Source organism: Zootoca vivipara, chromosome 16 (genome assembly GCF_963506605.1).
Source record: "Zootoca vivipara chromosome 16, rZooViv1.1, whole genome shotgun sequence".
Taxonomy (NCBI): domain Eukaryota; kingdom Metazoa; phylum Chordata; class Lepidosauria; order Squamata; family Lacertidae; genus Zootoca; species Zootoca vivipara.
Genome location: NC_083291.1, coordinates 2,197,719 through 2,328,742, shown reverse-complemented (window position 1 = coordinate 2,328,742; position 131,024 = coordinate 2,197,719). Strand labels below are relative to the sequence as shown.

The following is a 131,024-nucleotide window of genomic DNA, read 5'->3' as shown; positions in this document are numbered from 1 at the left end:
AAAGCGCGTCTGTTTGCTTTGAATGGCCGGCGCAGCGTCCACTAAATATGGCAACCCTGGAATCGCAGCAGTTAGCGTGCAGGTTTAAGCGCAGGGCCAGTTATGCAATGCCCCGTAACGCTGATTTCATTATTAAATTATTTCATAAATTGTATACGTACACTGCTTTGTGTGTGTTTTTAAAAAGAAGAAAGTTCAAAGTGGTTTGCAAAAAATAAAAGAGCAAAACCGAGAAGGATTTGCAACCCTGCCTTAAAACATAGAAAAGTGAAAATACTGACACAGTGCTTTTAAAAAGGAAAAAAGGGGGGTGCCAATAATAATAATAATATATAATAATATAATGATAACTAATTTATTTATACCCTGCCCATCTGGCTGGGTTTCCCCAGCCACTCTGGGTAGCTCCCAACAGAATATTAAAAACATGATAAAACATCAAACATTTAAAAACTTCCCTAAACAGAGGGAACTGAGGGATAATGGTACGCCGTGACATCAATCAATAACAGTGATAAAGCTGCCTATTAATTCATAGCGGATAACAGTTAAAGGGAACTATCCCTCATTAAATTTTAACCTAATTTTAATTTAAAATAGGATTATGAAACAGTATTGCTGAAAGATGCTACTTAAGAACTATTTTATGTATTATTGGTGGGGGTTTTTCTTTTGCTGGTCTACGGCCGTAATAAAGATATTATTATTACAGGACTCACCATTATCACCATCATCATCATCATCATCATCATTTTATTATTGGTACCCTACCAATCTGACTGGACTGTCCCAGCCCCTCTGAGCAACTTCAAACATATATAAGAACGTAATGGAACATTACACATTAAAAGGCTTCCCTAAACAGGGCTGCCTTCAGATGTCTTCTAAAAGTCAGAAAGGTGTTTATCTCCTTTACATCTGACAGGAGGCTGGCGCCGATGTTAGTACACCCTGTTCAGCCCACATCTTAAATGCGTGCATGGGGTAGGCGACTGGAGCACCTTCACCGACCTTCCGATCACAGGAACATAGACACAGCATTCCCAGAGAACAGGTCCTGGTGCAGTGGACTCACATCTGCTCATTGTGAGCACCAAACTCAGCAGAGTAAAAACAGAAGCATAGCTGTGGAGGTTTGAAGCCTACCTAATTTGTTTCTAACAGTCACTACAAATCACTACAGACATACCAGTACACGAGAGGAGCAGCCCTCATGCAGCCATCTTATCTCTACATAGATAAGAGTGAAAAGTTTTTTTAGTACCAGAGACGGAAGAACCAAAGAGCAGTTTCCGCCCCCTCCTTTCTCATAACATGAAAGCAAAACAAAAGATCAGGCGATTCTTGCAATGGGAGGGGTGAAAATGCCAACAGCCACCAACGAGAAGCCCCCCCCCCCCCCGCCTGGATCCCCGTAACTTTGCTTCTCGCAGTGAAAAAACCTCCAGAAGACCCTTGGAGGTGGAGTTTGGAGGAGTTTGGATTTGATATCCCGCTTTATCACTACCCGAGGGAGTCTCAAAGCGGCTAACATTCTCCTTTCCCTTCCTCTCCCAAAACAAACACTCTGTGAGGTGAGTGAGGCCGAGAGACTTCAGAGAAGTGTGACTAGCCCAAGGTCACCCAGCAGCTGCATGTGGAGGAGCGGGGAAGCGAACCCAGTTCACCAGATTACGAGTCCACCGCTCTTAACCACTACACCACACTGGTGGACCTCAGTGTCTGGGCTGGACGATGGGGATGGATACGCTCCTTCAGGTTGTTGCAGTAAGTGCCACACTTTTAACATGGAAGGGTGAAGGTGCCGGTACTGTGTACCCTTGAACACCCCCAGAAAAAGGCACTGCTAGAAATAGATTAGAATTACGTCCACTTTCTAAGCCTCTGGGTAGGCATGTCTAGGGGCAGACTTTGGTCTTTCAGATTTCTGCAGTGCCCTGCGCGAGGCCACCAAATGGCACCTTCCATTCTGCTCCATTCACTATGTTGTAGTTGTGGCACCCTGCGCCCCCCCCCCAGGCTCAGCACCCAAGGTGGGGGAAGCAGTCGCACTGCTTGAAATCCGCCTCTTGCTTGTCTGAACGGTTTTGTGTGTGATATTTGTGTGTGATCTATACCAGGCATCCCCAACCTTCAGCGTCCTCCAGATGTTTTGGACTACAATTCCCATCATCCCTGACCACTGGTCCTGTTAGCTAGGGATCTTGGGAGTAGTAGGCCAAAACATCTGGAGGGCTGCAGGTTGGGGATGCCTGATCTGTACCATCACATACGTGAAAAGTAACTTTGCTGCACTGATAATAAAACTAAGCCACTTTTTGCTTGTTAAAAATTCTGGAGAGGGAGCCATGCAGGTCTGTCGCAGGACGACCAGCAAAGAAGGTAAGGAGAGAGTTGCTGGATCAGACCAAAGACCTATGGAGCCCAACATCCCTTCTTCCCGCAGAAGGGAAGCTGGTGCCTATGCGAAGCCCAAAAGCAAAAGACGAGAACAAGAGCATTCTCCCTATCATGGGCCGAGCACCTGGTATTCTGCATCACTTCTTGTGCAGTCTCCTTCCGTATTCTTTTTTCATATAAAGCTCTATTACTGCTTTTCAGTGCACAGTAAAGGGCAAGCTACTTACACACAATAATAATAATAAATATTTGTAAAATAGAATAAAAGAAGAAAGAAAAGATAGAAGAGAGAGAGAAAATACAGGATCCATCTCACAAATACAGTGGTACCTCTGGTTATGAACTTAATTCGTTCCGGAGGTCCGTTCTTAACCTGAAACTGTTCTTAACCTGAGATATCGTTTTAGCTAATGGGGCCTGTCGCTGCTGCCGCCGCGCGATTTCTGTTCTCATCCTGAAGTAAAGTTCTTAACCCGAGGTACCACTTCCGGGTTAGCGGAGTCTGTAACCCGAAGTGTTTGTAACCTGAGGTGTTTGTAACCCGAAGTATCACTGTATATCTTAGCTTAGAAAAGGGGTCGTCCTCACCTGGGGGAGTCCCTCTCTTCTCCCAGCCTCTCACCTGGAGAGATTTCCCCTTCCCTGTTTCCTACCATCTTCAAAGAGACTTGTTCCCATCATAAAAATGTTTAGGATTGCAGCCACAAAGACTTAACCGATTTACCATGGCGTAAGCTTTCGTGAACCAGAGTCCACTGGACTTCACCAGGTGCGTCATCGACAGCTAAGAGATGATGCAATAAAATGGGGCCAAAGGCCATGAACTGCAAGAGGAAGTGTCTGCCTATTTTCTATATGATACCCATCTCTGTATTCTTGTTGCCGCTAGAAATGAAAAGAAAATGAAATTGGTCCAAATTCCCAGTTGAAAGGATACAAAAACAATACTCGTTAATTTCAGGTTGCCTTCCTATGCAACCTTACTTAAAAGTAAGTTCACTTTTAAATATACAGTATACATACTCGATGATGAGTAGGGGTCCCAATTAGTACAAATATAGAAGAAAACATCAACTTTGAAAGCAAGAAAGATCAGATCAGATGTTTGGGCTGCATCCAGCCTACTAAGGCTGCTCTCCTGGACTTACTTCGTGTGGCTGCAGGTCTGGCCAGGGACACAGGGAACACCTTGACATACAAATATCAAGTCAGATCATTAAGCAAACAGTCTGTGAGCACCTAGAAAGAAACTCTGTGATCACTAAAAGTCAGCATGGGTTCCTGAAAAATAAGTCATGTCAGACTAATCTGATCTCATTTTTTGACAGAATTACAAGCCTGGTAGATGAAGGGAACGCTGTGGATGTAGCCTATCTTGATTTCAGCAAGGCCTTTGACAAGGTGCCCCATGATATTCTTGTAAAGAAGCTGGTAAAATGTGGGCTAGACAATGCTACCATTCAGTGGATTTGTAACTGGCTTACTGACCGAACCCAAAGGGTGCTCATCAATGGCTCCTCCTCATCCTGGAGAGTAGTGACTAGTGGGGTGCCACAGGGTTCTGTCTTGGGCCCAGTCTTGTTCAACATCTTTATCAATGACTTGGATGATGGGCTTGAGGGCATCCTGAGCAAGTTTGCAGATGACACCAAATTGGGAGGGGTGGCTAACACCCCAGAGGACAGGATCACACTTCAGAATGACCTTAACAGATTAGACAACTGGGCCAAAGCAAACAAGATGAATTTTAACAAGGAGAAATGTAAAGTACTACACTTGGGCAAAAAAAATGAAAGGCACAAATACAGGATGGGAGACACCTGGCTTGAGAGCAGTACATGTGAAAAGGATCTAGGAGTCTTGGTAGACCACAAACTTGACATGAGTCAGCAGTGTGATGCAGCAGCTAAAAAAGCCAATGCAATTCTGGGCTGCATCAATAGGAGTATAGCATCTAGATCAAGGGAAGTAATAGTACCACTGTATTCTGCTCTGGTCAGACCTCATCTGGAGTACTGTGTCCAGTTCTGGGCACCACAGTTCAAGAAGGATACTGATAAGCTGGAACGTGTCCAGAAGAGGGCAACCCAAATGGTCAAAGGCCTGGAAACGATGCCTTATGAGGAACGGCTTAGGGAGCTGGGTATGTTTAGCCTGGAGAAGAGAAGGTTAAGGGGTGATATGATAACCATGTTCAAATATATAAAAGGATGTCATATAGAGGAGGGAGAAAGGTTGTTTTCTGCTGCTCCAGAGAAGCGGACACGGAGCAACGGATTCAAACTACAAGAAAGAAAATTCCACCTAAACATTAGGAAGAACTTCCTGACAGTAAGAGCTGTTCGGCAGTGGAATTTGCTGCCAAGGAGTGTGGTGGAGTCTCCTTCTTTGGAGGTCTTTAAGCAGAGGCTTGACAGCCATCTGTCAGGAATGCTTTGATGGTGTTTCCTGCTTGGCAGGGGGTTGGACTGGATGGCCCTTGTGGTCTCTTCCAACTCTATGATTCTATGATTCTATGATTCTATGAAATATGGTCCATGGGCCTTATGTCGCCTGATCCTTACTGAGGGACAATCCACCAGCTCTCATATAAAGATTAAACTACTTAACTGGGGAAGGGAGAAAATGTGTATCAGTTACCGCGACGATCACCTCCAGGCTTGACTATTGTAACTCGCTCTACGCGGGGCTGCCCTTAAAGCTGACCCAGAAACTCCAGCGGGTGCAGAATGCCGCGGCGAGGCTCCTTACGGGGTCCTGGCCGCGGGATCACATTCATCCAGTGCTTTACTAGCTGCACTGGCTCCCGGTGGAGTACAGGATCAGGTTTAAGGTGCTGGTTTTGACCTTTAAAGCCCTATGCGACTTGGGACCCTCGTACCTACGGGACCGCCTCTCCTGGTATGCCCCGCGGAGGACCTTAAGGTCCACAAATAATAATATTCTGGAGATCCCGAGTCATAAGATGGCTAGATTGGCCTCTACTAGAGCCAGGGCCTTTTCAGTACTGGCCCCAACCTGGTGGAACGCTCTTTCCCAGGAGACCAGGGCCCTGCGGGATTTGTCATCTTTCCACAGGGCCTGCAAGACAGAGCTGTTCCGCCTGGCCTTTGGGTTAGACTCAGCCTGACCCCTGTGTTTTCCTCCCTCATGGCTTGGATTTATGGACTACTTGAAATGAGGCTGCACTTTAAATTTTAATACTGCATTTTAATCTGTATTTTAATTAATTGTTTTTAGGTTTTATTGTAATTCTGTTGGTGTCAGCCGCCCCGGTTCTTGACTGGGGAGGGCGGGGTATAAATAAAAAATTATTATTATTATTATTATTATTATTATTATTACTACTACTACTACCCTCATGGTTTGTGTAGCAGAAGCACAGCTTTCCTCCCAGTAAGGTCAGTATTGATTTAGAAGCAAGAGGTATTGTGGAGCAATGGGAATGGAAATTGGCCATTAGTCTCCTTTGCTTTCCCTTCTGAGGTTTTCAGACTATTATGGCCAGATGTACATTCTACATTGAGCAAAGGCAGTTTGCTCATGTTATTCATTCATTCTCTCTCCCACAAACACACATGATCTATAGGTAATCACTGCTAGGGTTGAAAAACATCAAAGCCATTAAAGGAGAAAATTTCTTTTGGGGTTGAAGGTGTTTACGGGTTTAACAACAGAAGGCAGCTTACAAGCAGGAGGAGCCATTCTGAAAGAAACCAACATTTGGTTGACAAATGAGACTGAATTCATTGCATTCAGGGGAAGATTTAGCTCTGCAGCCAGTACCCCATAGGACATTGCACTAGTCGAAAGTAAACTAAAAGTTGCTTTGCAGATTTGTTTATTATAGTCCTTCAAGCTGTTTACTTTTAATTTTTCCTATGCTTCCCTTTCTCAGCATGTCCTAAACATGTTTGCTAGGTTATTTGACCAGAACGATTGACGCACGTCGGAAAATAAAGATTCTTCATTGTAGTTCTTCATGCTATTGATTCCCTGCCCCTCATTTGGTTTCTCTCTTCCAAAAATTCTAAACATATTTGACCAGAAATGATTGAGGGCGGATTGTAATATGCACAAAAGGTCATGTTTTGATGGAAAGGGGCTGTGTCTTCCAAACTGTTCTAGGAAGAAGTGTGCATGCACACGAAAGCTCATACCAAAATAAAAACTTAGTTGGTCTTTAAGGTGCTACTGAAGGAATTTTTTTATTTTACTTCGACCCAGACCAACACGGCTACCTACCTGTAACCTGTTCTAGGAACGTTGAGGTTGCTCAGAAGTTTATTGAGGGTTTCTCAAAGAAAGGGCCATTAACAGAAGGCAAACTTCACAGAAGTCAGTTTCCCCAGCCAGTGCTATTTTTCTAGAAAAAGAGGTACCAGAACTCACTGTGACCTCCTCCCTTGTTCTCTTATTATGGCAATGGCGCCCACCTGAGAGATGTTGGAACGGAGTTCTGGTGAGTTCTAGCTGAAAAAAGCCCTGTACCGTACTTTACCTGTAATATTTAACTGCAGGTGACAGGTGTTTTCTGAGATGCAGTGTCAGACCATGTAAGGCAATGTTGAGGCCAACACTCCACATAAACCAAATTATTATTATTATTATTATTAGTAGTAGTAGTAGTAGTAGTAGTAGTATTATAACATTTCTATACTACATTACCTGTTTATGAAAAAATCTCAAAGCTGTTTGAAACACGTTAAAACACCAAACACAACAATCCAGAATAAAATGTTACTGAAGAAAGTCAACTGTATAAAGTATGCATTCAAACCAACGCAATTAACAGGAAACTAAGATTCTCTTAAAGATTTCAAAACAAAACATGACAAAGGTAGCCAACGACCGTTGCACATTTGACACTGAAAAGTTAGCAGCAACAATAACAACAACAATCACAAACATTTCAAAAGAAAACATTAGAAAAGGAAGTCAGGTATAAAATGCACATTTCAAGCAGCCTAATTACCAAGGGAATGAAATATTATCTTAACCATAGAACGTATCTGCTGCTGTTGCTGCCATTACTGAAAATGGTGGCTTGTGGCAGGTGGTGGGAAGCTCAGGCTCAGCGACCTGGGTCTGCACCAAGAGGCAGCCCAAATGGTCTCTCTCAGGGCCGGATTTTGGTTTGATGACGCCCTCAGCTACTGAAGGTAATGGGGCCCTTGATATGTCCAGCTGTCCTTTGTCAACAACAAATTCTCGCTGGTTTTTGTGTTGAATAGATGCTAGATGGTCGTTTATGGACCTCATAGGGATCTCAAGCCATTTGCACATGCAGAATGTAGGCACCCTATATATAGAAAGGAGCAAACCAGTGATATTTTAGGGAGCAGGCTAGCAGGCACGGCCCATGACTTCCATCATAGGAGCCTGTTGTTGTTGTTAAGTCATTTAGTCATGTCCGACTCTTCATGACCCCATGGACCATAGCACGCCAGGCACTCCTGTCTTCCACTGCCTCCCGCAGTTTGGTCAAACTCATGTTCGTAGCTTCGAGAACACTGTCCAACCATCTCGTCCTCTGTCGTCCCCTTCTCCTAGTGCCCTCAATCTTTCCCTACATCAGGGTCCTTTCCAAGGATTCTTCTCTTCTCATGAGGTGGCCAAAGTATTGGAGCCTCAACTTCAGGATCTGTCCTTCCAGTGAGCACTCAGGGCTGATTTCCTTCAGAATGGATAGGTTTGATCTTCTTGCAGCCCATGGGACTCTCAAGAGTCTCCTCCAGCATCAGAATTCGAAAGCATCAATTCTTCGGCGATCAGCCTTCTTTATGGTCCAGCTCTCACTTCCATACATCACAGGAGCCTACACAACACAAAACACTGTTGCTGGATGTAGGTTTTATTTTATTTGTTTTTTATCTTATATTTTGGACATGTACATCCAGGTTTTTCCCCTTTATTTTTCTGGGGGCCCCCAAGAGAGTGGGGCCCTAAGCTAGAGCTTGTTTAGCTCATATGTAAATCCGGCAGTGGTCTCTGTCCTCTTCGGCAGCCTCAGCTTTTGCAGCTGGAGTCAGTCCGGCTGCCGCCCTCCCAGGCCTGGTGGGGAAAGGCTTGCAAGGCAGGGAGTAGCTCTTCCAGGACTCACAGCCAAAATGGTAAACCCTGAAAAAAATGCTATTTTCAGCACTGAGGATGAAGAAGACGACTGGTTTATAGAACTATGAGAAAAGGGGGTGGGGGGTTGTGTACCCATAGTTAGGACCTGGAAAGCAGACACAGATCACTCAATCACCATCTTTCTCACTATGATAAGAAATGTATTACATTTCTATTTAAATTATAATATTTCTACTAATTGTATATCTATATGCGCACATTAGCACCTGCACTTTTTATGCAAATATGTTGTCCTCTTTTTTTGTGTGTGTGATGCATTTTTTCCTTTTGGCAATACAGAATTGCCCCTCCGCCGCTTCCTAGGCAGACCCATTCATGTGGGAAAGGGTCTCTTCAAAGTAAAAAAAACAAAAACAAAAAAAGCCTGGAAACCCTAAAATGGGGAAATGAAAGCAGAAAACTTCCATAGTCATATAAACTAACGCAACCTTGATTTCCCCTTCACAAGTCATCGTGTTGAAATCAGCTGATCTTAATGCAATGGGTGTGGCTCTCATTATAACAACCACTCCAAAACTCTTTTATGTTCCAAGCATAGAAGATAAAAAAAGATTTTAAAAAAGGGGCAGGTATGGGTTAATTTGATGTTTAAAAGTCACCTCAGACAGCACTGGTGTGCGCTTCCCAGTTCAAATAAATACTCATTTCTTTCTAACACACTAGAAATGCTGTCTTGCGTGACCTGGGAGAAAATGACTGAAGCAGGAGATTTGAACCTGGTTAGCAACAAAGCTCGTCTAGACAGATTGATTCCAATGACATAACTTGGTGGGCTCATGGCAGTTGTCGCCATGAGATTGCTCCTTCTCGTGGGTGTACAGAGTGCTGGTCTCTGGCCCCTTGGCCACACAGCTACAGTATGCTCTAATAATGTGCAATGCTATCTCGGATCATTCCCCATTGTGGGCAATATGGTAAATTGATTTCCAACCACCAGAGATGGCACAATGCAACTAGTTTATTTGACAAGAAAAGTTCCCTAGAGAACATTCAGGAGGCTCCAAGAATAGCTTAAATGTGTCAGTGACGAGACAGTCCCCGCCCTCAGACTTGCAATCCAAAAGACGTGACAACAGGAAATAAATTTGGAGGGAGAAGGAGAAAAGAAAACGGGCACTATTTCTTATTTTACAGCATATCACTTTATAGTAAAATATGTTGGAACTGATATCTCTATTGTGTCTTCGAACCATGGAACCTTTGTTGGTTTACATTATTGCTGGTCTATAGCCAGAAAAAAAACAGAACTTCAAGATATCAAGTCATAATCTGCCCCTAGATAAGGTTACCAGATTTTTTTCATTGAATCCGGGGATGCTTTTCAACTTCCATGGATTTTGTATGGGGACTGTTTTCTAAAAATCTGGGGACTGTCCCCGGAAAACAGGAACATCTGGTAACCAAGCCCTAGAAGTCCTTCAGATCAGTGTTCAAAGCTCCCTTTGTTTTAGGCGCATTTTGCGACAGGGGATTTCATTAGCGCGAGCAGTTTCTGAGCTCTGGCCACAATATTGCACCCAAGATTTCAAATTAAAACTGCAGAGTGGAAGGAAAGGAGGACCTTTTTCTCCCTCCCTACTTCCAGCTACTCTCTGAAAACTGGAGAAGAGACCCTCTTAAGAATATTAGGGGGGTGGGCAGGGGAAGAAGTAGACCATGTGAAAAACATTAGCTGCAGTTCATTCATTTCCACCTTTGCATTCTTCTTATATAAAAAAAGTGTGCCTAGACATTCCGTTTTTGCACATTACGGTGCCATTTACGTCTGTATTTTCCCAGACATTACCGATACTCTTTTGTAAACTCAACAATTTTAGTGGTTTCTTTAAACAATGCTCAACAACAATTACGGGGTCATCCTAAAAAAAAGCTCAACAATTTTTAAGGTGTCCCAATGGCAACCCTATCCTAGCTTTCATATCTCAGTTTCTAATGCTGCTTCAGAATACTTTCACTCTCCCGCGAGACACTCTCACTTTCTCCTCCCAAGCTCAGTGAGATGTGGGTCTTGGAGTATATCTATATCTGAACATACTTTGAACTAAGTCTTTTGAACTAGAGCTATTATTGCACAACTACCTTACGTGTCAGAAAGTGAATGGGCCTGGTCAACTTCCACGGGGGTTTTTGAGCCTCACATGTCCATTTATTGGCGATGCTTCATTAGCCGATATAGAGCAAAGTTCAGGCGGCTGGGCTGCTGACTCAACCCAGCTGTTTGCACAGACTGCTGTCTGCTGCAATGAGCAGAGTCCACGAGAAGCAGATCACGTGCGCGTAAGAGAATATGTTGGAACATGATCCCTTGATGTAGCAGGGATCTTGAAGGCAGCTGCTATATTTAGGGTTGGTGCCAATACAGTCAGCCTTTTACTAAATCCAGGAGCGGCTGCTGTCGGTCAAGTCTGCAAGCTGATCTGTCCTCTTCCTGTGACTCTAGGGATACACTGACACGGGCACAGTGTGCAAATAACAGCACAAGAACATTACAGGGGACCTTCATTGGCTTCCAGGAGGACAGTTCCAGGCACAATTCAAAGTGTTGGTGCTGACCTTGAAAGCCCTAGATGGCCTCAGCCCAGTATACCTGAAGGAGTGTCTCCATCCCCATCGTTCTGCTCGGACACTGAGGTCCTGCTCTGAGGACCTTCTGGCGGTTCCCTCACTGTGAAAAGCGAGGTCACAGGGAACCAGGCAGGGCCTTCTCGGTGGTGGCGCCCGCCTGTGGAGCGCCCTCCCATCAGATGTCAAGGAAATAAACAAATATCTGACTTTTAGAAGACATCTGAAGGCAGCCAAACTAGGCTCTCCAGCTGGTTTTGGACTACAACTCTCATCATCCCTAGCTAGTTGGACAAGTGTCAAGGATGATGAGAATTGTAGTCCAAAAAAGAGCTAGCGACCCAAGTTTGAGAAACCCTGCTTAAATAAAAATTATTTTAAAAAGAAACAGAAACTGTGGAGGTAATATAAGGAAGTCTCTTCTGTGGCCCTTTCCCCCCTTTTCTTTTTTATAAAAACATATACAGTACTCTTCCTTTTCTCCTCACTGATTTGCTTAGGAATGTCACTGAGGGGCTTGACAGAATGGCTGTCCGCAGGTTACGTTTTGCCGGAGGTGATGGTTCCTGTGTGCTAATGGCACCAGTTTTTCAGGGCGGCAAAGTCCCCTTCAAAGGAGCGTTCTTTTTCCAGGTGGCAGCTTCGTCTCCCTCAAATGGGCTGGCTACAGGCCTGCACGCACCCCTAAAATCTGGTGTGTTTTGAATACAGGACCCAGTGCAGGAAGCTTCTAATTCAAAGCTGCTGAGGGATGATGCTGACTCCGCCCCCCCCCCAAGTCTTGCTTACCTCGCAAGGTTGGTGTGAGGGTTCAATGGGGGTGGGTAGAACATTTGCTTCACCTGAGCTCCATGGAGAAAGGGGAAATAAAATCCCAATAAATGAATGGAATACAAAATTTGTGCATTTCTAAGCTACATATGACTTGTCAACGGTACTACAAATAAATAAAAGTAATGGAAGATCATGAAACCACTGGTTTAGTGCAACAAAACTCACCTGCCCTTCTTTGCAACAACAGAGCACATTAGGCAAGCATTACTTAGCCTGGTTATTGAATCAGTCGCTAGATTTTACCCTTTGAAGACCATCCTTTGTTCTTATTTACCAGTAGCGAAAATCCTAAGGTTTCCTTACACTTCGGAACCAGTATAGAAGACAAGGAGATATGCTAGGTGTAGATTTCAACTCCTCCGTTCTCTTGGGAATTTTACCAATGGCGAGCTCAAACAGAGAGTAAGAATGTAAGTATTCTGATAACACACACACACACATAATCCTTGACCTTTCTTGCCTTTTTTATAACCAAAAGATAGTCAATATCAACGGCTAGGAGGACTTTGTGAAATCTGGTCAATATGTGAACAATGGTGTCTTTTGTGACTGGGACAGAAGACTCGTCTGTAGAAGAAGCAAACATTGCACAGATCGCCATAAATTCATCTGCAAACTCTTCCTTTAGAGAACAATCAAGAGCTTGCTGAATGTAAGGATGCAATATATCTTGTGGGGGGGGGAGAGAGAGAGAGACCTGAGATGGAAGGTGGCTCATAGCTCAGAGTTCAGAAGGTGGCTCATAGCTCAGAACTGTGATTTATACAGCCCCGTGAGCCCTAAATTAGATCTGGAGCACACTAAGTCCTATGTGGCCCACCAGGAGATATATAAAAGACAATTTCATAGAATTACAGAGTTGGAAGGGTCCTGCGATGCAGGAATCTCAACTAAAGTATCCATGACAGATTCTCTGCTTAAAAACCTGCAATGAGTGAGTGTCTACAACCTCCTGAGGGAGGCCGTTCCGCTGTTGAACAGCTCTTACAATCAGATAGTTCTTATTGATGTTTAGTCAGAATCTTCTTTCCTGGAACTTGAAGCCGTTGGTTTGAGTCCTACCCTCCAGAGCAGGAGAAAACAAGCTTGCTCCATCTTCCATGGGGCAGCCCTTGAGGTATTTGAAGATGGCTCTCCTATCTCCTCTCAGTCTCCTCTTTTCCAGGCTAAGCATACCCAGCTCCTTCAACCATCAGGCTTGTTTTCCAGACCCTCTCGGTCATCTTGTTTGCCCTCCTCTGCGCACGTTCCAGCTTGCCAACATCCTTCTTAAATTCTATACAGAACTAGGAAGATAAGAAAAGCCCTACAGGATCAGGCCAAAGGCAAGTGGCACCAAGTCCCGTTTGGCCACTTCAGGCGAACTGAGAACTGCTGCCATGCCCACTTTGCCACCCCCCGCTGCTGGCAGGGAAGTGGTGGCAGTTCCTGGCGAGATCTCACATGCTCTATAAGACCTTGCATGATTTCAGGAAGATCTTGCCAGAAATTGGCTCCCTTGACAACACCACTTCTCCACCAGTGGCAGAGACAGAGGGAAGCCCATGTCTAGTCCAACAGATATCTAGCGGAAGCCCCACAAGCACAAGCCGAACATAGAATCATAGAATCATAGAGTTGGAAGAGACCCCAAGGGCCATCCAGTCCAACCCCCTGCCAAGCAGGAAACACCATCAAAGCATTCTTGACATATGCCTGTCAAGCCTTTGGCAGACTATGTCGGTGCTGTGTGTTAGTTCCAGCGAAGATATTATTTGTCATTTATTTCTGTTCTCTTCCCCCCCAAAAAAAGTGCAGCGCTTTGGGGCATCCCCCTCAAAAAAGCAAAGCAACTTTTGCACCCCCCCAAAAAACTTCCAAAACTTTGGTCAGCAGGTCCCCCCAAAAAGCTCACTTTGTGATAAATAAGGGGTTTTTGGTTTGGTTTGGTTAAATAATTTGTTTTTGGTTTATTAAATACTGTTATATATTACAATTATACATTTTTGTTATTTAAACTATAAATATCGCGAAATTATGGGTTTTTTCCTCGAAGTGACACACCACCCGAGTTATGCTCGGTTTTTTGGCAAATTTTGACACACCAAGCTCAAATGGTTGCCCATCACTGGAATAGGGCATCCCTATTTTCATTGGAGAAATGTTGGAGTGTATGTAGGATTGCTTCCTGAATCACAACCTCCTGTTCTCTCATGCCTGCATGATTTTAAATGCTTGTGGTTTTTGTTTTTTAAAAAAAACTTTTTGGTTTCTTTTTCTCCCTGTACCAAGAACAGAGTGCACCGTGCTCTGCCATCATGGGGGTGGGAAATTCTAGCAAGGCTTCCCCCTCCGAATCAGTCCAACATGGCTCTGAGAAAAACAGCTACCAGATTTTTAGAAGACACCTGAAGGCAGCCCTGTTTAGGGAGGCTTTTAATGTTTAATAGATTATTTTATTTCATTTTTCTGTTGGAAGCAGCCCAGAGTGGCTGGGGAAACGCAGCCAGATGGGCGGGGTATAAATAATAAATTATTATAATTATAATTATTATTTTATTATAACATCCTGTCATTCAATGGACCTCCTTCCTTTTCTAAAATAATAGAGTTTGCTGGCAAGCATGAGTTGCTAACCGCTTTAGGTGTTGTTATACCGCTCTGAGGTGTTTTCCCATAAAAATATACAGTGGTATAAACACGAAATGAATGAGCCTGCTCCCTCTCTCCAACAGCGAAGCTTTCTACAGCAGCAAGGACATTCCTTAGCCTCCAAGGTTAGCTGCTCGAAGAAAGAGCGAGGTTATGGGCCTGCAAAGAATTGGGCGGCAGGTGCTGCCTGCTCACTGGCATCTGTGGAAAGGACAATGCGTCTTGCGTGACAAGTCCTAGAATAGCCATGGCTGATGAAACAGAAGGAAAGCAGAATCAGGCTCCAGACCAGCAGCAGATAACGAAATATGGCCCATTTACCTACGTCCCCTTTCAAACAAGAGCACCAAGGACGTCTCTGCGGTGTGAACTCTAGCCCAGTTCCCACTCGCACCATTTCCTGGGAGGAGCTGGCCGTGGAAGAGGGGATTGTGCGTCCTGCTTTATAGTGACTTAGCTTGTCTGGTCTAAGTCTGATGGAAAGATAAAGGATCCCACCAAGGGAGGGCAAGGGGCCTCGAATTGGCCCATCCACAGATCAGCAGACATGCCTGCTCACTGCCTGCCCCTGCTGTGCCAAGATTGGCTACCTTGCTTACAGAAATTGCCGTAATAACGGCTGCTCATTTTGCATCTGCACAAGTAGAAACTAGCAAGTGCAAATCGGGGTCCTCTTTTCTGGGGGTGATTCTTAGGGGGCTTCCAGCTTCAAGAAAGGGTCTCAGTCCCACAGCACAAGTTGTTAAGTTTTTTTGGGACCGCGGTTGTGCCTCTCAGCCTAACTTGACTGGCCCAGGGTCACACACTGAACTTCATGGCTCAGTGGGGACCTGAATCCTGGTCTCCCAAGTCCTAGTCAGATGATCATAGAATCATAGAATCATAGAGTTGGAAGAGACCACAAGGGCCATCCAGTCCAACCCCCTGCCGAGCAGGAAACACCATCAAAGCATTCTTGACAGATGCCTGTCAAGCCTCTGCTTAAAGACCTCCCAAGAAGGAGACTCCACCACACTCCTTGGCAGCAAATTCCACTGCCGAACAGCTCTTACTGTCAGGAAGTTCTTCCTAATGGTTAGGTGGAATCTTCTTTCTTGTAGTTTGAATCCATTGCTCCGTGTCCGCTTCTCTGGAGCAGCAGAAAACAACCTTTATCCCTCCTCCATATGACATCCTTTTATATATTTGAACATGGCTATCATATCACCCCTTAACCTTCTCTTCTCCAGGCTAAACATACCCAGCTCCCTAAGCCGTTCCCCATAAGGCATCGTTTCCAGGCGTTTGACCATTTTGGTTGCCCTCCTCTGGACATGTTCCAGCTTGTCAGTATCCTTCTTGAACTGTGGTGCCCAGAACTGGACACAGTACTCCAGGTGAGGTCTGACCAGAGCAGAATACAGTGGTACTATTACTTCCCTTGATCTAGATGCTATACTCCTATTGATGCAGCCCAGAATTGCATTGGCTTTTTTAGCTGCTGCATCACACTGTTGACTCATGTCAAGTTTGTGGTCTACCAGGACTCCTAGATCCTTTTCACATGTACTGCTCTCAAGCCAGGTGTCTCCCATCCTGTATTTGTGCCTTTCATTCCCCCCCCCCCAAGTGTAGTACTTTACATTTCTCCCTGTTAAAATTCATCTTGTTTGCTTTGGCCCAGTTGTCTAATCTGTTCAGGTCATTTTGAAGTGTGATCCTGTCCTCTGGGGTATTAGCCACCCCTCCCAATTTGGTGCCATCTGCAAACTTGCTCAGGATGCCCTCAAGCCATGATAATAATAATAATAATAATAATAATAATAATAATAATAATAAATTATTATTATTATTATTATTATTATTATTATTATTATTTATACTCCACCCATCTGGCTGGGTTTCCCCAGCCGCTCTGGGTGGCTTCCAACAAAAGATTTAAAATACATTAAAACATCAGTCATTAAAAACTTCCCTAACCCAGCCTTTCTTAAGTTTTCGTTCCAAAATGTGGTTGGACTACTACTCCCATCATCCCTGATTGCTGGCTGTGGATGTTGGGAATTGCAGTCCAGCAACATCTGGGAACCCAAGTTTGAGAAAGGCTGCTTTGACCACCACCCTGGCTTTCTCTCCTAGCTTCTCCTGGAATGGCGATGGCAAAGGGCAACCAGGATAAAGGAACAGCCCATGAAGTATGGTAGCAGACTCTCCAGCGCCATAGCATGGGGTGGGGAGGGCCCACAGGGGCGGTTGACCCGGGCGCAAAATTGTTAAGGGGTGCAAATTTTCAACACCCAGTGCTGCCTCAATACAGCAGCCCGCTTCCGTCGCTGGGCTCCGTTGGAAACGGCTTCTCCAGGCAAACCAGGAATTGAGCTCTCCAGGCAGGGAGGGGGGGGGATTGTGGGGTCGTGAGCTGTTGCGTCCTTCGCACACCTCCCTCCAGCCAGAGGATCCAGCTTGAGGAGGGTGCAACAGGCACCCGCCCTGCCAGCCCCTTGCCGTAATAATAATAATAATAATAATAATAATAATAATAATAATAATAATATGCTGCCCATCTGGGTATAAATTCCCCAGCCACTCTGGGCGGCTTCCAACAGAATATTAAAATACAATAGTCCGTTTCTGTGAGTCCCGCAAGGCGGCTCTGGTCTCACAGGGCACCATGCATGAGCCCCTCAAAGCAGGGCAGCGTCGGCCGGCCAGCGTGGCTGGGTAGTCAGTCTGGTCCAGTGGATGGGGGTCACTCTGCAGCATGCCCCACCCCCATGGCGTGTGCTGGGCATCAGCAGGGAACTCTCCACCAATGGATCACTGTGTCCATACAAAATGTAGGCAAGACAGCAAGGTCCTCAGGCCGCTAACTGACGCTTGCCAGGAGGCCACTAATAACATGGAGCTAGTCCCCCCCCCCTTATAAAACCAGTGGTGCTGCCAGGACCCCCATACATCGCCTGAATAGCCCAGGCCCTGAGGTCCTCCTCTGAGGGTCTTCTGGCAGTTCCCTCACTGTGAGAAGTGAAGTTGCAGGGAACGAGGAGAGGGCCTTCTCAGTAGTGGCACCCGCCCTGTGGAAGGCCCTCCCATCAGATGTCAAGGAAATAAACAACTATCTGGCTTTTAGAAGACATCTGAAGGCAGCCCTATTTAGGGAAGTTTTAAATATTTAACGCTGTATTGTTTTAATATTCGATTGGGAGTCGCCCAGAGTGGCTGGGGAAACCCAGCCAGATGGGCAGGACATCATCATCATCATCATCATCATCATCTCGGTTGCTTAGAGCTTGGTGCTGATAACACCAAGGTTGCAGGTTCGATCCCCATTTGGAACAGCTTCATAGTCCTGCATTGCGGGGGGCTGGACTGGATAACCCTTGGGGGTCCCAACCCTACAATTCTAGGATTCTGTGAAATGCAGCAGGTTTGGCTCACCACAATTTCAAGTTATGAAGGAAAACACATTACTATCTAAAGAGGGGAGCCCTGTGAGACCACTAGGTCCAGAGTCTAAGCTTAGCTAACCGCTGTATAAAATTTAACTCTGGCTCAAACCATGAAAGGATTATTTAACAGAAAAAGTGTGTAGAATGTGTAGGGGCAGAGCTTTTTTGGGGGGTACGTGGGGGTACGCAAACCCCTAAACGTTTTGTGAATCTAAGTTTGGCCTCATTGAGGGGCAGTATTTCAATACGAGTAGGAAAATGAGAGTACCCCAAACATTTTTTTAAGGGGGGAAAAACACTGGGGGGGGAGGCAGGCAGGAGTACACAACTATTTCCACACCACCGCCCACCATTACCACAAATCCCATGACCTTGTGTAACAAAAAACCTACCATCCCACCACCTTCGTCGAGAAAAGAAAGAAAAAAGGCAAGGGGACCTTTGCTACATTTATATGGTTTATTGTAGGGTTTTATAGCGCCACCTCGTGGCCAGGAAACAAAACATAGTCTGATTCCACAATTGATGCAGTAATTAGCAGTGCAATCCTGATGCTTGTTCAAATCTTGGCCCATATGATAATTATACCGCATTACAGGGAATTATATATATTTAATAGGTATACACAGTGGTACCTCGGTTTCAGGAACTTAATCCGTTCCAGAAGTCCGTTCTTCAACCAAAGCGTTCTTAAACCAAGGCGTGCTTTCCCATAGCAGCGGGGGACTCAATTTACAAATGGAACACACTCAACATGTTCTGCTTCCAAGGCAAAGTTCACAAACCAAAACACCTACTTCCGGGTTTGCAGTGTTCTTAATCCAAGTTGTTCTTCAACCAAGGTTCCTCTGTAGTTATTTCTTATATCAACATAATTTGCTGGGTGAATTTGAAATAAACACAATACCATCAAAACACCATAATAAATTCATATCCAGCACAAAGCAATGACATGCTCTTTCTTTTGCAAGCCAATTTTGGATGCTTGCTTTTTTCATTTATTTTTTTAAAAATGTTTACTGCATATGCCTCCATATCATAAAATGAAAAATACCAAAGCAATTTACAGCAGTAATACATAAAACATACAATAGAAACCATCAATTGACTGTTGTGGGAAAAGTTAGGTTTTGGGGTGGGGTTTTTTTTTTTTGCATCTTAGAAAGTTTATTTTTTTGAACATTTGCAAGCATAAGGACTACCTGCTTAGCCCACTACAAATCACTATTCTGGGGATGCGACTTCTCAGGGCAGATAATAGCTCCATCTCTGCATCAGAAGTGACTGGATTATTTAATTGCAACCAATACAGAGAGGTGAGACAAAACTACCCATATTCCAAATGAGTCCAGTTTAGAACAGTGCAGGACTGTCTAGAACAAACAATAGTCAAGAGGTGTAGCAAGCAGCCTTCCCTAAAGGTGGACACCTCGGTTATACAAATCCATTTGTGGTTTATTTCTCACGGCATTCTGGCCGTGTCCTTGAGGGGCACAGCTCTGAATTTAGTGGATTAAAAGCAGAGAAATAGTGCTAGTCAAACGGTAAGGTAAAGGTAAAGGGGCCCCTGACCATCAGGTCCAGTCGTGTCCGACTCTGGGGTTGTGGCGCTCATCTCGCTCTATAGGCCGAGGGAGCCGGCGTTTGTCCGCAGACAGCTTCCGGGCCATGTGGCCAGCATGACAAAGCTGCTTCTGGCGAACCAGAGTAGTGCACGGAAACGCCGTTTACCTTCCTGCCAGAGCGGTCCTCATTTATCTACTTGCACTTTGATGTGCTTTTGAACTGCTAGGTGGGCAGGAGGTGGGACAGAGCAGTGGGAGCTCACCCCGTTGCAGGGATTCGAACCGCCGACCTTCTGATCAGCAAGCCCTAGACTCTGTGGTTTCACCCACAGCGCCACCTGGGTCCCAAACGGTAGCAACCACATTACCGTAACTCTTCCCTTCCAAAACAGCAGAATAGGCTAGTTTTGGAAACTTCGAACTCTCTCAGGATGAAGAACTGGATTCAGTTTGTGCATGGATGAGTTACACTTCATTTTCTTGCCCGAAACCAAATATGAAAACGAAAGAATTCTGAAAGGTGTCTCAGTTTTGCAGGCGGCCCTGAAGCGCGGAGAAAAGCAAATCCTTTTCTACCCAGCCTTTTGTGCATGAACTAAAAAGGCAGCGGCTTTAGTTCATTGGACTATGGACCTGGGTGTGCCATATTCAAACAACAAACACAAGAAAGCGATTTGTCTTGTGCACATTTATCTGGCTTTAATCTCTAAAGAGCCATTTGCTGTGGGCTGGCCGTGGTGCTAAATCGATCCATATTCATCTACCCTAAGTTCTGTACCACCAAAAAAGCGCTGTTAAAATGTCCGTGCTTGTTTGCCTTTAATCTCTAGGCTGTTGTTTCCTGTGGGCTGCTTCAGTACGCGGCGCTTGTTCAAAAGAGAAATAGTGGCCACATTTGGAAGTGTGCTGGGTGGAATATACTCATGAGCTCAGCACAAGTGACAGAATTACAAGCCTGGTAGATGAAGGGAACGCTGCGGATGTAGCCTATCTTGATTTCAGCAAGGCCTTTGACAAGGTGCCCCATGATATTCTTGTAAAGAAGCTGGTAAAATGTGGGCTAGACAATGCTACCATTCAGTGGATTTGTAACTGGCTGGCTGACCGAACCCAAAGGGTGCTCTTCAATGGCTCCTTCTCATCCTGGAAAGTAGTGACTAGTGGGGTGCCACAGGGGTCTGTCTTGGGCCCAGTCTTATTCAACATCTTTATCAATGACTTGGATGATGGGCTTGAGGGAATCCTGAGCAAGTTTGCAGACGACACCAAATTGGGAGGGGTGGCTAATACCCCAGATGACAGGATCACACTTCAAAATGACCTTAACAGATTAGACAACTGGGCCAAAGCAAACAAGATGAATTTTAACAAGGAGAAATGTAAAGTACTACACTTTGGGGGGGGGCACAAATACAGGATGGGAGACACCTGGCTTGAGAGCAGTACATGTGAAAAGGATCTAGGAGACTTGGTAGACCACAAACTTGACATGAGTTAACAGTGTGATGCAGCATCTCAAAAAGCCAATGCAATTCTGGGCTGCATATAGGAGTATAGCGTCTAGATCAAGGGAAGTAATAGAACCACTGTATTCTGCTCTGGTCAGACCTCACCTGGAGTACTGTGTCCAGTTCTGGGCACCACAGTTCAAGAAGGATACTGACAAGCTGGAACGTTTCCAGAAGAGGGCAACCAAAATGGTCAAAGACCTGGAAACGATGCCTTATGAGGAACGGCTTAGGGAGCTGGGTATGTTTAGCCTGGAGAAGAGAAGGTTAAGGGGTGATATGATAGCCATGTTCAAATATATAAAAGGATGTCATATGGAAGAGGGTGAAAGGTTGTTTTCTGCTGCTCCAGAGAAGCGGACACGGAGCAATGGATTCAAGCTACAAGAAAGAAGATTCCACCTAAACTTTAGGAAGAACTTCCTGACAGTAAGAGCTGTTTGGCAGTGGAATTTGCTGCCAAAGAGTGTGGTGGAGTCTCCTTCTTTGGAGGTCTTTAAGCAGAGGCTTGACAGGCATATGTCAAGAATGCTTTGATGGTGTTTCCTGCTTGGCAGGGGGTTGGACTTGATGGCCCTTGTGGTCTCTTCCAACTCTATGATTCTATGATTGGCTGGGTGGGGAAGTATGAAATATTGCTGTGTTACCATTACTCTTCGTGTTGAGGTGAAGCTGCGTGTTCTTGATTCGCCTTAGCTTTTATATCTGTTTATTTTTCAGAAGAATAGCCTGCTAGGTAACTTTCCCTGCATGCGGTAACTCAAAACACACATAGAAAGCGGACTTTGCATGCTTTGTCCCCAGAGAAATATTGTTTTGCACAGATGAAAGCGAAGCACAGAGACATGGATCCTTGGCACTGAACAGATAAAAATGAGGTAGCTGTGGGGAGAAAGGGGAGCAGAACAACCACAGGATGTTTATTTGACAGATGCGGTGTGTTTGATCCTCACAGCTGTCTACTCAGTGGAAGGAGGGTTAGCATCAGTTGAGCACAGGCATAGCCAGCTCCCTAATTTCTACAAAGGAGCGTCTCTTAGGAGACAAGATTCCTGCCTATCCTTTATCCTTATAATTCCCACGCTTCTGGCAATGTGCTAAGCTGCTATGTCAAAAATATTATTGAAAATGTATAAAGTATTATTGGAACGGCATACTAAAGATGAGGAAGTTAAAGGGGTGGTGATACAATGGGCCAAAGATTTTGGATAAAACATTCAGTTAGAAACTTGGGGAAGGTTGTGGAAGGAAGGTGCTAATTTTACAGCATGCAGCGCACTTAAAGAAAATGTTAAGAAAATGATGTGCAAGTGGTATCTAACACCAGCCAAATTGGCTAAAATGTAGAAGACAAGAACTAATGAGTGCTGGAAATGTAAAGAATGGGAAGGTATCTTCTACCACATGTGGTGGACGTGTAAAGAGGTAAAGGCTTTCTGGGAAATGGTATATAATGAGCTAAAGAAAATGTTCAAAAATACTTTTGTTAAAAAACCAGAAGCCTTTTTATTGGGTATAGTGGGTGGAGAGATACCAAGGGAAGATAAAAGACTGTTCATGTCTGCAACAACTACGGCAAGAATTCTTTTAGCCAAAAAATGGAAAGAGCAAGAAGTACCGACGAAAGGAGAGTGGCAGATGAAGATGATGGACTTTGCAGAACTGGCGAAGCTGACAGGAAAAATCCGAAACCAGCTTGATCAAGTATTCCAAAAGGACTGGAGTAAATTTATACGATATTTGAAAGATCATTGTAAGCAATTAACATCACGAGCAGGGTTGTCCGAAGACTTGTAATGAGAAACTTCCTATCTTTCTATATTTATTTAAATTTTGAGTCATTCTGGGATGAGTGTAATTAGAACGGGAAAACGTATAAATTGCAATGATATAAAGGTTAATTTTTAAGCCATGAGAAAGGAGGGAAGGAAGTCGACAGGCTCTAAGAGCCAGGGCAGTATAGTGAATAATGATGATGTGAATGTATAAAGATCAAGCTGCTTTGTCAATGTGCCTCTAAGAATATTACTATCGATTTCCCGCTGATCATAGTCGAAGGCCAACTTGGCTTTCAGTGTGAACTCCTTCGTATGACCCTGAAGAGAGATCCATTTCTTCACGGTGTGATCCGACACAGCTGAGGTTTACATCGGAACATCAGAACCCTGTGAGCAGAAGGGATGGGAGAATCTATCAAATCATTATTATTATTAATATTAATATATTATTTATACCCCACCCATCTGGCTGGGGTTCCCCAGCCACTCTGGGTGGCTTCCAACAAAATATTAAAATACAATAGTCTATTAAACATTAAAAGCTTCCCTAAACAGGGCTGCCTTCAGATGTCTTCTAAAAGGCTGGTACTTGTTTTTCTCTTTGACATCTGGTAGTAAAGATAAAGGGGCCCCTGACCATCAGGTTCAGTCGTGTCCGACTCTGGGGTTGCGGCGCTCATCTCGCTCTATAGGCCGAGGGAGCCAGCGTTTGTCCGCAGTTTACCTTCCCTTCCTACCTATTTATCTACTTGCACTTTGACGTGCTTTCAAACTGCTAGGTGGGCAGGAGCAGGGACTGAGCAACGGGAGCTCACCCTGTCGCAGGGATTCGAACCGCCGACCTTCTGATCAGCAAGCCCTAGGCTCAGTGGTTTAGACCACAGCGCCACCTGGGTCCCTTTGACATCTGGTGGTGATGGGGCAAATATTGGAACGTGCTGACATTTGGGTATTGTGTAATTACATGAAGGATGCTACACAGATCCACTCACTCAGATTAACAAGACACCGGTTTGGCCATGTAACTCGTTCCCTATTAATATTAATAGCCCTGCAGGGGACATGAGTGGCGCTGTGGTCTAAACCACTGAGCCTCTTGGGCTTACTGATCGGAAGGTCGGCAGTTCGAATCCCCGCGACGGGGTGAGCTCCCGTTGCTCGGTCCCAGCTTCTGCCAACCTAGCAGTTCAAAAGTTACACCAGTGCAAGTAGATAAACAGGTACCGCTGTGGTGGGAGGTAAGTGATGTTTCCGTCATGGTGTCCCGTTGCACCAGAAGCGGTTGAGTCCTGCTGGCCACATGACCCGGAAAGCTGTCTGTGGACAAACACCGGCTCCCTCGGCCTGAAAGCGAGATGAGTGCCGCAACCCCAGAGTCGCCTTTGACTGGACTTAACCGTCCAGGGCTCCTTTACTTTTTACCTTTTTATAATTGTCCTAGGTAAGAACAACCATTTCAACGGGTGGAGAGGTGCAATGCAGCTAATCCTATGGACAACGGCTGAACAGTTAAGACAGGCATCCCCCAAACTTCGGCCCTCCAGATGTTTTGGACTACAATCCCCATCTTCCCTGACCACTGGTCCTGTTAGCTAGGAATCATGGGAGTTGTAGGCTAAAACATCTGGAGGGCCGCAGTTTGGGGATGCCTGAGTTAAGACTTCTAGACTTGGGCTAGTAAGAGCTTGTTCACGTGTGTACTCTAACTCAACCAAAACACAGGCAGCACACTGAAACAACCACATATTGCTTCTTTGCCTCGGTGTCTTGCCCGCTTTCTCTGCAATTTTAGACTGTAAGCTCCTCAGGGCACAGACCTGTCCTTTCTAAAGACCAACACACACCGATGCTGCTATATCTAAATAATATGCTGCACATACCTGTAGATTTCTGTATAATTCGTGTGCCACCCATTGCTCTTATTACTCTGCTCTACCCAATAAGTGCTTTAATAATAATATTTTCTCACTGCCCAGTGCCTGAAGTGGAGATTTTAATCTGTTTTAGGAATGGTGAGATTCATACCTATATTGCTATATCCCATATGAACAATTTGCATGCAATGCCTGGTATCAATAGCTTCAAAGTTAGCATGTACATTTTTTCATACTCCCCCACCCCACCCCACCCCACCCCACCCCGCTTTGTCCCTGTGGTTAAGGGTGGGTTTTGTGTAACTTGAAATGTGATCACATGGCCTGCGTTTAACCTAATTGTCTCCTCCAGCTGTCTCCCTTTATCTTAACACAGGGTTGTTTTTTTTTAAAAAACCCACTGCTGTTAGCAGGCAATGGAATGAACTATCTACAAAAACATGCCTTGCCCAGAGACATCAAATCTCCCTCCCTCGCCACAATTTTATTTTACTTTCTCCCTTTGAACATGCAGCCCAAAATGAGACTATTGTGTAACTTGGAAGCTTGCACGCTGCTGTTTGAATGCTATCTGCTCCAAATAAAAGATATCCTTCCACTTGCTTAATATTCTCTGCTTTGTGGGGCCCACCGAAAGGGGAAAACAGGTTTTGATTTGTAACGTAATGAGCAGGAAGGAAGGTAATACAACAGCCAGGGGCAAACAGAGCCCCAGGTTTTCTAAGGTTGCCCTTGAACATCCGCAACACAGTCGATTCGGTTTATTTACTCGAACTGGAAGAGATGAAAGTCTCTGTTATCCTAAATAAGATCTGAGAATACAGCGAGCTGTCAATTTGCTCTGATAGTGGGAGGTGCAATCAGGGGAAATAGTATTTATGTTTAACTGAAAGCACAAAGCGCCGCAGCCTTAAAATTACAAAACATCTCACATTTACCAAGCTAAGCACCACTCAGAAGGGAGTGTCACACAGTACTATGGCCTGCATACATATCGTCCCCTTAAATCACATTCTCCCGCTCTATGAATTCTGGTCACTGTAGTTTACCTTTCAAAGAGTCATGGGCGTAGACGGGGGCAGCAGCTGCCACCCCCCAAAACAAGTTTAAAAAATACAAACACCACCATCTCTCTCCCTAGCGAGCATTTCTCCTGTGCCTGCTTTTGTCACATTTCATCCTTCGTTATAATGTGCGAGCCGTTCTCTGCAGAACATCAGAATTCAGGATACTGCAGCAGTGGTTCTGACCGGCCATCTCTCTTGCTCAGCAATGTACCACTCGTCCCCTGGAGCGCTCATTCAGTCCTTTGCGGAGGACCTGGCTAAGGTCAGCAATGACAGGGGAACAGCTCCATGGGCTTTGCTTACCGAGTGCACACAGAAAAAACTGCATGGGGGAAGAAAAGGAGGGATTTAATAAGTGCAGAAAAGGTCTGCAGCAAACCCAAGAAAACTTGTTTTGGTTTAGATTTTTTTTTCTAAAATAAGATGAAAAGGGGAGTGCTCTTTGTAATTTTGCAAAATATACACTCGTTAACCACATGAGAGGTACTTGCTCGTGTTAATTTTTTTGTTTAGCTTCCTAGTTTTCACATGATGGAAGGTTTTGTCGGATTTTTCTGAGCCCTTGGGGTAAAAAAAAAAAAAAGTAATTTGAAACCACTGTTGTTGAGACATTTCGTTCTGAAAATGCTAGACAGAGCCAGACAGAGGATGATGACAGCTGGGGGGTCCTGCCCCCACCCCCAACATAAGTCCTGTCTGCGCCCATGCACAGAGTTACAATTCCCAGGAAACCTGAATAAGCTACAGTGCCCGCAATTTTTTTAAGGGAGAAAATGTCCTTTAAAATTACAGCATGCACACAACCTGACAATGCAATTCCATGCACATCTACTCGCAAGTAAGTCCCATTGTGTTCCAGAGGTTTACTCCAACCTAGGCAAGGGTGCACTGAACTGCAGCCTGTGGGAGAAACTGGGTCTTTAGTTCGTGTGTTCTCATCTATCTCGATCCGATCAGGACTTACTGACTAAGAACACACAGAGGTGAGAGCCTTTCCTGTACAGTAAGTCAAGCACCTGGAAAGGAGCACTTGACACAGAGTCTGCTTTGTTTAAACCCAGTGCCCCATTTTGGGACCAGTGTTTGGGCTTGATTTCACTGGAAACAGGCGAATCAGAGATTTCAGGAGAAGGGTGGTGAAACCTCTGCATCAGTTCCCATAAGGCCACCCATCCACAGTGTATTTGGGCAACAGCGTTGTGTACAAAAGTTAGGGAGGGTATATTCATATTTCCTGTGGTTGGCGTATATGCATCTCGGCTGAGAAGGTTCTGGCCTATGGTTTCAGGGCTCTGCAGAATTTCAGCTCTACTTGTCTTTTTCCTTTTTCTTTTTGACGTTTACTTTTCAGGAAGACTTTTTCAAAATGCTGCCTCGAGGTTTACCAGATTTTCCTTCCTGCTTCTCCACTGCAGGAATTAAACCCGAGGTCTCAGAAATGTGAGGCATCTATTTTGCTAACAGCTCATTCTCCTTCCCTTTACTGCTACAAGAAATGACAGAGAGAGCCAGGCAGTGGCTGATGTTTTTTTTTTTGAGCCACGATACTGGGATAGTCATTGATTCTGGATGTTCAGTGTATTTTTGTATATGATGTGTGTTAACTGAATGCTGGACAGATAGTGTGGCCAGTGGGTGATTATTCTGCAGATGCCTGAAGATCGTCTTCCAAAGCAACTACACTACTCTATTCTGAACTTAAAAATGGAAAGCGTAATGCTGGTGGTCAACAAAAGAGGTTTAAAGACAAATCTATAAACATGTAGTCTAAACACTGACAACTGGGAAACACTGGCCTGCGAGCGCTCCAGTTGGAGAACAGCCTTTACTAAAGGTGTCATGGGCTTTGAAGACACTTAAACTCAGGACGCAAGGGAGAAAATTGCTAAGAGGAAGGCATGCTTGGCAAATCCACACTGTGATCAACTCCCGCCCAGAGACCCATGTCCCCACTGTGGAAGGATGTGTGGATCCAGAATTGGCCTCCACAGTCACTTACAGTCTCATTGTTAAAACCGTGTTTATGGAAGACAATCTTACTCTGCCACTTGTTTCTTCACTGCAGTGCCTGCAAAGTTAATGAGCTCTCTGACAGCTCAACTGAACGGCCACAAAAATCAGGAAAGAAAAGCAAATTCACTTGACATGTTTGAAGGCAGCAATCGTTCTCACAATGTTCAGTCCAAGCCTGTGTTGGGACCCAGCCTGTTAGAAAGCTCAGTGCTTCAGAGGCTGAAAATAAGTTTGTCATTTATCACATCGGTCAAGGAGGCCTACGGACAATGAATGGCAGAATTCCAGGGGAGACGAAGGAAACGCCGGAATGAACGACAATGTAGTTTTTAAGGACAAAACAGGCTGCAGTTCTGCTAATTTTTCCAGGCCAGAGTGACAGCATAGTCTTTCAAACGTTCAAAAAAGATATTCAAAATATCAGCCGGCGAGTATGCCACATTCTGATTCAAGACAGCTGTCTAAAAATAGGGACAATTCATCCAGGTGTGGTGCCAAACTTCGAAAGGGAAACCTATGTTTTCTCTTCATGGTGTTAATGTTGTGGGCAGGGGGCGTTGCAGGCAGAATTTGGAGGTGGAAGAGGCACAGCAGATTTATTCACATGGGAAGAGAAAGATTGTCTCTTTTGGTAGATGGATCCACTACCAGAGAGGAGATCTACAGTCCCTCCAGGTGTTCCTATTTTCCAGGGATAGTCCCGGATTCACAAAGACATCATGGTTTCTATTTGATCCCGGAATGTCCCGCTTTCCCTTAGGACATCCCTATTTAATCGGAGAAATGTTGGAGGGTATGGATCTCGGACAATCCTAAAGAGGCTAAAGAGACTTTTCGCCCACATTTTGAATAGCAGATATTGTATTCTCTGATAATGGACCGCAGTTTGCATTTCAGAACATCCCAAAAGCAGTGGGGATTTGATCATCGGACATCTTCACCTGCCTATCCCCAAAGCGATAGGGAAACTGAATCAGCCGTCAAAAGAGCTAAGACAATTTTGGCCAAAGCCAGAAAAGCAGGTACTAAGTTCTGGACTACCAGAACATACTTTCACAATGGGATGTGAGTCCAATCCATATGTTCATGATGCTTTTGGCCATTTGTCAAGAATATTTAACTTTCATTTATCGTTGCACAATTCAGCCAGCCAGTTCTGGGATTACAGAACTGTAATCAGGATTCTTCCCCAATGCAACGACCGCTGTCTTCTTAGTCTTGCTTCTTCTGAGCCATACGAGAGGCGAAAGTTGTGCTTTGCGGTGGAGCATGGCGATTGCGAACTCAAATGTGTCGGATGTCTTATGATTTCTGTGCAGCACAAACTGCTGATATTGTGAAAAAAGTTGCAGCCCTTCTGGGGAAAAAATATTGCGAAATTATTTTGTAATGGCCAGACCTGAAAATGTGACTCAAAGCCTCAATGACACACTGGGCAATAGATATAGGGCACAATATAGATTCTAACCTCTGGGGGAAACTCTGGAAAAGTGGCTTGAAGTTTACAGCATGTTGTTATTTGAAGAACTACCTGAAAATGATTCACAGATGGTATTTAACAATCAGATAAGTACTGGAGATGCAAAGAAGGTGGAGGGAACATTCTTTCATATGTGGTGGACTTGTAAAAGGGTAAAGGAGTATTGGGAAATGATCCATAATGAATTGAAAAAAAAAAGTTTAAAAGTACTTCCCCCCCAAAAAAAACCCAGAGTCCTTTCTGTTGGGGATAATTCAGACTGAAATTCCCAGGTGTCAAAAAAGGTTATTTATGTATGCTACAACTGCAGCCCGTGTTTTGTTAGCCCCAAATTGGAAAACGAGTGAGGTCCCAACCAAAGAAGAATGGCAACTTAAGTTTACAGAATACAGTATGCACAACTTGTGGACTTAACATATAGAATAAGAGAACAAGAAGAACATATGTTTAAAGAAGATTGGAAAATGTTTATTGATTATATGGGAAATAATTGTGTACAGCTGAAAACACTGGCAGCATTAAGATAAATTCAACAGTGCAAATCAGTTGATGGATGCAATAATGGAATACTGAATGGTATAGTTTTTGTAAAATATGCAGGGATTTGTGGTATAGCGCTTAGAAAAGGGTATTCTGACGTCCTAGATATAAAGTAAAAGTAAAAGTTAAACTATAAACCTGGTGGGATATCCTCACCCATCTTGTCTTAACCTGTGGAAACCTAAGACAGTATAAGTATAACCCGGGGTTTCTTTGAGCAGGAATTGGGGGAACTGATTTCCCTTACTGGAGAGCCAGTTTGGTGTAGTGGTTAAGAGCCGTAGACTCATAATCTGGGGAACCTGGTTCACTTTCTCGTTCCTCCACATGCAGCTGCTGGGTGACCTTGGGCTAGTCACACTTCTCTGAAGTCTCTCAGCTCCACTCGCCTCACAGAGTGTTTGTTGTGGGAGAGGAAGGGAAAGGAGAATGTTAGCCGCTTTGAGACTCCTTCGGGTAGTGATAAAGTGGGATATCAAATCCAAACTCCTCTTCTTCTTCTTCTTGAATGGCTTAGTTGACGAACAAATCGGTTCCCAAACGCTGAAAACCCGGAAGTAAGTGTTCTGGTTTCCTAATGTTTTTCGGAAGCCGAATGTCCGATGCGGTTGTCGGCTATTGTTTCTGGGGCTCCTGCACCAATCGGAAGCTGCACCTTGGTTTTCGAACGTTTCGGGAGTCGGAGGGACTCCCGGAATGGATTAAGTTCACGATATACTGATGTACAGGGGAGAGCCAGTGTGGTGTAGTGGTTAAGAGCGGTAGACTCGTAATCTGGGGAACCGGGTTCGCTTCCCCGCTCCTCCACATGCAGCTGCTGGGTGACCTTGGGCTAGTCACACTTCTCTGAAGTCTCCCAGCCTCACTCACCTCACAGAGTGTTCGTTGTGGGGGAGGAAGGGAAAGGAGAATGATAGCCACTTTGAGACTCCTTCAGGTAGTGATAAAGCGGGATATCAAATCCAAACTCTTCTTCTTCTTCCCTTTCTAAAATTAAATAATAATTATTGTCTGAAGGGGCTGGAACGGCTATACACCTGATGGCTGAGCCAAAATTCCACCTATATCTGTAATCAATAAAGTTGTGGCCATTTCTAATTCAGATCATTGTCTGCTTGAGTTTATTCATCACATCTTACATTTAGCCACTGCCCAGGGTGTGTGTGACTGGACCCACAATTAACAAACAAACTTCGTAGTGAGCTCCCCCACCTTTTTTCCAGAAAAAAGCACTGGTCCTAACTCTCTTACTTAGCTCCACCTACATACACTTCTGTAATTTTTCTGCCTACCGTCCCTGACGTAGCCTGCCACTTAAGCTGCAATACCCGTAAAGCAGGCATAGGCAACCTTGGCTCTCCAGATGTTCTGGGACTACAACTCCCATGATCCCTAGCTAACAGGGCCAGTGGTCAGGGATCATGGGAGTTGTAGTTCCAAAACATCTGGAGAGCCAAGGTTGCCTATGCCTGCTGTAAAGTGTCTAGCTCTCCCAATTTTTCCAAGTGCTTCTAGCTGCATGTTATATGTCCCTTCTTCTTCTTCGGCGATCCCTCGTAGCCAAGTAAGATTGTCTTCCGGGAACACGGTCTTAACAGTGAGTCTGTAAATGACTGTGGAACCATTCATGTCCTTCCACAGTGGGGACATAGATTTCCAGGTGGGCGTTGATCATGGTGAGGATTTGCCAAGCGTGCCTTCCTCTTAGCACGTTTCTCCCTTGCGTCCTGAGTTTGAGTGTCTTCAAAGCCCATGGCACCTTTGGTAAAGGCTGTTCTCCATTTGGAGCGCTCACAGTCCACTGTTTCCCAATTGTCAGTGTTTATACTACATTCTTTTAGATTTGCCTGGAAAGAGCACGACACTTTCCATTTTTAATTTCAGAATAGAATAGTTGCTTTGGAAGACAATAATCAGACATCTGCACAACATGACTAGTCCAACAAAGTTGAGGAATCATTGCTTCGACACTGGTGGTCTTTGCATCTTCCAGTACACTGACCTTAGTTTGCCTGTCTTCCCAAATGATATGTAACAATTTTTGGAGACACTGTTGATGGAATATTTCAAGGAGTTGGAGATGGCTTTTATAAGTGCTGCACGTTTCACAAGCGTACAGTAAAGTTGGTAGTACAATAGCTTTGTAAACAAGCATTTTGGTTTCTCTGTAAATGTCCCGGTCCTGAAACACTTCAATCAGGAGAAAGCTGCACTTGCAGAGCTCAGGTGATGCTGGAGTTGTGCATCAATGTCTGCCCTTGTAGAAAGATAGGTAGGTAGAAGTGATTGACACTTTCCAACTTTACACCACTGAGTTGGATTTGTGGCCTGCAGATGGGTTGTTTTGTGTTTGTTGGTGCAGCACTTTGGGGGTTTTTTCTGGATGTTGAGTGACAGGCCAAGCTGTTCATAAGCTTCTGCGAAGATATTTAGGACGGTTTGGAGGTGATGAGTGCGAGTGTGCACACACTACATTGTCATCAACATACTGAAGCTCTATGACGGGAAGTTACGGAAACCTTACTCTTTGCTTTCAACCTACGCAGATTAAATTGTTTTTCATCCGTTCACATGTGATTTCTACTCCGCTGGGGAGTTTCCCTTCGATAAAGTGTAGGACCATGACACTGAAAATATGTAATGAATAGAGTTGGGGCTATAACACAACCCTGTTTAACACCTGAGCCCACTGTAAATGGCTGTGTCTCCCACCACACCCCAAGCACTACTCTGCTCCGGGATCCGGCTTTTACCCTGGTTCACTTTTTCCTGACGGGGCCAGGAGAAGGATGGCCACTTGCCACCCCGGGAAGGAAACCTTCCCAGCAGTAGGGCAGCCTCTTCTTGCGCACGTTTGCCGGGGCCGCGGGGAGGGGGATTTCCTGCTGCCTTCCGCCCCCCCGCCCTCCCCAGCCAGCCGGTAAACGTGCGTAACGGGACGGCGAGCGCACAGTGGCCAAGGCGGGCGCCAGAGCGCACGGGGAGCGCAGCCCCAGCGCTTCGACGGCGCGCCCGTGCCCGGGGTAAGGCTCCTCCTGCCCTCGCCCTGAGCTGAGGCGACGTCCGGGCGGCGGAGAGTCCTCCCAGCTGCCTTTGGAGGAGCTGGAGCTCTTCAGCGCCTCCTTGCGAAGCGCCGGCTGCTTAAGGGGCGCCTGCGCTCCCTTTCGCCCTCTTTCCTCCTCCTCCTGGGCGGGCCTCGGATCCGCCTCCAGCCGCTGGCGGGGCCGAAAGGAACATGGTGGCCGCTTCCTCCCTCGCCAGCAACAGCGACGTTTCGGCTTGCTCGTGAGGCGGCGCCAGGGCGGGCGCCGGAGCGAGCCAGGCCGCGAGGGAGTCTCTGCGCCCGAGGCGACGGACGGGGAGCCCCGCGTCTGGCCAGCGCCGCCGGTGAGGCGGGGAGAGGAGCGAGAGCGCGGGGGGCCGGGTGGGGAGGGCAGGCTGACAGGCGAGCGAGAGCTCGGTCGCTTCCCGGGGCGCTTCCTCGGCTCGAAGACCCCCCTAGCTCGCCCTCCAAGAGGCTCGTTTTGGAGAGGGTGGCGGCGAGAGAGAGCGCGCGCACCCCAGCCAGGGCGAATGCAGAGTCGAGGACGTGGGGCTGGCTGCTTCGCCCCCCCACGCACTTCCCCGGCGGCGGCAGCCCTTTCCCCTCCCCATAGCATTGGGGCAAGTTGGGGGTGGGCGGGCAGGAAGGCTGGAAACGCAGAAAGGCGAGGGAGAGAAGGCGCGTGGGAATTGCGCCCGGCCCCGGAGGGGGTCGAGGAGGTGGCCTCTGCAAAGCGAGGGCTGCCCTCTTTTCTATGGGGTTCGGTTCGGGAAGCGGAGGGCGTCCGGCGGCAGCCTTCCTGCTGCGGGGTTGGGGGTGGCGGGGAAAAGAGGCTCGCGCGCTGTTCTCCTCGCTCCGCGTTTCCTCCTGGGAATGACTGTCTCCTCGCCGCGCATGTCCTCACCTGCCCAAGGTGTGCTGGGCGGCGTTCGCTTGCAGGTGGGGAAGAAGGAGGCCCCACAGGGCCGCATCCTTTCTTGCGGAGCATCGGGGAAGATGTGCCGCTTGTTGTCACATCTGCTGCGCATGCAGCGGAAACCGGAAGCCTACCCACCTGTGCATGCCTTGTTGTCATTTTGCTGCCTTTAGGGCAGCCCCTCCAAGTGCCCCTATTTTCCAGGGACAGCCCCGGATTTAATGCCGTCCAGGTTTCTCGTTTCACCCCAGAATGTTTCCTTAGGACGTCCCTATTTTCATCGGAGAAATGTTGGAGGGTATGGGGTTATGCGACACTCAAGGAGATAAGTAAACTTTAAAAGGCAGCCTTGTAGAGGGAGGTTTTTGATGCTTAATGTTTTATTATGTTTTTATATATGTTGGAAGCTGCCCAGAGTGTCTGGAGCAACCCAGTCAGATGGGCGGGGTAAAAATAATAAAAATATTATTATTATTATTATGGAATAGTACTTCCCTATTTAAATCACCAAAATGTTGGAGGGTATGCTGTGAAGAGTAGCTTGCTTGTTAGGTGGTGGTTTTTGCAAGGCAGTTTCTTCTTGAGGTCATCAGTCTTGAGGAAAGTGGTTGCAAGCTGCGTTCACTGGGCATTGTCGTATTCAGCAATAATATTTCCAATGTGTTTCAGCAATAGTTTCAGTTTTTCATTATCGGTGTGAGAAAGCCATTATAACTGAATTGCTGGTGGGGGAAAAAATCCTGCTTAGTCTTTGCTCTGCCCGTGTCCCTGCCCCCAACTTTTGGCTTCCTCTGTGCCTGGCAGATGGAGGATTAGTTAGTTGAAAGGGCCCCCTTGGATGCCAGCACAAAGGATATATATTCTGCAGGTGTTGAGGTAACTTTCTACCTTATCTGCTTTTTTTCCTGCCAACTCCTCTCTTGAATTCCTGTGTGATTTGACTTAACTCTAGAAGAAAATTGTGTAAGAAAACCTAAACATTATTTCCCAGGAAAGAGTAGAAATAAGCCAATTGCTGCGATGTGTCGTGATGTCTGTTGCTATGTGAGCTGAGTTCTGTAGCATTTTGACCAAAAAATAAAAATAAAATGGCAGTAAGTAATTCATGAGTAATTATTCAGGCAGTTTTTCCGTTTCTGTTTACACCTGTGTTTGGGGACCTGGCTACAAGAGCTAATATTATTAAGTTGCCAGTACCTTCCAGCCATGCTGCCGATGTTGTGCAATATTCCAGTTCACTTTTTGTGTTTGGTACATAACACTTTTGTGTATGTAACGCTGCTCAGAACGATTCTGGATGTGCTGCCTTTATAGGTTGAAAGCGAGTAAAGAAATGTGATCCCTAAAGCTTTGAGCTGTAAAAACATCGAGAGTTTAGTTCCATGTTTTGGTGCAGACTCTTGTCTAATAAACCAAAGAGATATGTCTTCGCAGCAGTGTCTGCTAAAAATAACTGGGCCTTGTTGTTTGTGACTAGTTTGCAAACCTAGCAAACTAGTTAATACCACTGTGTGCATTTGTGAATAAAGTATTCTCAGTCTGAGCTGTTTGCAGTGGTACACTTGACTATGCTTAAACTAGGAATGTCCAACTGGGGGCTAAATCCTGCCCCTGGATCATCTTTATGTGGTTCCTGGTGGGCCCTGTCAGATTTTATTAAATGTGCCATATTCCTAGGTTGTTGTTGTTGTATATTTATTAATACCCTGACAGCGACTCAAGGTGGCTTACAGATAAAATAAGAACAGCTCAGAGTGTGGTGCTGATAATGCCAAGGTTGCAGGTTCGGTCCTTGTATGAGACAGATGCATTTTTCCTGCACTGCAGGTGGTTGGACTAGATGATCCTCAGGGTCCCTTCCAACTCTACAGTCCTATGAAGAGCATAGGAAAAAAACACCAATAATTTAAAAACAATTAAAGGCACACACATATGATCTATGTATGAACTACAGGCAATCACAACAAAAACGGCACCAGGCCCCTCATTAAAAGCAGTCACTTCCCAAAAGCCTGTTCTTTACCTGTTGGCAGAAGGACAACTAGGAGGGAGTTGGTCTAGCTTCTCTAGGGAGAGAGCTTCAAGTCTGGGAGCAGCCACCAAGAAGGTCCTGCTTCGCATCCTGACCAAGCATGCCTGGGAGGGTGGCAGGACCGAGAGAAAGGTCTTCTCCCAAAGACCTCAGAACTCAGGCGGGTTTGTATGAGGGAATACTGTTTTTCAGATAGCTTGGACCTAAGCCATATAGGACTTTATAGGTCATAACCAGCACTCTGAATTGTGCCCGGAAATGGTCCGGGAGCCAGCGGAGCTGTTGTAACAAGGGAGTTGTCTGCTCATGATAACCAGCCCATTTAGTGGTTTGGCTGCAGCTCTTTGAGCGCGTTGATGTTTCTGAGCACTTTTCAAAGGCAGCCCCATGTAGACTGCATTGCAGTAATCTGGGAAGGATATAACTACGTAAGTCTTGTGGCACTGGGATGCACACTCTGCTCTCGAAGCTTCTCATCCATGAGTGGTTTTTCTTTATAGTGTGGCCTTCACTGGCTTTGGGACTCCAACCCCACCAACCCCCAGGTGGCCCAGGAGCCAGAGGGGCAACCATTTGGCAAAGGAAGCTCCTCTCATGGCTTTTGTAGGCCCCTGATTTTCTATTCCCTTTTGCATCCTCTTCGTCTTAAAAATGTTGACAGCCTTCTTCTTCTTCTTCTTCTTCTTCTTCTTCTTCTTCTTCTTCGGTGACCTTTCTCCCTTGGAGCATCCTTGTTGACCCGCCAGGGGAGGCCATGGGATGAAGTGGGTGCTGGAAACCTGCCCATTTTCCTGATATCCAGAAGTTGCATTCTCTGCCTTCCTTCTGCACCCCCAACTCTTCCCCGCTCCCCATGCAAATTTAAAGAAGGTAGTTAAATTCCTGCAAGAAGCTCGGCTGTGTTGTGTCTCTCAGGGAGCTGGCTTGCCCTACCCTAAAGGGAAAAAGGACTCCATTAAAGAGGGATGGGGGTCCTCCCTACCCATCCTTTCCTCCTAAAGAAATGTGGGGAGGAGCTCCTTTGGCCTTTTCCTCCCTCCTGTGGATCTGTCATGGGTGCTTTCATTGTGATTCCTGAATTGCAGGGGGTCCCTTAAAGGTAAAGGTAAGGAGACCCCTGACCATTAGGTCCAGTCGTGACCGACTCTGGGGTTGGGGCGCTCATCTCACTTTATAGGCCTAGGGAGCCGGCATACAGCTTCCAGGTCATGTGGCCAGCATAACAAAGCCACTTCTGGTGAACCAGAGCAGCACACGGAAACGCTGTTTACCCGTTTACCTTCCCGCCAGAGTGATACCTATCTATCTACTTGCACTTTGATGTGCTTTCGAACTGCTAGGTTGGCAGGAGCAGGGACCGAGCAACAGGGAGCTCACCCCGTCGCAGGGATTTGAACCGCCGACCTTCTGATCAGCAAGCCCTAGGCTCTGTGGTTTAACTCACAGTGCCACCAGCATCCCTTAGAACTCTGCAATTCTATGGTTCATCTCATCCAGCGCTAAACAAATCCTAGCAATCCCTGAGATGGAGAAGTCAAGCTAGGTGTGGGAAGCTTCTCTGTAGCCTGAAGACCACATTACATTGTGGGCGATCTTCAGGGGACCGTATGCCAGTGCTGGGCTCAGCCAGAGTAAAATGTGGGTGGAACATTGAATTCCCTTTGTACGGGAGGCTGAGGGATTCAGTCCCAGGGAGCTCTTTTGAAATCTCTGCAGAGGAGAGAAATGCTCCTCAAAATGATGGTTGAGGCTTGTAGAGTGACCTGCCCTGTGCTTTGAAGCCCAGACAACCAACTGATCATTGTGGCTTCAGAGAGGTTTCCTGGTGCGGCAGATCAGTGGCACCTGAAACTCCCTTTGGGGCTGGCATCACCTTTAGCTGCCCCATACCTGCCATTGCATGCAACGCCAGGTGGGCATGGCTTCAGCAAAAGGGTTTGCTAATCTGGCCCACAGCCTGGAGTCGTCGTCGTCCCCCCCCCCGCTTTAACCCAAAACTTTGATAAGATGTTTTAAATAAACTGGATCTTCTGAGGATGCAAATTTTCTTCAATAGCTGGATTGTGGGTTTTGTTTTTTTAATAGTTGGTGTCAGCTGCCCACTCATGAGTTGCTGTCAAAATAAGAAACCATAGTAGACGCATAATAGAAAAATAAACATATGGTTTAAGAATACAATCTAGGCTGGCTGTTATGAAACACTGATTTGAAAACATAAGTAATAAGGGCTGAACGAGATGTGATGACAGTAGGTTTGAGTGTCATGTGGCTCAGTATTAAAAAATGGTGTGTGTGTGTGTGTGTGTGTGTGTGGCATTTATAACAACAAAAGGTGCACATGAATTGGGAATGCAGAGAACTTCCTATACCTCCCCTTTCCACGTGCCTTTAACTCCTTTGAAATAATTTCCAGTATCAGAGCTAGGGAGATAAATATCAGCTGTATGTGTGTGTTATAGTGTTGTTAAAATCAGACATCCCGTTCTGAGAAAATTGGGCAATTCCACGTGTAAAACATACAGAACTTCCACTGTCAAATCCAGCTTGGTTGTAAATTCAGTCTGATATTCAGCATTTAGTGAAGAATTCCTAAAAACAAAGTAAGGGTCCCCTATTCCTATAACTTGAATAGCTAATATATATGAGCCAAAATAAAAGCAAAAATCCCTAATCTGTGTGTTCATGGGTAACTAGGCCAAGAAAACCAAACTACAGGGGTACCTCGGTTTATGAACACAATTGGTTCTGGAAGTCTGTTCATAAACTGAAGCATTCATAAACTGAAGCGAACTTTCCCATTGAAAGTAATGGAAAGTGGATTAATCCGTTCCAGACGGTCCGCAGAGTACTCAACCTGAAGCGTACTTAACCCGAAGCATGGGTGTAATTGGTTCCGGAAGTCTGTTCATAAACTGAAGCGAACTTTCCCATTGAAAGTAATGGAAAGTGAATTAATCCGTTCCAGATGGGTCCGCGGTGTTCGTAAACCGAAAATTCATAAACTGAGGTGTTCATAAACCGAGGTTCCACTGTACTGTCCTTGTTGAAAAGGTAAACTCAGAACAAACATGGCTGAAATGGAATCCAAAGGAATCTTTGTAGCTTTTCCTTGTCTAATCCATTGATCAACTACTTTTCTGTCGCTTTAATGGTAGCAGGGGTATTTATTGACAAAATAACATGTCGGTTCTGTCCTGCGGAAGAAGGCAGCATTAATCTCCCTTTTTTACGGACAGCCTATTTGCGGCAGACGTTTTTCATCTCTATGAGTGACGGGAATGTGACGTGCCACCCCACCGCTGTGCTAAAACCTCAGATATTTTATTTATCTCATTAAATTGTTTTGACCCCAAACAGGTTTTTTTTTTGGGGGGGGGAAGCGCCGAAAGCAGCTTCCAAACATCTGTAGTAAAAAATAAATAAAAAGGCTGTGCCCTAATGTTTACAGTCTAAAATACATGACAAGGAAGAAGGGATTGAGAAGGAGAAGGGAGGAAAACTAGCTCAGGCACCACAACCTGGCAATTCTAAAATATAGACGTGCTTTTACTCTCGCAAGATTGAATGTATTAACCTCGGCTGTACTTGAGGGACGATTCCGGCAGATTCCACACAGAAAACGCTTATGTCCCTGTGGAGATGGCAGTCCTGAATTGGTGGCACATGCCCTTCTGGTTTGCACTCTTTATAAAGACTTGAGGAATGAGGTTATCACCCCTCTTTTATTGTCCATTCTGGGTCACCCAACCACTGCCACAGTGTCCTTTCTCTTGGCAGATCAAGATGAGCAGGTGACAGCAAAGGTGGCAAGGTTTTTAGCTGGGGCAATTAGATAAGATCCACTATTTGACTACTGATTCAAAACCCTAAAATGTATTTTATATACAGTCGTACCTCGGGTTACGAACCGCTCGGGTTGCGAACAGTTCGGGTTATGAACTCCGGAAACCCGGAAGTGTTTTCGGCGCGTGTGTGTTCCGTGCATGCGCAGAAGCGGCGCGCGCGCTTTGCGCATGCGCAAAAATGGTGCTCAGTTTGCGACCTTTTTGGGTTACGAACTGCGACCCGGAACGGATCGAGTTCGTAACCCGAGGTACGACTGTAATTGACTTTTTATTTCTATTCTTTGTATATCGTATTGTTGTTTCATTGGTATGGCTGATGACTGACGCAAATAAAGATTCATTCATTCAAGCTCAGGCACCTGTTCTCAAAATGATTTGCTGCGATTGAATGGTTCAAATTGCCTGATGCAGTGGCTGCTGCTAGGGCTAAAGAGAGCTGAAAATCAGCAGAGCTTATGGGATAGCCCTGTTTCTCTTCCCCCCTGCTGCTGCCTGATGGAAGGAGCATAAGAATCGAGGTGGTTACTGTGGGAATGTTAGGGATGTGGATTAGGATATATTATTAGATAGATCCTATCCAAGCTTGTGTTAGCAAGCTTCCAATATCAGCAGAGTGACATTCCCCTTTTGTGCGCAGCAAAGCGAGTGCGTTCAGGTTTGTTAAAACCTATACAACAATATTATACTTCCTGGCAAATCCCCTTTGTCCCTCTTAAAAGAAATACACGGCACAATAGTATTAAAAGAAGAGTTTACTCACATGACATCCTGAGTTAACAGCATAATCTCAGAAAGGCAGGCTTGCTTAGAAAAGTTACAAATATGTACATCTGGAGTCTACTTAGTAAAGTGAGGCTCCACCTGGTCTCTCTCTTGGCAGCAGGCCAAGAGGGAGAACCATCCTAACTGGAGATTCTCTGGAGATGTGTTCCCATTGAAGGAGAGATGGCTAAGAGAGAGAATGGCTGCTGGCTAGGGGCTTTTGTCTGCCAGCTAATCCATCTCATCTGCATGTCTGGAGGAACAGGAAACTGAGCCTTGGTCAGGTGTTCCTCCAGGTGAGTTCCTCTTAGTGGACACTCTAGGAACTGTGGTGACTTGTCTGCCCCAGTGTTCCATCCCACAGTTACGTCCAGTCGTTGATCTATAATTTTCTATAGCGGGTGGTTGTGGACAAATTCCGGCTGTAAATGATTAAGCTGATAAAAATAGGAACATATCCAGCCCCGCAAGATAATATTGTAAGTAATAATACGAATAATAAAAAGCCTGGTGGCAAGTTAGCTTTCAAGCTGAGGAGTGAGAGTAGCTTTGGGATGTCGCCTTGTTTGCCAAATGCCGTTGTTTTGGTCTGTTTGAAGTGGGATGTGGATTGTGTAACATGGATATAAGTGAGTAACTCAGTTCGTAGTATCGTTTTTGGTCCCCGTGCCACCAGCACGGTTGTCTAGAGATCTAGTTTCTTGTTACCACGTTGTGCCGTTGAGATAGTACTTGCTACACCTTTCAGAAAATCTGGTGGCTTGGTACATTAGAGGCTTGGCTTTAAACATTTGTGGAACTGCTGCTTGTGTGTCGTAAAGGGATCTTGAACAGTCCAGTTTAAGGCTATTGGTAACAAAGGGAGAGAAACTGTTCAGGTCAGTTTTACGATACCTGTGAAACATGGCTCGGCCGAGTTTAATTCTTTGGATTGCTGCATGAAGCTCCTGGTCTTTCTGTTTCTGTTTTCCACCCTGAAATTAAGACCTGGCCAGTGTACAAATTAAAGCAGCAAAATCATGTGAGCGGGTGAAGAAGCCAGGCATGTCTGGATATGAAATGCTTTGAATGTTGCTGAGCCACTGCCAGTCAATGGGCAACACTGAGCTGGATAAACCATTTGTTTGACTGATTAAGAAAACTTCCTACATTCATGTAATACAGTTGGTCCCTTGGTTCTCAAACTTAATCCGTTCCGGAAGTCTGTTCCAAAACCAGTGTTCCAAAACCAAGGTGTGCTTTCCCATACAAAGTGATGCAAAACGGATTAATCCGTTCCAGACTTTTAAAAACAACCCCTAAAACAGCCATTTAACATGAATCATAGAATCATAGAGTTGGAAGAGACCACAAGGGCCATCCAGTCCAAGCAGGAAACACCATCAAAGCATTCTTGACATATGGCTGTCAAGCCTCTGCTTAAAGACCTCCAAAGAAGGAGACCACCACACTCCTTGGGAGCAAATTCCACTGCTGAACAGCTCTTACTGTCAGGAAGTTCTTCCTAATGTTTAGGTGGAATCTTCTTTCTTGTAGTTTGAATCCATTGCTCCGTGTCCGCTTCTCTGGAACAGCAGAAAACACTCTTTCTCCCTCTTCTATATGACATCCTTTTATATATTGGAACATGGCTATCATATCACCCCTTAACCTTCTCTTCTCCAGGCTAAACATACCCAGCTCCCTAAGCCGTTCCTCATAATGAATTTTACTCTCTAACGAGACCATTGATCCATGAAATGAAAGCAATAATCAATGTACTGTACTATAAAAGAAAGAAAACAATATCGTAGATGATAAAAATAGAAATTAATTTTTTTCTTACCTGCACTGATGGTAGTCATTTTTAGGATGGGGGGCTTTTATCCATTTCCGCAGCCACACAATCAACCAGTCAGTAGCTGTAACTGGGTTCCACACAGTCACAAAAACAAATTAACCGAAAAAGCCTCAAAAACAAAAAACGCAAAATAAATAGCCCAAACAAAAGTGCCAAACTTAATCTGTTCCGGAAGTCGGTTTGACTTACGAAATGTTCGAAAAACAAGTCGCAGCTTCTTATTGGTGCAAGCGCCCCGGAAACAATAGCCGACAGCCGCATTGAATGTTCGGCTTCCGAAAAATGTTGAGAATCCAGAACACTTTCTTCTGGGTTTTCGGCGTTTTGGAACCAAGGCGTTTGAGAACGAAGGTTCCACTGTACAAGGGTGAGCAAACTTATTTCTTCTGAGGACTACGTTGAAGAAATGTGTCGGGAATCACGTGTTGACAATGGGCAGATTAATTCATCCAAAACGAATACCCTTTTCATCATAGCCATTTGCATAATAGAATCCCCCATCCTGGTCAGATCTTCTCAGACGCAAGCCCCACTGGGTTTGATAGGGATGCTGTCAAATGGATCTCCATGATTTTTTTTTTTAGTATGACAAACCAATGCATTTGCTGTTCTGGAAGCAAATGAGAATAATTCCTGCCTGACTTTACTGCAAGACATGTGTGAACACAAACCAGAAACCTACCAGTTTGTTCGCAAACAGTTTTAAGGGGGCAAAACCCAACTGAGCTATCCAGGGTCATGTTTAAGTATATATTCTTGTTTTATTTGGCCCCTATCTATAGGGTGGGATAGTACAGAAACTCAAATCTGCTTTCCCCCTACCCCGTCCTTAGCTCTGTCTTTACCTACCATCTTTTTGCTCCCTTTTCTTGCTCATCTCAGACCTGGCAGTTTGATCTTTCTGTTTCCTTGCCATTTGGCTCTTTCCTACAGACAGGAAACCGGGCTTTTCAGTCTTCTGGCTAGTGAACATCTTATGTAACCTGTTAAGACTATGATTTCTGCAAAATCTGTTCCTTGCATATGTACAGACACACCAGAAATGCTGTGAGATTTTCTTCTATGCCTAGCCCAGTACTTTCCAAACAATCTATGTACCGTGGGAAAACTGCTACTGGGCAGCAAGTAATCAATACTTTGGTAGCCTAAAGCAGTGTTTCTCAACCAGTGTGCCTCCAGATGTTTTGGGACTACAACTCCCATCATCCCTAGCTAGCAAGACCAGTGGTCAGGAATGATGGAAGTTGTAGTCCCAAAACATCTGGAGGCACACTGGTTGAGAAACACTGGCCTAAAGCACCTATCTATCCACAGGAGAAGCTGAGTTCTGGGCCCTGGCCTTTTCATCCTCTGCTGAGTCTTCTGCATCTTCGGAGAAGGTCACATGTTGTATCTCTGTATGAATCACTGCTCTGAGCTTCCAGTCAGGTGACACGCTGAGGACGGCAACTTACGCAGAAATGCAGGGATAGGGTTCTCCTCTGGGGGCGTATGTGCCTGTAGTAATGTGTCTCTAATCTTCATTCAGAAAAAACCAAGACACACTTTAATAGTACGGTTATCTTGATTTTGTTTGGTTTTTTTCCATTTGAAAAGCTTTCCATTAATAGTAGACTGTAGAAGGAAAATGGGGCTGCATTGGAGAAACAGGTTGTTCACAGCAGAACAAATGTAACTGCTTGGTTGGAGGAAAACGTGAGCAGCTTAGAGGCAAACGTAACAAATGTCAGGTCTGGTGCCGGAGCAGGAAGTAGGGCTGGGCTATCATCGGCTAAACATCACGATATACTGATGTACAGTGGAAGCTTGATTCTTGAACGGCTTAGTTAACGAACGAATCGATTCCCAAACGCCGAAAACCCGGAAGTAAGTGTTCTGGTTTCCTAACGTTTTTCGGAAGCCGAATGTCCGATGCGGTTGTCGGCTATTGTTTCTGGGGCTCCTGCACCAATCGGAAGCTGCGCCTTGGTTTTCGAACATTTCAGGAGTCGGAGGGACTCCCGGAACGGATTAAGTTCGAGAACCAAGGTACCACTGTATACTGATATATCACAATGTCTGAAATCAGGAGGGAGCTATGTGGAGGCATTGGCTGGCTTCACAGTTTTCCCCACAATCTGATTTTTGCCTCGGACATACACACAAACACACACACCATGATTTGTGATGTATTATTGCCAGGTCAGAAATGATGAAACCGATATCACAATATGCACTTGAAACTGGTTTTGGGTGATATATTGCCCAGCCCTAAAAGGAGTCAGTCTCTCTGTTCTTCTGTGTCTCGCAGGTCAGACTATCCATAGCTGTCTTAGTATTTCATAGTAACTGTAGCCCTTCGATTTTGAGATATTACTTGGACTACTCTGTAAACCAGATTTTAATTTCCATGTTATAAAATGGTCCAATTGTAATGCTACCGGTAGAGTTTTCATATTGGAATATTTGATAAATGGAATGGCTCATCAGAGATGTACTAATGCATATAAATGTCTGAGGTATACAGATACTAGTCATTTTTCGCAGCTAACAGTGAATTTAAAAAAAAAAAAATCCTTCAGTAGCACCTTAAAGACCAACTAAGTTAGTTGGTCTTTAAGGTGCTACTGAAGGAATTTTTTTATTTTGCTTCGACTCGGACCAACACGGCTACCTACCTGTAAGTGAATTTAAAGTTAACTTCCCACTTTTTCCTAGTTTTTGGTTATGACCTCTTTTTAAAAAAGGGGGGGGTCAATGTTCTTTGCTATATAACTGTTAAAGCTAAAAGGACCACTGACCACTAGGTCCAGTCGTGACTGACTCTGGGGTTGTGGCGCTCATCTCGCTTTATTGGCCGAGGGAGCCGGTGTACAGCTTCCAGGTCATGTGGCCAGCATGACTAAGCCGCTTCTGGCGAACCAGAGCACCACACGGAAACGCTGTTTACCTTCCCGCTGTAGTGGTACCTATTTATCTACTTGCACTTTGACGTGTTTTCGAACTGCTAGGTTGGCAGGAGCTGGGACCGAGCAACGGGAGCTCATCCCATCACAGGGATTCGAACCGCCGACCTTCTGATCGGCAAGCCCTGGCCCTAGGTTCTGTGGTTTAACCCACAGTGCCACCTGCATCCCTTTATAACTGTTACGGACTCAAAAATGACAAACGTCTCTACTGTTGAAGGCATTTTAATTATTCTGTACCTAAATATTATTCTTGAAAATAAATAAAAATATCCAAAATGGGGAGAGGGACATGTTAATGTTCCCTGCACAGCTGCTTTTAAGACATCTATATCTCTTATTGTAGAATGTCGTTCTTACTTCCCTTCCAATGATTCATGTTTCAGTTTTGAATTCACCAGCGTATCTTCTGCGTATTGAAGATATCTTTGCTGTTAAACAGAGTGTTTATCATGGAAACGGTCAAAAGCATATGATGTGGATGACTTTCCCCCCATCTGGAGGTTGATAAGGCTCCTCTGACAGACAGAAGATAATGGTGTCAGAATGATTTTCAATTGCGTCTTGATGTTACTTCCATAAAGAAGAAAACACTGTAACTTTTCTGCATTCCTATGTCTTTTACGTTGTAGGTTTCAGAGTTGTGGGTTGGGTTTTTTTGGCATGTCATGTTCTAGTACTCCTCTTCAGTTTTAGAAACTCAGATATATAAGCTAGGTTTGAAATGGCTCCTTAAACCATGGTTACAGTTGCCAAAATGGAACGTCTAGTTGCCATTTTGGCGCAAGAACGCCCCAGTGTCTTAATTTTGAAATGATGGACCGACTTTGATTGATTCTCAGTTAGGCATCCGGCTAGTTCAGAGGACAACCTTGAGCTAGGTTAAGAGCTTTGAGAACTTGAAGAAAAGTCACTTGATTCAGGGACAGCCCACATATATATTGGCCTAATCCAGCTTCTTTTTTGTAAAGGTGACACAGACCATTCATAGCGATAATATTCTCCACAACTTTGAGCAGGGCATCAGGGTGGGGTAAGTGACGACAAGCGACAACAATTCACTATAACGTTGTTCTCAGCTCCTGCTCAGGCCGCACAGAAAAAGCGTTTTGGTTCCTGAAATTCATTTTGATTGTGCAGATAAAACATAACAGATGGAATTATACAGGGTGGGGTATTAAGTGTGTGAAAACAGTCAAGATCCAAGGGTTCCCAGGCAGGCACCTCCAGATGGCGGAGATGTCAGGCACTATCCTGGCATCCAGGCATCTTCTCTTGGTCGCAGTGGCTGACAGATAGGTGCAAAATGCGCCTGGCTAATTTCGAACACTGCTCATCTTTCTTCACAAGTATATCAAGTTTGATAACTTTACATGGGAACAATAGTGTTTGCACACTCCTACTTGCAAACAGCAAATGGTTTGCTCAACATAACATCGTTTTGAAACACACTAGTAATAGCGAGGGTAGGAAAGGCTTGGCATTGTGCAATAGATTTCTTTGGCCGTGGTTGTGAACAGCCCAGAAAAATGGGAAAGGCTTGCTGCAAACCATTGGTGTTTTCTGTGCAGGAGTCTAATATGCAGAAATGTGCCTAGTAACTTGTAAGTTTTCCTCCTCCTGGCTTGGCAATAGAATGTGTAATAGAAAAATAACCACCCATGTGGTTTAAATGTACTCCCTGGTTTGATGGCGTACTATTGCTAGATGGGGGAAATGGCCCAAATAGGTTTTGACTTTGGAGGTTAGCTTTAGCTGACTATATCAGCTACTGTATACCAATTTTCGGAAAACATTTTAATTTGAAAGCTGGCTAATATATCAAATGGAAACTGGTTTTTAGGACTGCTTGGGCAATATGGGGATGTGGATTCTGAGTCCTGGAAGCTGCATACAGCTCCCGTGGCCACGTATATTGTGGCATGATGCGAGGCAGACATGGTAGAGAGATGAATGCTTGCTGGCATTTTTCTTTGCACTAGTTTTTCCCCCTTTTCCTTTTTTTGCTTTGCTTGAAGATTTTGATGTGATGATTCAGTGGAAACCAACCTGACTCACGTTAAAACATTTCATAAACATGAGACTATCATCAAGTAAAAATGAAACTGGTTCCCATAACTGCCATTTATGGATGGGGGGGGGGGAGTAAATTTGGGGTGTGTGGTTCAAAGAACTTGAAAAATACATTTTTACATTCAGGAATTCTCACTATGGACACAAGCAGGTTTGATTTCCATTCTCCCATCCAGCTTTACTCCTTACGGTCTTGCACCCAAATTCCAAAGGTCTAAGTAATTTTTATTCTCCTTGAATTTTGTGAGATTATAAATCTATTAATAAGTGTGGGTGGGTGCACCCTTGACGTGCAAATGTTTTGATTGACTTAGAAACCATTCATACTGTCTACTCAGAAGTAAGTCCCACTGTATTAAATGGGTCTTACACTCAGGCAAGCAGCCATGGAACTTCAGCCTCAGCTTCAAAAATGTGGTATACAGTATTGGCTTACAGAAATGTAAAAAAATGGATCGGGTGTTTTGAATTGTTGTGCTTCACTTTTGTAAACTACCCTGAGTTGTTGCTTTTAACTGAAGAGTACTAGAGATGTATACTAAATAATAGTAAGTTCTGTAGACCTTGTTTTGAGGGTTTGTTTTTTTTCTAGGACAGGAAAAACATTTTAGAAAGAATGTGTCACTCTGCAGTGTAGCAGTTTTTGTGGCCCTTGGCATCCCTAGCCTGCTTTTTGCCTGCAATAGTTGCACAGTGACATTCCAAACTTACTAATTTGTCACCCTATGATCTTAAATAGTTGAGTGGTTTAAAACAGGCACCCCCAAACTCGGCCCTCCAGATGTTTTTTGGCCTACAACTCCCATGATCCCTAGCTAGCAGGACCAGTGGTCAGGGATGATGGGAATTGTAGTCTCTCAAAACATCTGGAGGGCCGAAGTTGAGGAAGCCTGGTTTAAAACAATTTAAAGGCCCATATAAAACTCCCAGAATAAAAAACTGGCAGTTGGGGGGGACCCAAAGTTGTTGAGCTTTTTTAGGGGGGTCAGCTGAATTGCTTTTGCTATTTTTAGGGAGGTCAGGCCATAAATCGCTCAACGAATAATAAACTGGGCAGCGATAACTCCATATTATGTTTTTGCATTAGTGCGCAAATGAAGGACAGAGCTTTCATCCGGGGATCAACCTGTCGTCGATCGCAGTTTCAAACTGCTAGGTTGGCAGGAGCAGGGACCGAGCAACGGGAGCTCACCCCGTCGCGGGGATTTGAACCGCTGACCTTCTGATCGGCAAGCCCTAGGCTCAGTTATTTAGACCACAGCGCCACCCGCATCCTTGGTTACTACAAACATCTGGTTAAATGCCATTGGGGAAAACCGAACAGTTAACACTGCATCTCTCAAATTGGCAGAAACTGTCAATTATAGATGACATATTTAGCCATTTTTCTTCAGTAATTAAAACCCAAGGTCCCTTTCCTGGAGGGCCCTATAATTTGTGGTTGTTTTTACCAAATCTGTGTATTAGGGCATAAAACCTCACTAACAATGCTTTAAGTTTCCCTTTTTTCCAATTTCTGCTGCATTGTTCATTTCCTAAGGATGCATTTTTCCACCCAGGAAGTATTGTATTTGTAAATATTGGAACTGCAGGGAAGGATAATTCTGTCTCAGGAGTCTCCTCTTTGTTGCCCTTCGCTAATGGAACGTTTTGGTTTCAATAGAGGTTAGATCACTTAATGAAAAAGCCGGGAAGGAACTTATTTTTTTAAAATGCTGACTTATAAAGTCTTAGTGCCAAGATTTTCTGCTGAAACCTGTCTTACGAGTCAGTGGGGTTTGCGTACAGCACAGTCTATGGAAAAGATGAATTAAAAACAAAAAAACCTGATTTCATCACACCTTAAATTTAAGAAGTGATAATTCACCTCTGTCAAGTTTGCAAGTAAAAAGTAAATGCTAATGAAAATTGTCGTTTTTGTTAGGATGTTTACCAGCTGTTCCAATGAATATTCAGCGCAGTCACTTTCCCCATTTCCTAGGAATAATATTGCCCTTTCCTTCAATTTCCGCCTGACACCGTGGAATCAGATACGTTCCATTTGACAGCTGTGAAAGTCATTGTTAGCTGTGAAGGCCGGTGTTATGAACATTTAGCAAGTAGTGAAATAGGATACTGCTGGTGTAAGCTGGAATTAATTTTTAAAATAAAGCATATATTGTGTTACTGTGGCCTTTCCCACGGCTCCTCTGTATTGAAGGAATATTTTGTTTGTTTGTTATTTATGTGTTTTCCTGATAACGTCCTCTAAAATAAACATTTTGGTGAATTAGTCCACTTATGTTAATAACTATTACTGTTACCTTTGTTCTAGTTACAGGTAGGTAGCCGTGTTGGTCTGAGTCGAAGCAAAATAAAAAAATTCCTTCAGTAGCACCTTAAAGACCAACTAAGTTTATATTTTGGTATGAGCTTTCGTGTGCATGCACACTTTTTCAGATACTGAAGTATCTTCTTCAGATACTTCAGTATCTGAAGAAGTGTGCATGCACACGAAAGCTCATACCAAAATATAAACTTAGTTGGTCTTTAAGGTGCTACTGAAGGAATTTTTTTATTTTGTTACCTTTGTTGTTATTGTAACTTCCTGCCTGTGCTCTACTGTGAGACTATGCCGATATAGTCGTACCTCGGCTTCTGAACGTTTTGGTTCCTGAACGATCAAAAACCAGAAGTGATTGTTCCGGTTTTCGAACGTTCTTTGGGAAGCCGAACGTCCGACGGTGCTTCCGTGACTTCCGATTGGCTGCAGGGTGAGCTCCCGTTGCTTTGTCTCAGCTTCTGTGCGGCGGCAGCGGGAGGCCCCATTAGCTAAAGTGGTATCTCAGGTTAAGAACAGTTTCAGGTTAAGAACGGACCTCCGGAACAAATTAAGTTCTTAACCCGAGGTACAGTCATACCTCCGTTTAAGTACGCCTCGGTTTGAGTATTTTCAGTTTAAGTACTCCGCGGACCCATCTGGAACGGATTAATCCACTTTCCATTACTTTCAATGGGAAAGTTCGCTTCAGGTTACGTACGCTTCAGGTTAAGTACAGACTTCCGGAACCAATTGTGTTTGTAAACCGAGGTACCACTGTATCTGTAAATATTGCAACCGCAGTTGCATAGATCTTCCTTATCTGTGTTCCCTGTTCACTGAGATGTTTGTTTGTGTGTATGTGTGTGTAAATAAAAATACCATACACACACGCATACACACACACACACACACACACACACACACACACACACACAGTTACACGTAGAGGAGTCAACCAGGGAGCATCCCATAGAAGGCCTGGGCTGTGGCTTGGTGTGAAAGAAGAATGATGTCTTTTCTATCAAGAATTTTGGAGCATTGACTGCTAAGAGAGATCTTTCCTGTTAAACAGGACCGGACTTGCCCCCTGCTGCCGCCCAAATAACCTTTGGTATGTCTGTTGAGGCCGCCTGAGCAGAAGTAGAAAGACCTGAATGGGTGCCATTTCACGTCTTCAGAAGAAAAGGGTGCTAAAAATAAGGCGGGGAAATGTTTTAATTATCTCTTGCTGGATGTTGGCGCGATGCTTGCTCGGTTCATTCTACCAGTGCTTTGAACCTACTGGAGTTTTTGATGAATAAATTCAACCTACTGGAGTTTTTGATGAATAAATTGAGAGAAGAGTCGCTGCTTTTGATGTCACAAAACTTGACAGTCAAATGTATGTTTGAATGTGGGAGGGAATCTTCAGTTTTATAACCTGCTGGGTCTTTGGTGTCCTCTGGTTGTAGTGTTTTGAAAGAGAGCAATAAGCCAGTGACAACCCAGTCTATAGATCTGGAATACACAGGTGGCGCTGTGGTCTAAACCATTGAGCCTCTTGGGCTTGCCAATCGGCAGGTCGGCGGTTTGAATCCCCACGATGGGGTGAGCTCCCGTTGCTCTGTCCCAGCTCCTGCCCACCTAGCAGTTCAAAAGCACACCAGTGCAAGTAGATAAATAGGTACCGCTTCGGCGGGAAGGTAAACAGCCTTTCCGTGCGCTCTGGTTTCTGCCACGGTGTCCCGTTGCGCCAGAAGCGGTTTAGTCCTGCTGGCCACATGACCCGGAAAGCTGTCTGTGGACAAACAGCCTGAAAGCGAGATGAGTGCTGCAACCCCATAGCTGCCTTTGACTGGACTTAACCATCCAGGGGTCCTTTACCTTTACATTACCGGTACCTATAGATCAGGGCTTTCCTAGAACAGAGGCTGCTTGCATTAACCGTTCCTTTATTTGATGCTTGCTCTTCTAAATCACTGTTCGGATGCGTTCCTAGTTGTATTATCAGTCATAGATTTGGACAAGAACTACATGAGAGCCTCTAGCACCAATCTGATAACTTGCAGCATTACAGGGGGTTTTGAGATTAGAGGTGGAGATAACGAAGAAGAGCAGCAGAGGGAATGGTAGATTTTAGGGAAGACTTATTTCTGAGAGTTTCAGGTGACTCTTTTCTGTGGTTAAATCTATGAGGAATAGAATAATTCCAGATTCATTCATGTTTAAAAGTTGACCGTAGCCTCTATGCAGCATAGCAGTTTGGGGCGGTGGTGGTGGTTGGGCAGGGAATTAATACTTCTGGTTTCAGGGCAGAAGAACAAATTACATAAATTATTGTGAATATTTTTAATGTGGTTTTAAAACAACAACAAGCAGCATAGCTGCTGCAATTTAAAGGGTTAGAAGGCACACAAAAGGTTACTTTCCACACACACACACACACACACACACACACACACACACACACACACACACAATTTCTTTTTACAATTTAGAATATTCATTTAAACAACTTTAAAATATCAGTGACTTCCCTTCTTCTCTTTCCATGGTTCATTTTGCATAGCATAAATCCCCACATATTTGATATTTTTTTCTTTTTTAAAAAGGTTTTTATTGAAGTACGAGAATTTTTACATGCATTATATTCTCTCCTTCCAATTTTTAATTTCCCATACCATTTTTCCTTTCCCTTCCCACCCCTCCCCCACCCATAATCCATTGGAAGGGTTCAAACAGTTGTCCTCAGCCACGGGCACAATGTCTTGAATTTCCACTGGATGTCTTCTGGTCCAGTAGTTGTTATCCATTGAAGATAGGGGTTCCATGTGGTCCTTATAATAGTAGACTTGGCCCTCCATGTTATTTCCTGTGACGTTACTGCCACGATGTCTGACTGAATAAATTCAAACAAATACTTAGTCCAGACCTCTACTGTCCATTTTTCTCTATCTTTCCAACCTAAAGCTACTGTTGCCTTTCCTGCTAATATCATTGCTTTGAAGGTGTGCTGGTCACCTTTCTCTATGGCCGTATTTCCTAGTATACCCATTGTCATAAGATTGAAGTCTATAGGTAACTTCACTTTAAAAACTTCATTAATAACCTTAAGGATTTTATTCCAAAATCCCCCTACCTCTGGGCATTCCCAGTACATATGGGAGAACCATCCCTTGGCTTGTTCACAGTGCCAGCAGTTAGGGTTCAATCCTGGTATCATATTAGCTAGCTGGGCCGGAGTTCTATACCATTTTAGAAAGAATTTTAGTTCGAGCTTTTTTATATAAACTAAACCATTCACTATTCCATTATTACTTCCACCAAAACTTATTTACACCGTTGGATTTATCTTAATGCTGCCAACGTTTTCAAGTGTACACGATTTCCCCCCATATATTCAATAAACATTTTCCGATCTTTAAACGAATGTTCTGCTTGTTCTCTTATTCTGTAAGTTAGATCCACAAGCTGCGCATATTCCATCAGTTTTAAGTTGCCATTCTTCTTTGGTTGGGACCTCGCTCGTTTTCCATTTTGGGGCTAACAAAACACGGGCTGCCATCGGGCATACATATATAACCTTTTTTGACAACAGAGGAAAGGGTTAAGAAACCTCAGGTGTCAGCGGTGCAAAAGGTTTCTTAACCCTTTCCTGTGTTGTTCAACCCCCAAGCAAATATTTTCCTGCAATCTCTGAGAACCCCTGCCGGAGGAGCAGATACCGGTAATTCTGAGCTAAATGGACCAATGATCTGAATTTGTGTAACTCAGCTTAATGTATAAGTTCAGGTTGATTCTGCTCTCCCCCCCCCACCTTTTTTGTTTTGCTGAGCAAAAGAGATGAGAATGCATGCTTTTAGAATATGGATTTTTTTTGGGCCGGGGGTTGGGGAATAAAATTAAAAGAGACAGAATTCCCGGACCCTTGCTGACAGGACAGGGGTCAGCAAACTTTTTCAGCAGATTCCCAGACCGTCCGCGGGCTGGATTTAGAAGGCGATTGGGCTGGATCCGGCCCCCAGGCCTTAGTTTGCCTACCCATGCTCTAGGTCAGGTATCCCCAAACTGCAGCCCTCCAGATGTTTTGGCCTACAACTCCCATGATCCCTAGCTAACAGGACCAGTGGTTGGGGAAGATGGGAATTGTAGTCCAAAACATCTGGAGGGCCGAAGTTTGGGGATGCCTGCTCTAGGTTCTTTTGGGATGGTAAACATGCCTTAAGGGTTGATTCATGTAATAAAGGAGATATTCTCTTACCTATGCAGATAGAAGAGACCTACCATCTTCATTCAGAATCATGTCTGCCTGGAATAATTATTACATTTTTTTGTTTTTGTTTTTTATTTATTTTAAAAAAGATGGATCTTAACCTGATTTTCATTCCTCTTCTGCAGGAATTCTCCCAGCACAATTATGATAGAGGATAAAGGCCCAAGGGTGGTGGACTATTTCGTAGTGGCCGGACTCACAGATACGTCGACGCTTCTGGACCAAGAAGTAAATCGCTCTGAAACAAAGTCAGTTGGCCCCAAAGCTCCCATCACAGATCTTGCTATCATCATCAAGTCAGCGGGAGAAACCGTTCCCGAGGGATACACTTGTGTCGAAGCAACCCCCACAGCCCTTCAGGCCAACCTGAACTATGGGAGTCTTAAAAGCCCGGAGCTCTTTCTGTGCTACAAGAGAAGCAGGGACAAGCCGCCTCTTACGGACATCGGGTGAGCAGTGTTGTGGCGAAAACGGAAAAGGACCTGTTAGTTGTTGAGCTATATCAGTTTGGGAGATAAGATTGTGGTTTTGCTGATACACACACACACACACACACACACACACACACACGACCTTCAGGATTGGAACTCCTGACAGTCTATCCTATCCAAAACTGTAGGTGTTTGATAGAATGCAGGTACAGTCATACCTTGGATCCCGGATGCCTTGGTACTCAGACGTTTTGGCTCCTGAACGCCACCGGAAGTGAGTGTTCCGGTTTGCAAACGTTCCTTGGAACCCGAACGTCCAGTGGGGCTTCTGCGGCTTCCGATTGGCTGCAGGCAGCCAATCAGAAGCTGTGCTTTGGTGATGATGTGTGTTAGGTCATGATGTGTGCTAGGGCTGGGCGATATATCCAAATCCCGCTGTGAATATCAGTTTCATCATTTTTTTACCTGGCAATATATAGCAAATCATGATGTGGTTTTTGCATAAAAAACGTGCGCGTGTACACACACACACACACACACACACAAAATGTGGGGGAAACTGTGAAGCCACCTCTCAATTCTTGCAGCCCCCATTAACTCTGCCGGCTTAGTTCTCCCCTGCCTCATGCAGGGGCAGCGAATCACAAAAGCAGGTGCAGGCAAAATTATGATGCTTAGCCAGTGATCTATCACTATATTGAAAGCCAGATATCGCCCATCTCACTAGTTTCCACCATGCTCTTCACAAAACCGTCTTCATGAAAAAGCAGCAGTCAGTGGGAATTCTTTTGGTATTCCTTGTTTTGAGAATCATTATTTATGCTTGAAAGGGATCCTGTTGAGAAGGGTAAAGGTAAAGGGGCCCCTGACCATCAGGTCCAGTCGTGTCCAACTCTGGGGTTGTGGCGCTCCTCTCACTCTATAGGCCGAGGGAGCCGGCGTTTGTCCGCAGACAGCTTCCGGGTCATGTGGCCAGCATGACAAAGCTGCTTCTGGCAAACCAGCGCAGCGCACGGAAACGCTGTTTACCTTCCCGCCAGAGCAGTCCCTATTTATCTACTTGCACTTTGATGTGCTTTCGAACTGCTAGGTGGGCAGGATCTGGGACCGAACAACAGGAGCTCACCCCGTTCCAGGGATTTGAACCGCCAACCTTCTGATCAGCAAGCCCTAGACTCTGTGGTTTAACCCACAGCGCCACCTGGGTCCTGTTGAGAAGGGTATATAATTCTATAATAGTGTACTGGCAAATAATTCAGTACTATGTGTGTGAAACGTTCCTGTGTCCGTTATTCCTCCCTGCTTGCAGAGTTTTATACGAAGGGAAGGAACGCTTGATCCCGGGCTGTGAGGTGATCCAGGCTACTCCCTACGGCCGTTGCGCTAATGTCAACAACAGTTCGGCTTCTTCCCAGCGAATCTTCATCACCTTTCGGAGGGCTCCTCCAGTGCGACCCCAAAACTCCTTGGCCGTTACCGACATCTGTGTCATTGTAACCAGCAAAGGAGAAACCCCGCCTCATACGTTCTGCAAAGTCGATAAGAATTTAAATTGTGGCATGGTGAGATTGATACGTTGTTGTCTGAAACTTTGGCTTTGTAATGGGTTGATGGGGCAGAAATGCTTTTGGGGCTTGTTGCTTCTGCTAAAAATGTTAATAATAATAATAATAATAATAATAATAATAATAATAATAATAATGTATTTATTGCACTCTTACCTAGTGCACTTAACTCTGAGTACAGTTTGTGTCTCTTCATTTTCCACAGCTCTGTATTTCTTCGTTCTTCCACTTCTGCTGCCAGAATCCATATCTATGAGATAGCCAACTACTCTCTCTCTCTCTCTTTAAAGAACAGGGTGGGGAGGGGACAGTTGAACTTTGGAAGACTGCTGGTGTTATAATGATAAAAAGTAGCTTTTACTTTTGTCATGAATAACAGCCGAGCTATTTAAGTGGAAGTGGAAGAAGTTGATATTACTGTTGGTTTTCTTCGTTTGTGAGTTATATATATTGCTGTGTTTCTGGTGATATACATGAAAGTGAAATGCCTTTTCAAAGTAGTTTTTCAGATAACATTACCGAAGTGTAGGCACAGGGTCAGTAAAATGCAGTTTAGAACATATTGGTGTGGGGTTGAACTTTAGCACTTGTCTGAGTCCCTGAAACTGTGCCATACAAGACAGAGCAGAACTATTCTTTCCTTCCCTTTTTACCACAAGTAAACAGATCAGGAGTGAAGTAGGAGGAGATAAAACACTGCTGAGATACTTTATGTGTGTATTTTCATAAGTGGAGGTGGTTCTCAATAGGGTACCGTATATTCAGGCATATAAGACGACTAGGCGTATAAGACAACCCCCAATTTTTCCAGTTATAATATAGAGTTTGGGATATACTCGCCGTATAAGAAATACGACCCGGCATATAAGACGACCCCTGACTTTTGAGAAGATTTTCCTGGGTTAAAAAGTAGTCTTATACGGAGGAATATACAGTAAATTGAATGTATTGAATAGCATAGGCGAAATATGCAACATTTAAAGGTGAATATGGGACGCGGGTGGTGCTGTGGCTTAAACCACAGAGCCTAGGGCTTGCCGATCAGAAGGTTGGTGGTTCGAATCCCCGTGACGGGGTGAATTCCCGTTGTTCGGTCCCAGCTCCTGTCAACCTAGCAGTTCGAAAGCATGTCAAAGTGCAAGTAGATAAATAGGTACAGTACTGCTCCAGTGGGAAGGTAAATGGCTTTTCCATGCGCTGCTCTGGTTCGCCAGAAGCGGCTTAGTCATGCTGGCCACATGACCCAGAAGCTGTACGCCGGCTCCCTCGGCCTATAGAGTGAGATGAGCGCTGCAACCCCAGAGTCTGTCATGACTGGACCTAATGGTCAGGGGTCCCTTTACCTTTACCTATGGAAACCATGAAAGGGGAGGACAGGAAAGTCAATTGATAAAAGCAACTTATGGTTTATGTTAACATTTGCAAAGTTTTTTCTTCGTGAAAAATTAATAAGATTTTTTTTTAAAAAATAAAGCCTTTACCACACTGCTGTGGATCCAATTAGTTTATACTTCTTAATTTTAATTTCTTTTACCTTGTCAAATTGGTCCAAATTTCTTTTATTTTTGGAGAAGTCGCTGCTTCAATGCCAGCTCTTGAGGCAGTTTGCTGTGGGTCTCGATCTTATGTCTGCTCTTGATTTCGGAGCTCCCACTATAATAATAATAATAATAATAATAATAATAATAATAATAAATTATTATTATTTATCCCTGCCCATCTAGCTGGGTTTTCCCCAGCCACTCTGGGCGGCTTCCAACAAAATATTAAAATACAATGGTCTGTTAAACATTAAAAGCTTCCCTAAACAGGGCTGCCTTCAGATGTCTCCTAAAAGTCTGGTAGATGTTTTTCTCTTTGACGTCTGGTGAGAGGGCGTTCCACAGGGTGAGTGCCACTGCCGAGAAGGCCCTCTGCCTGGTTCCCTGTAACTTGGCTTCTCGCAGTGAGGGAACCGCCAGAAGGCCCTCGGCGTTGGACCTCAGTGTCCGGGCAGAACGATGGAGGTGGAGACGCTCCCATGGCTCCTTCCAGAACCCAAACTTTTTCTTTCGGGCTGTTTGGAGAAGGTGCTCTGTCCGTGCTCCCTTCCTGCCCCTCACAGCAATCGGGCCCCTCAGGACAAGCGGTCGCCGCCGCCCGCCATAACCTGCAGCCAACCCGGAAGTCCTAAAAAGAAAAAGAGGAGATGGTCCTCAGTGTAGAAAGTGCTAGCAGAGTCAAGGCAGCCCCGTTTAGGGACGTTTTTAATGACTGATGTTTTAATGTATTTTAAATCTTTTGTTGGAAGCCGCCCAGAGTGGCTGGGGAAACCCAGCCAGATGGGTAGGGTATAAATATTTATTTATTTAACCTGTCCTGGTAGGTTGGTGTTTTTTTTTCCTATGGTCTTACCCAGGCATCCCCAAACTTCAGCCCTCCAGATGTTTTGGACTACAATTCCCATCATCCCTGACCACTGGTCCTGTTAGCTAGGGATGATGGGAGTTGTAGGTCAAAACATCTGGAGGGCTGCAGTTTGGGGATGCCTGGTCTTACCTCTAAGGACTGACTACAGCATCAGCTGGTGACTTCAGTAGAGTCTGGCCATATATATGTGGAGGCGTAAACAATTTTGGGGGTATCTGGGCGGGTTTTGAGTTCTCCCGTGACGTTTGGCGCTTACTCTTTCTCCCACACACTGATTTTGGTGATCTAATTTTTGGTGCCTTCGCAGTGGGGTTCCAGTGTTTACCTGTGTTACAAGAAGTCCGTTCCAGCTTCGAACTCCCTTGCCTACAAAGCTGGTAAGTTAGTTGTTTCCATATACTGCAGATAATATTAGCCCTGATTTAAATTTACTTTAAATTACTTTGCCGCTTACTAAATTTGCCGGTTGGGGTTTCTTGATGCCAGAGAGCTCCCACCTTAAACCCACCCTCTTTGTTGAATAAAAATGCTTGATTACACATTGTTTTTTGTATCCTTTCATCCTTTCTCCAATGAACTGTGAAAAAAGAGAAAATAGAAGAAAAAATCCATGCCTTTAGAGAAAACACTTATCCAAATTACAGATAAATTGTTGAGATTCCAAACTGTTACTTGAACCTTTTAAAACACAGTTAAACTCAGAGCAGTGCCCATGGGTTCTCATTGCACCCTGCCCCCTTTTATTCCTTTCATCACCTCGAGTGAAGATTTGAACCTGGGTCTCTCCAGAACACTCTTCGCCCCGCTGGCTTCCATTTCAGCCGAAACAAATTTTGCAGAATCTGCAAAATAAATGAATTAGACATCCAGGCCTTGTTAAGCCAGAAAGGACTATGGATGTAGAAGCTTGGAAGTGTGTTCGCAGTTCCGTGAAGGGGCAGCAGCCAGGAATAACTGGGGAAACGATGTTTATTGCCCCAAGATGTTGATCTTACCCCAAGATTTCCTTACAAAATAAACAACACGAGAAGCAGGATTGGGGTAAGGTGAACGGGCCTGTTGGCATGGAATCATTGGCAGTTTAGCTTTGTGCTAGCAGGTGCAACAGGACTTCTTCCTCCCCCGTCATCCGTTCCAGAGGTCCGGCTAGTGCAAGCATTCTGACTCCTGAAGGCAAATGGACAAGCACAATAGCTTGTTTTTAATGTTCCAGTGTGCCATAGGAAGAGGCACTGATCTTAGAGTTGTTGGGTTTTTTCCCTTTGGGACGTATTTATAACATAACCGTTTTGAATGGCACAAGCAATCGTTGCTCGGAACTTGTATGCAGCCTCCCCTATGGCTTAAAGCCAAATTTTCACTTAGAAGTTAGAAGCAGAAGTTTATGATACATGGCTGCCTAAGTGGTTGTGGGAAAAAAACAAAACCCATCACAGTTTTGAATTTTGTTTTGCAACATGCTTTCCCATCCCGTTATGTGGATTAGTCATGGGTTTCTGCTCCTGATACCATACAGCCCCCTATCCAGGTTTTTCCGTACATTGTGAGTGCAGCCCTTAACTCCCTGATGCTGATCGCTGGTGATTCAGCTTAGGTGGGCTGTAATCTCCAGCTGTTGGTTCTCCTTCCATCAGTAGGCATTGCCAGGCTTCAGATGTTTCAGGTGAGGGGCAGAAGAATTGCAATCCTTTGGATCCCAAACCCTGTAGATCCCCCAAAGGGTTTGATCCTTCTGCCCCCTCAGCCTGGAGTTGGTGAAGCAAAAAAGGAAGGACCCCTGTCCCATTTTTCTGCCCTTATCCCTGGCTAAGATGAATGTCCTTCAGATGTGGGACAATCATAGAATTGTGGAGTTGGACAATGAGGCTCATCTGTTCCAACCCCTGCAATACAGGAATCTTTTGCCCAGCATGAGGCTCGAACACATGGCCTTGGCCATTTAACATTGCTCTATACGTATATTCTGTTATCTCCATGCAGAGCAAGATAATGTGAAACATGCTTTTTGTATCTCATTGTTTTCCCTTTGGAAAGGCTTGATATTCAGATACCCCGAAGATGACTATGAGTCATTCCCCTTATCAGAATCTGTACCTCTCTTCTGTCTTCCAATGGGGGCCACCATTGAATGCTGGGACCCTCAAACCAAATACCCGCTGCCTGTATTCTCAACATTTGTTCTGACTGCCTCGAGTGCAGAAAAGGTATGTTTTGAGAACCATAGCCTTCTGTTTTCATATGTCACAGTTAGAATCTTCTGTTTTCCTTTTATTATTTGCGTATCGAAGCCAAACCTGCATAGTTCCTTGACCTGTGAAATTGTCGTATTGCATCCCGCTTTAATATACAAGGTAGATAATATTTTTCTGGGAAGCTTCAAACAAATTAAAAGCATTAAGCACAGTAAACCATCAAACTTCAAAAAACTTCCTTAAACAGGGCTGCCTTCAGATGTCTTCTAAAAGTCAGATAGTTGTTTATTTCCTTGACACCTGAAGGTAGGGCGTTCCACAGGGCGGGTGCCACTACTGAGAAGGCCCTCTGCCTGGTTCCCTGTAATTTCACTTCTCACAATGTTAATGGGCCCAAGCTACTGATTTCACTTTGGGGTCCTGTAGCACTGTTGTATTACACTTTGTGCTTTACCTAAATTGTGTATTCTAGCAATCTTGGGAGTGGGCAAATAGAAGAATATCTCTTTCCTTCCATGTTTAGAGAATCAAGATAACTCCCTTCTCTTCCAGTTGCTGGAGGCAATTATTTACGAGGCTCTTTCTCCCTTCCTATAGGTGTACGGTGCTGCTATCCAGTTTTACGAGCCTTATTCGCGAGAGCTGCTGTCGGAAAAGCAGCATGTGCAGCTGGGCCTCCTGACAGCTGTCGAGAGAAAAGTGGTTACCTCAAAATCCATAAATTCCAACAAGTGCATCTGCCTTCTGTCACACTGGCCTTTCTTTGAAGCCTTCCGAAAATTCCTCATGTTCATCTATAAGCTTTCCGTGTCTGGGCCTCATCCTCTTCCCATTGAAAAGTAAGTAGGACGTCTTCCAAGTCTGCTCCTTGTTTTCACGGCTTTTGCAAAAATGAGGGAGGGTTACGCCAAGGTGCTCATTCTGGTATTCTTATTGCTAAGCTGTGGCGCATGCTGTGAGTTACTGCTGTGGTTTTCCACTGCCAAGCCATTGCACACTGAAAAAGCATCTGGGTTTTATTTTGTCTCTTGTACTGCATATGAGTAGAAGTCCCTGTAGGGCAGGGGTGTCAAACTCAAATTCATCGGGGGCCGCATCAGCAGTTTGGTCACCCTCAAAGGGCCAGTTGTATCTGTAGGACTATGTGTCCACTCTTTATTATCATAAATTATTGTCACTGCATTCAATTATTACTGTTTTTTGTAATAATGTAAGCAATAACTAACATAGTCAGAATAATGGCAAGTAGATATTCAAATGTACAATTATTGTACAATTTATTGAAAAATGATTTTTGGTAACTGCACTGGGTGGTGGAGGCTCGCTAGGGTTTCATGCAGGAGCTTTGCAGAGCTACTGGTACCTGGAGATGCTGGGGTCCTTCTGCATGCAGGACAGATGTTCTGCCAGTGAGCCACCACCCTTCACCAAAGGGACTGGCTGAGGTTGACTCACTGGAGCTGTTCTCCTGGTTCCAGGGTTTAAGGGCCAGAAGTATAAAGCAGCATCCTATGTTTCTGAGGAGAGGGAGAGGGAGGGGAGGGGAGGGGAGGAAGGCACTGCTGGGTGCTTTGTCTGTGCTTCAGCAGCAGCAGCAGCCATTTCCAGGCGCCGAGCCGTGGCAGGAGGAGGAGGATTCAAAGTGCTACAGAGCACTGCTGCGTCGCAGAAGCTCAGGACTCTCCGTGTGGCGCTGCTGGGCGCTGACCCGGCAAGCTGCCTCCTCCTTCTCCTGCTGTGGCTCGGGGTGCTCCATGCAGCGCTTCTTCGGCCGCCTTTCTACCCCTCCCCCCAGGCCCCAGCTGTTTGTTGGCGCTTTGTCGGCGCGGCGCTTCAGCAGCAAGATCCCGCTGCTGGGTCCCGCTGGCTGGGGCGCTTGGCGGGCCACATGACGAGGTCTGGCGGGCCGGATTTGGCCCCCGGGCCTTGTGTTTGACACCCATGCTGTAGGGTGTGGGATGGCACAAAATAGGAGCCGGTTGTAGGTCTTCGGGCAACCCTGCTTGTGATGTTAATTGCTTACAATGATCTTTCAAATATTGTATAAATTTACTCCAGTCCTTTTGGAATACTTGATCAAGCTGGTTTCGGATTTTTCCTGTCAGCTTTGCCAGTTCTGCAAAGTCCATCATCTTCATCTGCCATGCTCCTTTCGTCGGTACTTCTTGCTGTTTCCATTTTGGGGCTAAATGGAACTACGTATGCAGTTGTTGCATACGTAAAGAGTCTTTTATCTTCCCTTGGTATCTCTCCACCCACTATACCCAATTAGAAGGCTTCTGGTTTGGAAAGGTGAATTTACCTTTAGTGGTTTGAAAGAAGTGCTCCTCTCTGTATCATTTAAAAACAGTGTGACATTTCAGTTGTGCTACGAATGTGGCTACTAAATTCATTTGGCATGTTTACATTCGATTTTTTAAAATAAATTTTAAAAATCCCTTTTAAAATAGTGAGTGTGCTTTAAATTCAGACTTGATGGTTTTGAGATGACAAATATCTCTAATTGTCTTTACAGGCACATATCCCACTTTATGCACAACATACCTTTCCCTTCTCCCCAAAGACCAAGAATTCTTGTGCAGGTGAGTAAGTTAAATACTTTGTGCGCCCTAGGAAGGCTGCTTATTATTGCAGAGCTCGCGGGACTTCCGTGTTCAATTGCTTTGTGTTACGTAGAATCATAGAGTTGGAAGGGACTGTCACGTATGGGGATTGAACCAAGACCAGATTTAGGTTGGATGAGGCCCTCAGCTCCTGAAGGTAATGGGGCCCTTCATATGTCCAGCTGTCCTTTGTCAACACCAAATTGTTGCTGTTTTTTGTGTTGAATTTATGCTAGATGGTAATTTACGAACCTCATAGGTATCTCAAGCCATTTGCACATTACAAAATATGTATTCTATCAAAGTAATTGTTGAACTGAAATAAAATTAAGAAGAAGTATATTAATAGTGGGGACGCAGGTGGCGCTGTGGTCTAAACCACTGAGCCTCTTGGGCTTGCCGATCGGAAGGTCGGCAGTTCGAATCCCCGCGACGGGGTGAGCTCCCGTTGTTTGGTCCCAGCTCCTGCCCACCTAGCAGTTTGAAAGCACATCAAGTGCAAGTAGATAAATAGGGTATCGCTCCGGCGGGAAGGTAAACGGTGTTTCCGTGCGCTGCTCTGGTTCGCCAGAAGCAGCTTAGTCATGCTGGCCACATGACCTGGAAGCTGTACGCCGGCTCCCTTGGCCAATAATGCGAGATGAGCGCCACAACCCCAGAGTTGTCTGCGACTGGACCTAACGGTCAGGGCTACCTTTACCTTTACATACTGTATATTAATAGTGAAATAATTATTAAGCTCTAACTGTATGTAGGTTTTATTTTATTTCCTTTTTATCTTATATTTTGGAAATGTACATCCAGGTGTTTTTCCTTTAATTTTTTTGGGGGCCCCCAAGAGAGTGGGGCCCTAAGCTATAGCTTGTTTAGCTTATACATAAATCCGGCACTGGATCAAACATATGACCTTGGCACTATCAGCCCCTCGCTCTAACCAGCTGAGCTACCTACGAAAGTGAATCTCAATAAGCAGCCTGAGGTGCAAATGATATAGCAAACAGGGGACAGTATATAATAGACGTAATCCGTTAGCGCAAGGCTTTTCCATTTGTACAACATAACTTTCCCATTTCCTTCTCGCCATACTTGCTCTGCACCCTCCCCAAGCTGCTCTGGAGGGTTGGGGGAACCCCAAAAACGATTTAAAGGGCACAGAGAGGGAGGAAAGGAGCAGAATTTATGTTCCGCAATCAAAGGCCCTCCTTCTGCTGCCACAGCAAGTGTGTTGGACACCTCCCTGGGTGTTCCCGATCCTACAATACCGTGTGACACTCATGCTTCACACATGGTTGATTAGAACGCTTGCGTGAGTTTTCTGTCAGCTCACTAATATTTGTGCCATTTGTCATTTTGCAGCTCTCTGCGCATGATACGTTAATACTTTCGCAACCGGTTGCTACGCCCTTGCCACTCAGGTAACGATAGTTGATAACTCTGAAAAGCGAACAAAAGTTTGAAGATACTTTTTGTCTCTCTCTCTCTGTGTATTTATTTATCTGTTTATTAACTTTCTATATGTGTATCATATAGAAGGGACTGCGAGGCTCATCTAGTCCAACCTCCTGCAATGCAGGAATCTTTTGCCCAACATGGGGCTCGAACCCGTGATCCCGAGATTAAGAGTCTCATGCTCTGCCAGCTGAGCAAACAAAGAGTATAGGTATGCACATGCACACACTAGGGGCTGGTGCCTCTGCCCGTGTGGCTAACCAAGCTTCTTCCCTTTACACCTCATTCATCCCCTCGCAGCTTCTCGCACAGAAGCAGTGGTGGACCTTGGGTCTCAAATTCCAGAGGCCACCTGTGCAACACCAAAGTATGCCCCCCCCCTCTGTTTCTCACGCACCGTTGTGAATTCATAGTTGTGGCATCCCTGGCGGTGCCCCCGAGGCTCTGTGCCCAGGGCAACCAAACAGTTGGCACCCCCGTAAATCCACCTCTTGACAGTAGCAGCAGATGAAGCACTGTGGTTGGGGTTGTGTTGCCCTCTCAGTTTCTTGGATCACTGCTGCTCCTGAAAAGAGGAAGGAGCAGAAAGTGCAGGACATGGGGGCAAGGTCTGTCTCTTGCTTCTGCCACCATTCACTGCCTCAGTCTCCCTGTGCTTCGCTCCTGCTTCCCTCACAGTAAACAGCAGTGGCCCACGCTACAGTGGTATCTCGGTTTTTGAAAGTCTCCGTTGACGAACATTTCGTTTTTCGGATGCCGTAAACACAGAAGTAAATGCTTCGGTTTTCGAACACCCATGGGAAGTCGAACATTAGCACGCGGCTTCTGCTGAGTGCAAGATCCTGAGGTCTAGCTGTCGGCTGTTGAGTTTTCTGTTTTCCAACGTTTCAGAACTCAAACGGTCTTCCGGAACGAATTGTGTTCGAAAACCGAGGTACCACTGTACTGGGAAATTATTTTCACCCTTTACCAGTGGACAGCCTCTACTAGGGTTGGGCGATGTATTGGTGGTACATTGCCCCAAACCAGTTTGAAGTCCATATCGTGATAGCAGTTTCATAATTTTTTACCTGGCAATACAGTGGTGCCTCGCTTAACGAATGCCCTGCTTAACGAAATTTCCGCTTAACGAAAGGATTTTTCGAGCGGAACTTGCCTCGCTAGACGAATGCGTTTTACGAAAAATTCGTCTAGGGAATTACGGTTTCCCATAGGAATGCATTGAAATTCAATTAATGCGTTCCTATGAGCAAAAAAAAGTCGAAAAAAATCAGTGCATTCCTATGGGATTCGCTAGACGAATTTTTCGCTAGAAGAAAAAACCCGTGGAACGAATTAATTTCGTCTAGCGAGGCACCACTGTATATTGCAAATTGTGATGGATGTGTATGTTTGTGTGTTATGCAAAAATCACAATGTGGGAAAACCCATGAAACCAGCCTATGCTTCTACATAGCTCCATCCTTATTTCATACCACGATATATCAGTGTACCACAATGTTTAGCAGGCAATATGTCACAATGTTGAAAACCAGATATTGCCTGGCCCTAGCCTCCACTATAAAACGAAAACTTCCACTGCGCGGTATAGCAGGGTGATTTGGAGTGAGGATGGGCAAAATTGGTCTAGATGTCAGTACATCCTTGCCTCGCATAGGGTATAACTTGAGCCGCCACAGCGCAACCAGAGACGTGCCCTGGGAAAGGACAGAACTGACTTGTGTCGCTGTCTGGCATGTTGCATTTTATTGGTAGCTGTTGTAATGACGAATAACGAACGTTGCGCTTCTGAATCTTCTGATCGCATTCTAGTGGAGCAAACTTCAGCACTCTGCTAATGAATCTTGGACCAGAAAACTGTGCCACTTTACTCCTCTTTGTGCTACTGGAGGGCAAGATCCTGCTGCACTCCCTTCGACCAGCTGTGCTGACTGGAGTAGCGGAAGCAGTGGCAGCTGTAAGTATGCCGTGTTCTCTTTTAAAGCTGAAACAATGGTATTTCTGCAGACTTTGGAGCAGCCCTTTAATTTCACTAGGCAGCCTAGTCTATTGCAGGCCTCACATTTTCATGTTTCATTTTGCCAACTCGTATAAGGTTTTAAAAGTTAGACAGCTTTGTGAATTAATCTCCCTCTCTCCCTCTGTTCTTTCCCCCTTCATTCTACTGTTTTCAGAACTAATGTAGCACTGGCCGTCTAATACAGGGGTCAGCAAACTTTTCCAGCAGAGGGCCGGACTATATTTTTTTGGGGGGGGGGGAATGAACAAATTCCTATGCCCCACAAATAACCCAGAGATGCATTTTAAATAAAAGGACACATTCTACTCATGTAAAAACACGCTGGTTCCCGGACCGTCCACAGGGCGGATTTAAAAGGCGATTGGGCTGGATCCGGCCCCCGGGCCTTAGTTTGCCTACCCATGACAGTTGAAGAGATCAACCTACTTCCGGAGAAAATATGCAAAGTCCTAGACAGTAGTAATTTTTACTACTTGTATGGGGACAGGTCAGGCACAGTTGGAGAAGTAGATTGTTCAACTTCAATTACCTAGAGGGGAAGAATTTTATACTAGAGCAGTATAAGTGATTTTACAGCTTTTTGCTGTTAAGGAATGTTTAAGCATCAGAACAATTGCAGATTGTGCTTTTTTTAATATTTGAAAAATTGCAAAATTGGGAGAGCTCAGGTAGTCCTGAATCCCGAACCTTGCAAGCTGTTCATTCATTTTTTTAAAATGTTGGTGGGAAGTGTTTTGAAACAAGTCTTTAGGCTGTTAGAATACCACAGATGTATCTAACTGGTCCCTGTCCATGAGCACAACAGCTTTTGATTAAATGGAGCTGTCTGGTGACAGAAGGGAGGCAGTTTTTGCCTATCCCCCACAACTGGTCTGGAGGGTCTGTGGGAGATGGGAAAGAAACTTACCTTCCAAGTCCCGGACTGCAGAATCCGGGACCGGCAGCCGTGTGTCACCGGAAGTTGCGTTGACGGAAGTTGCGGTGTCGCTTTGCCCTTCTATGGGCACCAAAAATGGCCGCCGCCGGCTTCGAAAGTTGCTTGTACGCATGTCAGGAAGTGCATCGACGCAACTTCCGGTGTCGCTCCGCCCATCTATGGGCACCAAAAATGGCCGCCACCGACACCGGAAGTTGCGTCTATGCACTTCCGGACATGCGTAGATGCGACTTTTGAAGCTGGCGGCGGCCATTTTTGGTGCCCATAGAAGGGCAAATCGGAAAGAAAACAAATGGCCGCCGGCAGGAGAAAATAACGGAGAAAAACGGGAGACGAAGTGATACGGGGGACCACTGGGAAAAGGTACGGTAAGTAAAAACGGGGGTTTCCTGGGGAAAACGGGGTACCTGGCAGCTATGGAAAGGAATGGGCAAAAATTGCCCCCCTTCCTCTTCTGTTGGTGTGTGCCTCAACTGAAATAACAGCAGAAGGAACACCAGTTGGAAAACAGCCTTGGAAATGTTGTTTTCAAGAGCAATTAAAAATAAATTAAATGAAACATGACCTATTTTTTAACATGCAAGGTGTCTAGTGATCTTGAAGGATAAAACCTATCATTTTTTCGGTTCTGGGTTGTTAGTTTCACCGACGTAGGTGAGAGAAACGAAGAATGCAATTGACATCTTAGGGCTCCAAATTCTTCTTTATCCCAGTGTGCCTTTGAAAGGGAAAAATATAACTTCCTCTTTCAAGGCATATGATAGTCACTGTTTAAAAACAATTTTTTCAAAGGCAGTTTTCATAGTAACTCTCCACTTATAGTCTAAGCAAAGTTAATGACACATGGCCTCTTATCTTTAACAGCTTAAAAAGTGCATTCTCTACTTTTAAGAAACTGTGTGTCGCAAAAAAACCCCAAGAGATAGCCATTTTGGGTTTTCTCTTTATTTCCCCACCCTCTACTTTTGCTGAAGCTCTAATATTTCTTTTATTCGTTCTGTGAATTGTGCATCTTGGCCAAATCATCTTATTTTTACTTTCTTCAGCTCAAAGCGAATGGTGAATTACTTCTAAAATGCTATTCCTATCCATGAAGAAATCACAGGATTTTGAAAGGGGGAAATGCTTCTGTTATTTGAGCGATATGATTGTGTCATTTGAGCTATATCATCATCATCATCACCACCACCACCACCATCATTACAATTATTCTGCCACATACATGCCAAAATGGCTTCTTGACTGTTTTTGTGCATTTGTTGATACTTGATGTTTGTTAACTGTTTTGTCTACACACCCAAACCTGCATTGAAGCTAAATTTTCTGTTTATTGGACTTGCAGGAGCTCTGGCAATCATGAAAACAACGAATTTGGATCTCTTATATACAGTTTTGAGTTTGCTATCATATTATGTTGTTGCTGCTGCTGCCGTTCTTGCTGTGATGGTCCGTGCTACGAGAATGACTTGATGTTGCATCACTTTTTATTTATTGTTTAACGCGTGGGTTTCGTTTTCGTTTTTCCTTCAGATGATTTTCCCATTTCAGTGGCAGTGTCCCTACATCCCCCTCTGTCCTTTGTCTCTGGCAGCGGTGCTCAGTGCTCCTGTCCCGTTTATAGTTGGAGTTGACTCCCGGTACTTTGATCTTTATGACCCTCCACAGGATGTGGTTTGCATTGACTTAGATACAAACATGGTGTACATGTAAGTGGTTGGCTTTTTTTCCAGTTTTTGTTTATATCCTCTGTCTTTTGTGTATGTGTGTCTCTCTGTGTTTTAAGGCAGCGTTTCTCAACCGCTGTTCCGCGGCACACTAGTGTTCAAAACGTGTTCAAAACGATGAAGCCACATTACGGTTACTGCTACTTTTAGTACAAAACAATGGGCTGCTTTAGATCTGACACCGAACCATGGCTTGACATGATGAGAATGATCTAGAGCAGTCTTGCCCTTGCATGGGCACCGGGGGGGGGCGTGCTCCTGCGCGCGGGCGATCTGGCCCGCTGGCGGAAAAGTTTGCCGATCCCTGTACTAAAATAAAGTGCAGAAGCAGAAATGGCCACTGGGGTCAGTTATTGTTGGGTTTGAGACTGGAAAATAAAACGAATCGTAGCCAATTGATGCAATATTATATTCATTAGTATGAAATCCTCTTTTTAAAAAGGGGAACTTCCTATGACAGTTGTCTTCCCTGCAATGAAAGATATTATGGTGTTGGTGTTCGTGTTGACCTTTAAAGCCCTAAACGGCCTCGGTCCGGTATACCTGAAGGAGCGTCTCCACCCCCATCGTTCTGCCCGGACACTGAGGTTCAGCTCCGAGGGCCTTCTGGCGGTTCCCTCACTACGAGAAGCCAAGTTACAGGGAACCAGGCAGAGGGCCTTTTCGGTAGTGGCTCCCACCCTGTGAAATGCCCTCCCACTAGAGGTCAAAGAGAACAACAATTACCAGACCTTTAGAAGGCATCTCAAGGCAGCCCTGTTTAGAGAAGCTTTTAATGTTTGATGGATCTCTGTATTTTAATGTTTGATGGATTTCTGTATTTTAGAATTTCTGTTTTGTTGGAAGCCGCCCAGAGTGGCTGGGGGAACCCGGCCAGATGGGCGGGGTATAAATAATAAATTATTATTATTATTATTATGGGTTAGAAAGAAACAAATCATTAGCCAGGTTGCCATAGCCAGGTGTAAATTCTTGTGAGCATCACAACTTCCCACGTGGACTAGGGTCTTGCTTTGGAGACTTATATTTGGGTGTCTATCAATGAATTTTCACATGCTATGGTTTTTTAAAAATAATAATAATAATAATAATTCTTATTGGTTTTACAAAATAAATCACACAATTAACCTTTTTTGGGGGGAATATTAAAGATAAAACAATATTCTTCCGAATCTTAGGACCTCCCTCCTCCCCTCTGTGGGTCCTTTAAATATCTTAATAAACTGCATATTATTATAGTTCATCTGAATTACAGTCCTCCAAAATATCCAAAGTCTTTGTAACATTTCAAGGGTTATTCAAAACCTGCCAAAGAGCTCAAGTGTTTACAGTGTTCTTTTAAATACAATCTATATTTGTCCCATTCTCTATTGAAGTTTTGATCCTCCTGATTCCTTATTTTTCCAGTCAATCTAGCCATCTCTTTGTGTCACATGTTATGTTGGCCACAGGTCATTTGCTAGAAAACCTTTTCCCCCACAGTTTGCAATAAATGTTACGGTAAGTTTGACACTTTCCCGTGAAACATTAGCTCTTTATAGAAGAAAAAATTCCATGCCTTTAGAGAAAACACTTATCCAAATTACAGATAAATTGTCGAGATTCCAAACTGTTACTTGAACCTTTTAAAACACAGTTAAAATAAAGCGTTTAAACTTCCTGTGGCGCACTTCTTGATCATTTTTGCAGCGAGGATCAAGTCGGTCGACAAACGAATAGCTGAATGTTAATTGGAGCTAGATGACATTAAGTAAAACACAAAGTATTATGTAAAGAAGCATACGAATCTTACATTGGTCACCGCAAAATTACCCAGGAACAGTTGCCAAGATGACCTGGCATTGAGGAAGAGGAAGAATAGCACTTCTCAGAAAAGCAGAGCGCTGTCACAGATAAGACACTTGTCATAGATAAGCAGGTCCTGTGTGTCTCTCTGGTGCTACCAATACCATAGAGATGGAGGCATCACTAAGTGCCAGAGAAATGTTGAATAGCTTTCATTCATCAGACGGTTCTCTTCATTGTCTGACTTCAGTTGCTTTCAGAGTCTATTAACAGAAGTGACAAGGAGAAGCTGTTTGTGTGCAGATATTGGGCGGGTCGATAGGTCATTTCCCCCCCTCATATTAGTTTTTGTTGTTGCTGTTAGTGGGAGGAAGACTCCCTCCCTGCTTGTTAATTGCAGGGTTTCCCTAAATGCATATCTGTGTCAGGGAAAAGCAAGTCTTCTTCTAACAGGTCTGATATCATTCTTGCCGTGCCTTCTCTCCATCTCACCCATTTTAAGAAATGAATGCAGCTGTGAATAATGCAGCCTCTAAATCTGAATAAAAAAGGTAAAGGGACCCCTGACCATTAGGTCCAGTCGTGACCGACTCTGGGGTTGCGCGCTCATCTCGCATTATTGGCCGAGGGAGCCGGCGTATAGCTTCCAGGTCATGTGGCCAGCATGACAAAGCCGCTTCTGGGGAACCAGAGCAGCACATGGAAACGCCGTTTACCTTCCCGCTGTAGCGGTTCCTATTTATCTACTTGCACTTTGACGTGCTTTCGAACTGCTAGATTTTACTGTTGGCCTTAGCAGTGGTAACACATGACATTAAGTACAGTATTAATCCACAAATCCCATATCCTGGTATTCTTTTTTTAAAATGTCATACACTGTGGTTTTATTTTTTGTTTTCTAAGGTGCAGTTTTATTTCTCCTAAATGTTGCAAAACTTCCTCTCAGGCACCAGGAGGAATATAAAAAGCTGAGTTTATTTTTGCCAATCAGGTACTCGCTGATGCCCAGTCCCAGTCTTGGTCACGATCCAATGTGCATATGTTAATGAACTGCACACAGCCAGAATGATATTTCTGCGTTTTTGATGTGGCTTCCCTTGCAGAAGACACAGGCCTCCTTTTAAGCAGCAGAGAAACTGGGAAGCTGTGTGCTGCAGCTGTGCATGTTTCACAAACACTAATTATTTAGATCCTGACCTTGATCTTGCATATGAAGGAGCGTCTCCCACATTTGCATGCATAGCATAGGGTTTTGTGTGAAATGATGGCATGCTAATGGACACAACAGATTCCAGCAATTATCCCCCCCCCCTCCAGATACAAAAGACTCCAACTCCTATCAGTCCTACCAGAATGGCCAGTGGTATGGGATGTTGGGAGCTGTGGTCCAGCGAAAGTTCTCCACTTCTGGATCAAATTATTTATTTTTGATTGACAGTCTGTTCCAAGAGTCTCCAAGCCCAGGAGGGGAGAAAACCATGCTTGCCTCTTTTTGACACCGGCCTTAATCTCAGAGAAATAACAACATAGAGATTCATCATGGTTCTGAATATTTTCAGTTCTTGCAGTTATAATATCGTTTAAAGGCATGTCTGAAAAATGAAAACACTTGAATCTGTTGCCGTACATGAAAACGCTGTTACGTTCAAGACTCATTAAAAATCCAATGAAGGTACAAAATTGCATGCCTGCCAAATTTAATTGTACCCGAGTGATTCCCACCTTCCCCGACTGGAGGGGGGAAATCAGTTTAAATGTGGGAAGCCATTTTTTAAAATTCAGATGCTGAAATAGGATAGGGAACTCCGTGTTGGAAGACTGCCTAAATCAAACTTTTTTTAAAAAAAATTAGTCCATTCTGGGGTTAGACCCAAATTCAGTTGAGAGAGCACTATCGCTTTTTCACGAAACCCAATAGCTGCTACCAGATGTTTCACTTCAAAAAACAAAAGGTGCTTTGGAGTGTGGGAGCGTTATAATTTACTTTCTTCTTGGGCCTTAAGAAATGCTAGAATAAAGCAATACAGTTTCTTATCTATCTATCTATCTATCTATCTATCATCTATCTATCTATCTATATCCATTTTGATGTGTGTGTGTTTTCTCAATCATGTAGATCAGATGATAAGAAGAGCATGAACTGGAAGCAGCTTCCTAAGAAGCCATGCAAAAGCCTTCTCAGCACCTTAAAGAAATTGCACCCACAACTGGCATTAGGTAAGCCATGGCGTAGAAGGAGAATAAAGTGGATTTAAGCAAAAGAAGATAATTATAATGGTGGTCTTACAAGAAGAAAACTGCTTCTTTTCCTTTATGGGGTACCCAAGAGCCTGTATAGAGTCCTTATGTAGGTTCCCTACCGGTAGGAGAAAATAACAGAGGCCACAACAGCAGGAACAATAGTGTTTCAATAAACAGCAGGAACAAAGCAGGGCGATTTGAGTAGCATGCAAAAACATGCTGGTAATGGTATTATTTTTAAAAACTATGCTTTGGTGTGAAGTGTGAACTTGGCTGGTGCTATAGGAGGGGTTAAATTACTACTGCTTTTGTCTTATCTTCCTCTTTGGGTCCTTTTCTCTTGCTTCTTATCAAGAGCTCTTGTTTCTGTCTGCAGTAAAACTGCTTGCTTCCACACACATGGAAAAAGGCCATGGTGCGTTTCAGCTAAAACTCTTCTTTGCACAGATCACATTTTCCCTGTGACGGGTAGAAAGTGCCAGGTGATTGCAAAGGAGATTTCCTTTGCTGTGTGCTTAGGAAAGACAAACACATTTTGCTGTTTACAGAAGGCAATATTTTTTCATGCATAATGCCAAGCATAATGCTAGTTTCAGTAACCTCACTGACTTAGCATACACTTTTAGTTCAGCTTTCATAGATCTGCTGATAAAAGGGTATGACATAAAAGCTAAGGTGTTATGGCTAAAGGTAAAGTTGAAATTCAAAGCCCATGGAGGTTTTAGGTTCCAAACGCTGTAAATTGCACTCACTCTTAATTCGCCTTTGTCTAAGCATTCCTTAATGGGTTAGCCTTTTTAATCTTTAAATAAACCACACCTGTGGAACTGGGGGGGAAACCCTTTAATTCAGCTTGCCTCCTTCCAACCTCTACCACAGTTCACAGAAAGACCCAAGAAGGCTCTGCGGTGGAGATGACACCTATAGAGGCGGACTTCTCGTGGCACAAAAAGAACACGCAATTCGAAACGGAGATTCAGGAAGCCTTTCTACGTTTCATGGCATCTATTTTAAAAGGGTACAGAACGTTTCTTAAACCGATCACCCAGGCACCTTCAAATAAAGCTACCGCCACAGATTCCTTGTTTGACAATCAAGGTGAGTTTTGAGAAGAACATGGGCACTGGTTCAGGGGCGTACCCAGGATCAAAATTAGGGGGGGGGCGGGAGGGGAGGGGCCACACTGGGAATGTGGGCGGGGCTATGTTGCCTGCGCTGCCCAGCTCTTCCGAGGAGGCGGCCCCAGGCTCCCGCTCCCAGCGCAAAGCTCCAGAGGCGTGCGGGGAATGCGAGCCTGTGGCTGCCTCCTCCGCTTACGGTCCCCGTGCGCCTCTGGAGCTTCGCGCCGGGAGTGGGAGCCTGGGGCTGCCACGCCTGCGCCCCTCAGCCTTTTGCTTCTGGGGGGGGCAATTGTCCCCTCCTGCCCCCTGCCTACGCCCATGCACTGGTTGAAATGAAATGCTCGCAGCAGTAACAGGGCCATTCTCAGCTTGTGTCTCGCAGACGTCCCCTGTATATCCACAGGGCTGCACGTTGCATCTTATTGGACTTCAGAGTTGGAGAGCAGTAGAGTTTAAAGTCTTCACAGCACCAGAGTGTGCTGGAAGCTTCTTGCACAGGCCCTATTGAAATTAATGGGAAAACCTGTTTATTTTTGTTGGTTTCTCAAATGCACCAAGCCTAGAATATATAAATATCACCAGTTAAGGTTACATGGTTTGAATTTTAAGGGTTCCCACCCTGCCCCACCCACTTTCCAGAGCTTATTGTCCTCAGTTTATTTTGTCAAAATTGCAATTTTGACAAAATACTCATTTTCATTGTGGCAACAGAAAACTGACAGCAGAAAAAAAGCTGTTATCGTAGAAGCTTCTCAGAGATTACTAGGTGGTTCATTTGTTTAACTTCTGGGGTTCTTGTGGGTTGTTTTTTTAAAATAGTTTTAAACTTTTGACCATTAAAGACCCGGAGGACATTATTAACTGGGTGGCATAAAGAAATATGAGCAGCAAACACTTATAATATAATGGGGAAATGGCAAGTTGCTAAAGTAAGAAGCTCAACATGCAAATAAGTTAATTGTGAACCTTTTATCTCTAACAAATTGTCTTTTTTTAAAACTAGGGTTTTTAAAAAGTAGGGACCGTGCCTACGCAAAATTCTACACGGTTTTAACAAAGACACAGATATTTAGCAGCTTCATTGTAGAATGCAGTTTTGTGAGTGACAAAGATACTGGACTGGCTTTCTTTGATGACTGCGTAGAAAAGGTAAAAACTCCCCCCCCTCTCTTTCTTGTCTAACTAAATGTGATAGTGTTAGGCTTTTGATTCTCTTTCCTAAATGCTCCCGAGTCTCTCCTCCTTGGACGTGTCAGGAATGACATTTCACCTCCTGAAACAGCTTGAGTTGAGTTGCTTCTTGTAGTTTTATACAGGAAATGTGTGTGGCTCAATAGCAGCGCAGAATCTACATATATCAGCGTTAATGGAGAAGCCCATGTAGTAGAATGGACTTGGCAATCATTGTAGTCATGTGGATATAGAGCTCTTGGAGCCTGTTTTGGATGGCACTAGCTCAAACTCTCTTTTATAATGGCAGAGGGAGTTATCCATGGGCCTGTGTGCTTTGTCTCTCACTCAGCTTGCTAGTCCAGGCTAAAAGATTCCACGAGTACCGTATTTTTAGGTGCATAACACGCCCCCCGTGTATAAGGCGACCCCTATTTTGGGGGACTCCAAATTGGGAAAATGGGGGGAGATTGCCCAGAGTTGTTAAGCTTTTTTTGGGGGGGAGGGTTATACCAGAGTTGTTGAGCTTTATTGGGGGGGGGTTGCCGAATATCGCTCACCCGCCTGACCAACGCTGACAATCACACGCATCGCCAAAGCCAGCAATCGTCTGCCTGCTCGCCGCCAGAGTCAGCCAATCTACAGCAGGCCTTGCCACAGCCACCAATCACCCGCCCAATCGCTGCTGGCAATCTCCAGCTCTCAGCTGTAAGAAATTGCACATTCCCCTTCTGTACTATCAGTGTATAACACGACCCCCAATTTTAAATATTATTTTAAAATAATAAAGCATCGTCTTATACATGGAAAACTGTGGTATATGAATCTCCCGTACACTGAAAAGTATGCCTACTTCTCATTTGGGAACTTTGTGTGTTTAAAATTCAAAAACAGCTTTTGTTAGGCAAAGAGTATGGAAAGCAATACTATACTCAGTTTTGGAGTTTTTAATATATGCTTTTCTAATTTTATTTCTATGGCCTTTTCTAGCTTTTTCCAGAGAAAGGATCAGAAAAAGGAGAAAAGGTATTTATTTACTTCCTGTAGGGACATTTAAAGAGTTTCCTGGTATTTTGTATGTCTGGACAATATCGTGGGAATGGGAATCGTGGTTGTTTAATTATATGCCTTGGAATTTTTCATAGGCTGGTACAGAGCATCTAATAGCTGCAAAATGCGTGGCTTGTAAACTGGCCATGTGTCGATTTATTTCAGTGGTCATTTTTGTAACGTGCCCTGGGACCATTTGGTGAGGGTCAGGCAATAAGTACAAATAATAAATCAATAAATAGACTTTTTCATGGTGCTGCTTCCTGTACTTAGAGATGCAAGGCAAGGCATGGCATTAATCTGGCATTGTCACCTGCAATTTCAATATTTGCAGGTTGATACGGATTCCGCAGAGGAGACCCGATTGATTGAACTTGATGAGTCGCAGAAGAGTGAACACACGGTGTTTATAATGCCACCAGAACCTCCCCATGATGATGGGCAGGATAGGCTACCTCGATACAGGTAAGGCGACCTGGATACATTTTTTGTCTTCATCCTATTTATAAAGATTTTTCCGTCATGCTTCAACCTTTTATATTAGCCTTCCTTCTTTAAAAATTACATTGCTACCTTGGTTTTTGGTCTGTTCTGAATTCTGATAATGTTGCAGTGATGGTGCTTGGTAGTTCTTGCTTTTTTTTCTATCCAGTTTCATTAACAATGTACTACGGCATGGATATCTGAATTTTATTTTGTCTTGTGAAAGAAAGGTATCTCAGTATTACAGTATTGCATAGCCTAGCATTCTAAATACAAGCTAAAAAAAAAAGTCCAGTAGCACCTTAGAGACCAACTAAGTTTGTTGTGGGCATTTTAACGCTGATCAGATGTTTGAGCAACTTCTTGGAGAAAGTGTGGCATAGTTTCTTTGTATATTCAGTAGAATAGATGGATTGTAAGGTAAAGGGACCCCTGACCATTCCAGTGGTGACCGACTCTGGGGTTGCGGCGCTCATCTCACGTTATTGGCCGAGGGAGCCGGCGTACAGCTTCCAGGTCATGTGGCCAGCATGACTAAGCCGCTTCTGGCGAACCAGAGCAGCGCACGGAAAAGCCGTTTACCTTCCCACCGGAGCGGTCCCTATTTATCTACTTGCACTTTGATGTGCTTTCAAACTGCTAGGTTGGCAGGAGCTGGGACCGAACAACGGGAGCTAACCCTGTCTGTGGGGATCCGAACCGCCGACCTTCTGATCAGCAAGCCCTAGGCTCTTTGGTTTAACCCACAGCGCCACCCAATTCTAAGACCCTTAGGTATAATGTCCAGGTTCTTGCATTTAGTCAGAAAGGAGATATCAGTCTGTATCTGTGCAAGTTTCTTTGTGAGGTAGATGGACTTCCATTTCATGCAGCTCAGTGTTGCTCAAGTTGGTGTCTAAGGTGCTACTGGACAATTTTTTAATTTTTTAATTTATTTCTTTTTTTATAATCTATTTTTATTAATTTTCCAATTAAAACACAATTATATCACATCCATTATTTCAAATTATACAAATACATATCAATTAAACCGAATGTTATGCCAAATCATATAAAATTTTCAGAGTTCCCATGCTTCAAAAATTGGGGGTTCCTCGCAACTGTCCACTGCCATCTTTTTCTAAAGTCCAAATCGTCACTCAAAGTCCATAATAATCCCGATCTTTCCCCTTCAGTCACTAAGATGTTTTCTTCTTTCATCCAATTTTTCCACAGCTGCTGAGATAAGTATCAAACGAGATTTCACATATATTATTTCTCCTGTGTGAGTTTTAATCAGTCCGGCCTCCCCATAAATCTTCTTTGTCTGGAGTGTCCCCTGTTGCGTCGGTCTTTCAACACGGAGCAGCGCCATCTTAGAAAGCTCAGATCACTTTCGCTTTCTCTCAAAACTTTTTTAGACTAACGATCTTTGTAAAATTTACAGCTTTTCCAGGCAAAAGACACAGCCGTCACATTATGCATACACTCTTGATAAATTTGTGGCTCTCCTTGCCCTATAGCTGAACTTAGCTTCAGATCGCTGTTCAAATTCAAAGTGCGTCACACCTCATAAATCCACCGGACGCTTTCCAGGCACTCCGACTATCCAGTTAGAGGGGGGCTTCTCTCTTCAGCAGTTTTACAACTTCAAAAAATATACTCAATATCAATAGTTTATAAAGTTCATTACTCACACAGGTATCCTTTATTTCTCCTTTGTCCCAAACAAACAAGGACATCACGTCCGGGAAGGTATGAAGTAACTCGTAGAGTATATGAAAAAAATAAAAAAGCTCGCTTCCCTTCTCGTTCCGTCCCCATCAATCTTTCTTCCAGATAAAATACAGCCTCGACTTCTCACCCTCAGCAGCGAAAATTCCTTGGCAGTAAACAGAGCTTCTGCCCCTCCTTCTGAAGCATGTCCATGAATTTAAACCTAATTATCTTCTTTAATCATGGAGATCCCGCCATGAAGGTTAGCGTCCGGGAGTTCCGACTCCCCATGAGTGCTCTCGTCCCAAGCCCCCACCCCACCCCTTGAACAGTCGGGGTGGGTTTGGGGGCATCGCGGGCCCGCAGCCCCTCTCCGTAACACCCGGAGAGGTAAGGGGGTTGCCATTTACTCCCCTAGCAACCGCCAAATTCCTCATGAAGGTCGGAGAGATGGAACAAGGGTCAGCCATTCCTGCAGGCGGAACCGGAACTCTAATTTTAGTCAGAAAGGAGATATCAGTCTGTGCAAGTTTCTTTGTGAGGTAGATGGACTTCCATTTCATGCAGCTCAGTGTTGCTCAAGTTGGTGTCTAAGGTGCTACTGGACAATTTTTTAATTTTTTAATTTATTTCAACTGCGTCAGACCAACATGGCTACCTACCAGTATCTAAATAGAAGCTATTATTCAAAACGTTATGGTGTCGATCCAAAGAAGTATGCAGCTCCTTCTGCATGCATAAGAGAAGCTAGGAGCAGCTCTACTCAAATAGATTATCTTGGTCTGTTCTTGGCCACCCCCAGCTGCTTGCCAAAGCTCTTTTGAAACTGGAAGGGGAATTCAAAAGCAGTTTACGATATGAGAAGAGGGTGAAAATGAAATTCCACTGGGAATATCCCAGGTCTTTGGGCACTCCCCTGTTCCTGTGGACGGCCTTCATCCCTGCATCATCTAGATGCCTTCTAAAGGGGAATCCAAAATGGTTATAAATAATACAGAGAACTGGTCTGGTTAAAGGGGGCCCCTGACCATCAGGTCCAGTCGTGTCCGACTCCGGGGTTGCGGCGCTCATCTCGCTCTATAGGCCGAGGGAGCCAGCGTTTTGTCCGCAGACAGCTTCCGGGTCATTTGGCCAGCATGACAAAGCTGCTTCTGGCAAACCAGAGCAGCGTACGGAAACGCCGTTTACCTTCCCGCCGGAGCGGTCCCTATTTATCTACTTGCACTTTGATGTGCTTTCGAACTGCTAGGTTGGCAGGAGCTGGGACCGAGCAACGGGAGCTCACCCCGTTGCAGGGATTCGAACCGCCAACCTTCTGATCAGCAAGCCCTAGACTCTGTGGTTTTATCCCACAGCGCCACCTGGGTCCTTCTTAACTGGTCTGGTTAAGTCGTATCAATTCAGTGTTTTAGGTGAGATCTCGCAGGGCTCCAAGTGGGACTGAGAATGGCTGTGGCTGAGAGGTCGCACACATGCAAATTCAGTAGATTCAGTCCCTCGCATTTTCAGGTTAAGAGCCTCAGGTACCAGGAGTGAAAAGGAAGTGCTGGAGAGTCACTAAATGTGAGGGTGGACAATATTGGCTTGACTCTGTGCGTGTTACGAGTGTCTGTGTGCGTACATGAACACGTGTACGAAACAGATTCTTGCCGTTTCTACTAATTAAAACGCTAATGACATATTTGCTCTTGTGGTAGAATCCTCACCAGCCCCAAAGCAGTTTACTAATCACAGTGGTATATTTTCTAGTATAATTTTATACCTTGCATTTAACGTTCAGCTGCATTCATCCCTTTGTATTTCTAGGAGTGGTACCTCGGGTTACAAATGCTTTGGGTTACAGACTCCGTTAACCCGGAAGTAGTACCTCGGGTTACGAACTTTGCCCCAGGATGAGGCTGGAAATCGCACACCGACGGCACGGCGGCAGTGGGAGGCCCCATTAGCTAAAGTGGTACCTCAGGTTAAGAATGGTTTTGGGTTAAGAACGGACCTCCGGAACGAATTAAGTTCGTGACCCGAGGTACCACTGTATAGCTAAAATCCCCCATGCACAATAGTGTTTTTGGTTGGACGTTGTGGAAGTGGTGTCTTACGCTAAGTATATTGTGCTTCAACAAACCAACAGGCTTGCTCACCCCTTTTGAACCCTCTCTTTCAGCTATAAAACCTTCCCCAGGCTAGACTTGAAGCTCTTTGACAGACCACAAGAGCTCAAGCTTTCCTTCAGCAGGCACTCAACTGGAGGAAACATTTCCAATAGTCCAGCACTTATGGCAAAGAGGACAAAGCAGGTCAGGTTTTTATTTAAAAGCAACATACAGGTTTTTATTTAAAAGCAACATTATCTATGTAGTAGATAATAAAAGAGGAAGCATATATTTTATGTAAGCATCTGAGAGGTGGTGTTTTCTTTTAAAATAATTAAGTGATATATAAGTCTTGTGAAATAAAATAAATATGTAACTCTGAGAATAGATGAATATTCAGTTCTAAATATTTGAAGCAGAGCTGGAAAAAGCCATGCTTTCAGAACTGCTTTCTGTCTTCCACATTACATGTTGTTAAAGGATTGTGAGATGTGACGTTGCGACGGATCACTGTGATTTTGTTTTGTTTTGCTTTACTTTTCTGCAGGAGATAAAAGCAGCTCATAAGCTTGCCAAGAAATACTATGCCAATGCTTCCCAGTGGGCCAAGTGTCTCTTCAGCCATTGCTACAGCCTATGGTTCATTTGTCTCCCAGCTTATGTGAGGGTTTCCCACCCCAAAGTCAGAGCCCTGCAGCAGGCATACGACGTTCTTATTAAAATGAGGAAAACTGATGTGGAACCGCTAGATGAAGTAAGTTAAACAAAATCATATACCACATAGGTAAAGGGACCCCTGACTATTAGGTCCAGTCGTGACCGACTCTTGGGTTGCGGCGCTCATCTCGCTTTACTGGCCGAGGGAGCCAGCGTACAGCTTCCAGGTCATGTGGCCAGCATGACAAAGCCGCTTCTGGCAAACCAGAGCAGCACACGGAAACGCCGTTTACCTTCCCGCTGTAGCGGTGCCTATTTATCTACTTGCACTTTGACGTGCTTTCGAACTGCTAGGTTGGCAGGAGCAGGGACCGAACAACGGAAGATCACCCCGTCGCGGGGATTCGAATCGCCGACCTTTTGATCGGCAAGCCCTAGGCTCTGTGGTTTAACCCACAGCGCCACCCGCGTCCCTACCACATAAAGAGATCCAAATGCATTCTTAATTTCTGCATGATATTTGTATTGTAGAATTGTTTTTTTTACCAGAAATTTCAAGCTTCCTTAGTTTTGGATTAAATGAACTTCAGATATTTCCTTTCCCCCCTTTGAATACAGAAATCAGATATGGCCTGCTAAATAAGCAAGCCAGATATCCATTTAGTGACTTGAAATCTTACTCTGCCAGTGTAACTGCTTAGAGGAAGAAAATGTGGAGAATTCTGTCAGTTATTAGAACTACCAATAGCAGCCCTTTAGATCTTTTTAATCACAGCAATTATCTTAACATCCATCATTCCTGGCTGGTGCTGTTTCTGAGTTAGACTTGGAAGAGGAGAAATATGATGTGTTCCCTCCTACTACTAAATGTGGGAAAGTAGTTTCGGCAAACTCTAGTTGTCTTCCCTCAGAGAATAGCATTTGCCTCGCTCCACGGTCAAGCACACATACTCAGGAATATGTCTTTCTTTTACCAGACCCTCCTGTAATTTTGTAAAAAGTCCAATTGCTCAAAACTTTCTTCTTACAATTCACCTATAGAAATATAAATTAATGGCCAGATGAGAAAGTGAAGTTTCCCTGGGGAGAAATGCATGGGGGGAAAAATGGCAGTGATGGAGAAAAGGGAAATTATTTTGGACGGGTCAGCTTAAACCATCTGCAAACTTTAAAAGCTTATTCTGAAACTATTTGTCTCCTCTTCCACTTGGACTGTAATGGGGAATGTAATAATCTCGGCTCTAACATATCGTCACACTCACTTCCTTGAGTGAGTTTCCTCCTCTAAACCTTGCCTCAACCAAATTTAGAGAGGGAAAAATAGAGAACGTGTGTCCATGCAGCTGCAGACCCTTAGGTGTCAAGTTTGGAAGTAAAGAGAAAAGTATAATATTGAATTAGCGCCACCAGAATAATCTTCCGGAACCTGGCATGAGGAACTGAAAATCCCACGAGCTGTCACATCAGGTTTCACACAGAATAAGGAAAAATGTGACCTTCGTTTGGGGTGGCATCTATGGGTGGTGAGGGGAATTTCGGCCCAACCCCTCATTATTACCTTGGCTTATTATTGGTATTATCCTTCTCCCCCACCTCCTCTCTGCCTTTTCTTTCCTCACTCTGAGAAAGGGCTAAGGGGATCCTTCTTCAGAGTGAGAACTGTATATGAGAGGGCCTGTGCCGTGCCAGCTTGGAGATATCTGTTTTAAACTTAAAACTTCACTTTTGAAAGTTTCTTTTTAAAGCTATAAACATTCCTTCCTGCTCTGCTGCTGTCAACCAACCCTCTACAGGGTTGTCAAAAGGCTTGGCTCCCGAACAAATCTGCTCCCAAACACCACAAACCCGGAAGCAAGTGTTCTGGTTTGCGAACGGTTGTTTTTTTTAAAGCCGAACGTCCGACGTGGCTTCTGCAGCTTCCGATTGAGTGCGGGGGGGGGGGGAGATTTGGGGAGGGAGAGAGAGGAAGGAAGGAAGACAGAAAAATAAAATTCAGAAAGTAAAGGACTGCCAATTCGTCGTCTGTCTGCTCTATATAAACAATATTCACTTCATCCACTCCAGTAGAACAAACATGATCTTCAACCCTGAAATCCAAATGTCGTTGTGAGGGACAGGGGATATCGCGAAGTCCCTCCCCTCCTGAGTTCAAGCCCGTCCCCGAGCAAAGGGGAAAGCAGGGAGAGTTCCGATTCCAGTGGGGAAGCAGGAAGTCGTGTCCGAGGCTCAGGCAAGGTAGAGGAGCCAGGGTCCCAGGTGGGACAGGAAGGGGCAAGCAAGGGGGGAAGACCCATCCCCCCAACTCCAGAATTACGCAGGAAGAGGAGGGGCAAGAGGATGGGTCTGCCAAAGCTTTTGTGTTGGAGAAAGACGCGCCAAAAGCCATTAGGAGGTTCTGAAACCGACTGACCACATCACTCCGTGTAAATAGTAATGACTTGAGCACTGTAAATACGCAGCACCAATAAAAGAATAAAATGCAGAGCTGCGTGGCGTCGTTACTCTGAAGTAGTCCACTCCGGCCACCGTGACAGCAACCTCCTAATCATTTTTGGGCTACTTTGGAGTTGCCGGGATGAGCGTGTCAGAGGCGGAGAAGTGGCGGCAGATCGCGGAGCAAGCCCAGCTAGAACTGCAGCAGCTGTCGCTGCAGGCGCAGGGAGAATTGAAGGCAGCTAAAGAGGAGACTAAGAAGGTCCAGGACGACCGGCTACAACTTGCGGAACAGGTGAGAGAGCTTCAGGAAAAAGAGCAGCAATTAAGGGCGGTGGCGGTAGACCTCCAAAACAAGCTGGATGCAGAGAAAAACAAGGCGGGAGGGGCACCCCAAGTCCAAGTGCTGCCAGGAAGGAGAGCTGGGACCCTAGTTAGCAAGTTCAATGGAGACCCGAAGGAATTTCAAGGCTTTGAGACTGAGATTGTGTATGCTCTTGAGCTGCACCACGATGAGTTCCCTGATGATGAGCACAGAGTAGCGTTTATTGTGGAGCACCTTACCGGGGCAGCCAGGGAGTGGCTAAGACCGTTAATTGCAACAAGGAATCCTTGCATGAAGAATGTCAAACTATTTCTAGAAGGTTTGAAAACGATGTATTCGTCCGATAGTCATATGGACCAGACTAAGGAGGAACTTCATAATTTACGCCAAGGAAATATGACAGTTCGCGCGTATTGGGCGAAATTCACCATGCTGGTGCACAGATTGGGGTGGGAACTGGGGTCCCCCCCAATGCAAGCGGCGTTCTACTTGGGGTTGCATGAGGAGGTGAAGGATGAGCTCTCGAGAGGTCCAAAGCCCAGTGATATGGATCAGCTGAGCAAAGCGGCTCTGGCGGTGGGGGTGAGACAGGAATCCCGGTGGAGCGACAAACAAGCAACGCGCGCAAAGCGGGCTTGGTTCCCACGGTCGCAGGAGAAACCACTCCCCCAACAACCCTTTCAAGCCACGCCTGGGGCCAGCCAGGACCAGGAACCCATGCAGATTGATAGCGCGCGCGCGCGGGCTTTTCAAACCCCAGCGGCGCCAAGACGCAAGGAGGGAAAGGGCGGGAATTGCTTTCTCTGCAACTCCCCCCAGCATCTCGTCAGAGACTGCCCACATCGCAGGGAGTGGCAAGGAAGGGCGGGAACGGTGGTGCCCTCCCCCACTGACGCAGCACCACAGCAGGGAAACGGGAAAGCCTGGCTGCAGGAGACAAGGGGCAGCAGCCAGGCACAGTCAGCAGACAACAGCCCCAGCCCACCCACCCGCACAGAGAGGAGCAGAGCCAGCCCACCCCTCCCAGAGCAGGAGTGGTTCTAGAAGTCACGCTAACGCTCCCTAATGGCTATCCCCTGACAGTCCTTGCCTTAATTGACAGTGGTGCCTCAGCGAACTTCTTCTCGAGAAACTTTGCAGAAGAGCACCAGATCCAGCTTCTGCAGCTGGATTTTCCCCTTCACGTGGCAACCATTGACGGCAGAGAGCTGCTGGGGGGGGCCATCACTCATCAAACCCCCCCCATGAGAATGACGGTGGGAAGGCACTCAGAGACACTGGCATTCAACGTCACCACCATCTCAGACCCCCCCATCGTCTTGGGCATGAGCTGGCTGGCGCGCCACGACCCCTCCATCAGTTGGCACCAGAGATGCATCACTTTTGGATCGGACTTTTGCCTGGAACATTGCATGCAGCACCAACCAGGGGAGGGGCCTCCGATAGCCACGGTGGCCACCATGCACGTCAAAGGGGGTGAGGCGATACCCAAGCCGTACTGGGACCTGCAGGAGGTCTTCAGCGAAGCGGAGTCCGACCACCTACCCCCACACAGGCCTTTTGACTGCCAGATCAACCTGGTGCCAGGGGCAACTATACCCCCAGCCAAGCTGTACGCCATGTCAGACCAGGAACTGGAGGATCTGCGCGCTTTCATCGACAAGAACCTCAAGCGGGGGTTCATCAGAGAAAGCAAGGCAGCAGGGGGCAGCCCGGTCTTCTGGGTGGACAAGAAAGACACGCAACAGCGCCGCCTGGTGGTGGATTTTAGACGGCTGAATTCGGTGACAGAGCCAGTGGCTTTCCCCATGCCCAGAGTGGATGATCTCCTGACAGCAGCACGCAGGGGCAAGATTTTCACCAAGCTAGACCTGAGGGGGGCGTACAACTTGATCAGGATCCGGGAAGGCGATGAGTGGAAGACCACGATGTTCACGCCTCTCGGCTCTTTTGAATATCTGGTGATGCCCTTCGGTTTGCAAGGGGGCTCAGCATGCTTCCAGGCCTTCATGCACCACGTCCTGGGGTCCCTCCTCTTCAAGAACTGCCTGGTCTTTCTGGATGACATCCTTATCTATTCCAATGACCCAGTGCAGCATGTGAAAGATGTCAGGGAAGTGTTGCAGCGCCTGAAGGAGAACCACCTGTATGTGAAGCTGGAGAAGTGCAAGTTTCACACCAAGGAGGTGGACTTCCTGGGCTACAAGCTGTCAGACAAGGGGCTGGCGATGGACAAGGACAAGGTGCAGGCCATCCTGGACTGGCACAGCCCCAGGACGCGCAAAGATGCCCAACGCCTACTAGGCTTCGCCAACTTCTACAGGAAGTTCATCAAGAACTTCTCTCGCGTTACGGCTCCCATCACTGACTGCCTGAGAGGCAAGCAGAAGTTCAGGTGGACACCAGAGGCGCAAGCAGCGTTCGAAAGCCTCAAGAGGGTGTTCGCCTCGGACCAGAACCTGTTCCACGTGGTCCAGGACGCGCCCCTACGCATTGAGACAGATGCTTCTGAGAAAGCTGTGGGCGCCATTTTGTTGCAACTGGACACCAACAGGGAGTGGAGACCCTGTGCCTTCTTCTCCAGGAAGTTGACACAGCCCGAGCGCAACTACACCGTGTTTGACAAAGAACTTCTTGCGATCCACGCTGCGTTCAAACATTGGAGACACTTCCTGGTGGGCGCCAAGCACCCCATCCAGGTGTGCACAGACCACAAGAACCTGGAGTTCTGGAGAACTGCCAGGGTGCTCAACCAGCGGCAGATACGGTGGGCAGAGTTCTTCTCGAACTTCAACTTCTCCATACACTACATCCCGGGAGAGCAGAACGTCAGGGCGGATGCCCTCTCCCGCAAGCCAGAGTACATGGAGGAGGAGGAGCCACCAGCCCCAAGGCACATTTTCCCCCCGTCGGCATGGTCCTGCGGAGCAGCAGTGGTGAGCGAGGCAGAACTCACAGCACTGACGGCGGCGGATGACTTTGCCAACCGCATCTTCAGAGAACTGAGAGGGGGGAGGGAGCAGGCAAAAGACTTTGCAGAACGCAGAGGGCTGCTTTTCTACAAGGGGGCACTGTACCTGCCCACCACCCAGCTCAGACGTACGGTCCTCAAACAGATGCACGACAACCCAACGGCGGGGCATTTTGGAAGGGACAAGACCACTCACCTAGTCATGAGACACTTCTGGTGGCCAGGGGTGAGGGAAGATGTTCGAGACTATGTACGGGGCTGTGACACCTGCCAGCGGGCAAAGGTGGTCAGAGCAGCGCCACCAGGGTTGCTGGAGCCCTTAGCCACGCCACACAGGCCGTGGGAAGTGCTGTCCATGGACTTCATCACAGATCTGCCTTCTTCCCGGGGTAAGACCGCAGTGTTGGTGGTGGTGGACCTCATGTCCAAAATGTGCCACTTTATACCGTGTGCCAGGGCAGTCTCTGCAGAAGAGACAGCCAAACTGTTTGTTGATCACGTTTTCAGACTGCATGGATTACCTTTAAGGGTTATTTCGGATCGTGGCCGCCAATTTGTTTCCAGGTTCTGGCGGCGGCTCATGAACCTCCTGCAGGTGGAGGTCAGCTTGTCGACGGCTAGACACCCGCAGACCAACGGACAAGCGGAGAGGGTCAACGCCATTCTGCAGCAGTACCTGAGATGCTACGTCAGCCAGAGGCAAACGGACTGGGTGGATCGCCTGCCACTAGCAGAATTTGCCTACAACAATGCAGTGCACGTCTCCACAGGGGTGTCGCCCTTTAAGGCCAATTACGGGCGCGACCTCAGATCTTTCCCAGAGAGGGAGGGGGAGGAGGAGGAGGAGGGCCCACAGGCTGAGGATTGGGCAGAGGAACTGGAGACGGTGCACCAGCAGCTCAGAGAACACTTGGAGAGGGCCAAGGAAGCGTACAAAAAGGGGGCAGATCGCCACAGGCGACTAGGGGAGGTCATCAGGGTGGGGGACAAGGTGTGGTTGTCCTCGGAGGGCCTTCCCACCAGAGGGAGGTGCAAAAAGCTGGCACCCAAAAGGCTGGGCCCCTTCAAGGTCACGCAACAGGTCAACCCGGTGGCATACAGGCTGGCACTGCCAGAGGACATGAGGGTGCATCCAGTGTTTCATAGATCGCTGCTGTCGCCGTACAGGGAAAGCAGCAGGCTCCGAGACAGCGAACAAACCCCCGAGGGAGGGGGGGAGAGGGAAGGCAGGGAGCAACTCAATGAGGCCACGGCCATCCTGGATTCAAGGTGGGGGGTGGGGGGACTGGAGTACCTCATGGCATGGGAGGATGCTCTACCGTCCCAGAATGAATGGGTCCCAGCCACTCAGATACAGGAGGAATTCTTGGTGGAAGAATTTCACGCCCTCTTTCCCCACAGACCCAAGCCCTGGCACATGGAAAGGGAGGGGGAGGAGGAGGAGGCACGGGAGAGCAGCTCACCATGGCGCTGGGAAGCGGAGTTTGAGGAACCAGAGGATGAGGTATGGGTGTCACCGAGATCCACCCAGTCAGAGGAAGGAGCAGATTGGCAGAACGTTTTTACCCCCACCAGCTCTGACGCCACGGACTTTTTGGGATTCCCGTCCGCCCAGGCGGAAGGGGGGGGCTCGCAGGACTGGGGGGAGGTATTCACACCAACGGGCTCGGAGAGCACTGAGTTCTTAGGCTTCCAGTCGTCACCGACACATGGGGGGGGCCTGGGGAGGGGTGAAGGAGAGCTTGGGAGGGGGGTGGATGTGAGGGACAGGGGATATCGCGAAGTCCCTCCCCTCCTGAGTTCAAGCCCGTCCCCGAGCAAAGGGGAAAGCAGGGAGAGTTCCGATTCCAGTGGGGAAGCAGGAAGTCGTGTCCGAGGCTCAGGCAAGGTAGAGGAGCCAGGGTCCCAGGTGGGACAGGAAGGGGCAAGCAAGGGGGGAAGACCCATCCCCCCAACTCCAGAATTACGCAGGAAGAGGAGGGGCAAGAGGATGGGTCTGCCAAAGCTTTTGTGTTGGAGAAAGACGCGCCAAAAGCCATTAGGAGGTTCTGAAACCGACTGACCACATCACTCCGTGTAAATAGTAATGACTTGAGCACTGTAAATACGCAGCACCAATAAAAGAATAAAATGCAGAGCTGCGTGGCGTCGTTACTCTGAAGTAGTCCACTCCGGCCACCGTGACAGTCGTTATTTCATTTTCTTTTTCATGCAAAAAGTCATAGAGGAGACCTTTTATATCTTTTGCAGGTAGTCCCATCTGGCGCTGAAGTTACTTCTAACAATGTGAACTTCTCCATCTTTTATCAGGTGTGCTATAGGGTTGTGATGCTGCTTTGCGGACTTTGGGGCCATCCTGTCCTGGCTGTGAGGGCCCTCTTTGAAATGAAAGTCGCTGGCATAGAACCCAATGCCATCACATATGGGTACTACAACAAGGTAAGGAAGCAATGGGGTGAGCAGTGGGCGGCGGCGGCGGGGGGGCACAATCAAGTAAGCCCTTACACACCATGTAGATTCCTCTTGTTCTTTCCTGTTTAGGCCTTTTATTTAAGGCCAATTCTGAAATAATGGTACGTGCTCATCGTATTTTAAAAGGAATCGCTTGAGCCACCTATCGTAATTGGTAATGGAGATCACTTTTTCATCAGTTGAATCTGTTGGATATTTTTCTTGGCATTGTCCCATAAATTCCAGCATCTCTCAGGTTTAGTTGTTAGTGAGATTGTTAGTGAGATTGGTTCAAACCCCTGAACACAGATGTGGTACAATACAGTCATACCTCAGTTTAAGTATGCTTCGGTTTGAGGACTTTCAGTTTTAAGTACTCCGCGGACCCGTCTGGAACGGATTAATCTACTTTCCATTACTTTCAATGGGAAAGTTTGCTTCAGGTTAAGTACGCTTCAGTTTAAGTATTCCGTGGACCGTCTGGAATGGATTAATCCACTTTCCATTACTTTCAGTGGGAAAGTTCGCTTCAGGTTAAGTACGCTTCAAGTTAAGTACGGACTTCCGGAACCAGTTGTGTACTTAAACCGAGGTACCACTGTATAGCATTGAGAGCCAGTGTGGTGTAGTGGTTAAGAGCGGTAGACTCCTAATCTGGGGAACCGGGTTCGCATCTCCGCTCCTCCACATGCAGCTGCTGGGTGACCTTGGGCTACTCACACTTCTCTGAAGTCTCTCAGCCCCACTCACCTCACAGAGTGTTTGTTGTGGGAGAGGAAGGGAAAGGAGAATGTTAGCCGCTTTGAGACTCCTTCGGGTAGTGATAAAGCGGGATATCAAATCCAAACTCCTCCTCCTCCTCTTTCTAACATTGTCCCTGAGATTGCAGTAGATAAATGCGAGTTATTTGAGTTTGTTAGAGCATTTTGACTATGGGAAACATTTGCTGAATCATCTCACTTTTCCAGGCAGTTTTGGAGAGCCCATGGCCCAGCAGCAATCGCAGTGGTATATTTCTCTGGACGAAATTGCGAAATGTGGTACAGAGCATGGCACAATTTAGGCAATGTCTCAGAAAGTCAACGCAGGCTATTTCAATACCAGGTAATCCTACAGACAAGCTTCTGCAGAATCTGGGTATAAAGTGCTCTCTCGTTGGCTTTGAGGTAGCATTAGGGGGGATTGATCAAAGATCCATGTAACATAATTTGAGAAGCGTCAAGCTGTATCTTGTTGGAAAGAGAGTGGGGGAAAGCACCTTTTCCCACCCACTGTGAGACTACCCGCAGGTATTCAGGTGCTGGACAATGGTTTGTCAAGAAACAAGTTGGGAAGTTTTTGATTAACGACAGCTTTCCATGTCCTCTGAACTTGGGCAATTTGTGGTTAATTTCAATTGTGGTTGGTAGAGCAAGCCCATTTCAGCTTGTTTTCATTAACCAAAAATAAGATGATCTACAGTTTATGATGTGATGGCATTGCTAGAGATTTTGATTCCCAATTTTTAAAATTTACATATTCTTTATACGCATATAATTGTGTTTTTTCTTGCGTTTGTGAAATAGCTCAAGCGCGTTTTATGGGCGAGCAATTCATAAAAGTACAATGGAACCTCGGTTTTCAAACGTAATCCACTCCGGAAGACCGTTTGACTTCCTAAAAGCTTGAAAACCGAAAGCAGAAGCCTCAATTCAGTAGGGGAACTCTAAACAGAAGCTGCGTAGCATGTTCGGCTTCCGAGAATCGTTGCCAAACCGAAGCAGTTACTTGCGGGCTTTCGCCATTCGGGTTCCAAAACGTCCGTCAACAGAGACGTTCGAGAACCGAGGTTCCACTGCAATTAAATGCATGCTAAAAGAAAGCAAATATGAAGGTGAAACGTAAGCTTCCGATCTCTCTGCTGCTGCACTGGAGGGATGGAGTTGGGGAGGAGGCGAGAGTTATTCTTAATGGTCTAGCGCTTTCTCCGAATGCAGCCAGATGCTGTCTTTTCTCTTTTTCCAAATATTCACGTCTCTTGTATCTTGTATTTCACTGTTGTTCCTGTCTTCAGCTCCTCAGATGCTCACGGCTGGAAGTGATGGGGACACGGTGAGCCATGATAGTGTGACTAGTTCTAATGATGCTAACAGTGGGGAGCACACCTTCTTCGTCAGAGACTTAGTCAGGCTTGATTCCATTGCTAATCACTCTAGCACAGGTACTAGATACGTTGGGTTTCACTAACTGCACACCCTCCTCCCGGTTCAGGGGTTCCCAATTGGTGGTCTGTGGACCCCAGAGGGGTCCGTGTGACCCAACCAGCGGGGTCCGCGGCACCATCCACATAACAAAAACTACCATCCACATTTTCCAAAGTGGGGGTCCTACTTTTGGCTTTCGGAAAACGGGGTCTGCAGTCCTTAGCTCACTGGGAACCACTGTCCTAATACATTGCTGACTTGAATTTCCCTTGCGTCGTTCTGTCCGTTTGCAAGAAATTGTGTACTGTGACATTTTGAGAGTTAAAACAGCAGAATCCACCAGGACACAGTTCATGGGGTCATCATCAGGAAGCAAATGGCATGTATCAGTCACAGTCTGAGTGCATGTTTTCTTTGGAGGTCTTTAAGCAGAGGCTTGACAGGCATATGTCAAGAATGCTTTGATGGTGTTTCCTGCTCGGCAGGGGGTTGGACTGGATGGCTCTTGTGGTCTCTTCCAACTCTATGATTCTATGATCTCACTGTCCGTTCTCCCGCATCTCATGATGTGGGTCCTAAAGAAGGAATAACTGGGGACAATATTAATGGGAAAGACTGGGGGGGAAGGGACATGACACAGAGTGCTGTTGATTAATAATAAGGAAATGTAGCTCTGTGTCAGCTTGGAACTTGAATTTGCCCACCCTAGAGCAATTTGGTCTTCAGAAGCCAGTGGATAAGGCAAATTCTTGTACAGACATGTAATCTGTTGATAGGAATAGAGCATGCTGTTCAAATTACAAATTGGCAAACAACCCATTGGCAGGAAAAGCATTGTGTTATAAGTATATAAAAATGTATATTTGAACTTGGCTTACGTTTCGGGGAGGGAAAAGGGGAAATTGCTAAGAAGCAGGTGCGTACTCAATATGGAATATAGTGTTTCAGCTAAAGACAAATGTGCATTTAGGGTTTTGTTTGGTTTTTGCTTAGCTCTGTGTAGTGTATTTTTTATGAATACTCCTTAAATGTTTTCTTCCCCCTCCTTCAGCCTTTCAAATGATATACGTTGTGCATTTTAAATAAAGACAAAACTGTGAAGGCATTGCCACACACAGATCTTCCTCATAACCTGTCCATGTTTTCCCTCTTCTCTCACTTTCTGGACTAAACTTTCTGACATCTTTCCTTTTTAAAGTGTTTTGAGTCTCTCTTTCCTGTGTAGATGGCCTGGCTGTTTTTGCCATGTAGACGACTAAACATTCCTTCTCTCTGATCTCTCTCGCTCTGCTTCTTGCTCTGTGCTGTCCCTTGGTGCCGCATTTGTCCTTGGTGTGGGGTGCAGACTTGCATGGCGCGAAGCCTTGGAGGCAAATGTGCACTAATTCTGCCCTTGAATGTTAACCACTCCAGGTAAATTTTCCCATTTATTAATGGGGTTCTTTTTGTCTCTTCGTGTGCACAAGGAGTAGGTAGAGGGGTGTTTTTTTCCCATAACCTGATATTGTAAACAATGACCAGTTGGTGCAGCATACTTACTTGGGACCCAGGTAGCACTGTGGGTTAAACCACAGAGTCTAGGGCTTGCTGATCAGAAGGTCGGCGGTTCGAATCCCTGCAAAGGGGTGAGCTCCCGTTGCTCGGTCCCAGCTCCTGCCCACCTAGCAGTTCGAAAGCACATCAAAGTGCAAGTAGATAAATAGGGAACGCTCCGGCGGGAAGGTAAACGGCATTTCCGTGCACTGCTCTGGTTCGCCAGAAGCAGCTTTGTCATGCTGGCCACATGACCTGGAAGCTGTCTGCGGACAAACGCTGGCTCCCTCGGCCTATAGAGTGAGATGAGCGTCGCAACCCCAGAGTCGGACACGACTGGACCTGATGGTCAGGGGCCCCTTTACCTTTACTTACTTTTAAGAACAAAGTTGGGCACTTTCCATTAATCGGTTAACTGCAGCTTGGCCACAGTGCCAGGAAGCCCCCTTGCCAATAAGCAAAAATGCAGATCCCGTTTGCCGTTAAGCAAGCTATCCTGTAAGGAGATGTACTGCAGAACGTACTTGGCACAAGTCCATGTTGCATGCATTTCTGCTTCTGACCACCTCCGTGTATCTAATGGACTTAACGAGGGGGCTATTGCAGAGAGATACTGGGTTTTCTTAGGCTCTGTGGCCATTGGGTAGCTGCTGGGATTGGCAGCCGCCGAGATCCCTCATTCTGCTGACCCTCAAAGGAAGATCAGCAGCACAAATGAGAAGCTGGAGGTTGCTGTGCTGCGGGAGGCCTAGACCCCAGAGGCACAGCAGAGGTCTGACCGGTTAATTCAGTAGGATTGTGGCCCTGTATATGTGTAATGGGCAAGTAGCTAACAGCAGTGGGATAACTAGCTTCTATCCCAGAGAAGAGCAGGCTAATGCATATTATTGTGGGGTATGTGGCCAGTGCTGTTTTCTAGAAAAAGGTGCCAAAACTCACCATGAACATCTTATCTCCCTTGTTCTCTTATAATGGACGCGGGTGGCACTGTGGGCTAAACCACTGAGCCTCTTGGGCTTGCCGATCGGAAGGTCGGCGGTTCAAATCTGCAGTACGGAGTGAGCGCCCGTTGCTCTGTCCCGGCTCCTGCCAACCTAGCAGTTTGAAAGCACACCAGTGCAAGTAAATAGGGAAGGTAAACGGCATTTCTGTGCCCTCTGGTTTCCGTCACGGTGTCCCGTTGCACCAGAAGTGGTTTAGTCCTGCTGGCCACATGACCCGGTAAAGCCTTGTGCGGACAAACGCTGGCTCCCTCAGCCTGAAAGCGAGATGAGCACTGCACCCCATAGTTGCCTTGGACAGGACTTGGCCGTCCAGGGGTCCTTTTTGCCTTATAATGGTCCTTATTCCTCTGGGGAGAGTTACCATTTGTCAGCTTCAATAATGTCCTGCTGAAAATTCGCTCTGCAGATCAGACCTCAAACAAACCTTTTCATTCTGTCTCCTCTGCTGCTCTTTCCCCTTCGCACTCCAAATATTATGTGAGGGTAATTTTTGTGTGCTAGGCACCAAGAGTCCCCCCCCTCTCCCCCAATAATGTAAAACATCAAATGTGGGCTTGCCGATTGGGAAATGATTTGCTAGAAGGTGTGTTGCATTTTTCCTCCCTGCAGGTGCTCAGTCCGACCAGGGCTATGGTTCTAAAGATGAGCTTGTAAAGGAGGATGCAGATAGTCTCCATACAACAGATACGCTTGTAGAAAAAGCGCTTGTTACCAAAGGTGATGACTTAATTGGAGGTACGGCGTTGACCATTTTATTCGTTTCAGTGGTGCTTCATTAAGTAAAGCCAACGGACCTTGTGTAGTTTTTGATCTTGCTAGGGAAAGCACACGTTCAGTATGCTTGCAGCCCTCCACCTTAATCTTTCAGAATAAAAAGGTTGGAGAAACAAACAATTAATAAAACACAGCTAGAATTTGCTAGGCTGTGCTTTTTAATAGCCAGGAGAAGTTTGGCTGATTTGACCCCCCCCCCCCATTGTTGACGCTCTCTGTGCAACCTAGCTGTCGGAGACCCTCTTGCATCAAGAGCTGGGAGTCTCAGGGCAGAAAGGTTCTCACTCTTGCCACTGCTTGTTCACCTGGAGGGGATGGGGAAACAGGTAGCAGCAACAACAAGAGGAAGCAGCAGGGGCTGGATCTGGGGGGCTGGGCTGGCAGTGGGTCCCCTGCTGGAATGTGGGCTGAGGTCGGTGCCCAGGGGTGCTAGTCCTGACTCCTGACTAAGCGACTACCAAGAATCTGTCTGCTATCTGAAGTACTGAGAGTGAGGGTGCTTAGCAAGTACAGTGGTGCCTCGCTAGACGAATGCCCTGCTAGACGAAAATTCCGCTTAACGAAAGGATTTTCTGATCAGAGGTTGCCTTGCTATATGGCGAGATTTTCTATGGCCACCGCTTCGTCTTGCGAAGCGTGGCCATAAAAACCTCTGATCAGAAAATTAGAGCATTCATCTAGCGAAAGGGGAACCAGCTGTAGCAAGGGAAGAAGGCAAAGGAAGCTCAGCTGAGAGGCGCTGACAGCTGTCACCGCCTCTCAGCTGATCTCCCTTTGCCTTCTTTCCATGCTGCAGCTGGTTCCCCTTTGTGTTCCGCTGGTAGAGACCAGCGGAACACAAAGAGGAACTAGCGGAGGAGGAACTAGGTGTCCGCCCGCTTACCTTCGCCAAGGCGGCGCTTTCTTGGCGAAGGCAAGGGGGCGGGCTAGGTAGGTGTCCCCTGCTTGCCTTCGCTGAAAAAGCCAGGCGCCTTCTCAAGTCCACTACGATCCCCGCTCTGTGACAGGCGGGATGTGGGGTAAGCGCAGGAAAGATCCGGCTCTGTCGTTGGCAGCAGCGGCGCTTGCTCTCTTGGCTCGGGGAAGCGCCTGCCTGCCTTCCCCGAGCCAAGAGAACAAGCACCGCTGCCGCCACCAGTTCCCCCCGGAGCCCATAGGAACGCATTAATTGACTTTTAATGCATTCCTATGGGAAACGGTGCCTCGCTAGACAAAATTTTCGTAGGACTAATTGAGTCCTGGAACGAATTAATTTCGTCTAGCGAGGCACTACTGTACATGTTATAAATTGTGGAACACCCTCTCCAAAGAGATCTTGCATCTCCTCCTCATTGCTGGCCTTTTTAGTGTGCAGCCAAAAACTTGCCTTTTCAGGGAAGTCTTTGGGCTGTTTTAGGGTGCTGTCAGCAATTTCATTCGCAGACACTATTCCCTTGCCCCCCCCTTAAAATGTTACCTTTTGTGTGTGAGAGTGTATGGAATTAAACTATGTTTTGTTTGACTAAAGTTACGCACCGCTTGGTGGTTAAAAACAAAAACAAAATTCAGCACCTCAAAGTGGTTTAAATTTAAATATTTAACAAAGTATATGAGTGCCAGAAAAGTATTGGCCTGGCCTAAAATTCTATTTTATAAACTGGTAGAAATGATACCTCTTTGCTGCAATGCACTGGTTTTGAGCTTCTGTTTTGTTGGCAGAGCATTTAACTCTTTGCCCTCTCTCCCTTCCCTTTTGAAGAATTTTGTGTTGCCGATGAGTCTGCTGAAAAGCCACGCCATCATGCAGAACCACACAGTCCGGTTGAAGTATCTGTCCACGCGTCATGCAGCATTGTCAAGATTCCCTCTTGTGTTTTTGACAGCACTGGCAGGAAAAGCAGCAGTGGTGAGTTAGTGAACACACTTTGGTTATTGTAGCTATAAAGCCTGGTCCTGCCCAAGATAATGTCTTTGATGTGTCAGGTGCTGGAATGTATATAGGAATAATAAAGACCAGCGCTGCTTGTGAGTATATGCAGAAGGCCCTTCCTCTCGCTGAGATGCTTCGCCAAACACCTGGGACTTCATGCAGCGGGGGAGGGAGAGAAATAAATCTCTAGCCACTTTTGTACAGATTTAAGCCCTGCATTTAAAAAGATTAGTTTGGCACTTAAGTCCCTTTTGAACTTTCCAGTAGCCTTGCCCAGCGAGAGGTTTAGGGCTGCAGCTGTTTTTATTTCAAAAGTGTCCAACTTTAATATTTCTTGGGAAAGCATATTGAATGGAACGTGTAGTTTTGCCTGTCAGCTCATCAAATTATTTTGCTTTTATGTTTTTTGGTGGTCCCTCTTTGGGATTCTCCTGTGCTTTTCATGCATTTTGCATTTCCTGGACCGATGCATCGTTTTATTCACGCTCACGCTCTTTGTCTGTTTAAAGGAACGGCGTCCAGTCCTCTTTTCATAGCTCAGGATACCGTTGAGGATTGTGTGTTTGACAGCAACACTTCTCCCAAGAGAACCAGCGAAAAAGGGAATAAAAAGCAGAAGCTTTTTTCAGAAAGAAGCTGCAGCTTCAGCTCTGAGAGCAGGGCCGGCATGTTGCGGAAGAAAAGCAGCCTGGATTTGAATTCCAGCGATGCAGCCATCATGATGGGCGCGGATGCAAAGATTCTTACGGCGGCTCTATCCGGGACCAAAACATCACCACCGCCCCACGTAAGCAAAGCCCACAGCTTTGACACCGCAGGTGGCGGGCTGTTCTTTGACACAGACACGGCCAGGACTCGTGCGAGCGAAAATATTTGGGAAGCAGAGTCTGTTCTGGAGGAGCCCGAGGAAGGGCAGGAGCAGCTAGAAAACGGGCACGATGACCCTGCGGCCAAAGCGGACAACGCCAGCCCCAAACCTCTTGAAACCGCGCAGGCGGAAACCAAAGACGCAGCGAACAAGAGGAATAGTTTCTATGGCGTGGCCAGGCCTGTTGAGCGAGAGGATGTTCAGGTGGGCCTGGACCCTTTGTCTTTGCTGGCAACCGAGACCGCAGAGCCCAAAGCCGCCGAGGAGGAAGAAAAGTTGATGTCGCCGGTCGTGGCGCGCAACCTGGCCGACGAGATCGAAAGCTACATGAACCTGAAAAGTCCCCTCGGCAGCAAATCTTCCAGCATGGAGCTCCACAGGCCGGACGGCGTGGGCCAAGAGGCGGCCTCCCCGTCCCTCCTAGGCCCTTCTCTCGAGAGGAGGTCGAGCTTGCCCTCCGATTCCGCTCTGCCGCCAGCCCAGGTTCCGAGCGCGAGCCGGAAGAGCCCCGCCGTCTCCAGGTCCAAAACGTTCACTGGGAGACCAAAACAACTGGCCCTTTCGCGTAGCCAAAAAGAACGGTCGACATCTTTGACGGGCTTGGGCAAAACTTCGCCGCAGGCTTCGCTGGGCGCGGTCGTCACAACTCTGTCTGGTCTGAAGCTGGACCACATTTTATCGGGACCTAAAATGGACGTCCTGAAGTCTGGAATGAAACAAGCGGCTCATGTTGCCAGCAAAGTGTGGGGTGCTGTGTCCTCAGCATATAGCTATTCAGACGATGAGGTAAGTTTGAATTTGTTTATTTTACTGTTTCATTATTATTTTTAAAAAATCTTTTTTTGGTTTTACAAATATAATTTTATAGAAATCCATATACGTGTCCATATATAGAGATCCTCTGAATCTCAAGACTCCCCGCCCCCACAAAAAACCCCTTCATGGGTCCTGTTGTCAACATTTGAAACTTTATATTATTCCAAAGTCTATATTTTATATCAATCCATATTATCCAAAACATTTGTTACATTACAAGTGAGGTTAAAATCCTGCTGATGTTTTCATCTGCCTGCAATGATCTCCTAAATATATTATAAATTTTTCCCATTCTTCTTCTTCTTATTATTAAGCTTTTGTCCTCTTGGTTCCTGAGCTTTCCAGTCACCTTTGCCATTTCGGCATAGTCCATCGGCTTGGTTTGCCATTCCTCTCTGGCGGCGACTCTTCTTCCCATCTTGAATGTATTTATTTATTAACGGTTTCTAGGAGCCACGTGATAGCTTGCTCTTTACAGGCAACTCCCAATTTTTGTGGGGGTTACATTCTGCTCTTCCGCGTGTGTAATAGCGTGAAATCACGTATATTGGAAGCACCCTGGAGAGTTCTCCTGAATCCCAAAGAGAATGTCCTCTTTGGGGAGGGTCTCCTCATGAGCTGGAGGCATGTCAGGGCTTTGCTGAGGCCTCCTTGGGACGCGGGTGGCGCTGTGGTCTAAACCACTGAACCTCTTGGGCTTGCAGATCGGAAGGTCAGTGGTTCGAATCTGCACGACGGAGTGAGCTCCCGTTGCTCTGTCCCAGCTCTTGCCAACCTAGCAATTTGAAAGCATACCGGCGCAACTAGATAAATAGGTACTGCTGTGGCAGGAAGGTAAATGGCATTTCCGTGCGCTCTGGTTTCCGTCACAGTCCTCCGTGCGCCAGTAGCGGTTTAGTCCTGCTGGCCACATGACCCGGAAAGCTGTCTGTGGACAAACCCCGGTTCCCTCAGCCTGAAAGCGAGACGAGTGCCGCAACCCCATAGTTGCCTTTGACTCGACTTAACCACCCAAAGGTCCTTTACCAGGGGTCGGCAACCTAAGGCCCATGGCCCACAAGCAACCCACGGGGGTCGTTTTACCGGCCCACGAGCCGCCCACTCGGAGAGTCCCCGTGCGCTGCGCTAAACTGGTGCAGTGCAGCATGGGGACTTGCTTTCACAGCGCTGGAAATTGCATCTGTGCAGACGCCGGAGATTGCAGGTGCGCGTGGAGGGGGCTCTGCGGCAGTGAACCAGCCCAGGCAAGGTAAACCTTGCCCACCCCTGTCCTTTACCTTTACCTTTACACCTGCCTAAGAGCTGACTTCCAGGGTGCAGCTGCTGCTTCCCCGCCCATCAGTTGCCCCTTCTCTCCAGCTCATGTGGCTTCCTTGACTGGCACAAGTACAGAGAAGAGGTTGCCCTGCATGTCTGCTCTGCAAACCAGCCTTTCGGCTGTGCCAGTCCACAGTGGAACCTCGATGTCCCTCTGGCTTGCATGAGTGGGGCAGAGGTGTTGGATTTTGTTTTGAATAGTCATTACTTTAGTGCCGGTCTAATGTAAACACTGTCTGTTTAAGAGAAACAGGTGCAAGCGTTTCTCTTAATTGCTCACAGGCGTGGGCTCTGTTTTTTGTATATAAGGCTCTGCCAGAAAGCCTTCTGCATCTCTTTGCTAGATCTTGCAGTTTGATACATCTCGTTATGGATCACTCTCTGTTTGTTCTTAGTTTAAGAGATCCCTTTAGTTAAACCTTAGTATAATTACTTTGTTTGCTGATAGTTCTCGGGTAGTTTAATGAGAGTTTTGTGGGAGGTTTTTGTGGGAGGTTTTGGATGTGGGAGAAAGTATTTATCTTTAGTTTAAAGCCTTTAGAGTCAGTTTTGTTTTTCCGTTGAAGAAACCCAACAGTTTATTTTTCATCTGTATGCTTTGACAAGCATACAGCTAATAAGGGGTTTCACACAAGGCAGATAATACCCTACACTCTTGGTGGTGTTTTGCTTAGCCAGGTCAACTTCTAACTGCGCATACTCTGCGTGAAGCATACTTTAAGGGGCCACTGGTAACTGGGTGATTTGTGTTTAGTACCCAGTCTTTCCCAATATTATTTTTACTTTTATATATTACATTCCAATAAGAGGGACAGGATGGCTTCCGCAGCAGCAGTTCTACCCCCTGACATCAGCTGTTAGACCTTCCCCAGAGGAGGGAACTTTGGATATGGGGTTTCAAAAAAGAGCCCCTTACGCTGTGAGGTCTACTCCTTTTCGAAATGGCAAGGAATTTCAAAAGCAGTTTCTTCTGTGAACAGCCTGCTGTACAGAGGGATGGGGAAGATGGGCCAGAATTCCACCAGCTGTGCTCAAACCCATAGATAAAACCAAAGAAGGTCATTGGAGCCTGGCTGCATATTCTGTCTATATATTATGGCCGTTTCCCCCCCCTCAAGCAAAGTTAAGTTTCCCAGCTCTGCCTCCAAATTCCTTCCGGCAGTCCTCTTCTGCTAGCTGTTCTTCGTCTTCTGACTGCAATGAGTTGACTGCAAATGCTAGGCATTTAGGAGACAAGTTGCACTTGAAATAAAAGTCCGCTACCTTGCTTTTTTCCCCTAGAGTGATCACTGAATGTCAGAGAAGCAACGTAGGTTGTCATTGATAAGGAATATTGAACTTGTCTGTCATTTCTCCCCCCCCCCTTTCACCTGAAGGAAGAAAGCAGCCGACCTGACTTCACCTTTGCTGCTGGCTTTGAAGATCATATTCTAGGTGTCAATCAGCCGCCCAAAATGGGAATCGCAGGGCTTGCCACCAGTGAACTTGCCCAGAGCACGACCAGCCTTGGAAGCAGCAACAGCAGTGGCGATGTAGGGAGGCAGCCCTTCCAAGCAGGTATTCTCCTCCCCTCGCAGCTAGGGTGGGCTGCCTGACACTTGGGGTCAAGGTGCTGAAAAGTTCTAGCTGCCAGGTAATTTGCAGGGTTAGAGGAGCCCCATTGCCAAAACTCCTGGGTTAGGTGTTTGTGGCATTCAGCATCGAGGAGACCAGGAGGGTATGATATGATAGCCATGTTCAAATATATCAAAGGATGTCATATAGAGGAGGGAGAAAGGTTGTTTTCTGCTGCTCCAGAAAAGCGGACAGGGAGCAATGGATTCAAACTTCAAGAAAGAAGATTCCACCTAAACCTTAGGAAGAACTTCCTGACAGTAAGAGCTGTTCGGCAGTGGAATTTGCTACCAAGGAGTGTGGTGGAGTCTCCTTCTTTGGAGGTCTTTAAGCAGAGGCTTGACAAGCATATGTCAAGAATGCTTTGATGGTGTTTCCTGCTCGGCAGGGGGTTGGATTGGATGGCCCTTGTGGTCTCTTCCAACTCTATGATTCTATGATTCTATATATGAGCTTGAATCCTGCTTCTGATTTCTCCCTGGGGAGAGAACAGTGTCCAAAAAGGATCACAAGGTGCTTAGTCAATAACATGTTTTCTTTTCTTTTTTCAAATACCTAGTTGTGAGAAAATTGTAGGTGTCATATGTTTCATTTTGACCGCTAGGGTCCTACTGCCGGTGTGCTAATAGTTATAGATGGCCAGTGTGCACATTCAACACTTGGATAAGTAACTTAGACAATCTTGTTAGTCGCTGATATCTGCTACGGGGGTGTCCACAATATCTGGCGCTCTAAAATGGGCCTCTTTTCTGCGTCGGAGATCCATCAGCAGCTGTCTCGCATATTATGCAAATGGATCATAGCCCCTGAAAATGAAAAAGGCAACATGCAATGAAATTGCCAGGTTTGAATGGCACCAGTAACGCAACATTGTGCGAGTTCACACAGGGTGGATCTACCCTGGGAGGAAACAACGCTATAAATAAGTCGGAGATTAAATAGTTATAACAAAAGAAAAGAAAAAACGCTATGTAAAAATTGTATAGAATACTTTTTCTCTCTCTCTGGCGCCATCTGGTGTTGCATGTCTATAACGAATTTGAAACGTTGTTTTTGACTAACGTAGCTGAGTCCACAGTTGAGATGAAAAGACAACATCCCTTCAGTAAGGCTTTGCAGTTAGTGGATTGGATCCAGATAAAAGTGCACCAAAGGGGACTAGAAAAAGCAGACTTTGCTTACTTCCTTTCCCCACTGGCAGCCCCTCTGACAAGCCCCTCCCAAGGGCTCTGGCTACCCTTTGGATGGGCTGTGCTGGGAGGATCCCCTCCCCAAGTTGGGTGGAGAAGCCAGTCTCCCCCATCATAGCTCCCACTGATTTCCAGGGATCTTCCCTCTGGGTCCAACTCTACACCTATCAATATCACAAGCACAAATGTATCAAGACTATAAAGCAGTACCTCGGTTTTCGAACGTCTTGGAAGTCGAACGTTTCAGTTTTTGAACACCGAAAACCTGGAAGTAACTGCTTCGGTTTTCGAACACTTTTCAGAAGTCGAGCGTGCCACGCGGCTTCCGTATTGAGTTTTCCATAAGTAAATGCTTCCGGAATTGCATGCTTTGGCTTTTGAACATTTCAGAAGGCGAATGGTCTTCTGGAATAGATTACATTCGAAAACCGAAGTACCACTATATATATAAAATACCTGTTTAGGCTTATCAGCATACCAAAATCGGTTGTTCCTACGTTTCTCAAGCTGTCTTCACATTTTCCTCTGTTGCCTTACCTTCAGCCTTGAACGTGTTCCCATTCCGTTTATGCAGGTGAAGTTCAGATCCCAAGAAGTATGAAAGGTCTGGATTCGGAAAAGTCAGAACATGGTTCTTCCCACAACACCAGTTTGTCCAGCATCTTCCAAAATTGCGCCATGGAGGTAAAAATGGTTTATCTTCTGCTCGATTTATTTTGAGGGGTGTTGGAGACATTTCTTTTTCTTTTCTTTTTTTAAGTTTTAAAAAAACAAGTTTATTAATCAATTTAAAACATGACATAGAACAAAGGCATAAATGGCAACAGTGTAACACAAAATCATCCAATCTTATAAATCATGACCATTGCCTATATCTATGCAAATCTATGCGAATAAAAAGATACCCCTCCCCCCTCCCCCTCCCCCCTCCCCTCTTTAATCCTTCCCTTACCATCATCCCTCCCTCCCCTCTGTTACCCTCTTTCCATATCGTACAATATATATGTTATATATATACAACAATTTCAGAACAAGAAGAGAGAGAGAAAGTCCAATAAAAATCCTTGAAACTATAAATGTTAACTCCTTCCTGCCATTTTCTAATGTATTCTTAAACTTGTGCGAACGTACTACACCTAGTATACTTCTCTATTATACATGTCTAATACGTTCATTTTTCTTCATGCATCAAAAACCATGTATATAAATTTAGTTTTTCTTTCCCCCCTTCTTTCTGTTTAATCAATTATTACCAAATTATTTATGGTTTATCTTCTGCTCGATTTATTTTGAGGGGTGTTGGAGACATTTCATACTATCAGTACTTAGTGGAACCAGATCTTGTTTATCATTATGTAAAATGGATTGAAAACAAGCATTTCAAGGTTTTTTTAAAATTAATAATAATAATAATAATAATAATAATAATCAAGTGAACTATTTTTAAATCTGCAACAATTTCTCTTTAAAGTTCCACTTGAGAATGCTCACTTTTCAAGTGATGACTTGAATACATTTTGTTCTTCAGATTCAGCCTAAACTGAATTCATTGCCTTTTCAGACACAGCCTGTATATTGTCCATCCACACACAATGCTCAAAGGACCATGGTTGAAGCAATTGCATACCCCTTGTGCAATAACAGTTAATAAAATATGTTACAAGAATAAGGATTATTGATCTACTGAGCTGTGTTAATTAGGGGAAGCTTTGAAGGAACTTAAAAAAAAAACCAAGAGCTCCGAGTTCAAAATATTTGCAGATTCCCACTTTCATAACGGGATTCCACTTCCTCTTGTTCTCCCTGTAAGCCAACCTTGTACTCTCAGAATCTGCTTCAGAAATCCCATTATGCAAATGCCGCCTGTTCTGTTCACACGTACAGCCTCTGAAACGCAAAACCCATAACAGTTTTAATTAGTTGTTGTTGTTTTGTTAGGTCTTAATGTCAAGTTGTTCCCAGTGTCGTGTATGTGGAGCTCTAGTTTACGACGAAGAAATCATGGCGGGATGGACTGCGGATGACTCTAATCTGAATACTACATGCCCATTTTGCAAAAGCACTTTCTTACCTCTTCTTAATGTGGAATTTAAAGACCTGCGTGGTCTTACAAGGTTGGTTCATTTGCTGCTGTGTGAATCCTTGGTCTTTAGGTGCTGCGTAGATAGTTCCAGTTCCATCATATAATAATAATAATAATAATAATAATAATAATAATAATAATAATAAATTTTTATTTATACCCCGCCCTCCCCAGTCAAAACTGGGCTCAGGGCGGCTAACACCAATAAAATTAAAATAAAACATAAAAAGCAATTAATTAAAATACAGATTAAAATACAGTATTAAAATTTAAAATGCAGCCTCATTTTGAGTAGTCCATAAATCCAAGCCATGAGGGAGGAAAACACAGGGGTCAGACTAAGTCCAACCCAAAGGCCAGGCGGAACAGCTCTGTCTTGCAGGCCCTGCGGAAAGATGACAAACCCCGCAGGGCCCTGGTCTCCTTTGAAAGAGCGTTCCACCAAGTTGGGGCCAATACTGAAAAGGCCCTGGCCCTAGTAGAGGCCAATCTAGCCACCTAATGACTCGGGCTCTCCAGAGTATTGTTGTTTGTGGACCTTAAGGTCCCCCGCGGGGCATACCAGGAGAGGCGGTCCCGTAGGTACGAGGGTCCCAAGCCACATAGGGCTTTAAAGGTGAAAACCAGCACCTTAAACCTGATCCTGTACTCCAGCGGGAGCCAGTGCAGCTGGTAAAGCACTGGATGAATGTGATGCAGCTGGTGGCAAATTAAAATGGTAGCGTTTGGTATAAAGGACATTCCTCCACTTCCTTTGACACCTGAACCGTCCTTTGGCTATATTTCTGGCTTCTCTTTCTATTTTCTTTTCGCACAGTAAAATAAGTGTGTGCAGTTTTTTTCTTTCATTTAAAACAATTTTATTGCCTGAGAATGTGTCACACAATAATGAATTGGTGAGTGACTCTCACTCATTTATTTTATTTTTATTTACAACTAAAATGAAATATCTGTATCAATTTATAGAGTCTAACAGTTAATGGCTGAAGCCAATCGTGAATTCTGACTATAGTTAATGTACCTCAACAGTAGGACATTTTGCATTCCAACCTTTTTCATCCGCCTTGGTTTTTTGCTCCCGTTTCCTTACTAGCTTGCTTTTGAAACCGAGTACCTCTGGCGATAGTTTGCACAGCAGCAACATTCCATTAACCACGGATTCTCTGGAGCCAAAGGCTGTTTCAAGCCCCGCTACTGATCTGATCAGTTTTGCCGAATCTTCAGATATGAACCAGACCATCGCTGAAGAAAACAGCACCGCAGCGAAGCAAAGGTACAGAAAGGAGAGAGGCAGGGGAGTTCTTAGTTTCTGGGGGAATTCATTCGGCCTCTTGAAAAACAGACATACGCTTTGTTTCAAAAATTGTTTGGAAGAACAGTGTGTATTCAAATATAGTGGACAATCTGGTGGTACTCAAGAGATCCATGTTTGTTAAGTGCAGAGACCAAGGCAAGTAGACCTGAAGGACACTGTTCAGCTTGGACACTGAGGTCCAGCTCCAAGGGTCTTCTGCTGGTTCACTCCCTGCGAGAAGTGAGGTTGAAGGGGACCAGGCAGAGGGCCTTCTCGGTGGTGGCGCCCGCCCTGTGGAACGCCCTCCCACCAGATGTCAAGGAAAGAAACAACCAGCTGACTTTTAGAAGACACCTGAAGGCAGCCCTGTTTAGGGAAGCTTTCAATGTTTGGCGTTTTATTGTGTTTTTAATACCCTGTTGGAAGCCGCCCAGAGTGGCTAGGGAGGCCTGGCCAGATGGACGGATTATAAGTAATAAATTATTATAATATTATTATTATATCAGTGTGAGGCACTCGGCTGGCTTCATTTACTGTAAAATGAGATGATTCCAAATGCCCGTCACGAATTTGCAGTGGCAGTAAACAAAAGGTTTAGTTCCAGGAAAAAGGGCTGGGCAGAAGGTGACTTTGCCCTCCCTCTTCCTTCCAGTAGCCTTCCTGAGTTTCCCCCAAAGGCCTCTGCTAAGGAAGGTTTCCCGTGGTTTCCCTCTGTGCCATCCCGCATCCCTTTCCAAGAGGGGTTTCTCGGAGGCTGGGTGGGAAAGTAATCTTCCACTTGGACACTCCTGCAGGTGGAAGAGGTATCAAAGCGCTCTGTGCTTTGAAGTCTGATAGAAATCCTTCCCTCTAATAGCAAACTCAGCTTGTAGCCCAAACTGGGTAACCGAGAGACGAGAGGGAAGGGATCAGCATGCTCGTGGCGATCCCAGGGTTTGCAGAAGTACAAAGAAGTGTCTCCCTCCCCAGGAGAAAAAAACCAACCTAACAATGACGCAGTGCTGAGGGTGGGATTCACCTAACAGGCCCTGCTGGCTGGAGGACTTCTGCCTACACCATGGGGCTTATCCCCTCTTCTCCCCATCATGTGCCCTTCCCCAAATTGGGTTGGGGGAGAACACAGGGAGATGAGAGGGGATGCGTGCACCTGGGAAACGTCCACCGTAGCGTGACGTTGAATTCCACCCTTTCGTTTTAAGCGCTGGCGCTGCAGGAGGAGGGGACAGGGACCTCAAACCCCCAAGGTCCTCCGCTACAAGCAACGCCTCGCAACGAGGAGGTTCTCTGACTCGGAGCCATAGCGTTGGTGGTCCGCTGCAAAATATTGATCTCTTGCAAAGGCCGGCTCATGGCATCTCAACCGTCAGCCTTCCCAACAGCTTGCAAGAGGCTGCGGTAAGTCGTCGGCAATAATTGCTTGTTAAGCGAAACTTTATTTTCCTTGCGTACTTTGTTCTAATCCCTATCGCAATGCAAACATTCCATATGTTCTAAGGGTGATGCGTTTCAGCAACTGTGACTTTTGTTATAAAGAAAGCTGTGGAACTGTAGCAGTGTGTTGTTTTAGACTCAAGTTTGCATTTCTGCAAATTTCCCCAGCCTGGTGCCTTTCAGCTGTTTTGGATTACAACTCCCTTCAGCCCCCGTCTGGATGGTTCAATAATGGAATCATCGAGTTGGAAGGGACCCCTAAGGGCCATCTAGTCCAACCCCCTGCAATGCAGGAATCTCAGCTAAAGCATCTATGACAGACGGCCATCCGACCTCTGCTTAAAAACCTCCAAGGAAGGAGAGTCCACCGCCTCGCAAGGGAGACCATTTCACTGTCGAACAGCTCTTTAGTCGGAATCTCCTTTCTTGTAACTTGAAGCCATGGTTTCGGGTCCTACCCTCCCTCCAGAGCAGGAGACAAGAAGCTTGCTCCATCTTCCATATGACAGCCCTTGAGATATTTGAAGATGGTTCTCATATCTCTTCTCAGTCTCCTCTTTTCCAGGCTAAACACCCCTAGCTCCATCTACGCTTCTTCCTATGTCTTCGTTTCCAGACCCTCGATCATCTTGGTTGCATTGAGGGAGGCTGCATTATTTTGTGCTCTCTCAAGGGTAATGTGGCTCAGGAACACCTCAAGGTGTTTCCTTGGCGAGAGAAGCCACCCAACATTGTTTGCGAATGAATGATTGTTGAATGTTTTTCAGGATCCCTTAGCAAAAAGGGCCAATCCTTTACCTGTGTCCGTCCCATATTTGAGCCCTCTGGTGCTAAGGAAAGAGCTGGAATCTTTGTTGGAGAATGAGGGAGAACAAGTGATTCACACCTCCACGTTCATCAATCAACACCCCATCATTTTCTGGAACCTGGTGTGGTATTTCCGACGCCTGGACCTCCCAAGCAACTTGCCAGGACTCATTCTAACATCAGAGCACTGCAATGAAGGCGTGCAGGTGAGTTCTGCACAGGTACTTCCAACATGGCAGGTGCATCTGGCAATGCTTGTTGTGTTTTGTCCTTGCAAACCTTAAAAGAGGGAAACCTGCTGGCTTGTTTTGCATTGGTATCCTGTCTCCATTTCCCTTGGTGACAGACACAAATGCTGACAATATTGAATAGAAGCTAGTCATCTATTGCAGGTGTTCAGAGTCTGTTGGTGGGGGTGCATTTTGGTGCCTGCTCTTGATAGAAAGGGAAACCCCTAAAAAGCAATTGTTCTATTTCAAAATATAGTGTGTGTGTGTGTGTGGGGGGGAATACATAGTTAAAAGTGCAACTCAAAGTTAGGCACATCTCCCATTGGTTTTCGACGGAACAAAGTTAAATCCTTCAGTAAAATAAATCACTGGGATTTAAAGTGCTGAACTTTGGAGAGAATAATAAGAGTTAGAAAACAGCTTGATCATTTAGGCAATAGCATGGGTTTGTTGGAGAGAAGATTGTGATTTGCTTGGGAATGTGTTTAGAAGATGTGGAACTGATGGTTTAGAAAATCAGCTTCAGCTATGGATTACATAAAATAAGGCGTTTGAGTTTAGAAATGCAATTACTTGAGATGGCGACTGGTTTCTGTGGGGACAGTGTGCTCTTTTGGTAAATGTTCATAAGCCCATGGGTTTTTCAAAACCAGCTCCGTAAACAGATCAATATTGTGGATAGGATGCAAATCCTTTCCCGTTTCTGAAATGGGCTTTGTTTAAATGGGAGGAGGCCATGTGCTCTAGACAAATGTTCCTTGCTAGAGGACTCCACCAGCACAGGGTGAAATTAGCAGTGTGCACCCGCCATTGCAAAACTGCTGGCAGAGAGCTCAGTCTGGGGCAAAGTGATAAGAAAGTGTGTTTCCTCTCTTCTAGCTTCCTCTGTCAAATTTGTCTCAAGACAGCAAGCTAGTGTATATCCAACTTCTGTGGGACAATATCAATCTTCACCAAGAGCCTGGGGAACCTCTGTACCTATCTTGGAGAAACTTCAGTGAGTAAAGTGTACATTTCAAAACGTGTTTTGAGACTAAGACTCCTCACCTGCGCTCAGCGGGCACCCTATTTGCCCATCTTTCCCAAAATGGCTGCCCATGTTCCTTGATGGGTCAGCACTCAGACCAAGCACCCGCAGCCTTGGTGGATGAAAAGCTTGGATCCAGCTGCTTGGTGGGTAGTTGCTAGTACAATCTACTAATGCAATAGGCCAGTGGTTTTCACCCCATGTGCCATGGCACCCTGGGGTGCCTTGAAGGATGGTCAGGGGTGCAGCGGGCAACGCTGGCATCTGTCCCTCATTCCTTCCCTTCCTTCCTCTGATGCCTTTTCACGTCTCTGCCTCCCAAAGGCTGGCACAGCTGTTATTGCAGCAGCCCTGGCTATAAGCTCCACAGGCGAATGGTGCCTCTGGGAGGCACCTCTTTTTGGGGTGGGGGGCGGCTCAGAGACCAGGGACGGCAGCAGGAGCTGCCTGGAGGACTCCCAAGGAGAGGGGAGAGGAGGCTGGGGGAACACTCCACAAGGGAGGGTGTTCAAAAAAGGGTGAGGCCATGGGCGTAGGCAGGGGGGGCAGGAGCCCCCCCTAGAAGCAGGGCCGCTGGTGGCCAGCCTGCCCCACTGCCCGCCGCAGCCCGGTGCCGCCTCCCTTCTCCCTGGCTGGCTGTGGGGCGGGTGGAGGGAAAGCCCCAGAGCCGCGCAAAGAGTTTGGCTGTCTTTCCCTCCACCCGCCCCACAGCCAGCAAGGGAGAAGGGAGACGTCCCTTCTAGCCGGCTGGCTGTGGGGCGGGTGGAGGGAAAGCCAGCTTTCCCTCCACTCGCCCCGGCGATCGCGGAGGGGGAGGAGGGGGTCGGAGCAGCCCGATTTTGGGCTGATCCTGGCGCCCCCTCGCCCCTGCCGATCATGGCTTTCCTTGCCCCACTGTGGCTCCTCCCCTTGCCCCCCCTAATTTTGATCCTGGCTACGTCCCTGGGTGAGGCTGCTGGCTCTGCAGACAAGGGGTGACGTAACTGGGCTCCTGGGCCCCACAGGGGTGCCGCAGAAAGAATGGAGTCAGTCAAGGCAGCCATGAACCCAAAAAGTTTTAGAACTTCTGCCGTAGACATTTAGTGTTGAGGACAAGCTCTCCTCCAATGCTCACGTACTGTGTTTTTGATAAAGAATGTTTTGCCATTCTTTACGGCAAACAGGTTGGTTGTTCAGGTGGTGGCGGTTGTAAACTTTAGGTATTAGGGCTGGAAGACCTCTTCAATTCTGTTGCCAGTGTTTGAATATCAAAAAGATTTAGGGCCCAAACCCGTTTGGGTAAAAGATTTGGAGTTGAAAATGTGGGACCTTAAGTCATGGTGTGGCATCACTGAAACAGCATCTTCCATTTCTCCAGCTATAGAACCACAACAGTCGGGACCAACCCCTGGGAGCTGTTATTGGGGCAGAATGCAAAAAAGTCGAAGTGGTGTAAAAATTTGAAAATGCTCCCTAATTGAGAATAGCACTTGTGCATCATCTCCCACCATTCCGCCACATAACCTTGATATGCCAGCATGTTGCCAGGCTTAGGAAGCTGTCTCATCCTGAATCAGATCCTTGGTCCATGTAGTTCAATATTGCCAGCACACGGTTGGCGATGGCTCTCTAGGGCAGAGCTTTCCAAACCGTGTGTCGTGCGGCACCTTGGTGTGCTGGCTGCAGTGTGCAGGTGTGTCACACAAACGCTCTTATAAGGGGTTAGTTTAACCTCCGGTTTGCTAGTAAAACAATTACTGTGCCGCGAAATGATGCATGTCTAAAAAGTGTGTCACCAGCATGAAAAGTTTGGAGAGCTTTTCAGATCGGGAATACAATGGTACCTAGACTTACTTTCACCTCCAGTTACGTAGCCTTCGGGATACGTACGCGGCAAACCCGGAAGTATTTTTCCGGGTTTCGCCGTGCACGCATGCGCAGAAGCAGTCCCTCTAGTTGCAGAAACCTTGGGATCCGACCAGAGCTCCGGAATGGATCCCGTCCACAGCCGGAGGAACCACTTTATTTCCTACCAGGGACCTTCTACATCGCAGCTGTAAAGCCTAGCCTGAAAGCTGCTTCTCCATTCCTCCTCCAGTTGCCAAAACGTCTTCCTCTCTCCTCCTTTGCCCTGCATTTCTTCCTTCATTCCCTCATCTTTTCTTTCTCCTGTCTTCCCCTTTCTAGCCTCTTCCTTTCCTCTACCTCTGCCTTTGCTCTGTTGCTTGTACTTTTCTTGACTTACATTGAGTGATGGCTTCTCACCTTTCTTAGTCATCATTTGTTGATTCCCCCCCCCCCCTAGATTCTACAGAAAAGAAACCTTCTGCGGTTTCAGAAGAGCAACAAGCAACAATCACTTTAGCTGAGAACATCAAACTGAGTATTCAGAACAACGATGTCGTGAAACCCATCAATCTCCTCGTGCAGAAAACTAAGCAAGATAGGAAACGACAAAGGTAAAAGGGAAATGCCACTGACTCCACAAAAATATGGGGCGAAAAAGTAGTGGTGGTTTTCAAAGTTCCTTGCATACTTAGCACTGTGCATAGGAGCATTGAGATATCTGTGGGGGAAGTTACCCTGGCATTAAGGGGCATGCAGTTGCTTCCATGGGAATCATTGGAGACAAAGATCGCCGCAGAGACGGCAAATATGGATGCCTAAGTGTAAGAAATATCGATATGGAAGTTTAGTGTAAATTTTTACTGTTTTGCTCTTGCAAAGAGGAAACTATATAATGAAAGGTCACACTGACATCTAGAGCAGGGGTCGGCAAACTACGGCCTGGGGGCCGGATGCGAACTCATTAATCCGGCCTGCGAACCTTGCGGATCCCTCCGCCCGCTTGGTCAGTCCCCGGGCTAAACCAGCGCGGCGCCCTCGCCGTGCGGGGACTGACTTCCGCAATGCTGACACGGCTTCGGATTGGCTGCAGGAAGATCCTGCAGCCAATCCGAAGCTGCGGGTGCCTCTGGGCGACACCCCCTCCTTCCCGCTGAGACGGCCGCGTTTGGCCAAGAGCTGAGCAGGAGGATGTGGCAGCGGTGGACAGCTTGGGCTCTGCGCCCCACGGACCCCTGGCCAAGGCAGACACCGATGCCGCTACTGAAGATGAGGCAGGGGGTGCGCTTTTGGGAGAGGGTGGGTCTGGCCTCCCACAAGGTCTGAGGGACAGTTGACCGGCCCCCTCCTGAGAAAGTTTGCTGACCCCTGTTCTAGAGCCTTTCAAGAACACCTTCCTTGTGATTTGCATTACCCAGAAAGCAGCTGACAAGTATTGGAGCTCTTAAGACAATGCAGATGGGGCTGCGTTAATGAACGGTAAACCATTTTTCCCTCAGGAAAACGCGTGACTGTGCTAGACCTAAAAAACGCACTCACAGTGACATTTTTTACCTGTGAGAAATCTAGTTCCATGTAAAGTAGTGTAACTTACAAGGCAGCATGTGGTTGGATAGGCTAAAGGGAAGGCTGAACTTGTCTAATTTCTAAACATGCATTTTACAGGAGCTTTTACAGAGAAATTCTTTTCCTGTCCCTGGTCTCACTTGGGAGAGAGAATATTGACATAGGTAAGATACGTAAGAATGTGTGTATGTGTGTTTTATGGTGTTCAGCATTCTTGTAACCAGAAACTTAACTCTTCAAATACATTTCTTTTTTAATTATCAGTTTAGCTGGAAAAGCAAGCATAGCTAATCATCTTTCATATTGTTTCTTCTTCTAACTTGTAATAATTGCTATATATTTGGCGCCCTTAAAAACAAGATTTGACTTTTCTGGAACGTTGTAGCTTACATTTGAAAGGCTTAATGGATGAATCAGAATAGACAATGCCTCCATATTGTTTGTGTGTTTGAAGACCAGCAACTCAAAAAGGCCCAGGCGTTCTATCTTTATCCAAGAGAATCTCCTTCCATTTCCACTGTGAGTGGCTTTGTGCTGCATGGAAAGAGATGTTTTGCAGAGAGTTGAAAAGATTTAGGAAAAGGTCAGTACAACTTTTCTGTCTCCCTTGACTGAAGCTCTGCTTTCGTTCTTTGCAGAGGCCTTTGACAACGAGTACAGAGCTGCTTATAAAACCCTTCCAGCCGAGGTGCTTGAAAAGATGCAGAAGATCGACGGCCCACCCAGTGTCAGCGTTGAGTGGTGCAGGAAATACTTTGGGGCGCCTGTCATATAAACTCCGCAAAGACAATGCCGCAAAGAGCAAAGGAAAGGGACAAAATGGTGAATGTGTTGATTTGGATTCAGCTATAGCTGTTGCGTCCAATTCAGGAATACATGCAGCACTCTCTTCTGTGTGACAGTCCGATGTCCATACCAGCCCCAAGAATTAAGTGCAAATATGCTAGTGCAAAGTCACTGGCATTTGAATTGGCAGTTTAACCTTCCTGTGCACATTTAGAATGACAACAGAGACTGGCGTTTTAATTGGCGTCTTACTTTTTAAAAATGGAAATGTTTTATTTGTCTTCTAGCCCAAGAGCACACTGATTTCTTTAAGAATGGATCCATCAGTTTAAAGAGAGATCTCTACTTGCTGCATGTATATGTACATTTTGTACATTTTGAATTGTGAATTGAAATTCTTTTCCCTTGGGTCAAAAGACCAAACTGTAGCTTTAGTTTAAATGCCCATCTTCTTCTCGGAAAACAATCACTGTCTTGGACTGTAGCAAGAATATAGCTTTGTAGCTATTGTAAAGCATAGTATCTTTCTTTTTTTTAATATAATAACTACTTTAAATAATTCTCAAACTGTACATACAATGTTCTCCTAACAATGATGGGTTTCTACCCTGAGTGGTTTTAAAGGCAGTGGACTCTCTATAAAGGAAAGTGGGAGTAAATTAATCTAGGGTACATATATGGGTGGGAAAAATTGACCACATATAGCATTTGTGTAAAAGAAAGTATATAATATGTATTTTGGGGGCAAAGCTTGAAGCTGTCAGGTGCCTCATTCCTCGCTCATCTTTTTAACCTGTGGGACATTTTCTTTGCACTGTCCAATTTAAATACTTCTATATTAAAATGTATTTATACTCACACACTTGAACATATATGTTTACCAGGAGTGTAAAGGCTAATTTTTAATCTTAACTTTTTTAAATATCTCTGGTTAACTACCAGTTTGTTGTTGTTGGGGGGGAATGCTTGCATTCACAGCTCTCTTTTGACAGTTGCATGAATGTTTTCTGAAACATTTAATGACAGTTCAGAGATGGCTATCCTTCTCCTCACTTCAGATCAAGATGACATGGTATCTGAACATCTCCATTAACTACTTTTTATGAAGCAAGTCCATTAAGAGGGATTGTGGATAATGACTAAAAAGTACACACGTATTCTTGATTTCTGCCCCTTGTAATTTTTCATACTGCGCTAGCGCTGAGCTAGAGCAGAGCATGGCAGGATTGTGACTCTTCCAGTAACAGCAAGAACTTTGCACTTGTCAGAATAGTTTGGCACTTTAGACTAGACTCTCTCTTAGTGTTCACACTAAACCACATTTCAAAATATATTGCTGGGAATGTTTTAAATGTGAAAGCCGTCCCTTGAAAGAGCACAGTAGGCAAATAAGTCTCCCTTATAATTTTCCTTCCCTGCTGCCACCACTATTTTTTTCTGAAATTGCAGGGGACTAGTATCTTAAGGTTGCTTGTAGGATGTCTGTTTTATCCCCTTTGTCCCTTTCCCCAATACAATGCATTTTTTTCATTTACAAATGATTATTATAAATAAAAACCCTTACAAAACACCTTTTATGGTATGTTAATGTTATGTATGAAATATTGCACTTGGAACTTTTCTTGTTTTGTTTATGCAGGCTATTTCTTACCATTTCAGTTTTGCCGTTTCTAAATTACATCTTACTGCAAATCAACAGGAACAATTTGCGCTATTTATACTATGCAGGAAAAAAATTCCCTAGCAGTAATTTTTGCTAGCAGTAATTCTTTTGCTGTAACAAAAAGCAAGTCACATTTTAAAACCTTTTTCTGTGTTTGAACTGTTGGCGCTGCACTTCTGCTTTAACGCAGAACAGAGGATAAGCACCAAAGACTTGAGTTCTTGCATTACTACTCCAGCAATGTGAGAAACCTAATTTCCTGAAAGCAGATGTTGGAATGAAGGCAGCAGACTCTTCCCATGTCGTCGAGCTGCTAATGTTACTCTAGCTAACCAGCATTGAAGTAACACAAATGCTAGCTTCAATTTAGTGCATTTAATGCTGTATTTTGGACCCATAACAAAGCTGCCGTGCTTTAAAAAAAAGTCACCTTTTTCCTTCCAACTGTCTTTAAATTCTGGGGCTGTGTGGTACAGTTATCTATAAATCTTATTTCACTGGGGCTAATGTCTAAGCTAATTTCTTTAATGCAAGCTATTAATTTGGCTTCCGATAACATGTTAATCGCAAGTGCACTTTAGAAAACCATCAAAGCAGCTGACAAAGAGGTAAAGATCAGTAACATCGTTGCTTAGGGAAAGAGCGCTATGTGTGGCAGCTTGAGCAATAAGGTAGTAGAAAGGATCTTCAGAAGTGCAAGGCTTTTGCAGAATTTATATCACTCACTGGCTGATCTTATGCAAGTTTACTGAGAAGCCCCATAGAGTTCAATGAAATTGACACCCCAAATAAGTTTGCCCAAGGAAAGCTAGTGCCATGTGTACAGTTTGGCTCTATGAAGTAACCATGCATAACTTTAACATGAGGTTGAATTTTAAGGGGGCAAATGTCTTGGAAGTAAATGGCTCAGCAGCTTATCGACTATACGTCATTACTGGGAGTTAATAGTAGCAAATTAATTATAGTGCAAACATCATGAAACCGCCGTTCAGTTAAAGTCTCTTTTATAGAATAACGAAAACTAACAGAATAACCACAAAGTTTACTTGTTTTTATATCCATTTTCCCCATCCTATTTTTTTTTTAAAAAAAATGGTGTACAGTATTTAGGTTATGGAAATAGTTGAACACTTACGACTTCAGGCATATTACTCATGAAGATAAAGGTACCTGTGACCATTAGGTCCAGTTGCAGACAACTTCTGGGTCATGTGGCCAGCTTGACTAAGCCACTTCTGGTGAACCAGAGCAGCGCACGGAAACGCTGTTTACCTTCCTGCCGGAGCAGTACCTATTTATCTGCTTGCACTTTGACGTGCTTTCAAACTGCTAGGTGGGCAGGAGCTGGGACTGAGCAACAGGAGCTCACCCTGTCGAAGGGGATTCGAACCGCCAAACTTCTGTCAGCAAGCCCTAGGCTCAGTGGTTTAGACCACAGCACCACCCGCGTCCCATATTACTCATAGGGCTAGTTATTTGTACTGACCAAACCAAGTAAAATGCCACGTACTCAGTATAAAATTAGGTCCTCTCTTTGTTAAAACTAGTATGGGATGTTTCTAAAACACTAAAAGCTTACACCTAGTTTGGGGAATTAAAGCAAGCCAGCCTACAACTTAAACTTTTGGATACTTTTAAGCTCCATTTTCCCCCCCAGCGCAAAAACCTGTGAAATGCAAAAAGATACCATGCTTTCCCACAACCTGTGGCAGCATAGAAGCTAAACATTACTTAGCTACGTTTGGAAACCTTTTTAAGGTCCCTTCTGTATTCTGGCGGTGACCATTATAGGTGCGTCCAGTTGGCTTGTAATCGCAGACACGTGGGGCCTGCAAGAGAGCAGAAGGGGGCCCTTATCCGTGCTCTGCCAATGCACAGAGGGGCCAGGAATAGAACCCTGCATGAAAGGGCCACCAGCTGCACCTAACTTTTATAGTGCTTTAGGGCATTCCCTACATTAAACTAGGAGAGTTGTTTGCTAGTTCTGATCCTATTCTGCCATGCAATCACTGTGCTGCATTTTAGGGAGTTGGCAAACAGACCTTAAAACACCTAGAATCCTGCAGAGGACAAGTATAAAAAGGGATTGTTTTGTCTTTAAAAGTGGCATGAGTTGCTTTGTGGTCAAATTTTATATTTTCATAATAAAGATGGGAAGGTTTCAATTACTAATACAATAATGTACTGGTTTCAGAATTTGAATGTCATCAATTCACTGTGCTTTGAGCTACCTGGTATCTTAATATTTTGTTAGTAAGTTTGTTTCTTATTGACTTTTGCATAGGTACCCTGGGTGATTTAGAAACCACTTGTTAAATGTTTTATCAAAAATAAAAGTGTACAAATGTCTGATATTAGTCTCTTGCACGTCTTTTGTTCTTAAGCAATGTTTTTCAAAGGCTCCAAAGCAGGAGAGGGCCAGTGGCTTTTAGTTCCAAAGTTCTGCCACAAGAAAGGCAGACAATAGAGAAAGATGAACAAACCAAGTGCCCAGTGAGGAAAGAGAGATGCCTCAAACAGCCATTTGTTTTGCACACCCATTGATTAATGTTAGTATTCCGTTACCACATTTAAACTTTAAATGGACATTTGTCTCTTTTTAAAAAATAGCGTGAACAGTTCCATCTCACCATAAAAGTTTTATTTAATGTTTTTAGGAACACAGTTCCTTCATTTACTTCTGGCTTGATTCGGATTTAGATGTGGAGGCTCTCAGAGAAGACAGTCTACGCCTCTTGGCTATTTGCTCTTGCCGTTTTTCCTTTGCCTCCTTAAAAAAAGGGGGGGGAGGGGAGAAGGTACCACATATCAGTACAAAACAGTGTTTCTGTGACAAAAAGACACAGCTGCATTCTGCAAAGTCCTTTCCAGGCATTCTCACGTGGGGCATGGAAACAAACATGCTAGTCCCACCATCCCTTGTCATTTGCCATGCTCCACAAGTTGGAGGGCAACTCTTTTCCAACATCAGGGAACCTCAACATGTGGAGGAGGGGCCTTCCTTCATAGGGGGGGAGGAAGTCACAAAAAGCAACTGCCTTCATCCCCTACAAGAGCCCCTCACACAATTACTAACCATGGTATCCGAAGGCCTGAAGGCTATTCTGTTCTATAAATGACGCTTCATACCCCTCCATCTCTGTTACTCCCTTCCCCAGCCAATACTGGCCCTGCTTTTCACCCTTTGTGGTGCCTCCTGCTTACCTGGATGAAAGGAAAAGGGGGGGGGGAGGCGTGCATTTGTAAGAAACTTGCTTTCTGTAGGCTGGCACCCGTCTCACATAAAAAAAAGCTACAGTAGTTTCTTACAGGCACACACAAACCCTCTATCATCCCATCCAGGTAAGCAGGAGGGAGGCATCATCATCATTCCACCTTGACCTCTGACCCCGCCCACCACTGGGATGTGGCCACTGCAAGACTGTCCAGAAAGGAATCCATGCATGGGCTGAAAGAAGTTCCTCACCCCTGGTTTAAATCAGCCAGTATAACATACTGTGCTCATGGGTGTAATCAAAAATAAATGTTGAATGTGCCCTGAGGATGGGGTGTACTCAGAATCCAGATAACTATGTGTTGTTAAAAGCCAGAAGCTGCACAGAACTAAGTATACCTTCATTCTTTTAGCCAGAAGCTTGGCATACTCTGCAGCTTCGTCCTTGTTCTTTTGGGTACGCTGCTTCTTCAGAGCAATACGCCTGCGCTTGTGTTGCAGGACCCTGGGAGTCACCAAGCGCTGAATCTTGGGTGCTTTGGTCCTGGGCTTCTTGCCTAAGAACAGACATGAGCATAGTTAACAAGGCGGCTGTTGTCAAGTCCAGAGCAGTGGTTCCCAACAGGTGGTCCGCGGACCTCCAGGGGTCCCCGAGCTATGCCAGAGGGGTCCGCAAGATGCTATTAGAATGAAAAAAAATATTAAATATATTTCGTATGATAACAGATTTTTTGTTTGGGCCGCTTCCTGCATGAGCAGAGTCTAGCGCAAAACTAGAATTAGATAGAGGCAGTAGTTCTGCTGTATGCCGTTAGGTGGCGCTTTACAAACACTACTGTTTTGCAAAGAGGCAGCGTGCGCATTCTACTAACGCTCACCTCCCCAAGATGCTTTGCGCGCGTCGGCTTCATTTGTGCGCTACTGCGCAGATACCCTGTCTTCTCCATTCCCCTCCCTCCTCCTTGGCGCGCGCTGCCTCTTTGCAAAACAGTAGTGTTTGTAAACAAAGCGTTGTTTTTCGCGGAAGCTACAGCTCGCGTAAATTAAAAATGGACCGTTGGTTAAAAAGTGGTTCGTTAAAACGACAAAGGCCTACAGATGAAGAGGAAGATAATGCATTTGATGTTCAAGCAAGTAAGTCAGTGACTCTCGAACCGATCTTGTCAGTGTCCATTGAACCTAAATCGTCGGCGTCCCTTGAACCTAACCCTTCCAAGATCAGTGTTAAGCTTACTGGAAAAATTAGATTAGGAATTAGGAATTAGATTTAGGATTAGGAATTAATGGGGGTCCTTGTCACAATAGCGGCTCGATGAGGGGTCCTCGAGAAAATTTTGTTGGGGACCCCTGGTCCAGAGCAAAGAATCTACAATTGCGGTTCAACATTTATTCTGCCCTATTCAGACTGGAATATATGCAACTGGTAATGTGCAAGGAAAAGCTGTGATCAGTTTGCACCTGCCCTTAAGAACACACATTTTCATCTGCACTGTGATAAAATACCTATAGCTTCACCTATGGCACAGGAAATGTACTGGGCAACGCACATCCCATTTTACTAATCCCACCCAAGGGGCGGCAGGCAGTGGTGTTCAGCATAGCTGCCAAGTTATCCCCTTTTTTAAGGGAAATTCCCTTATGCTGAATAGGCTTCCTCGTGAGAAAAGGGAAAACTTGGCAGCTATGGTGTTCAGATGTCCCAACACACTGAAAGAAAACAATGTGGGATGGGTGTACCATAAGGGTGAGACTGCGCCCTTCACAAACACATTTGACAAGCATGTGCCAGCGATCTGTATGCACATAGAGCTCCTCCACACTACCAAGGAGGGAGAAAGGACATCTCCTGGCCGGGCCGCACCAGGCCAGCATCCCCCTAATGAGTAGATCTACACGTGTACGTTGAGCCACATGCAGAACTCGTTCTAATATGCTCTAAATGGGAAGCTGGTGGAGTCGCCAAGTGCACCATCTGCAGCTACGTCCACATATAAATGTAAACAGACGTATACCAATATCAAAGCACTGTGGCTGAAATGGTCTTTTGACTGGACAGTCTGAAAGTTAAGCAGAATGGTAAATGTCCACCTAGTTCCAATTCCCCCCCCCCACCCTGCCTGGTTACATTTCTGTGAAAATTCCATGTCCAACAGGAATGACACTACAGCACCTGAATTCACAGCCAATCACTAGTTTTACCTGGTAGACCTGTCGCAACAAAAATACCGTATTTTTCCGTGTACTGTATTAGACGAGGTTTTTTGACTCAAAAATCACGTCAAAAAAACGGGGGTTGTCCAATACATGAATAGTGTGGAAGAAGGAAGTGGCGCGCCCGCCAGCCAGTTGGCATGAGCGCAACTTCCCCTGATGCTGCTCTACGCGGGAAATGATCTAGGGAGTGTTCCTGCCCACAGCTGCATGGGGGGAGAAGCTCAACAACTTTGGGCCATCTCCCCTCATTTTCTTAAAACTAAGTCTCCCAAAATAGGGGGGGGGTGTCTTATAAATGGAAAAGTACGGTAACCAAAACGTTATCTTCATTTCTCTTACCTTCCTTGTTCAATGGCTTTCTCACTACGTACTGACGGACGTCATCTTCTTTGGAGAGATTGAACAGCTTTCGGATCCTGCTCGCCCTCTTGGGACCAAGCCGGCGAGGCACAGTGGTGTCAGTCAGTCCAGGAATATCTTTCTCACCTGAAGTTGCCAGACCAGAAAGTTTATTCTTAGCAAGAGCTAGACTCAGAAGCCAAGCTGCCCGCCCCGCACACCTGAGACTCTGGCCTCCTATCCCTTTCAAATTCAAGCATCTCAAGATAATGCACGCGAAAACTTGAGCCACCCAGTCCTCATTAACTTCTGCTCTCTAGAACAGGCAATACTATGTATAGAATTTCCTACTGCCTAGTTTCCCTCCTTCAATTCACTGGTAGCAGCAACATCAAAAATTTCCATTCAGACCCAGAATCTGAGATCAGCCATCTTAATTCACTAAAAGCTGAGTATTTCCTAAAACCCCAACATCTAAGTGTAATCAGAGATTCAAAGATAGTTGTAAAACACTTATGACACCTTGAATTGTGCTCAGAGAGTAATCAGGTGCTCAGATTTATTCCTGGTGCTTGTTCAGAAAGACTGCTGCGCAGATTACAGCTGCTAAACAGCTACCAAGAGCAATTTCAGAAAAAGTATTATTGGTGGCAACCTTAAAGTTAGGCACGCTGAATCTGGAAGTGACTCAGAAACGTCATAAAGACTTCACTAAAAGGGTGGGACGGGGCGTTTGCAGGCTTTTTCAACGGGTTTCAATGATATGTGATTTCACCGATGTACACAGTGCCTCAGAATGTAACCCCTGTGTAAATTCCTGCTGGGAGGGCAGGAGTTTTTGAGCCTTCAATGTACAGCCCTATTTGCTGGTCATTACTATGTAGGGGGGTGGAAACCGTTACCTTTCTTTACAATGACCAAATTCAAGACGCTTAAATTGGCATCAACAATGCAACCCCGAACAGATTTGCGCTTCCTTTCTCCAGTCCTTCTAGGGCGGTAACATGAGTGGCCCTTGCTGAGAAGCAGGCGGACACGTCCGTGAGTCAGGACCCCCTGCTTCATGGGGAAGCCTTGCTTGTCATTGCCACCGCTGATGCGGACAACATAACCCTGAAACAAAGAGGAGGAGCTTAGACCTTTCTCTCAAGGGGGAACACTTTAAGAGAGCAAGTTCACTTTCTCATTCTTTTCTCTGTATACAGGTAACAGATGCCGCTACATATAAACTGAATTGCACTGGCAGAAACAACATTGCCTTTCTTCATTTTGAGCGTTAACAACTAGACCTGCTGGGATTGCCTGGCTTGACCAATATTCTAACCATGTTCCAGAACTTCTACAATGCTACCGGTATCATATTATGCCTACTGATCATGTTTCCTTAGCAATATTGTGGAATCTATCTTGAATGTAGAGGAAATGCCAAGTCCAGCGATTTAAAGCAAATTCACTTTATTTCTGACGCGCATTCTGTTTTCACATGGAATGTCTTCCCTATAAGTGCCCACATGCGACTATCTCCCAGTGCATCATGTCCTGCCCAGGCATTTAATCAGATCACTAAATTCCATTTCTAATACATGAACATGAAGCCCACAAACACATGGGGTCTATCAAAACAAATGCTGTTTTGATCTGATGGATTTCCACTAACATTCAATTCCACTAACGCAACCTCCCAACTTTTAGGGCAAATGGGAATACACATGCTCCCCACAGATGCTTCAATACTAAGATTGCTATGCATAAAGGAGAAGTGCTGTTGGATTCCCTGCTCTGCAGAAGTCAATTAAATTAGCACACTTGAACAGAAGTGAATTTACTCTCAAAGTCACAAACTCATTAAGTGCATTTACTCACAAATTTCAGGCAGTATCACATCACACCTCTGCCTAAGCCACTTTCCCTGGCAGCGTTCTGAACTCCAACCCACCGTCGCTTTGCTAACTCATGTATTTTCCAGATTCCCTGCCAACTCACCATCAACACACAGGTGAGAATGCAGGTTTTTGCATGCAGCTGTGTGCAAAGAGTTTGCTACTGCATGCAGAGATCTGTGGACTGGAGTAGCAATGGCACCACTAAGCAGCACAAATAAGTAAGCAGCAACTCTGAGCTCACTCTTTCTCAGACTGATGGGTAAACACAGATGCAGTCACAACCATGCATCCAAATCCATTTGGATAAGGCCCAAGCCTTCAGTGGTGGTAGAAGTTTTGCATTCATTCAAAGACTCCCAGGTTCAATCTCTGAGATCTGCAGGTAGCCTGTGAACAATTCATCCCCAAATAATGAAATTATTTTACAAAGTGTAACTCAGTAACTCCCCGAGTTCACATTCAATATGAATCCATGAGGGCCTCTGGACAAGACACCAGACAATAGGGTTGTCACCTGTCCTGTATAACACAGACTACATCCTGCATTTATAGTTCTATCCTGTATTTCAGGTCCTCTCTCTCTGCCAAATTAGGGATCCTCTCCAACTGCATGTGTTTGAAAGGGTGTGTATTTCAGCTCTGGGTAGCCCAGCACAAACAGATCTACAAATTCATGTGTATGTCTTTGTGCAACAGATTCCAGAGGGCCCACCCTGTTCGGCTGCAATAGATTGCGATGGATTAATCTGAAGTCACTTCAGCACCTGATTTTTAAAAAAAACAAAACACATCACCCTCCCAACTCTCACCCTGCCCTGTATTTTGCCAAAACAAAGGTGGCAACCTTACCACCCACCCACTCAAAAGGAAATGCTCCAACCATGGTGACTTTTCTCGGTAAGGGAATTATTCCAGCCCCCTGACCCTTTTGAATGCCCCTTTCTTTACCAATTGGCTTTAGCCACCACCTGGATTAGAAATGCCAAGAGCTTTTGTCTACGCTGCCTTGAAGAAGTCCAAGAACATGAGCAGCCTTCCTGGATCAGGCCAACCACCTGGTTCGACAGCACTCTGTTCTCACAGAGGCCAGGGGGACCTGCAGGCAGGCCCCGAGCACAGCAGCACCCAGAATCTGGCATTTGGCAAGAACCAAAGTGGCAACCGTGCCATACATAGACCCTAAATTTTCTCCCCGCTGCTGTTTTCTCAGCCCCATTTTGCCCACATCATAGCTGTCAACTTCTCCCCTTTTTAAAGGGAAATTCCCTTATGCTGATTAGGCTTCCTCGCGAGAAAAGGGAAAACTTGACAGCTATGGCCCACATGCAACAAGCCTCATGGAGCCAGCCTCACCTTCCACTCCTCGCCGAGAGCATCCGCGGAGACTTCCGTGGTCATGCGCTTCTCATAGAATGTGCGCAGCTTGCGCTCATCGTCCACTTCAATGAGTTTCTGGCAGCCGGTGGCTGGGAAGGAGATGTTCAGCTGCGGGGGGGAGAGAAGCCACACAGGGGTCTGCAAAGGGGCTCAAGGAGTTCCCCAGGGCTGCGTTGAGCCCCATCGTCCTCCACGAGGACTAGAAACGCTGCTTCCTTTAAGCCAGGCATGGCCAAACTCGGCCCTCCAGCTGTTTTGGGACTAAAACTCCCATCATCCCTAGCTAACAGGACCAGGGGTCAGGGATGATGGGAATTGTAGTCACAAAAACTGTGGGAGGGCCAAGGTTGGAAACCACGACGCACGGGGTGGGGGTCTGAAAGGTTAACAGGCGCTGCGGAATTCCCGCGAGATGACATCCCGCGCGAGAGCTCCTCTCCTGAGCGGGTAAAGGGAGGCCGGGGCCGCCGCCGCTTTCTCGCATCGGCCTCCATCCGCCGATGGGGCCGCGCTCCCTCGCCCGCCGCCTGCTCCGCCGCCTCCCGCCGGGGCCCCTCGACCCGCCGGGGCCTCTATTTCCCGGGGGCGGAGGCGGTTTGCGGCCCTTCTGTGCCCCGCAACACCTACCTTCATGGCGCCGGCACAGCTCGCCTCGGGTCCGCCACGGGAAAGAGGACGCGCTTCCGCTCGACCGGAAGTCACAGAGGCTCCCGCGCGGCATCTCGCGAGAGTTTAGAAGGGCCCGCCCCCTCTGGGCTCTGCGGGAGCTCCTGGGCGAGCCGATAGAGATAGGAAAAGGGTAGAGTGGGTCTTGCGAATGAAACTCTCTCAGCCAGAGGAAGCGAAGGAGACATAGAGGAATTTGGGACTGCTGCCTATTCTGAATGGGAATTGATGGGAACCACAGCATTCCCTCCAACGTTTCTCTGATGAAAATAAAGGTAAAGGACCCCTGACCAATAGATCCAGTCGTGGATGACTCTGGAGTTGCGGTGCACATCTCGTTTTACTGGCCAAGGGAGCCAAGGTTTTCCACAGACAGTTTTCCCAGGTCATGTGGCCAGCAGGACTAAGCTGCTTCTGGCGAACCAGAGCATCACACGGAAACGCCATTTACCTTCCCGCTGGAGTGGTACCTATTTATGTACTTGCACTTTGACGTGCTTTCGAACTGCTAGGTTGGCAGGAGCAGGGACCGAGCAATGGGAGCTCACCCCATTGCAGGGATTCGAACCGCCGACCTTCTGATCAGCAAGCCCTAGGCTCTGTGGTTTAGACCACAGCACCACCAACTGTGCCTAATCAACAGAGTATCCGCTTTCTTGCTTTGGGTACATGATCTACCGTAACTTTGCTAGGATGTGAGAAATTCTACCAGCTAGATAGAAATGACACAGTGAAACTATTAAATCATATTCATTACATTTCTATTCCATTCTTCCACCCCTTTTGTTTGCCCGGGGCAGCAAACAAAAAAGTTGAAAAACAATATGAAAATAAACATCTAAAAACATTAATAATACCTAAAACATTTGAGGACAGTTACATACTCTTATAGGTGTCAAGAACAAGTGTTCTTTGAACCATCAAATACCTGGGTGAATTTATACAAATCAGAAGATTTTATGCATAAGCACTAACCCTTTTTGAGATGGCGAAGAAATGCACATTTCAAAGATGCTGTTTTGAAAAGGCTTTCAAGTCAATTTACCCTGCAGAAATGGACTTTCCTGCTGGCTTATCTCCCTTGCCCAGTGGCAGAGCCTGTGGTTTGCATTCAAAAGTCCCAGGGTCAAATGCTGGCAACTCCTGATAAGGCTGGGAAATACTCCCGGAGGGCTGCTGCCGGTTGTCATGTTGACAATGCTGAGCTAGATTGATGCCAATGGTCTGCTTCTGTATAAGGCAGGCACCTTTTTCCTATGTTCCTAAAAGGAGCTTTTGAGGCTCATAATTGGCTCTTAACAATTGCAATGCTAGCAGAATGCTTTTCAGCACCAATGCATGGGAAGGTGTTTGGAGCATTGCTGAGTTGGTTGGAATCAGTGATAGAAACTCGAGATATATAAACTAGGACCAAATGGCTTCTTAAACCAATGTTACAGCCACTGTAACAGGATGCCTAGTTGCAATTTTTGGGCAAGATGGCTCTCAAGTCTTATTTTTCAAATGGTGGGCTGATTGAGATGGATTAACAGTTAAGCATCTGTCGAGTTCAGATGACAACCTCGAGCCAGGTTAAGAGAAAGGTAAAAGTTAAAGGACCCCTGGACGGTAAAGTCCAGTCAAGGGCGACTCTGGGGTTGCGGCACTCATCTCGCTTTCAGGCCGAGGGAGCTGCTGTTTGTTCACACACAGCTTTCCATCACACACAGCCCTTCCATCAGATGTCAAGGAAATAAGCAGTTATCCTAATTTTAAAAGACACCTGAAGGCAGCCCTGTTTAGGGAAGCTTTTAATATTTAATGCTGTAATGTGTTAATATTCAATTGGGAGCCGTCCAGGGTGGCTGGGGCGAATCAGCCAGATGGGCGGGGTATAAATAAAAAATTATTATTATTTCCAGGTCATGTGGCCAGCAGGACTAAACTGCTTCTGGCGCCACGGGACACTGTGACGGAAACCAGAGCACATGGAAACGCAGTTTACCTTCCCAGCACAATGGTACATATTTATCTACCGTACTTCCGTGCTTTTGAACTGCTAGGTTGGCTAGGAGCTGGGACAGAGCAACAGGAGCTCACCCCATCGCGGGGATTCAAACCACTGACCTTCTGATCAACAAGCTCAAGAGGCTGAGTGGTTTAGACCACAGGGCCACCCACATCACAGGTTAAGAGGAGGACGCAACAGCTCACCACGTGGCAGTGCATCGTAAGAAATGCGCCTCCCCAAACTGCATAGCTGCCAAGTTATCCCTTTTTTTAAAAGGGATTTTCCCTTATGCTGAATAGGCTTCCTCGCGAGAAAAGGGAAAACTTGGCAGCTATGCCAAACTGCACTGTGGCCCCCCTGCCCCCCCCACTACGGCTCTGTTCTAAGGGTTAGTACATCCAGAGTGGAACTGGACGTGCCAAAGCCTGGGAGTTCACACTACACTGCTTACGACAAGTCTCCGGTCTCCTTTACAATGATCTCGTCTCTCTGACTCTGCACTGATGTCATTCCATCTCCCGTACAGCTTCTTCCCCAGAATTACATTCTGCGGATTAGCTTTACAGCTAATCAAACAAAAGAAACCTGAGACTGCAGGCGACAGGAAGTGTGCCCTTCTGTTCAGTTTTGCATGTCGAACAAGCAACGTGACCCTGTTCCCAGCCAAGAACGTGTCACGATTGTTCAGAAGAATGTCTCCTTCTTTTCCCGAAGCCAGATCCTATTGATGTATTTGAGTAGCACAGGTCATTTTCCCTTCTGCTCTTCCTGTTCCAGCTACTCAGTGTTCGTAAGCATGCAAAGCTGCGTGATGTGCCCTTCGTTTATGTCGCTCAGAATATTGGGCAGCAGTTTAGGTTCTTGCCCTCATCCCCTTTCAAGCATGTTTGTGAACAGGATAAAAAACAGCAGCTCGATGCTACATTAAAAGGAAGACAATGCAGAAGGAAAGATCATAGAATCATAGAGTTGGAAGAGACCACAAGGGCCATCCAGTCCAACCCCCTGCTAAGCAGGAAACACCATCAAAGCAGTCCTGACATATGCCTGTCAAGCCTCTGCTTAAAGACCTCCAAAGAAGGAGACTCCACCACACTCCTTGGCAGCAAGTTCCACTGTCGAACAGCTCTTAGTGTCAGGAAGTTCTTCCTAATGTTTAGGTGGAATCTTCTTTCTTGAAGTTTGAATCCATTGCTCCGTGTCCGCTTCTCTGGAGCAGCAGAAAACAATCTTTCTCCCTCCTCCATATGACATCCTTTTATATATTTGAACATGGCTATCATATCACCCCTTAACCTTCTCTTCTCTAGGCTAAACATACCCAGCTTCCTAAGCCGTTCCTCATAAGGCATCGTTTCCAGGCCTTTGACCATTTTGGTTGCCCTCTTCTGGACACATTCCAGCTTGTCAGTATCCTTCTTGAACTGTGGTGCCCAGAACTGGACACAGTACTCCAGGTGAGGTCTGACCAGAGCAGAATACAGTGGTACTATTACTTCCCTTGATCTAGATGCTATACTCCTATTGATGCAGCCCAGAATTGCATTGGCTTTTTTAGCTGCTGCATCACACTGCTGACTCATGTCAAGTCTGTGGTCTACCAAGATTCCTAGATCCTTTTCACATGTACTGCTCTCAAGCCAAGATGGTCTCCTTTAGTTTCTTGGTACTTATTTATAATTAAAGAAATGTAGGTATGATACCAACAGTTTGGGGTAATTACCGTAGATGGGTCTAATTCCTACCTTACAAAGCCTCAGAGAGGCAGTTGTCTTCCTTGAATGTCACTGCTTTCTATTAGTTTTTTCAGTAACTCGCATGTTGCATGAAAAAGGCCACCTGGCAGGTCAGTCCTTGGTATATCTAGGTAAGCCAGGGAACAACTTCTACCTGCAACACCATGGAGAACCATTGTCAGGCAGTTTACAGCTGGGATGAGGAAACCGAGGCTCACAACCTACCGGTAATTCTATGCACCCTAGAGATGGCAGAGAGAGAGAGAGAGACTCAGATTGTCCATTGTGGGGAGGGGACTCTGCAATCTTGCAGTGCAGCAAACACTGCCCACTTGGCCTTGACCAGGTATCAGCTGCAAATTGATTTTTCCTCTGGGTCAATGGAAGGGAAAAGGGTTCCCCCCTCTGTTTCAGACAACATTGAGCTAGATGAACAATTGTCTGACTCGGGCACAGGATGGTGACCCAAGGGGGTGGGATTAGTGTGCACGTGGTGGTGGGGAAATGGCACTGGTGGCGAGTTCCTCCACCTTTTTTCCGGAAGAAAAAGCACTGGAGGCTTTTCATAGTTAGCAAGGGTACGTACAACATCCACAGAGCCCTTTCTGCAGATCGCTTCCATTCGGTGTGGGACACCTGCTGCCATAGACATGGTGAAGATGGGGAAGGGGGCAGAAAGAAGAAGGGGGGCAGTGATTTTTCCTTCCTTGGAGGTTTTCATGCAGAGGTTGGGTGGCCTTTGGCCATGGATGCTTTAGCTGAGATTCCTGCATTGCAGGGGGTTGGACTGGATGACCCTTGGGGGTCCCTTCCAAATCTACAATTCAGCTCACATTTAAATAAAACAAGACCTGGCAACGGCCGGTTTTTATACTTTAAGCAACGGGGACACCTTCTCCCTTTCCTATTCCCTCCACCCGCAGCCTGGGCGCATCCTGAAACCTGAATGGCACATTCAATTGCCTGCCTGCCCCATGACTGCAGACTAACAGGCAGACTGCCTGGCTCCACCGCCGCCAGCCAGGCTTTTCCTCCCCACCCCGCCGTGTTTGGATCCCTATCTATCCTGAGGAAGCGTTCCGGGGGGGCGGGGACGGACGGGACAGGGGACCTGGGAACATGGCCCTGCAAAGCTTTTGGTGTTTTGGGTTTTGGTTTTTGCCATGAAGAGTCCCATGCACTTAAAACAAAACTTTAGACCCGCCCCCTCCCCATGCAAAACACAACAACAGGAACACTGATGCGCGTTTGCTTCCTTCGAGAGGAGTCCGCGCAAGAGCAGCGCAAGAGCAACAGACCCCCCGCCCCAATCCCTGCTTCCCCCCCCCTCCTGCTTTCCAGAGACAAATGCAGGTTGGAATGCAGCAAGGGCGGTGGGGAGCGTAAAGCCCCACGCTCTCCGTGGCGCATCCCCGCATCCAAACGAAACAGGATGCATAGGATCGCGCGCAGCGCTTAAAGCTTGTTGGCTAGATAGACCACGTGACGGGGGCCCGGCAGCCTCGGCGCAAGCCTCGGCGACTTTGCGCAGGCGCGCTGTGGGCGGGGAGGACGCGCCCCCGGGGGCCGGATCAGCTGGCGGGAGGCGTGCGCTCTTGCGCTCCCGGAGCCGGCGGCGGGGGCTGTTTTGGTGCGGAGCTCAGCGGGCAAGAGACTGGGACAAAGCAGCCGCCGACGAGGCAGCGCGACCAGCGGAGCCCCAGGCGCGCGGCCTCCTCACCCCGCGCGGATGCTGCTGCGCGGATTCTCTTCTGCTTAGGTTGCGCCGGCGTTGCGCGCCCCCCCCCATGCTCCTTGCCCGGGTCTTGCTGCCATCATGACCACGCTCCGCTTGTGGGACCACCTGCGGGCCGGCAGCTCCGAGCTGGACTGGTGCGAAGACAACTACACCATCGTGCCCGGCATCGCCGAGTTTTACAACACGGTGCGTATCTCGAACTCAGGACCTGAGCCCGGAGAGGAGGAGGAGGAGGAGGAGGGTGCATTTGGAAGCCGAGGGCCCGGAGGGTTGCGTGTGGATTGGAAAGTACGTGCAAATGCACGGTGGTGCTGAATGCAT

The 131,024-nt window shown here is 45.8% G+C and overlaps 3 protein-coding genes across 4 annotated transcripts in view; 2 read left to right on the top strand and 1 right to left on the bottom strand.

Annotated features, from left to right (window-relative positions):
* The first annotated feature begins 33,007 nt into the window (after positions 1-33,007).
* On the top strand, positions 33,008-117,898 carry DENND4C (DENN domain containing 4C). Of its 2 annotated transcripts, XM_035097102.2 has the most exons (33): positions 33,008-33,202; positions 53,951-54,274; positions 55,566-55,818; positions 58,538-58,607; positions 60,265-60,434; positions 61,020-61,261; positions 62,938-63,004; positions 64,382-64,440; positions 66,287-66,431; positions 68,962-69,137; positions 73,057-73,157; positions 74,061-74,279; positions 75,306-75,451; positions 76,463-76,498; positions 76,857-76,987; positions 80,862-80,994; positions 81,338-81,544; positions 89,487-89,615; positions 90,596-90,731; positions 91,681-91,827; positions 94,957-95,082; positions 96,860-97,006; positions 97,540-98,684; positions 101,408-101,588; positions 103,410-103,519; positions 104,774-104,949; positions 106,012-106,191; positions 107,412-107,607; positions 108,411-108,656; positions 109,560-109,677; positions 111,992-112,145; positions 113,197-113,261; positions 113,736-117,898. In XM_035097102.2, the coding sequence occupies exons 2-33, from the start codon at positions 53,970-53,972 to the stop codon at positions 113,870-113,872; spliced, it is 5,853 nt and encodes a 1,950-aa protein (XP_034952993.2). In that variant the 5' UTR covers positions 33,008-33,202; positions 53,951-53,969; the 3' UTR covers positions 113,873-117,898. The 2 variants fall into 2 exon arrangements, with proteins under 2 accessions (XP_034952993.2, XP_034952994.2); XM_035097103.2 differs by lacking the exons at positions 33,008-33,202; positions 91,681-91,827.
* Positions 117,899-118,165: 267 nt separating this feature from the next.
* On the bottom strand, positions 118,166-125,302 carry RPS6 (ribosomal protein S6). The gene is made up of 6 exons (XM_035097101.2): positions 125,201-125,302; positions 124,550-124,681; positions 122,216-122,426; positions 121,314-121,460; positions 119,160-119,317; positions 118,166-118,316 (listed from the first exon to the last, which is right to left on the bottom strand). Exons 1-6 carry the CDS (start codon positions 125,204-125,206, stop codon positions 118,221-118,223), a joined length of 750 nt encoding a protein of 249 aa, XP_034952992.1. The 5' UTR covers positions 125,207-125,302; the 3' UTR covers positions 118,166-118,220.
* A 5,231-nt stretch (positions 125,303-130,533) lies between these two features.
* ACER2 (alkaline ceramidase 2) overlaps positions 130,534-131,024 on the top strand; it is an 11,524-nt gene continuing 11,033 nt past the window's right edge. Inside the window, exon 1 of the mRNA XM_035097100.2 lies at positions 130,534-130,889. Within this exon, the coding sequence (XP_034952991.1) occupies positions 130,782-130,889 (108 nt within the window). The 5' untranslated portion in view covers positions 130,534-130,781. The remainder of the gene's footprint in view (positions 130,890-131,024) is intronic.

What these genes read in the sequence shown, in the direction of transcription:
- RPS6 (XM_035097101.2), bottom strand. An exon ending in TTTGGTCATTGTAAAGAAAG is followed by an intron (nt 121,461 to 122,215) that starts GTAACGGTTTCC and finishes TGGCAACTTCAG; the next exon opens with GTGAGAAAGATATTCCTGGA. An exon ending in AAAGCCATTGAACAAGGAAG is followed by an intron (nt 119,318 to 121,313) that starts GTAAGAGAAATG and finishes GTCTGTTCTTAG; the next exon opens with GCAAGAAGCCCAGGACCAAA.
- DENND4C (XM_035097102.2), top strand. Translation starts at nt 53,970, where the DNA reads ATGATAGAGGATAAAGGCCCAAGGGTGGTGGACTATTTCGTAGTGGCC. An exon ending in TTGATGACTGCGTAGAAAAG is followed by an intron (nt 75,452 to 76,462) that starts GTAAAAACTCCC and finishes GGCCTTTTCTAG; the next exon opens with CTTTTTCCAGAGAAAGGATC. An exon ending in AGGTGATGACTTAATTGGAG is followed by an intron (nt 95,083 to 96,859) that starts GTACGGCGTTGA and finishes TCCCTTTTGAAG; the next exon opens with AATTTTGTGTTGCCGATGAG.